Genomic DNA, 107500 nt, shown 5'->3' with positions numbered 1-107500 from the left:
TGATTAATCTCTGAATCGATCTTCTTAAGTTTATTTTCCCCCATTGACTTGTGAAATGGAAATTACAGACCTATGAAAATTACAGACCAGAAACTGATTAGCGGTCAATTCTTAATATAACATTAATATCTTTAATAATACACCAGGTTAGAGGGTTCCTTGTACAATTTACAGCATTAGTAATGCTAATTGGTGTTGTAACTGAAATATCCCTAAATGAATCGTTATTGAATTAGAAATCAAACTGATTTGATCCTTGTGAATCGGAATCGAATCAATTCGGGAAATCAGTGGCGATACCCAACCCTAGTGCTTGCTCAGTTTTGTGTGGGATGACTTCAACTCTTGAGGAATGACTTTTCTTAAAATTGACCACTGAATAGTATAAAGAAAAACGTTTGCATACAAATCTTCAGGATTGTAGCTTTGAGTTCTTCATGTACAGCGAACCCTACTGTCTTTTCATTAGTGTTTTTACTATAAGATGATGGTTATGCATGGTAGCCTAAAGTAAGAATTACTGGGGGTGTACTGGAGCAAATGTTGCATGCTCGAGAAAAAAAAAAGATAGTTCCAGAATCAAACCACCTAGTTGTCTTGTTTCCCTATGATTTCACTGTGCAAACTGAAAGAACTATTTCTGTCACACAAAAAGGGGTTAAGATTTGTCACTGTAAACAAGCAGACATTGTCTGAAACTGCCTACTATGAATTACTATATTGCACCGATTTTACTTTTCAGTGACTTTGAAACTGACTGATGAATACTGACGCCTCTTATTCAAGGTTACCATCTCTCTACAGACATTCTGTACACAAGGCAGCAGACAGCTGCCAGAGCACCAGTGAAGTCCCTATGGGACCCTTCTACTGTAACTATGGGGACGATGCACTCATGAGATCACTTCCTGAAACCTCCTGTATCCATTCTAGAGACCACCACTGGCAACCCAAACAGCGAAAACAGGCCTGCTTTATGCCAAGTCCCCCACAGTGCAGTGTGGCTCTACTTGGAAGACGTGTCCTCCAAATAAACGATAAATAAAAACTGGCAAACATTACTGTCCTCTCCATAGCGTAATAACTAACATCAACTAACGCTATGTTATCGTTGTCGGTATGATTTAATTTGACGGAAAAAATAAGGTAAAATCCATAATCCTTCCTGTTTGTACTGACTGTTTTCACGCCCTCTACTAAACAAATGCGTGCAGATTTAAAAAAGAAAATGCATCGGGGCTTGACATTTGTTCCATCGATACAATGTTAACCCAACAGTCCACAAATACATCTTGTGCAAAAACCAAACCAAGTGTCCCTTGGCTTGCAAAAATACATGAAGTTTGCAGGATTTTGGTCAATGTTAGCTTAATTTAATTCGCAAAATATCGCCCCTTTCGGTCGCTAGCAAAGAAATTGCCCAACGCGAAACTCATTATTCTAGATATGAAAAGCCTAACAAACAATCGCTCGTTGATTTTGTTCAAAGTTTACCTGTACATAACATTGTTGGCCAGTAATCTGCAATTCTATCTCATTTTAACCTATTAAATCAAAAGCGCCGATTGGTAACACTCATTAAGCTAACGAAGGCAAGGACAGCTGGGTAGTGAACTCAAGTAGCGGCTAACAGCTAGCTATGGTTGGAATTATGATCGATTCAGCTTTATATTTGCTCGATAAAATTGCATTATCAATGACTGAAAACGAAATGCATGTTGTTAACCACTAGTAGTTAGATATTTCAGCCGAAACCTAACTAAGCTATCAAATCCGAGGCAATGGCTAGCTAACCACATCTAACCAGCTAACGTTAGCTTGTTAGCTGCGATTATGGCGAACTATTTAATTTGGCCAAACGCGTCTGGTAACGTTGATATCTTAATAATCAAGTAAAATGCAACTAATGCTCATTTTAAATGCACAATCCTTACCGGTTACACCTTCAATACATTATTGAAAACCACATTTCTAATGTTGCTCGGAAATGTCCTGGTACAGAGGCCGACACTCCGGTCCAGTTTACTTCAACTTGACGCTGTTGTTGTTTACACGCTGAGCGGGCGCCATGTTGGATCGGTGCCAGCGTCCGCTTTGAGCCAAAATGTCTCGTGGGACCGCCCGTCACAGCACTGTCACGTGACACTCCCGCGACGAAAATTTAACTATTTTATTAAACCGATTTTATTAAACTGTTTTATTAAGACTTTATTAAGCTATTTTATTGAACGATTTTATTCACAAATAAACATATCTACGTCTGAATAATATCACTGGATTTCGACACACACCGCCGCTATATGCAGACCCCAAAATCACTTGCGAATCTACTACTACTACTACTACTACTACTACTGCTACTACTTCCGGCTGCTCCCGTTAGGGGGCGCCACAGCGGATCATCCGTTTCCATCTCTTCTTGTCCTCTGCATCTTCCCCTGTCACACCAGCCACCTGCATGTCCTCTCTCACCACATCCATAAGCCTCCTCTTTGGCCTTCCTCTTTTTCTCTTCCCTTCCACGGATAAGTAGACACGTTAGCTCTTGACTAATGGCCTTTAGTCGACTGGTTAACGTTGTCGCCCGCGGTGCAGGAGATACGGGTTCGCGTCCCGGCTGTGGCGGTCCCCGGACTGCCCCCCTAACTCGTTGCATTGGTGTCAGAAGTGGATGGTGCGACCGTGAGGCCACCGGAAGCATGTGCGCCCAGAGGCGTGAGGGCATAGGGAGCTGATAGGCTGAAGCGCGGGGACGCGCTTCCCGAAGAAGGGGGGTAGTGTAACGTGCACGGATAAGTAGGAACGTTAGCTAATGGGTCGGACCCTTTAGTCGACTGGTTAACGTTGTCGCCCGCGGTGCAGGAGATACGGGTTCGCGTCCCGGCTGTGACGGTTCCCGAGTGCCTCCCGAATTCGCTACAACTCGTTCCTCATCCTGTCCTTCTTCATCACTCCCAACGAAAATCTTAGCATCTTCAACTCTCCAGCTCTGCCACCTATCTTTTCGTCAGTGCCACCGTCTCATAGCTGGTCTCACTACGATCTTGTAAACCTTCCCTTTAACTCTTGCCAAAACCCTTCTTTCGCAAATCACTCCTGACACTCTTCTCCACCCATTCCACCCTGCTTGCACTCTTCTTCACCTCTCTTCTCCACTCTCCGTTACTTTGAACAGTTGACCCCAAGTAGCCTATCTAAACTCATACACCTTCATCATCTCTACTCCTTGCATCCTCACATTCCGCTCTCCTCCCTCTCGTTCTCGCATATGTATTCCATCTTGCTCCTACTGAATTTCATTCCTCTTCTTTCCAGTGCATATTTCCACCTCTCTAGGCTCTCCTCAACCTGCACCTTACTCTCGCTAGTCCACGGAGACACCTGCCTGATCTCGTCCGCTCAAAGCCGATCCTTGATGTAATCCCACCTTCATCTTGAACCCATATGTCATTTCAACCGCACACCTCACCACTGTCACACTGCCCTCATACATATTGTAACGACCACGGATGACTAGACTCGCTAGTCCTTGGCTAACAGGTCGGACCCTTTAGTTGACTGGTTAACACAGTCGCCCGTCCCGGCTGCGGCGGATTCCCGGCTGCCCCCAGAATTCACTACAATATCCGGTACCACTCTTACATTCTTCTCTGCCACTCCCAACTTCCTCATACAATACCACAGCTCCTCTCTCGGCACCCTGTCATATACTTTCTCTAAACCCACAAAGACACAATGTAACTTTCTCTGGCCTTCTCTGTACTTCTCCATCAATATTCTCAAAGCAAACATCGCATCTGTAGTGCTCTCTCGTGGCATGAAACCATACTGCTGCTCGCTAATCATCACCTCTCCTCTTAACCTAACTTCCAGTATGCTTTCCCATATCTTCATGCTGTAGCTGATCAACTTTATGCCTCTGTAGTTACTACAGCTCTGCACATCACCCTTATTCTTACAAATCAGTATGCTTATTTTCCACTCCTCGGGCATCCTCTCACTTTTATACAATCTAGTTAAAAAAAACTCCACTGTCATCTCTCCTAAACACCTCCATGCCTCCACAGGTATGACATCTGGACCACCCGCCTTTCCACTCTTCACCCTCTTCACAGCTGCTCTCACTTCCTCCTTGCTAATCCACCACACTTCCTGATTCACTATCCCCACATCAACCAACCTTCTCCCTCTCATTTTCTTCATTCATCAGCTCCTCAAAGTACTCCTTCCATCTTCTCATCACACTCTCCTTGCTTGTCAGCACATTTCCATCTCTATCCTTCATCGCTCTAACCTGCTGCATATCCTTCCCAGCTTGGTCCCTCTGTCTAGCCAATCTGTACAAGCCCTTTTCTTCTTCCTTAGTGTCTAACTTGTCATACAACTCACCATACGCCTTTTCCTTTGCCTTGTCCACCTCTATCTTCACTTTACGCTGCAACTCCTTGTCTACTTTTTTCATATCTCTGACTATCCCACTTCTTCTTTGCCAACCTCTTCCTCTGTATACTTTGCTGTACTTCCTCATTCCACCATCAAGTCTCCTTGTCTTCCTTCCTCTGTCCAGGTGACACACCAAGTACCTTCCTAGCTGTCTCCCTCACTACTTCTGCAGTGGTTGCCCAGCCATTCGGCAATTCTTCACTGCTACACAGTGCCTTTCTTAACCCCACCCTGAACTCCACACAACAGTCTTCATTCTTCAACTTCCACCATTTGATCCTTGGCACTGCCTTCACTCTCTTCCTCTTCTTGAGCTCCAAAGTCATCCTACAGACCACCAACCAATGCTGCCTAGCTACATTCTCCCCTGTCACTACCTTGCAGTCTCCAATCCCTTTCAGATCGCGCCTCCTACATAAGATATAGTCCACCTGTGTGCACCTTCATTCACTCTTATATGCTACCCTGTGTTCCTATTCTTGACAGCCATTTCCATCCTTTTCGCAAAATCCACCACCATCTGTCCTTCCATATTCCTTTCCCTGGCACCATACCTACCCATCACCTCTGTTCCCTTCACCAACATGCCCATTGACCTCCGCTCCAATCACCACTCTCTCCTCCTTGAGCACACTCTCCACCACTTCATTCTACTCATTCCAAAATTCTTCTTTCTCTTCCATCTCACACCCAACTTGTGGGGCATATGCACTGAAAACATTCATCATGGGGAAACAGTAGGTTGACGTTAGACGCAGCTCAGGCCTTTGGCCCTCGTGCGCATTCGCTCATCTAGGGGTCCTGAGCCTGTGGCCTCGCTCCTTAGACGCAGCTCGGGCCTTCGGCCCTCACACCTTTACTAACCAACTCTATGTCAATGTGGATTGTAAAAAGCACACAGCTAAATAACTATAAAGCTAGCGTTAAACAACGTTAGCTAGCAACATAATCCGTGATGTCATATGTAGTCAAAGGACCCCGAGTCGATATTGTACCCAAGCAGAAATTGAACCCACACCGGCTTCATACTCATCACTCTGTCCGACACTCTCTTCACCTCCAACACACTCTTGACATACTCTTCCTTCAGAATTACCTTTACCCAATTTCTCCTCTCATCCGCACCATGTTAGAAGAGTTTGAACCCCCCTCCGATGCTCCTGGCCTTACTCCCCTTCTACCTGGTCTCTTGCACACACAGTATATCTACCTCCCTTCTCTCCATCATATCAGCCAGCTCTCTCCCTTTACCAGTCATAGTGCCAACATTCAAAGTTCCGACTCTCACCTCCACACTCCTACCCTTCCTCCTCCCCTGCTGCCTCTGGACATACCTTCCCCCTTCCTTCTCCTTTGCCCAACAGTAGCATAAACGTTGTATCCAGATGAATTGATTCAACTTACTTTGACGACAGTAGCATAGTTCCGACCAGCACCCTGCTGACTAACAGTACAGTACAATGGCGGTCATTGGTAACCTGAGTCTCGACTGATCCGGCATGAAAAAAATCATGAGAAATCACTTGCGAATGAGGGGGGGGGGGGATAAATGAACATCGTTGGATTAGTTATAATACTTTCTGAAAATTATACTATGTGACAATGGTGAGTATACTGTTTTGTGGTAGGATATACCCCCCCCACTTTCTTTATGAAGTTTAAACTTTGTGCCTCATTAAAAAATAAAAACCTACTTTGACTTTGACTTTGCCCTTCATTAGGGACATTTTTGGCTTGAAGATCTTAGATATGCTATCATAATTGAAATGAACGTGTTATAGACTATTCGATTTAACACCATCCAGGATTCATTCAGTGATGGAAAAAAAAAAAGAAATATCATCAGATGTGCCTTTAGAGCAGCGGGAAATTTTTACTAACTTTATTTCGTTGGTTGTGCTGGCTAAAGCTTAACATTCAAAGGTGAGATGGTAAGGACATGTAATAGGTGACACAATAAAGGTATGGGTGACAAAATTAGATTTGATTATGGCACATGATTAAGCTAACCCACGCCACCCTACGTTTGGAATTAGCTAACAGCTTGCCTACCTTTGCTAACAAGGTGGCGTGGTGGTCTATTCCGTTGCCGGTTCGAATCCCTGTCTTACCTGCTGCTTGGTCGGGCATCCCTACCGACACAATTGGCCGTGTCTGCAGGTGGGAAGCCGGATCTGGGTATGTGTGCTGGTCGCTGCACTAGCGGCTCCTCTGGTCGGTTAGGGCGCCAGTTAGGGCGCCTGTTCGGGGGGGGGGGGGTAGCGTGATCCTCCCATGCGCTACGTACTCCTGGAGAAACTGCTCACTGTCAGGTAAAAAGAAACGTCTACCGTATGCCTCCTCATGTATGAGGAGGCATACGGTAGACATGTGGTAGTCTGCAGGCCTCCCCAGATCTGCAGAGGGGGTGGAGCAGCGACCGGGACGGCTCGGGCGATTCACAAATCTTACGGTTCGATACGTCTCACGATTCAGGGCTCACGAGTTCGATTCAATACGATACAGTGGATATCTTGGTTGGCACGAGACAAAACACCATTGCAGTTCACTATTTTTCATTTATTTTAAGAATTAGGCCCAACATTTTGGCATTCACGTAATGCAAGTGCAAAAGTTCTAACAAAATTTTGTGCCATCTTTTCTTGTTGTGTAACACAATGGCTTTACTGTAAAACTTTAAACTTTAAAAACTACTAGAACGACCAAGGCGGTCATTTTGACCGTTTTGTATTTTCAGTTTAATAACTTTGTGGGGGGGGGGAAGGTACAGACCTGCCGCTCCCTGAATGCTCTTAAAATTGCTTACATTTGCATTGAAATTAGTTTTAGATCGATTACACGAAAAAGTTACGATAAGACCTACCTATAACGACCATGAGCCGTCAAAATGACCGCACGTAATTTGCGCGTCACCGTGCGCATCGTGTCATTATTTATGACGTAAGTTGTTGCGTCATTTCCTGCGGAACGTTCAGTTCTTTTTATACATTTCACGTTTTATAGGCCTTGTTACATTTTTTTAGATGAGCAATATTTCCGTTTTGTTTTCCAGGTATTATTTCCAACATGTACAGTCGCCGTTTCAGACGCACCGTGACTGCCACCGAGGCGTTGCAGTATTAACAGGCGTTGTACAGCGGCGATTTTAAATTGTTTGAAAAATAGTATTGTAATGACCATGGATGTGTAGAATCGCTAGCCCGTCGGTTAACGGGTCGGACCCTTTAGTAGACCTGTTCGCGCGGGCGACCCGGGTTCGCGGCTTCTCGGCTGCCTCCTGAATTCGCTACAGTATTAAAACGTTAATTTGGGTGTCGGTCGTTTCCTAACAGACATACTGTAGCAAATTCGGGGGGCAGTCCGGGACCGCCACAGCCGGGACGCGAACCTGTGTCTCCCGCTCCGCAAGCGACAACGTTAACCAGTCGACTAAAGGGTTAGTCAAGGACCAGCGTGTCTACTTATCCATCCACGTTACAATACTAACATATGCAATGCATTAATATCTCAACTGGGTATCTATCTTGACAGAATATAGAGTTTAAAAACCATGACCGATGGTCCGATGGTCGTTTTAGGTAGGAGTGAAATCCCGGTCGTTCTAGCGTTAATAACACACGATCTCGCGAAATGGGGAACGTCTCGAACCGTGAAGACCGTATCGAACGATTCTGAATTCGATCCAGTATCGTCCCACCCCTATGATGAGTGGAGTAATTGGCAAAGTATAATTAGGGGAGAAAAAAAAGAAGGGGGGGTGGTACAGGTATGTTCCCTTGTGAAAGGAAAGGTATCATATTGCACAATTAGTGTTTTACTATATATAGTCTACTGCCCCCCCCCCATTTAAAATATTTAACACACTTTTTTTTTAATCCCTCTAATTTTGATTCTCGTTTCTCCAAATTAAGAACGGGTGAACTCGGAATAAATTTTCTCAGAAACTTCCATTCATTCCCTCACCTTATCCCTGTTTTTCAGTTCAAGTCTCAGCAAAGGGCTGAAAAGCAGACGACCAGTGTTATGGTACAATGTGACTCCATCACACAGTCAGACCTGCTCACCACCATTCTTAACTAACCTATTGTCTGATGAATGACACATCAACAAACACTGTCATGATCAGCACCACCAGCCTCATCACAGGAAACTATCTTATGGTGCAAAAAACATTTTCTGTTTATATGTGAACAGATTCAAGTCATTCCATAACACTGGTCACAGGTGACGACTATTTTGCTTGACAAGACATTGGTATCAAGCCATATCAATATCATTCATCTTAAAAAAACACCAAACCAGCATGCTGTACACTTCATGTGTAAGACTGAAAAGAACTTGTCAAAGTGCCTCATGTGTTACAACATGACCATCCCATGGATGTTTCTGCAAACAAGCCCAGTGACATTCTTTAACGACTACCAGTGTTGCTCACAAGCAGCACACCTCGTTGTTACAGTCAGTTTGTTGTTCATGACTTATAAAGAGAGGACTGGATGAATGACCAGATCACGAAGGTTAATCCTTAACGAAGTTCAATCATGTTTTGAGGTTTGTCATGATCCAGATTGAGAACCAAGAAACATCATGATGAGGGGAAGCCAAAGTTTGTGGCTGTTGTTGATCTCAGGTTGGTGTAAAATCAAGAATTTCTAATGACGCTTTCCTGGTGTTCCATTCATTGGTTAGGTAGCTGTTATGCAGCTAGTTATCTCAACAGTTATAGACTTGTATTTAAACACTTACATAGAACTTTAAAATCCTTTGGAAAGTATATTACTACAAATGTCGTGTCATGGCATAAAGGCAGTTAGAAACCATTTTTGTGTTTTTGCTGTTGTTACTGCTCATGTCCTACCAGCGGTTCACTTGACTTTCCTAAAACACACTGATGATCATTCTGACTCACTGTCAACCCCACAGGATTTTCTTTCTTCACATTCGTCTCCTCAGAGTTTCACTTTGTTGACATGTTTAAGAGCTACGCAGAAGCAAAGAGGTTTTGCAGAGAAACGTACACAGATTTGGCAACAGTTGGCAACTCCACAGAAATGGATAGTTTGGTATCTTTGGTTCCAAGTGACCAAGCCAGTGCCTGGATAGGACTGGAGGCTGGAGATGTTCCAAAGTGGCATTGGTCTTTGCCCAACCAGAGGCTTGATTTTTTAAACTGGAAGGCAGGAGAGCCACGAGGACACCAACAAGACGCATGTGCAGCAATGAACCCAGCTGGGGAATGGTTTGAAAGTGACTGTAATACCAAAAGAAGGTTCATCTGCGATGGTGAGTAAAATAAAGAAAACATGCAATAACACAAATCCAGTTTGAATGGAGACAGAGACTAAACTGAAATCCAGCATGCCAGTGTGACCAATGTGTTCAGCAGAATAAACCCTCTCTCTTGCAGGTTTAGGTGGTACCACAGTTCATTCATTTATTGATGGCACCAAATCATGGAGGGATGCTCAAAATCATTGCAGGGATTTATCCACTGAGCTTGTCAGCATCCAGTCAAGACAGAAGAATCGGGCGGTGCAGAATGTGTCCTTGTCACAGACTGTGTGGATCGGCCTGTTCAAAGATCCCTGGAGATGGTCGGATGGAAGTAATACGACGTTCCGTTTCTGGAGACCCAGACAACCCAACTATCTTACCAACCAGCGATGCGCTGCCGCTATATTCAAACACAAAGGGGAGTGGAATGACGTGAAATGCAATAGCAGTCGCAAATTTATTTGCCAAGGTGGTAAGTTGTTGTCCATTGTCTGGGATATTATGAACAGAAAACCGATCATTTGATATCGGTAAATGTTATAGTGCAATGTGTGATGTTACCTCCTCACTGTGGAAGGAGAGTCCGTCTTTATTTCAGCCTCTCAAGTTGACTCTTGTCACTCTCACAGCAAAGAAACCTCCAATACCAGCAACCACCAAACAGACGAGTACATCTACCCAACAAGCAGTTACAACTACAAAATTGCTCTCTAGTCAGACTCTTCTCCCCGTCAGTTCATCGCAGAACACCAAAACGACACTCAGTACTACAACCTCTGTGCCTCCTTCTACCGAATTTACAGTTAGCATAACCACTGTACAAGCAACAACCCCATTTCAAAATAAAACCTCAATTTTTGAACCCACCACATTGCATATCACAGAACCAGCGTCAATTAATAACTCACTGCATAGCACAACTACACAAAACACTACCGTGGCAGAAACACAGTATTCACTCCCTACGAGCACTATGCAAATTACTACAGAGAGTGGTACAGAGAGTACTGCATTATCAACATTAGACAGGACCACAACCTATAGCACTGCAGAGGCCTCCACAGTGATGCCCACAGAATATACTCAAGGCTGGACTACAGGTAAGTCCCTTATAGCCGTCAAGTGTTAACAGACCTTTTAATCTCATATGAAATGACAAACATAAATTGCTATATAACTCTCTTATGTGGCCTTTTGAAAGATAAATTCATACTAATCCAGGAGAACATGACATGGAATGAAGCCATGAGTTACTGCAGGGAGCACCATGTCGACCTTGTCTCTGTCACTACTGAAGAGATGCAGGCATGGGTGTCCAGTCATGCCAGGAACGCCACATCATCCCATGTCTGGCTGGGCCTTCGCTACTCATGTAGCTTCAATTTTTGGTTTTGGATCAGTTCACATACTGGCTGCTACCAGAACTGGGCCCCGGGACACGGAGCGGAGAGACAATATGGATGTGGAGTTGCGGGTGCAATGAAAGCCACTAGGGGGCAACAGTGGGTGGGCTTGCCCGAGACAGACGAGCTCAATTTCATCTGCTATGCATGCGGTTAGGCCGGAGAGGAGGCCCTGTAAATCTCAGCTTCTGAAGATGTTGACAGAGTTTTAATTATATTCTAAAGAAAAAGATTCTGTTAATGCTTTTTTGATGACGGTCATGCTTGTTTGATCAAGCATCCATGATGTTTATGTGGTCACCGAACACATTCTGTGAAATGTTTCCACTGTTCCACCATTTTAGTTTATTTCGACTGACTCGCAAAGAGATGTAAATGTTTATTTGAACGCATTTATGCATTCATGTTACCCCCTCCGCATCTACTATCGCAGAGGGTCTACATTTGTTCCTATATCACTTATTCCATCATGGTGTTATATTTGTCAAACTACGTCCGTTTTATTCTTGTAAGTGACTTTCAATGAATATTAAAATAAGAAAAAAGAAAACCCCCGTGGAGAGTGTAGGCGTGCACATTCACAGCCATGGGCAGCAAAAGAGTGATGTGAGAACATTGATCTGCTGTTTGCCTTTCACTTGGGGTGACTATTTGCATGTTGACCCCGGCTGGGGTAAAGCCCCTAGATTGTATTCTTTGGACCACCGGGGTACCCCCCCACCCCCACCCCATCCAGACTGCCTGCTGTCCTGACTGACCTGACCTTCACTAGCGGCTAAATGCAAGACGGAACATATGGACCTTCACCTGTCGAAACCCTGAGATCTGTGGACCACATCCACCCACAGGAAGTGGCTCCAACCAACGAGTAATGAAAATCAACAACCTGTATGGAAAACTGTACGATATTAACAATAGCTACTTTTGTAAAAAGATCCCTAAATATCAATGAGAATTCATTTTTCCATATATTAGAAAAAATAAAGAAAATATTGCTGTAAAATAATGAATGCTCTTGCTGCAACTATAATGAACCAAGAGCCTGTCGGTGACATCGAACATCTGTATTTGGCCGGAGGTTTTAAATGATGCAAACTCAAACTTTAACACGTAAGTACAACATCACAATAAGAATCAGGATCAGAACCAGAATCAACCTTATTGGCCACGTGTGTCTATGCACACGAGGAATTTGACTCCGGTTCACAGCAGCTTCCAGCCCCTGCAGACGCCACTCCCACAAAAAAGAAAAAAGGTAACAAAACAAAAGAGAAAAAAACCCAGAAGAAATAAATGGAACAACAAACAGGTTATTGGAGACAAGCGTGTCTGCACAACAGGTATGTTGCTCAGATGGTCTGGGACAGGTCTGCTTTCTGTCCCCAGAGTCGAAACTGAACATGTAGAGGCAGCTTTCCGTTGTTATGCGCCACATATCTGGAACAAACTCCCGGAAAACTGCAGGTCTGCTGCAACTCTCACTTCTTTTAAACTGCGGCTGAAGACTTTCCACTTTGTCGCTACCTTTTATTAAATAAAAACTTGAAACTTTTGATTTTTATTTTACACCGCACTGTAACTTTTACTCTCTTTCTATTTGTCTTTAAATGTAATTGTATTACCTTATTTTGCTTCTCTTAATGCCTTTTTTTGTTTTATGTAAAGCACTTTGAATTGCCTTGTTGCTGAAATGTGCTCTATAAATAAATTTGCCTTGCCTTACTATACAGGGTTTTATTATGGTTGAATAATCAACAACCTATGCCCATATATTATACCATGTTGCTTATATACTATATTGTCCATACACTATATCATATACCAGACCATGACTCCACAACCCATCATGTCCATATACACTACTATATACTCCCACTATATTACACTATATTATCTTATGTACCAGAAGTATAAACTATATATTCACCTACCAGCCACCTCACAACTACACATTATATCATATACCTATGTTACAACCACAACAATAACAGCAGTAATACAGTATACAGCAGTAGTACATGTATTTATAACTGTACATTTGTATTGCACATCTGGTTTAAAGAGGTAGTGCACATCGTAGATATGTACACGTGAGACATCTTGACCAGAGGGTTCTGTTTACAAAGTGTAATATTTACATAATAAGTGTTTATTCCTGCACATGCTGTTAAGTGTTCATGAGAGAGGTGGCCTGTGGGATAAAACTGTTCCTGTGTCTGGTGGTTTTGGGGCACATTGCTCTATCGTGCTTGCCAGAGGGTCGACGTTCAAACAGACTGTGTCCTGGGTGTGTGTGTGTGTGTGTGGGGGGGGTCTGTGCTGACTCTACCTGCCTGTTTCCAGGCTCTAGAGGTGTACAAGTCCTGCAGGGTGGGCAGGCGAGCACCAATGATTTTTTTTTGCTGTGCTTACTGTTTGGTACAGTCTGTTGCTATCCTGTTTTGTTGCTGCTCCGAACCAGACCGTGATGAATGTGCACAGGACAGATTCAATGACTGCGGGGTAGAACTGGCTCAACAGCTCCTGTGGCAGACCACATTTCCTCAATTACCATATAAAGAACATCCTCTGCTGGGCCTTTTGGAGGATGGAGTTGATGTTAGACTGCCACTCCAGGTCTTTGGAAATGGTAGTCCCCAGAAATGTAAAGGTCTCCACTGTTGACACAGGGCTGTTGGATATTGTGAGGGGGAGCAGTGCAGAGGGGTGTCTCCTAAAGTCCAGTCATCTCCACAGTCTCAAGCGTGTTCAGCTCCAAGTTGTTCTGATTACACCAGAGCACCAGCCGCTCAACCTCCCGCTGATATGCAGATTCATTGCCATCTGGATGAGTCCGATGACCGTAGTGTCATCTGCAAACTTTAGCAGTTTAACAGCTGGGTCCTTGGAGGTGCAGTCATTGGTGTAGAGGGAGAAGACCAGTGGGGAGAGGACACATCCCTGGGGAGCACCAGTGCTGACTGTCCGTATACCAGAAGTGACTTCCCCCAGCCTCACCTGCGGTTTCCTGCCTGTCAGGAAGCTGGTGATCCACTGACAGACGGTGGAGGATACCGTGAGCTGGGAGAGTTTGGAGGAGAGGATTTCCGGAATGATAGTGTTGAAGTCCACAAACAGGATCCTTACATATGTTGCTGGGCAGTCAAGGTGCTGCAGGTTGGAGTGCAGTCCAACACGAGAAACAATACGAGAAACAGACAAATGTGTGAGGGGTGGTTCTTAATTTCAATAGTTTTGTTAAATCTCTTAAAACAATTATAAGAATCCACAGGAGAAGTTGCTACTATAATGTTTTGTGCTACTTGAACTGTGCTTCCAATATCCTGTTCTGAAGGAAACTTCTCTTATAAAACAACATTTCCTATAACAATTTTTATCAGTTAATTTTTGCATAGGGTTAGTCATGGAATGAAGGTATAGCATGTAATCCACCGCTGAATTTTGATAGCGCATTTGCATCTGCACTTAGAGGCCTGTCACTTGTCAATTACCACGGACCATTAGACATGAGTGTTTCATAGCTTAGTTTTTTTTTCCTGAAAGGCATTGGCCACCGAGCATCCCATCAGTTCAATGTTAATGTTCCAATGGGTCCAGTCAGTCAGTCTCAGGACTACCACCATCACCCCCCATCTTTTTTTTCTCACCCTCATCTCCTCTTGTGTGCTGTCCAGCTGCCTCTGACCCCTGACCCTTCACCCTCACTCCTGACCCCGTGAGACATTCCCACGCCACACCCTTTTGTGCTCACACGGGTCCATGGCAACGCAGTGGTCACTCCCTCTGCGTCTTCACAGATAAGGCTGAGACATAATTCAGCTTCACTGGGATCAGTGTAATGCAACCTAATTTGGCCTAATCCCAGTTCAAGCATGAGACACTCTGCGACTATGATTCATAAGATATAGTTACTGAAAATTCATTTCGAATTCCTTAGAATTAGAAAAATCGGAGAAATCTCGACTTACAGGAGACTAATAAGTAGAACCCAACAAGTTCTTTACTTATTTGCACCTCTCATGATGACTTCATATGAGAAACCCTTTTGAGTCCCCCACTATGAAAAAATACACTTCATTCAACCGAGCCTGGTGCCAAAAGGCTGCACTGACCAAACTAAATTGCATCAACCAAGGTCTGAAAAACAGGCCTGCGGTTGGAAAACAGACTTTTTTCATTGCCGCTGCTTATCACGAAATCTACGAAGCTGTTGCTTACCAAATGAGTGCAAATAATAAGTTTTAACTGTCCATCTCTCCACCTGCCATGTGCACTTCCACCACCACCCCCCTCTCTTTTTCTTCTTCTCCCTCCCTCCCTCCTCTGTCACTTTCACAGTTAATTGTAGCAAAGGAGATTTTCTCCATTGAGGCTGAGTCTCTTAGGTAACCCCAGTCCTGCATGAAATGAGATGGATAGAGGGAGAGACGGAGAGAGGGACATGGACCGGCAGACTGAACGGGCAGCGGTCCAAGGTGGATGTATAGGTTTGTGGACCTTACGACCAGGGACTAAATTTGGAAATAAGTTAGAAATTAGACAGGAATGTTGGCTTTTGTTTGTTTAATGTGCACAGGGCAGACATGACCAGTACTTCTGCAGAACTGCTGTTAAGTGTGGTTCCTTGCTGGCGGTGCAGGACTGCTGTTAAGCCTGGTTCCTTGCTGGCGGTGCAGGACTGTGTTTAAGCCTGGTTCCTTGCTGGCGGTGCATATGTAAGTATGAAAATGACCTCTGCATAAGTTGTCTCACTCAACTGCCAGATAATGGTGAAGAAACGCCAAATATAAATGGGCCAATTGGATCCTTTGGAGAGAGAAACCTTTTGAACACATGCTCTCTTTCTAAAAATAAGACTATTATTATATTATTATTATTATTATTATTATTATTATGAAGATTGTACAAAGCCCATTTTGGAAAGACATCTCCAGTTGGACTTCAGTTGGAGATACCACTGCCAACTTCTATTTTATTATTCATTTTCATTCTACCAAAGTTGAATGTGTGGTGTGTATAGTGTTCACCTGAGAGGCGACTTATTTATTGATGTATATTTATTTTTATTTTCATGGCGTCCATGCTCCTTCCTACCCGTGCAGGTTTCATTCCTCGGGGCTGAGTGATGCTGCGGTGCCGTGTGACAGGGAGTCTGGTGTTGATTGTCCAAACGCAATTCTTGTATTTCATTCACCCCATCCAGGAGTTGTGGATGGACATCATACCCTCGACTTTCTTTTAGTGCCGGATGCTGAAACGACAACATTTGTCAACATGGATGACACCAAATGTGTGGGTGGAGGTCGGAGTGTGTCAAGAAGGAATTAATTGATGATCAATGTCTACGTTTGTAGAAACCTGCTTTAATCGTTGTGTTGTGACGAATATAAAATAAACTGTAATAGTCTACTAGAACCATGTTTGAACAGAGACACATTTAAACTCAGCTTGTGCTAACTAGGCCCACATCACCTCCCTTCACGTGGACCTGCTGCCGTAGTGCCTCGGTGAGGCCTTTTCTCATTAATCCGTATGCCAAACTTGAAAACTTTTAAATGGAGAAACGACTTAAAACCTTTAATTCATACATTTACAGCTGACGTTTCTCAAGTCTGTCAGAGCTGACAACTAAACTGTTGAGCGCTGAACGTCTGTTTATTCAGTTCCTCAGTTCAGTTCAATTTAAGTGGGTCTTGGAAATAAATGACCCCCGAGTCAAATCCATACAATGTGATAACAGCGACTAGGAAAGACATGTCAAGGTATACTCAGTAGTTATAGATTTTAATAGTTTTTCTTCTTCCATTAATTACATGCTTTAAATACCTCCACATTCTTGATGATGGCTGAGTTTGCATGAAAAAGGTTTTCACAATGGCAGTGCTTCTAGATCTGTATGAAAAGATGAGCTCTGGTCGCCAGTGTGTTAGTGGGATAACAGCTTAACATGCTACCCTCTGTAAGTCTGTGACAACTTGGCAGAACAGACTCGGCAGTTCCAACTGTTTAAATTTTCCTTCAGCACAGATGAAAACAAGGATGCTATGCAAACAGGACGAATGAGAAAAGGTCTAAAATAAAGTTTACAGTTACTTTTTTATTAGCTATTTCATGAGATTATAACAAATTAACAGGCAAAACGTTTTTAGTAAAAATGTGGGTTGACTTAACAGAGAAAATGATTAGAATTATGTATAGTTGTGAAAATAAGGATTTAGAATTAGAATATCTTTGGTATTCCTGCTATATTTCCAACGTTGTTTTTTTTTTGGAAGATGTAATTATTTTCAATATTATCATATATTTTGTTGTTTTTGCACGTGTACTGCGATTGGTTGATAAAGACACATTAAATTGAAGCCTTTCGCATTGTTTCAATTTTGTACCGCAGTGACACCTTGTGGTCAAAGCTGTATACTACATAGCTTCTCATCAAATCCTTTGTAAACTGTGACGTCCACAGATCTCTCCATGCTCCAGGAGGTTCCACACATTATTGCACTTGTTTCTATAAAAGCTGATTTGCTAAAAAAGTTACATATCTCAACAAAAAAAAAAGTGTAAGTAGTGTCAAAACTGGTGGGAAACATGCATTGCTTAAAATGCTGAAAATCTTAAAAGTTGAGCTCATCCATCCATCCATCAATTATTCAAACCGCTTATCCTGCTCTCGGGGTCCCGGGGAAGCTGGAGCCTATCCCAGCAGTCATTGGGTGGCAGGCAGGGAGATACCCTGGACAGGCCATCTTAAAATGTGTAAGACTAGTTAAGCGCCAATAAGGTGCATGGGAGGATAATATCAAAAAATAATCTTGCTGAATTCTGAATTCCTACATAGAGACTTGTGCAGAGCTTAGCACAGCACAGCAGCCAGTCTGGTCATGGCTGAACAACCACTAAACTAAACTTCAGTTAGGATTACTTGCTATCCTTTGCCAAAATATTAAACCAATTATGAACATAATGAACAATGGTTTAGTGAACAATAAATAGTCAGATAGATTTTAGTTAAAATGCGCAAATAATTGCAATGGAGGCTTTATTTAGCTTTTGTTGCTTTTAATGAAACACCGTCAGGCAATACACCAACACTTATGTACACTCCTCTGGAACTCCCTGTGGTCATCTAGCCCCTACGTATTTCCTGTATTGCCGTATATAACACAGTATATGTGCAAGTGCATTTGACTACCATATATGACATCTCCCCCTCTTTTGTGTTATTTCTATAACATCAAAGGAACACTTCAACAGAAATGGACATTTTAACTTCCCCTCGGTAATGAATAAAGCATTCTGATTCTGATTTAACAGCACATAAATCAAGATTAACTCAAACTGAACATATACCGGTCTCTTTCTTACTCAACCAAGGGTTACAGTTTCATAAACACAAATCAACATTATCGACATCAATGTCAATACAAATTTCCTTTTGTTTCCTCCCTTTTTAAAATTTTTTTTAGTACCTTTCTGTCCTTCCCACCCCACACAGGCCATATGATCAAAATTGTCTACAAGTCAAGCCTGTTGACTGGCTTGCACACCCGTCCAGATCTGGCCACAGTCTGACCGGGTAGAGGGGTTGTGGGTGTAGCCACACTGACTGAAGGGGAACAGTCTCTAACATGGTGGCTCCATCAGAGTGGGTGTCTGTCCCTGTGTTCTCACCGGGCGCTGCTGGGATAGGCTGGGGAACCAGCCCTGGTTGGAGGTGATGGTGGTTCTGCCTCAGCTCTGCCCCTTGCTGTGTCCTGATGACGAAGGATCTCAGGGTGGTGCTCTCACTTAAGATCACCACTGGCAAAGACCACGAGTTTTCATGGTCCAACTTGGAGAATACATCTCCTGGTTGCAGGGCAGGTAAGGGCCTGGCTCCATGATGGCGGTTGAAGTAGTGAGTGTTTAGCCTTTTCCCTCCCATCCTGTTTTTTCCACAGCTGTTCTGCTGGGCCATTTTGGTAGGCAATTTTTCTCTAAAGTGGGGAGCGTGGTTCTGATTTTTCTCCGCATCAACAGACAAGCTGGGCTGTTGCCTGCGGTGGAGCAGGGAGTGGCTCTATAGTTCATTAGAGCCATCACACGATCTTCTTGCGTGAGCATTTTCTTTGCCGTCTGTACAGCTCTCTCTGCGTGCCCATTGCCCTGTGGGTGGTCAGGGCTGGATGTGCAGTGCTTGAAGTCCAGCTGCCTCGCAAGCTCCTGGAACTCCGCACTTGAAAACTGGGATCCATTATTGCTCACCACCTCATCTGGAGTGCCAAACCTAGCAAAGACTGTTTTCAGGTTTTGGATAACTTGTGCACATGTTGTTGAGGGCAGGTGCAGTATCTCTATAAACATGGAGTAATAATCTGAAATTACCAGGGAGCTGTGGTGTTTGTGCTCACAGAGGTCCATTACAATTCTCTTCCAGGGTCGCTCCGGAAGTGTTGTAGATGAGAGGTTCCTTTTGTTGTGTTCTTCTCAGTTCACGGCACACCTGGCATGACGTCACGAGCTTGTTTATTTCCATAGAGAGTCCGGGCCACCACACAGATGAACACGCTCTCTCCCTACATTTAACTAGGCCCTTCGTGAATTTTCTGAAGGATCTGACCTCTCATTGACCTCGGCACGACTATCCTGCTTCCTCTGAGGACAAGGCCATTGTATTCTGACAACTCTGATTTCGATTGGACATACTCTCTCGCATCCATAGGCACACTGCTTAAGTGTTCAGGCCATCAAGTCTTTATGAGCTTCATGACTGACAGCAGTTCGGCATCAGCCACTGTTGCTGTTCTGTTTTTATCCATTTTGCTTGTAGACACAGGGATCCCCTCCACTACACTAGCCACATAACAGGCTAACTCACTGTGTGTCAGTCTCTGTGCATATGCTAGCCAGTGGACTGCGTGACAGGGTGTCTGCAACGATCAGTTTTCCCTGGAGCATACTCTAATACTAGATTAAATCTCATGAGCCTCATGAGAAGATGTTGGCATCGTAAAGGTACATTGTCCATGCTGTGGCTGTTAATGAGAGGCACTAGCAGCTTGTGGTCAGTTACAAGCTTAAACTGCTCCAGTTCATTGAGGTATCTGTCAAACTTCTCTCACGCCCACACACCAGCCAGAGTTTCCTTTTCTCTCTGAGCATAGTGTGTTTCTGCTTCTGTGAGGCGTCTGGAGCAATATGCCACAGGTTTCCACTCCTCCCCATGGAGTTGAAGGAGTACACCCCTCAATCCATAATTACTTGCATCTGTCAACACAGCAGTGGGCTTGTTAACGTCGTAGTAAGCAAGTGCTGGCGCAGTTGTCAACAGCTCCCTGATGTGTTCAAAGGCTGTTTATTGTGCGTGACTCCATGTCCATGCATTCTTGTTTTTCAGGAGCTCATACAGTGGCTGTCTTACTGTTGAGAGGTTGGGGATGTATCTTCCTAACTAATTCACCATTCCCAGTATCCTTTTCAACTCTTGCACGTCTGCTGGTGGTGACAGCTGCCGAATAGCGTACACTTTGTAGGAGTCAGGCCGGATCCCAGACCAGTCAATGAGATACCCGAGGAACTGCAGCTGACTCTGCCTGATGGAGCACTTCTCACGGTTGAGCTTCAAACCAGCTGTCTCTATATGCTGCATTACCTTCTCCAGGTGACTGTCATGCTCCTCCTCTGTGGCCCCAAAGACAAGAATGTCATCCATGAAGACCTCAACACCCTCCAGCCCTTGCAGGGTCTCCATCATCTTCCCCTGGAAGATTTCGGGTGCACTCGTAATTCCAAACGGTAGCCGCTGGAAGTTGAATCGGCCAAACGGCGTAATGAAGGTCATGAGCTTAAGCCAGTGGTACTCACTAATTTTCTTAGGAGAGCCACTTATGAGTAAGACCATTCCTCAAAGAGCCACAGAGCTTGCAAAACATTTCGCAAATACAAAACTACACACATAGGCTATACGTCTACCCATGACCCCACGCTGTTACATAGCCTACGTTCTTTGACGTATCTTCAGTATGCTGCCATCTGCTGGATACTTCATTTCAATGTGCTAAAACAGGACACAAACGGAACCTATAGAAGTAAGTTATAGCTATGTTCTTATTGTTATCAGTGGCTCTATATGAGGCGCAAAATAAAGTCTCACGAGCCGCATGCGGCTCGCGAGCCACGTACAGAGTAACACTGGCTTAGGCTGTCTGGATGCAGCGGTATCTGGAAGAATCCACTGGCGGCGTCGAGTGTAGAAAAGACTGGCCCCGCTTAGTTTTGCTGTAATCTCATCAGTTGTAGGCAGGATATACTATTCTCTCTTCACAGCCTCGTTCGGCCTTGTGAGATCAACACAGATGCGGGCTTTACCTGTGTACTTCTTCAAGACTGGCATCATAAGTGCACACCAGCTGGTGGGCTGCGTCATCCTCAGTTATGCCATTTCTCTTCATCCTCAGGAGCTCCTACTTTACCTTTTTCAGCATAGGGAGAGGTATGTGCCATGCTGTGTGTACAGCACATGGCTGAGCATTGTTTTTCAGCTGTATTCTCACAGGTTCAGTCTTTAATGTCCCATGCTCACAATATGCCTGTAGGTGTCCTCTGTTGCACACCATTTCATCCACTCTCCACACCAGATTCACCTTTACAGACAGTGGTCTGCTGAGTAAGTTGTTTACAGTGTGTCCGCGGATGACATATGCTGTGAGTGGGTGAGTCTTTCCTTTGTAGGATGCAGTGTTCTGGATCTGTCCTACGCACTGCAGCTTGCCGCCTGGGCTATCCAGTGGAATATCTGCAGGCTCCAGTGGTCTTTTGGGGATGAGTGAGTGGTAGGTCTCCTTGTGGATGATGTTAACATCAGCTCCCGTGTCAATTTTGAATTCAACTGGTGCGGAGCCCACCAGCAACTTGATGGCCCTTTGCTCTGATGACCCATCTGCTTTACTCACAGCCCCAAGAAAATATGACTGCAGCTGCTCTGTTTGCTCTGTAACCTCACTCATTGCTTTCCTGACGCTACACACTCTACTCCAATGTCCAACCTTGTTGCACGTATTGCATTTGGATTTTCTAGCTGAGCAATTTTCATCTTTACTTTGCCGCAGTTTCCTACACTATCCACGTTGTCCATTAATTCCCCCTTTTGGCTTACCGTGGTGTTTGGTGTATTTGCTGCACTTGTGAGTGACTTCATGTATTACCCCAGTTGCCTCTCGTTGCATGCTGACTTACGAAGCAACCTCTTCAGACTGCCTGACCATCTCTAAGGTCAGTGCTAGCGTCAGGTCGTGGATATTCTCATCTCTGCTCGTGCCGAAGTCGCAGTTCATAGTCCGGATAAAAGTCTCAGCTTTCTCTCCCAGTCTCTGCACTGACAGCACAGCAGAGTAGATGACACACACTGGTCATTCAACGCCCTCATTCTCTTTAAAGGTAAATCCAAACCTGAGACAATCTACTCCTGTATTTTCGCAATGTGTGTCTGGTGTGTGGTGTGTGTCTGTGTGAGAGTCTATAAACGGCCAAACTAAAGCACTTGGGGCCTTGATTCTTTTTGGAGGTTATTGGGGATGATCAGGGGCACCTATAAAAAATAGCAGAAAATTAAAATTATGCATAATTAATTATGCATAAATATGCAAAATATTCATTTATCTAAAAATGGCTAAAAACAACTTATCTCGGCATTTCAGATGATTCTGAGCATCTTTGATTTTTTTCACCTATACATTTTTTTTTCTGGGACTTAGAAATGTTTTGGCATTATGCAAAATAAATGCATTTTTGCAAAAATGCACTTATGATCCCAATTTTTTTTTGGAGGTGGTAGGTATTGTTCCAGAGAGGACCAGAAAAATAGCAGAAAATTAAAATAATTATAATAATTATGCAAAATATGCATTTTCTAAAAATGGCTAAAAACCACTTTTCTCGGCATTTCAGATGAATCTGAGCATTTGGGGGGAGGGAGTTGGAGTGGGGGGGGGGTTTAGGGGCAGGGGGAAGGTGGTTAGCTGGCAGGATGAAGAGGAGGGAGATTTAGACGGGTGGATAACCAAACCGCTACATTGTAGCGGGGTTCGTCTAGTTCTCTGAATATTTTCGGGTCTTCTCTCGTTTGTGCTTAGCAGCAGTTGTAGCATGGCTGTTAGCAGCTGCGTTAGCCTCATCCTCTGTACTTTCGCCAGTGGTTCGTGATAAAGTCCAGGGTCTGTCAGAGTTTCTTGGTCGAGAGGTTACAAAGTGATCCATTGTAGATCACATTAACGTAAGAATGGCCGTATACTTTGGCTGATAATACTGTAGCGAATTCGGCGGACAACGTAACCACATGAACTGTCGCGGCCGGGAAGCGAACGCGTGTCGCCCGCATCGCAGGAGACATCGCTAACCGTTAGACTAAAGGGTCAGACTCACCAACAAGCGGCCAGCGTGTCTTCTTATCCATGCACGTTACAATACGTACCTATTTGGCTAATATGGCATGCAATTATTTCCAGTGTTTTATTGGCGCCGCCAAGAGTGGTTTAGCATAGTGTAAACTACTAATAAGACACGTTAGCCCCTAGCTAACGGGTCTGACCCTTTAGCCAAGCGGTTAATGATGTCGCCTTTGGTGCAGTACACCCCGTTCGAATCCCGCACCGGGCAAGAAGATAACCGGTTACAATGGGATAGCTAGCTGGTGTTCGGCTTTCAGGGTGATCGCATTATTGCACGAGGATTCATGGGCATTTTCGATGTTGTAATTTTTTAACGAATAGGAAGATTTATCTTTGCTTTTTATAGGTTAATGTGTATTTTGGGGCATATTTTGGGGCATATTTTGGGGAGAAAAAAAGTTTGGAGTCAAATAATTTGGCGGACCCCCTGCAGTAACTCTGAGGACCCCCTGTTGAAGATATCTGCCATAGCGTATATCAGGCTGCTCACCTGCACGGCGCCATCTTCTTTGTCTCCCTTAGTGGTGGTTCTGAATCTCACGAAATGCTGCTTCCAATCCGGCCACTCGCCTGGTTTATCGAAGGAAAGGTTCGTCGGGGATTGAATTTAGCCACGACTCCTCTCGTTGTTTACTTCTGACACCCTGTAAATAATTGCGATGGAGGCTTTATTTAGCTTTTTTTCGGTTTTAGTGAATCACCGCCGGGGAACACACGTACACTCTTCCGGAACTCCCCGAGGTCAGCCCCCTACGTTGTTCCCGTATTCCCGTATATCACACAGTATATGCGCAAGCATATTTGACTACCATATATGACAGAATGCACACAACGTTAGCCTGTAGGATAGCCTGTTTATTTTTTCATTCGAAAACATTAACACGTCATAATGAAATATAACAGTGTGAAGAGTGTAGACACAAGTATACACACACACACACACACATCATCATTATTATCATCATCAACATCGGCGGTCACTTGGGATCGAGTATGACCGTCCTTCCTCTGGGTCTTCAGGTGGGCGTAGTGACTGCCCCGGGAGCTGACCCTGGAGCTGCACATGACAGCTTTTTACGTGGAAAGGCTGATGCGCCTGCAGCCACCACACGGTCCTTGGCAGGGGGTGGCCAGAGTCCAATGGCATGAAGAACCAAGACAATTGGAGACCACCCTTTTTTGCAGTCTTCATCCGCCTTCACTGCCGTTGTGACCTGGAGACATCTTCCGCCAGTTCCGCCGCTGAGGTCTTTGTTGGATCGCGCTTCGTCTGGAACCTCCCCCTTGACCTGTCCGCCTTGGGTGACCCTACCAGGAGCCAAGCTCATTAGTACCCGCAAGCTTCTCCACCACGGCAAGGTGGCGATCCAGGAGACGCGCCCACACGCATACAGAGAGAGAGAGAGAGAGAGAGAGAGAGAGAGAGAGAGAGAGAGAGAGAGAGAGAGAGAGAGAGAGAGAGAGAGAGAGAGAGAGAGAGAGAGAGAGAGAGAGAGAGAGAGAGAGAGAGAGAGAGAGAGAGAGAGAGAGAGAGAGAGAGAGAGAGAGAGCGTGTTGTCATTGGATTAGATGAAATGAACATTCATGCAGAGAGGATTGTGTCCCCTTGAAAATTTAGTTGCTTAAATGAGATGTCAATAAAATTCGGTGTGTTTCTTCATTTGAAGAGAGAGGAGCTGTGCCTCCAGTTTCTTGAAGGCTTTGTTTAATTTTGGTTTGAAGTTTTTCCAAGGTTTAACTTGTTATGGTTAGCTCATTAGTAAATATAATCATTAGGCCGGCTATTTGGACGAACCGTTTCCTCTGCAGCCAATCTCTAAAATCCATTAAGACCCTATGGCCTAAATAATTCTCAAGACAAATTTATTACACAGACAAAAATAAAAAAGGGAGACAACATTTATACAAAAGCCTGCCTATCAATACACAAGACTGCATGGAGTCCATCTACTGACACTGGAGGGCACTGCTGCTTTATAAACAAACCTCTCACCTCTTATTCCACCTGTATAAGTCAATCCGTGTGTATATATCTGAAGATTGTTGTGTTGTAGTCTTGTTATTCTACAGTGCATGCGGAAAGTATTCACACCCCTTCACTTTCCCCACAATTTGTTATGTTACAGCCTTATTCCAAAATGGTTTAAATTCCTTTTTTTCTTATCAATCTACATACAATACCCCATAATGGCAAAGCGAAAAAGGTTTTGTAGAAATGTTTGCAAATTTATTAAAAATAAAAAACGGAAATATTGCATGTACATAAGTATTCACACCCTTTACTCAGTACTTGGTTGAGGCACCCTTGGTAGCAATTACAGCCTCAAGTCTTCTTGGGTATGAAGCTACAAGCTTGGCACACCTATATTTGGGGTATTTCTCCCATTCTTCTCTGCAGATCCTCTCGAGCTCTGTAAGGTTAGGTGGGGAGCGTCGCTGCACAGCTATTTTCAGGTCTTTCCAGAGATGTTCAATGGGGTTCAAGTCTGGGCTCTGGCTGGGCCACTCAAGGACATTCACAGACTTGTCCCAAAGCCACTCCTTAGTTGTCTTGGCTGTGTGCTTAGGGTCGTTGTCGTGTTGAAAGGTAAACCTTCGCCCCAGTCTGAGGTCCTGAGTGCTCTGGAGCAGGTTTTCATCAAGGATCTCTCTGTACTTTGCTCCATTCATCTTTCCCTCGATCCTGACTAGTCTCCCAGTTCCTCCCACTGAAAAACATCCCCACAGCATGACGCTGCCACCACCATGCTTCACTGTAGGGATGGTATTAGCAAGGTGATGAGAGGTGCCTGGTTTCCTCCAGATGTGACGTTTGGCATTCAGGCCAAAGAGTTCAATCTTGGTTTCATCAGACCAGAGAATCTTGTTTCTCATGGTCTGAGAGTCCTTTAGGTGCTTTCTGGTAAACTCCAAGTGGGCTGTCATGTGCCTTTTACTGAGCAGAGGCTTCCGTCTGGTCACTCTACCATAAAGGCCTGATTGGTGGAGTTCTGCAGAGATGGTTGTCCTTCTGGAAGGTTCTCCCATCTCCACAGAGCAACGCTGGAGCTCTGTCAGAGTGACCATCGGGTTCTTGGTCACCTCCCTGACCAAGGCCCTTCTCCCCCGATTGCTCAGTTTGGCTGGGCGGCCAGCTCTAGGAAGAGTCCTGGTGGATCCATACTTCTTCCATTTATGAATGATAGAGACCACTGTGCTCTTCGGAACCTTCAAAGCTGTAGAAATGTTTTTGTACCCTTCCCCAGATCTGTGCCTCGATACAATCCTGTCTCGGAGGTCCACAGACAATTCCTTTGACTTCATGGCTTGGTTTCTGCTCTGACATGCACTGTCAACAGTGGGACCTTATATAGACAGGTGTGTGCCTTCCCAAATCATGTTCAGTCAATTGAATTTACTACGGGTGGACTCCAATCAAGATGTAGAAACATCTTAAGGATGATCAGTGGAAACAGGATGAACCTGAGCTCAATTTTGAGTGTCATAGCAAAGGGTATGAATACTTATGTACATGCAATATTTCAGTTTTTTATTTTTAATAAATTTGCAAAAAATTCTACAAAACCTTTTTCACTTTGTTATTATGGCGTATTGTGTGTAGATTGATGAAAAAAGGAATTTAATCTGTTTGGAATAAGGCTGTAACATAACAAAATGTGGGGAAAGTGAAGGGGTGTGAATACTTTCCGGATGCACTGTATGTTAGATACACTGAGAGAGCCACGAAACCGGAGTCAAATTCCATGTAGTGCAAACCTACATGGCCAATAAACATGATTCTGATTCTGATACGAGGCTATCTCTGCTGTCATCTATAACTAGCATCTCTGCTATCATCCATAACTAGCATCTCTGCTGTCATCTGTAACTAGCATCTCTGCTGTCATCTATAACTAGCAGCTCTGCTGTCACCTATAACCAGCATCTCTGCTGTCATCTGTAACTAGCATCTCTACTGTCATCTATAAATAGCATCTCTGCTGTCATCTGTCTCTGCTGTCATCGGTAACTAGCATCTCTGCTGTCATCTGTAACTAGCATCTCTACTGTCATCTGTAACTGGCATCTCTACTGTCATCTATAAATAGCATCTCTGCTGTCATCTGTAACTAGCATCTCTGCTGTCATCTGTAACTAGCATCTCTGCTGTCATCTGTAACTAGCATCTCTGCTGTCATCTGTAACTAGCATCTCTACTGTCATCTATAAATAGCATCTCTGCTGTCATCTGTCTCTGCTGTCATCTATAACTAGCATCTCTGCTGTCATCTATAACTAGCATCTCTGCTATCATCCATAACTATCATCTCTGCTGTCATCTATAACTAGCATCTCTGCTATCATCCATAACTATCAACTCTGCTGTCATCTATAACTAGCATCTCTGCTATCATCTATAACTAGCATCTCTGCTGTCATCTATAACTAGTATCTCTGCTATCATCTATAACTAGCATCTCTGCTGTCATCTATAACTAGCATCTCTGCTGTCATCTATAACTAGTATCTCTGCTATCATCTATAACTAGCATCTCTGCTATCATCTATAACTAGCATCTCTGCTGTCATCTGTAACTAGCATCTCTGCTATCATCTATAACTAGTATCTATGCTATCATCTATAACTAGCATCTCTGCTGTCATCTATAACTAGTATCTCTGCTGTCATCTATAACTAGCATCTCTGCTGTCATCTATAACTAGCATCTCTGCTATAATCTATAACTAGTATCTCTGCTATCATCTATAACTAGCATCTCTGCTATCATCTGTAACTAGCATCTCTGCTGTCATCTATAACTAGCATCTCTGCTATCATCTATAACTAGCATCTCTGCTGTCATCTATAACTAGCATCTCTGCTATCATCTATAACTAGTATCTCTGCTATCATCTATAACCAGCATCTCTGCTATCATCTACGTATACTTAGCACAAAAAGTAAGGAAATTTGTGTTTAGTAGATTATTTCTTTGTTGTAACAACGCTTCTTGGCAATTCTTATACCGTTGGAAAGCCTGGTTATTTCCCCTTTAAATGGCGTCACATTTGTAAGGAACATGCATGTGTGGGATGAGTCGCACAATACCCCAGACACTTTTTGTTTTTAACAGTGACACTTTTGTTTGTTTGATTCACAGGGGAAATAGTCATTCTAATGAAATTTTGGCGTCTAAAAAAAATGATATTTTATGTTATATGTGTGTTGTGTTTTTTGTTTGTTTGTTTTTGGTGAAGCGCTGCTTCACCCGTTGTCTTATAGAAACCTGCTCTGCTAGCATCTCAGCCGTCATCTATAATTAGCATCTGTTCTGTCATCTATAACTAGCATCTGTTCTGTCATCTATAACTAGCATCTCTGGTAGCATCTTTAACTAGCATCTCTGCTGTCATCTATATCTATCATCTCTGCTATCATCTAGGTCAAACCATTGAACTAACTTTCCATCACTGCTTTGCATTCAGCAGCCTGCACACCTGGGCCAGCATCATTATGAAAGGCCCCTTTTTCTCTGGGAGTAGTTCAGTCTAAATGATTGACAGACAAGTGGCTGTTACATAATTGAAGAAGCTTCAAGACGTGGCAATTGCAGTATTGAGTTCCCACAGACTGTATTGTGTTGAGATTCTTTTGAAGACTCAGTTCAACCTCACTGCTTCTTTGGCCATTTGTGCTAATGAGGACGGACACAGGATCTAAGGCCGGCTCTAAGATGGAGAACTCAAGCTGTGCTTTTCATTCGGCTCTCACTGCGTGGGAATTTATTATCGTTTTCAGATATTTTTACACTAAAATGTATGACAGTTTTAATACTCACCCCCCCCCCCTTTGATTTTTGATTTACATCACTAGAGAGCTAACTCTGATACAAATGTATCATACATTCAACGTTTCCATGTTTTACATTGTGCGTCTGTAACATGGTGTCAACAGGAGTTTTGAAATGGAAGTAGATCTCTAACAGACATGAAAAAGGGACCTCTGATAGTGGATGTTAAGGTTTTTTCATGGCTTAAAGTTATTTTTACCAACTGATAACTAAAAGAATTTTCAATGGGTTTGGAAGCTATGAAACGGTTCGTTCCTGTTGAAATGTAAAAACTGTAAGTGGTGAGGAATTTCATATACTATGATCATATGGTATAACCAGAAAATCCCTGAATAAACCTTTAAATGGATTTAATATTAACCTGATTCAGTTTCTCGGACCCATCCTATAACACAATAAACAGCTCTTTTTTAAACTGCCAGCCACAGGTGTTTAACATGCATAACGTTTTTTCCCCATGAAATGAACCAGCCAGTTTCAATAATTAACATGACTTCAGATGAGCAGGTAATAAGTGAAGTGAGCTGGTGAGTCTGGTTCGAGGGATTTACACTGTAGAATAATTCTTGTTAAAATCAAGGCAAATCAGTAAAGTTGATGGATAGCTAAAGTGCTGTTTAGCACAGACTGCATGTGCAATAACAAAGACAAATTCAGTCTGCAAATTGTTTCAGAAAGCCTTAATGAAGGCAAGCAGTGTGCATCATCTACCCCCCTTCAAGCAGATTTACGTATCTTGGTGTATTTATTTATTCTTTAATTTAGATCAGTAGCATCTTATATGGTGGATGACCCATTAAGACACGTGATGTAATGTATGTGTTAAGACTGATGTCATCGTATTCTCAAATGTGATGCTACACACAGCCAGTGTTTTCAATGCAATACAAAGTAAATGGAGCAGCGGTGGAGGATACTGAGGAATAAATGACAGCAGAAGACCAACATCCACTCCAGCCATTGAATAGAGTCACCAAGAAGACATTAAGGCTGTGTTTACACAGCTGTAGAAATCAGACTTGTCAGACATATTTAATAGAAGCAGAACTGATTCCACCCCATGGACCCACCACCCGTTGGGATGAGCATTGGGGTAGGGTGCAATGCAGGCCGGGCGGCAGGCAAAGACGGGGACCGGGGCGTGCCGACTTCCGGCATCATAGACTGGTCCTCGGGATGTGGACTGTCACCTCTCTGGCAGGGAAGGAGCCTGGGCTGGTGCGGGAGGTGGAGCGGTACCAACTAGATATAGTCGGGCTCACCTCCACACATAACATGGGCTCTGGTACCAAATTCCTGGAGAGGGGCTGTACTCTACTTTTCCGAGTTGGCCAAGGTGACAGGCGCTGGGCGGCCGTAGGGGTACTCGCAAGTCCCCGGTTGAGCACCGCCGTGTTGGGGTTCTCCCCGGGGAATGAGAGGGTCGCCTCTATATGACTGCGAGTCACTGTGGGGAAGGCTCTGACTGTTGCGTGGGCTTATTCACCAAATAGCAGTTTGGAGTATCCGGCTTTCTTGGAGTCTGTGGGAGGTGTCTTGCATAGGGTTCTGCCCGGGGACTCTATATTTCTACTGGGGGACTTCAATACTCACGTGGGCAATGATGGAGAAACCTGGAGGGGCATGATTGGCAGGAACGGCCTCCTCAATTGGAACCCGAATGGTGCCTTGTTATTGGACTTCTGTGTGAGTCATGGATTGGCCATAACAAACACCACGTTTGAACATAAGGTTTGAACATAAGGTTGTGGTACCAAGTACCAGAACACCTTAGGATGAAGATTGATGATAGAATTGGTGGTCATATCGTCAAATCTGCGACCGTATATTTTGGACACTCGGGCGAAGAGATGAGCAGAGCTGTCAACTAATCACCACCTGGTGGTGAGTTGGATCAGATGGCGGGGAAGGCTGCCGGACAGACCTGGCAAACCCAAACGTGTAGTGAGGGTGAACTGGGAATATCTGGCGGAGGCCCCTGTCTGTGAGGTTTTCAACTCCCACCTCCAAAAGAAGTTCTCATGTATCCTAAGGGAGGCTGGAGACATGGAGTCTGAGCGGGCCATGTTCAAAGCCTCTATTGCAGATGCTGCAGGTAGGAGCTGTGGTCATAGGGTCATCGGTGCCTGTCGAGGTGGCAACCTAAGAACCTGCTAGTGGACACAAGCAGTGAGGGAAGCCGTCAGGCTGAAGAAGAAGGCCTTTCAGGCTTGGTTGGCCCAGGGCTGTCCTGAAGCAGCAGACAGGTACCGGGAGGCCAGAAGGGCTGTGGCTTTGGCGGTCACGGAGGCAAAAACTTTGGTGTGGGAGGAGTTTAGTGAGGCTATGGAGGAGGACTTTCGGTTGGCCTCAAGGAAGTTCTGGCAGACCATCCGGCAACTCAGGAATGGGAAGCAGGGCTTGACTCAGGCTGTGTTCAGCCAAGGAGGGGAATTGCCAACCCGGACTGGGGATGTTTTTGGGTAGTGGAAAGAACACTTTGAGGCACTTCTGAACCCGCTTAATGCGTCCTCGGTGAAGGAAGTAGAGTATGAAGGCTCGGGGAAAGACCCACCCAATCCCTGGCAGAGGTCTCTGAGGTAGTTAAGAAGCTCCTAGGTGGCAAGGCACCGGGTGTGGATGAGATTCGCCCTGAGATGCTGAAGGCCCTGGGCATTGTTGGGCTGTCTTGGCTGACACGCCTCTGTAGTGTCACGTGGAGGTCGGGGAAAGTACCAGTGGAGCGGCAGCCTAGGGTGGTGGTTTCCATATTTAAAAAAGGGGACCAGAGACTGTGCTCCAATTATCGGGGCATCACACTGCTCAGCCTCCCTGGGAGAGTGTACTCTAAGGTGCTGGAAAGGAGGCTCGGACCGATTGTCGAACCTCAGATCCAGGAGGAACAATACGGATTCTGTCCTGGCCGTGGAACAACTCTTTACCCTTGTGGAAGTGCTGAGGGAGTAATGGGAGTTTGACCAGCCAGTCTATATATGTTTTGTGGACTTGGAGAAGGCTTGTGACTGTATACCCCGGGGCACTCTGTGGGAGGTACTGCAGGAGTATGGGGTACCTGGGCAGTTGCTACAAACCATCTGGTCCTTGTATAACTGAAGTGAGAGCTGTGTCCGCATTCTCGGCACAAAGTCAAACACGTTTTCGGTGGGTGTCGGATTCCGCCAAGGTTATTCCTCGTCTCCGATTCTGTTTGTGATATTCATGGACAGGATCTCAAGTCGCTGCCAAGGTGAGGAGTGTGTCCGTTTTGGGAACTGCAGAATTGCATCTCGTCTATTTGCAGATGATATGGTTTTGTTGGCTTCATGGGAACGCGACCTCCAGCATGCACTGGGGCGGTTTGCAGCTGAGTGTGAAATGGCCAGGATGAAAATCAGCACCTCCAAGTCTGAGGCCATGGTTCTTTACCGGAAAATGGTGGCTTTCTCCCTTTGGGTTGGGGATGAGTTGTTGCCTCAAGTGAAGGAGTTCAATTATCTAGGAGTATTGTTCACGAGTGAGGGTAGGCTGGAGCGGGAAATTGACTGGCGGATTAGTGCAGCATCAGCAGTAATGCGGACGTTTTACCGGGTCGTTGTGGTGAAGAGGGAGCTGAGCCAGAGGGCAGTCAATCTTCATTCCAACCCTCACCTATGGTCATGAGCTCTGGGTGGCTGAAACGAGTTTCCTCCGTAGGGTTTCTGGACTCAGCCTTAGAGATAGGGTGAGGAGCTCGGACATCTGGAGGGAGCTCTGGGTAGAGCCTCTGCTCCTTTGCGTTGAAAGGAGTCAGTTGAAGTGGTTCGGGCATCTGATTAGGATGCCTCCTGGACGCCTTCCTTTGGAGGTTTTCCGGGCACGTCCAGTTGGGAGGAGACCCCGGGGTAGACTCAGAACTCGCTGGAGGGACTACATGTCCGATCTGGCCTGGGAACGCCTTGGATCCCCCAGGAGGAGCTGGAGGACGTTGCTGGGGAAAGGGACATCTGGAATGCCTATACTTAGCTTGCTGCCACAGCAACCCGAACCGGGAGAAGCGGCTGATGAGATGATGAGATGAGATGAGATGAGATGAACTGATTTCAGAAGGCTCAGATCACCCGGCGCGCCAGTGCAACGTCAAACATGTCAAACAAAGCTTATACTTAAAAATAAATAAAATAAATAAAACCTCAAGGCAGCAAGGTGGCCCAGTGGTTAGCACTGTTGCCTCACAGAAAGAAGGTCATGGGTTCGCACCCCAGGCCGTCCCAGGTCCTTTCTGCCACCAAAGTATGTACGGTAAAATCCTGAGTGTTAATTTAACTCTGAGAGTGTACAAATGGACCCGAAAGGGACCTGAAAGGATCCATTTGTACACTCTCAGAATTAAGTTAACACTCAGTTTTTTACTGTGTGGATGTCCCTTAATTTCCTCCATCTAAACCCCGACAAAACTGAAGTTCTCTTAGTTGGTCCTCAGAACTTTGCCCCTGCAGTTGATCAGTTTATTGGTCCACTTCATTCAATCATCAAACCTACCGCTAAAAATGTTGGTATTGTAGGGAATTCGGAGGGCAGTCCGCGATCCTGTGTCTCCCGCTCCGCAAGCGACAACGTTAACCAGTCGACTAAAGGGTCCTACCCGTTAGTCAAGGACCAACGTGTCGACTTATTCATGCACGCTACACTACCCCCCTCCCCTCTTTCGGGAAGCGCGCTCCCGCGCTTCAGCATATCAGCTCCCTCGGGCATCTGAGCGCACGCGCTTCCAATGACCTCACCAGCCCACTTCTGACACCAATGTAGCGAATTCGGGGAGCAGTCTGGGAGACCGTCGCCACAGCCGCGACGCGAACCCATGTTTCCCGCTCCGCAAGCGACAACGTTAACCAGTCGACTAAAGGGTCCGACCCCTTAGTCAAGGACCAACATGTCGACTTATCCATGCACGTTACAGTATTATCTTTGACCAGAATATGTTTTTCGATAACCATGTTACTAAACTTGTCCAATCCCGCTTTCTTCAGCTACGAAATGTTGCAAAAATCAGAAATATTTTGTCGAAAAATTCACATTTTCATTTTCTCTCGTCTAGATTACTGTAACTCCCTCTACTCTAGCCTCAACCAAGCTACTTTAAATTCGTCTACAGTCGGTTCAGAATGCAGCTGCTAGACTACTAACTAGTACTACGTCCTAGGGGTAATATGGGACCCAATATGTAATATGTAATATGGGAAGCCAATGGAGGGATCCAAGAATATATTCTTGCATATTCTCGCATTCCTCCATTGGCTCCCCGTAAAATTCAGAATAACCTATAAGACTTTATTGATTACATTCAAAGCACTGCATGATTTTGCCCCGTTATATATCTGATCTTCTCATTCCTCTTCCCGACCACTCCGATCCTCAAACCTCGGTCTTACATCCGTCCCTCACGCCAACTGCAAAACAAAAGGTGACCACGCCTTTGCAGTTCTAGCCCCAAGCTTCTGGAATAATCTTCCCCAATCCATTAGATTTGCTGAATCTTTGGACTGTTTTAAGCGGCTTCTAACAACCCATCTATTCAGACAAGCCTTCTCATAGATTCCCACCCCTGACTTCTGTTTTGTTTCATTCTTAGCTTTATCTGTTACTCCCGATACCATCTTTTTATAATAATTCACGTATTCATTCGTATTTTGTGTATGGAGTGTAAAGCATTTTGTAACTGTGTGTTTTTTTAAAATTGCTATAAAAATGAAATTTTGCTTGCTTGCTTTCCATGCGGAGTTAACAAGTTCTCCCCATGTTTGCGTGGGTTTCCTCCGGGTGCTCCGGTTTCCTCCCACCATCAAAAAGACATGCATGTTAGGGGTAATACTCCTGTCTGTGCCCCTGAGCAAGGCAATGGAAAGAAGAACTGGAGTTGGTCCCCGGGCTGCTCCAGCACCATAGGATGGGTTAAAAGCAGAGGGTGGATTTCCCCGGGGGGGGGGGTTATGTAAATATAAAGTATACTAGAAGAATCCTGCTACAATGTAGCGGTTTGGTTATCCACCCGTCTAAATCTCCCTCCTCTTCATCCTGCCAACTAACCGCCTTCCCCCTGCCCCTAAACCCCCCCCACTCCAACTCCCTCCCCCCCAAATGCTCAGAATCATCTGAAATGCCGAGAAAAGTGGTTTTTAGCCATTTTTAGAAAATGCATATTTTGCATAATTATGCATAATTATTATAATTATTTTAATTTTCTGCTATTTTTCTGGCCCTCTCTGGAACAATACCTACCACCTCCAAAAAAAAATTGGGATCATAAGTGCATTTTTGCAAAAATGCATATTTGGCATAATGCCAAAACATTTCTAAATCCCAGAAATTTTTTTTTATATAGGTGGAAAAAAATCAAATATGCTCAGAATCATCTGAAATACCGAGAAAAGTGGTTTTTAGCCATTTTTAGAAAATGCATATTTTGCATATGTATGCATAATTTTTAATTTTCTGGGATTTTTCCCTTACTCTCTGAGACAATACCTACCATCTCCAAAAAGAATAGGGATCATAAGTGCTTTAGTTTTCAGTCCCACTATCTACACTAACTAACACACACACACTACGAAAATATACGAGTAGATGTATATGCAAGACTGGTAGCATGTTTCAGGTATCATAGTAACGCTGAATTAACAAGTGACCCACCTTTCCTGTTATAATTAAGACAAATCTGATCCGCATCAGGCATGAGGTTTTTATTTGATTCAGACAGGATTCCTTTGAGGGTCTACAGGGAGATGTGCGCACACCGTCAATTCTAAAAGTTAAGTTTACTTAGAAAAATTTAGGAAACCAATTACACCTGGGAAAAGTAAGTAAATTAATTTAATTGTGTCAAGTCATGTGAAATGAACTTGACACCATTAAGTTCATTTAGTTACTTTTCCCAAGCGTAATCGGTTTCCTAATTCTTTTAAAGTAAACTTTTAGAATTTAGAGCGCACAGGTTGCACATTTGAATGAAGCCTGTTTAAAACAGTACAGAGAACCATGATTAATGTAGAAGTTGGGGTATTTCTTTTATCGCCAGCATGACTAATGTTCCAAATATCAAAATTGCAACATGAAAACAGTTTTCATTGGTTAAATGTATCATAGTGAGGACTTGCTAGCATTTTCATTAGGCAGGGAGGTTATGCAGAAAGAGTCGAGTCAGAGCTCGGCCTTCACTTCTTCTGGCTCTGTACGAAGAATTCGTTGCATGCCACAGTGAGCGCAGCCACCAGGACAACAAACTCCTGAAAGTCCACTTGCCCGTCCTGGTTTTCATCCAGGTCAGTCATGATTTTGTCCACCACCACCTGGTCCTTCCCGGACTGAGCGAGAGCAATAGAAAAGGACAATTAATGTTAGTACCCATTTCTCTGAAGGCAGATAAGATAAAGGGACTTTTAGGAAGCAACTCGCTTTCAAAGTGAACCTTGTGGACGACACAACATTGACAAGCCTTTTCAACTGCGGCTTTGACTTATCTGAAGATGCAAATGCTCTGATGAAGTGTAAATCTGCCTCATCGTCATCGGTTCAGGTGTCATACATGCGAACAGACTTTGGCAGAGTGATGTGCCATTGAACAGTTGACTCAAATCATACCATGATCCGTTTGAAAACATGAACATTATGTAACAAGTGCTGATACATGTAACAACGGGAGATGTTTAAGTTGTATTTGCTAGTCAGTGCCGTGTTCAACACTAGCCGATATGCAAATGAAGGCAAAGACAAGCTGCGATGTGAAGAGTTTTTATCCACGATGCGAATAGTTATGTTTTGCAAAGCGTCTTTAAAGGCTGTTCTGTACAGCAGCCCTGATGTGCATTTTTATTTAGTCCAACATCGTCGCCCACATTTGTGTTTTAGCCATCATCTCAACACCTGAAATGCAAAAGTATCAAAATGGACATTTGTTTGCATGGAAAATCTTCAGCAACACAACTTCAACTTGTTTTTAGGGTTCTGGGACCATTTCAGTTAATGTTGCACTTGGTTTATGGTGTTGACCCTTTTACGTCAGTGGCCACCAACCCTGCTCCTGCAGAGCTCCTGTCCTGCTGGTCTTCACTCCAACCCTAATTTAACTCATCCACCTGGCCAGCAGATAGTCAGTGGAATAAGTTGTGTTGAATTAGAGTTGGAGTGAAAACCCGGCAGGGTTGGAGACTGCTGCTTCACATTGGACCTGCGGGGAAAGGGGCTTTAGATTTGAAAGAACACTCACCGACAGGAAGCCACCGAGTTCCCCATGGAGAAGGTTCTTCATCTCCATTTTACTCAGCTTGTATTTGTCGCCTTCTCTCGAAGAATAGTTATGGAACACCATGATAAGGCCCTCCATTGCCTTTTCCAACTGGGAACTCATTTTTTTTTTTTTTTTTTTAATTTCAGGCCTGTGAATGAAAACCCAGAAAGAGTTTCACTACCAAAATGCAGTTTATGAAAGATTTAAAACAAACAGAGGAGTGATTTGACCAACAGCCGATTTTTAAAGTCAACTTGTTGAGTTGGCTCCAGCAGACCTACATGTAAATTATCTTCCGCTGTGGAAATGAACCTGCCTTTGGTGGCAGCTGAAACAAAAAAAACTTGACAGAGTTCATTCTTGGTTTTGAATAGTCAGTCTTAGTAGGCTTTACTGTCGACTGCGGTATCTCCACCGCCATCTTTCATGAAGACTCATGACTTTCCTCTGCCCTCCTTTGGCCGGGCAAAACATCAGAGGCATGAAAATCTCAAGAGTGTAAAAAAGCCCAAACACTGATAACACTTTGTGAAGGTTCAAACTCTGCAGGGAGAGCTGGCCAAACGTCACCGACAGAGTCAGAACATTTAAATATCTAACATTACACCGGCCTTCATGAAGCAGACATCTGAGACAGTCCTACATGGGGGGCAGCAGGTCATTTCACCCTATTTCCATTTCCCAGGAGAGGACAAAGGAGAGGCCCCCTGCGAGGCAGGTGACGTCATGACTGGTTGCAGATAAAGATGGGGTTTATCACATTAAACAAAATGAAGCTTCGAGCCTCTTGACCTGAGGATCACTCAACAAAGTTGGGGTGTCCCAGATCATATGGAACTTTGGAAGCATTTGGGGTCTGGCAAGCAGACGAGTCCTCTCCTCAGCAGGCAGACATGCAACATGCAGCATTAATAATGCAGCGCTGCGCCACTGTGTGCAGGAAGATGAGTAACCCAAACTCTGAAAAAGATTCCGAATACCTGTAATATCTGGAGCCATGCATGACACATCAGCCAAGAAAGGAGCATCTCATTGGGCTGATTAAACAAGCTGCGTGCCACTTCATGCATTGTTAATAGTAACGGAACCGTCTCCCTAGGCGTCTTAGTTTCTCCAGGTGGAGTCTGGATCCACCGCGACACCGTTAAGGACACAGGAGCTACAGATGCAACACGTCCCCTATGGAAACACCTCAGCATCACGTTGTGCGGGTCTACTTCTGCTGACAGGCGACTTCCAGCAGCCGCCTGCGCGGTGTTCATCCGCAGGTCTGACGTCTGACTGACTTCGCCGGGTTTCTGAAATTGCGAGAGCAGCAAAACGAGCGGACTCACCTCACCGTGGACGCTGCTAGCAGCCGTTAGGAGGAAGTGGCTTCAGCCTCTAACTCGCCGGTTATATATTATAGCGCTGCCCCGCGAGGGCAACACCTCCGGCAGCAGCGTGCGCGTCACGTGCACGCACGTCACTCACCTGACTATATTGGGCGACGCGGGCCGGGTCATTAGTTAATTGTTTTATTAGCGGGAGGCCATGCGTCTTCTGTGCGCAACTTTGTCCGCATTCAGATAAAGATACTTAACCTTGTTTAAAGCAACAACAACAACAAAAAACTCGGTTCATTTCCCTTTGGCCTCAAGGCTGCTCACACACACACACACACACACACACACACACACACACACACACACACACACACACACACACACACACACACACACACAGAGAGAGCGTTTTGACATAGATAACAGAAGAAGGGAAACGTTAACAGTCGATTGACTCGACTGTCCTGTGAACTTGTTCATCTTCATATCTTCATACCTGCTCTCAGTTTATAGGCCACTGGTGGTTTTCTATTCAGCTTATTTTGTTCACTGGTTCTGACACGTCTAAAAACATCCTCAGATGGCTGGAATAAGCTACCTGACACACATGTAGCACTTTAATTCCTCATTTATTATTATTATTATTATCATCATTGTTATTGTTATTATTATTATTATTATTATTATTATTGGGTGTGAAGCCGTGTGATTCACAGCTAAACAGACAAAAACTTGATATATAATCAACGCACATTCGATTTTTATCGCTGAATTAATTAATTGATGGATTATAAACGGCAATGTTGCACATACAGTCACTAGTCATCTATGCTAACTTGTTAGCTAACTAGCTAGTGTGTAGATCATGACATAAAAATAACAGCCAATTTTATTCTGAAATGAACCACCAGAACACATAGAGTTTGTAAACTGAAGACACTGTACACAGCGAATACAGGGGGGTAGCCAGGAACCGCCGCAGCCGGGATTTGAACCCGGGTCGCCCGCACTACGGGCGACTGTGCTTTTTTTTCTCACTCTTTTATTCTATATAGGAAAAAAAAACATTCAAAATACAAAACACATATACCAAACCAAAATATTTCACAACCCCATGGAACTCTACAGAATCGAAGAGGACAAGAATCAAAAATTACAACACAGGTCGACAAAACAGAAAATAGTTATGCAACCTGCAGGCCCCGGCATGGCTTCCACCCTATGGACCCCCTCCAAATCAAAGAAATCAAACAAAAAATACACACATACCACACACAGTATACTGTTCAACCAAAATCCAACATCACCCTCCCTCCATCCCCAATCACAACAAAAGTGCTCCCCTCTACAAATCCACCAGCAAACTCTTCTTCTCTAACACAACCACAACATATTAACACCTCTTTCACCTATACGCCTAAACATATTCCACACCTCATCTTTCCTCTTTTCATAATGGGCTATATTCCTCCTTAGCTTGACAGCAAACCTTGCATGGCTTAAAACAGAATTTAATAAATTAACATGACATCCTTTCACTTTGCCAGCGTTAACATTGGATAATGCAACTTTTCGCCACTAACCTTAAAGTGGCAGTAGTGAGCATATCCAAGGTAAACCATTCAGGCCAAGAGCCCAATTATAGGCATGCAGTTTGTGTAGATGCAAGTTTTGCGTGATAGCTAGTATACTTATGTGCATGCACACAAATATTTGGCAGTATTTACACCGTGTTTAAAAACTGGCAAATACATGCTGGGTAAGCAAAATTGCAATTGTAAAAGATACCAAAAGAAAGCTGCTGTAACACTGAATTGAATGGGGGGTGGGGAGGGCGTGAAGCAAATAAGTCACCTATCATATAAATGAGAGTGAGGGTAGGTTGCAGCCTTACCAAGTTTGTGTGGTTGGTGTGTGACATGTTGCTTTAGACAAAGGCAATAACTCCATTTTTACTAAAGTAGAACAAAAAAGGGTGTCTCAGAGCGTCTATAAGAAAGCATCTAGATACCTGAAGATAAGTTAGTGAGCGAGTGAAGGAACGTGAGAGATATCCTTCTTTACAGATGAGAAGGCCAGAAATAAATAGGGAGAATCTCTACAGTATCCGCAGGTTTAGAATTGCCCTGTTGAGGAACTCGTTGTGCTGGTCACAGAAAAACATCACCGCACACATGTAGGCAGAGGGAATACTGAGCGACGTGGACCAAAGTGGTTGGCGCCTGCGGTCCAGCTCAAAAGATTGTGACAAGATCATTTAACTGAAGAGGCCATAAAAATTAAGAGCAGACTAGTCCTCTTGACTCTTCTGTTTATTGAATGCAAAATTGAGGTTTTAATCTTCATGGGTAAGTCCAGGTGGCCAGGGTACAGGCCTCTTGAAAATTTACATGCAACCTGTTTGCATGTTTTACATGGAGCCTCATTTCCCTAAAAAAATTTTTTTTTAAATGCAATAGCCTACACAAACAAGTGACAGAGCTGCTCCTGCACTGTAAAAATAATAACCATACTAAAAATGTCCTTCTTAAGTCATACTGTCATTAAGATCAACTGGTAAAGCTTAGGTTGCTCTCCACTTTGGACACCCGTACTATCAGTGGATGTAAATGACTTTATCTATCTATCCATTCATTCATTATCCAAACCGCTTATCCTGCTCTCAGGGTTGCGGGATGCTGGAGCATATCCCAGCAGTCATTGCGCGGCAGGTGGGGAGACACCCTGGACAGGCCGCCAGACCATCACAGGGCCAACACACACATATTCAGACCTAAGGACAATTTAATACAGCTGATTCACCTGACCTACATGTCTTTGGACTGTGGGAGGAAACCCACGGACACGGGGAGAACGTGCAAACGTCACACAGAGGACGACCTGGGACGACCTCCAAGGTCGGACTACCCCGGGGCTCGAACCCAGGACCTTCTTGCTGTGAGGCGACTGCGCTAACCACTGTTACTACCATGCCACTGAATTTCCGTCAGCTAAACAAAAGCACATCTGGGATATCTGGCGCCAAAAGCGGAAAATCAGGGGTCATCTTGACTCCCCGTCTTTGAGGATTAAAAATCAAGTCAGACAACTTGGTGCAACTGTGGGCTGTGATGAAAAATGTCACAACGTTAAGTCAATAACAAAATCAGTCTATTATAATCTTCAGAATATAGTAAGAATTAAATGGTCAGCGGCATAACAATGTTTAGAAAGACTCCACGCATTAAAACTATTACAATGGTCTTCTTTATTATAACGTCTCTCCAAAAAGGTGCCGGTAACTTCAGCTCATTCAGAAGACTGCTGCTAGTGTCCTGACAAAGATAAGAAAGCTGAACAAATGACACTAATATATGGTGAGGCTGCATTGCCTCACATAGCTGGAATAAACTTCCAGAAGGCCGAAGGCTTGCCCCAACAGTGGCCTCTTGTAAAACTAGGTTAAAAACGCTGACGTTCTCCACTGACTGAATAAACTTGAAATGAAAACAGGAATTGTGTTTTAACTTTTTAGCTAGTTTCCCCAATCACATTAGACACCTATTCAGGAGTTTATGCAAAACCTCCCACAAAAATTCAGTTTTTACTTATTTTACATCAAAATCTAATCACTTGAACATCCCCCGAAACGGCCGAGACGTTGTGATTGCGTCACCGAGTCCTAGCGGGCGGGTGAGCAACACTCCCAACCAATAAAATGTTTTGCACAGTCCACACAAACCCTGAAGCATCAAATCACATTCCCCTGAATGCCATTTCACATTGTATTTAAGCCTACTGAGAACTGAACTTTGACCCTCATTCGCTTTGCACTTTGACCCTTGCACTTTGACTCCTTTTATGATTTTAATGCCATCTTTGTATTTCTTTTTATCTCGTCCTTATTTCACGCATAAGGCAAAGCACTTTGGGTTGCCATTGTGTTTAAAATGTGCTATTAACAATTCTTGTCTTGCCTTGGCTAAAGAGTTAACATCTATTCCTCCATCTGACCTTAAACTTGCTAGGATCACCTCATTGTTGGAAGAAAAAAAACCCCATCACTTTGGCTCATAACTGCCAGCCGGTCCCAAAGCTCAAGCAAGAGGCATGCAATCAGCTCTCTTTGTTTCTATCAAACACACACAAAAAATAAAACTTGATCTAAGTAATTCTGGTTTCAAGAATGGTCCCTCCAGTGAAACCACTCCTTTTGCTGTTACTGAGGCACTCACCAAAGCCAAAGTTGTGGGCAGGACCTCAACAGTTGTCCTCACTGACCTATCTGCTGCAATTGACAGAGTGAATCATTAGATTCAACCGTTGACATTTTCGGGCCTAAGCATTGTTTGCATTGCACCCAAGTGGTTCAAATCATACCTGACACGGACGTCAAACCATGCGTCATGGAGGGGTCAGGTGCCCCTCGACAAGTTAAAAGAAGCATGCCTTGTCCGCGGTGGTGTAGCGGTCTAAGCATCGGCTTTGTGTCGATGCAGCTGCCCACTGGGGACTGGGGTTCGCGCCCCGGTCTCGTCAGATCCGACTATGGCCGGACTCGATGAAGCAGCGATCGTTGGCAACGCTGTCTTCGGGAGGGGGGCGGAGTCGGCTTGTGTTCGTCACGTGAACGCGTCTCTGTGTGTGTCTGAAAAAACAGTGGTTCGGCCTGGAGTCGCCTTGTCACGGAAGTGGGGAGGCGTCTCCTTCGAGACTGCCGGCCGGAGAGATGCAGTTGGCGAACGCATGCAGTACGAGGGTGGGTGTTTGAATTAAAATAGGGATCGATTGGCCACTAAATTGGGAGAAAAAAGGGAAAAATCAGAAATAAATGTAATAAAGGGAAAAAAAAGAAGCATGCCTCAAGGTTCAGTGCTAGGCCCACTCCATTATAAATTCTCTACTACATCTCTTGGTGGCGGCACGGTGGTGCAGTGGTTAGCGCGGTTGCCTCACAGTAAGACGGCTCTGGGTTTGAGCCCCCGAGGTAGTCCAACCTTGAGGGTCGTCCTGGGTCGTCCTCTGTATGGAGTTTGTATATTCTCCCCATGTCTGTGTAGGTTTCCTCCGGGTGCTCTGGTTTCCTCCCACAGTCCAAAGACATGTAGGTCAGGTGAATTGGCCGTACTAAATTGTTCCTAGGTATGAGTGTGTGTGTGTGTGTGTGTGGGCCCTGTGTGATGGCCTGGCGGCCTGTCCAGGATGTCTCCCCGCCTGCCGCCCAATGACTGTTGGGATAGGCTCCAGCATCCCCGTGACCCTGGGAGCAGGATAAGGGGTTGAGATAATGGATGGATGGGTGGATGGATCTCTTGGTTTAACATTCTCTGCACACAGATTTCCAACCAATTATACGCTAATGTTGCTCAATTCTATCTTTTCCCCCAGAAAATGCTGAGGTGTTGGCAAAGATTATTGCTTGCCGGACTGAAACATCTGCTTGGATGAGGGAACAGCACCTCCAGCTCAGCTTGTCCCAAACAGAGTTACTGGTCATTCTGGTCAGTTCCTCTGTCTGCCCCAAAGAAACATATTAATCATTATTGGTACATTGGTAAACACATCCTACCATTCCTCAAGGAACAGACTTTTATTTGTTGACAACATCATCAATGTCAGTCATTCCTGCTGCTCTGCCTTGTGTAACATTTGGGGAGATAGAGCAAGCATCTATTTGAAATTTCTAGCCAAGACTGCAACAATTGCTTTATTAAAATACAATTTTTTTTGTAATGTTCCACTTCCAGAGTGCCCAGAGTTGTGTCATCTGAGTTTGCACACTGACACAGTGTGAAGTACACCGCAGCAGCGAGACCTGTGTGTAAGGAGCGGTGCCTGGGAAAGCGATAATAGTTGCCTAGTCAGCACTTGCCTTTACACACCGTTTTGACCCGAGTCTACTGTTGTGCCCCTCTAGTACCTGCATCAAATTCCCTTGTTGAACGGATATTTCTGTTATAGCGATACTTCGCTTTGTCCATCTTCGCTGTGGCTCGATTCTATCATCACCCCCTCTTTATGATACCCCTCTACGGCAGGGGTGGGCCATCATGTCTTTGTATGCTACCAGTTGATTGCAAGTGGCCTCCGAGTGGGTCGCTGGACAATTTGAAAAATCCATACAAGAATATACACTCATTTTGCCAGTCATCTGTTTACCCTCGGACTTGCTGGTTTAATCTCGGATCTCAAAATGTCCCTGTCCCGTGTGGCTCTTTGGCCCTTTCTTCTTTTGCGAGCGTCGCCTTATTGCCTCCTCCCCCCACCATATTTTCCTCTTTCTTCAGTTTATTACTAGGTGTATTACCTTATGACAACCAGCATTAATGAGTGCAAAGGCAATTTGTCTGCCATATAAGCATATATGATGTTTGCTTACTTTTCATCTTGACCATGTATGGTCTATATTATGTTTAACTTCAGTCTGTATTGCTTAGATAGATGCTTACAGCTCATGTGTGGTAGAACAAGGGCAGCATTATAGGGTCTTCTCCATATGAACAAATAAAGGTCTATTGTTAGCTGTCAGCTTTATATCAGAGGAATGTATGGGGAACTCATCTGAGTGTAACACGGTCTGAAGGAACGGCCCTGGAGAACTACAAGCTGGAAGATAAGGACGAGAAGAGACCTGACTTATGAGCTCTTTGAACAATATGAAAATTCTGTTATCCACTGGGATGACATATCCATCCATCTATTTTCCAAGCTGTTTATCCTTATAAGGGTCGCGGGATGCTGGAGCCTATCCCAGCAGTCACTGGGTGGAAGGCAGGGAGACACCCTGGACAGGTCGCCAGTCCATCTCAGGGCAGACACATTCACACCTAGGGACAAGTTAGTATGCCAGAAATGCACCCTGAATATTAAATATGAATTTGACATGAGGACACTCGTTAGCAATCTAAATGCGGTTTGAGCCCCGCAGAGCTTTGCCCAGGCTGTAACCCTGCTATGTTAAAGAGGTACTTGCTGTTTGGTTTCATGATTTACATATACATATACTTTCACCGTAAATACTATAAACGCCCTTTGCATTAACCACGCAAAACTAACAAACATACGTGCACACACACACACGCAAGCACAGACACGCACACTGAGGTAAAGTGAATCATATGCCAGAAAAGTTGAAGTGCTAAACAAGGGTGACACCTGCTGGCCATTTGTACACAGTGCAGTGTACAGCATGGGGGTTTTCCAGAGATAGTCACTTTTTTTTCTCACTTGATCTCAGACGGTCATAGATGACGTCACTGTGAGCGGGAGCGTTTGAACGACCGTCCGTGCAGTATTGGAGTACGCGATGAACTTTTCACTCTAATTGCTACCTGAAAATAGTTTCATTTATTTAACACAGAAGGTGATCTATACCCATCTATACCCATGTTTCACTAGTTTCATTGGGGGGGGGGGGGGTATCACAATCAAACAACCCCTTCGTCTCACCCCCAGTAAAAGCCCCCCCATCCAAATTCAGGGCAATCAATTATGACTCGAATGGAATGGCTCGTGCCCTCCTCGAGAAGCGTGCCTCCACTGAGAAACCCTCTCAGGCCACTGCCAAAGTTGTGGACTCGCTCGCGGCTACTGTACAAAACCTGCTAAACCAGGAGACCATACACAGTAGAAAATACAACCGATAGATTCAGAAACCGAGAAGCTTCAAAAGGAAAACCATCAGCTAAAAACATGAAAATGAATGAGGTGCAATTCTACGGCAGATGACGGAAATTGAAGTTATATGTAGTGTAAGAGGAGAATGGTGAGGACATAAGGAGAATAACCATAACTATTCTTCCTAACGTTGCCCTTGGGATCTGTGACAAGCTGCCGAATGTGGTTGACGTTGTTCATCGCCTGGGTCCCAAAGGGAGGATGGTTCCCCCCATACAACGGTGATGAGATGTTCCACGAAATTCTGCAGGGACGTCATCTAGCGAGAGGCAAAGCTTTCCGAACTCCCGCGCGACAACAAACTTCCCATCGTGGAGGCTTTGACTCCGGAGGACAGGGCCGCCAAGAGAGAGGCGTTGGCCGCTGGTGAGGAATCTGAGAGAAGAGAGGGGAGGGGAGAAAAAGCTTCATTCAGGAGTCCCTTTGCTTACGTACATCGAAGGCTGGAAGATTGATTGCCTGTCAGGAGGTGAAATAAATAACTTTATAAGTTTTACCATTGCCCTCATTAGCTCATATAACACACGAGGATGCGATTACTACAATAATCAGATTAGGTATGAATGTGTGTGTGTGTATGTGTGTGTGTGTGTGTGTGTCCAGGGTGTGTGTGTGTGTGTGTGTGTCCAGGGTGTGTGTGTGTGTGTGTGTCCAGGGTGTCTCCCCGCCTGCCGCCCAGTGACTGCTGGGATAGGCTCCAGCGACTCCGAGAGCAGGATAAGCGGTTCAGTTAACAGATGGATGGACTTTTAATAAGTGGCCTCAGAGAGATCTCGCTATTATCGGTAGAGTGCTTCTTTCTAAGGCAAACGGTCTTTCTCGGTTAGTTTATGCTGCCTTGCCCCTTGTTTGCTACAGACTCAGCTTGTGAATATTGTAGCGAATTCGGGGGACAACGCAACCACAGGAACTGCCGCGGCCGGGAAGCGAACCCGTATCGCCCGCACCGCAGGAGGCATCGCTAACCGCTCGACTAAAGGCTCAGACCCGCGAGCCAGCGGCCAGCGTGTCTACTTATCCATGCACGTTACAATATTTACTAAAACCTTCTCAATTGTTATAAGGCATAACAAGAAACACAAGCTGAAAAGAATCTGTCTTGTCAAACGTTTGATCAGAAGGTGGTGTCGAAGGAGTTTATTTCATGGACATTAACATCAACTTCACGATCAATCGGCTAGGGCGTCCGGGTAGCGTAGCGGTCTATTCCGTTGCCTACCAACACAGAGATCGCCGGTTCGAATCCGCTTGGTGGGCCGCCCTACAGACACAACTGGCTGTGTCTGCATGTAAGCCGGATGTGGGTCGCTGCACCAGAGCCTCCTCTGGTTGGTCAGAGTGCCTGTTTGGGGGGGGGGTAGCGTGATCTTCCCACACGTGCTACGTCCCCCTGGTGAAACTCCTCACTGTCAGGTGAAAAGAAGCGACTGGAAATGGAGGAGGCATGTGGTAGTCTGCAGCGCTCCCCGGATCGGTAGAGGGGGCGGAGCAGCGACCGGGACGGCTCGGAAGAGTGGGGAAATTGGCCGGACACAATTGGGGAGAAAAAAAGGGGGGGTAACTTGGCTAAAAGGGTCTTCATTGCATTCTATCCCATGTACTACCTTTAAAACATGTGGTGGTTTACAATATCTGCTGGCTGACATGTAACTACACACCTGCTGAGATTCCTCTAAAGCTTTCCAAGTTTCCAGAACAAGCTCTTTTAGCATGGAAACTGTTTTACGGTCACAGTTCCCCCCTCATAAAGCCCTTCTGTGGAACAACAAAGAGAACAAATCCATCTTCTTTCCTACCTGGAATGCGAGAGGCGTCTCCTTTGTTTTATACTATTTGATAAAAATGGGAACCGTCTCTCTTATGAGAAATTCCTAGAAACCTATAAATTTCCTGTACGATCCCAAGAATTTAGCCTTAAACACAAGGCTGTTCCTTCTGGTATCACCCAGCTAATGAAATACCTCTTAGTGTATGGTAGTCATGTCAGGATTGCCTCTCAGCTCATTACATCACTTCTGGACAGGAAATGCAACATTAGCTTTATACAGAATGCTCCCCATGCCAAAAAGAAATGTTCTCCTGGAGGAAAATTCTTCACAAATGATTTAATTTGTGGAACTGAGTCGGAAAAAAAGCTTGGCTATTTCCACGTAAATGTTTTATCTCTAATAAAATAAAAGAAATACATTTCAACATTTACACAGGGCAGCACTGTGGCGCAGTGGTTAGTGCGGTCGTCTCACAGCAAGAAGGTCCTGGGTTCGAGCCCCGAGGTAGTCCAACCTTGGGGGTCGTCCCGGGTCGTCCTCAGTGTGGAGTTTACATGTTCTCCTCATGTCTGCGTGGGTTTCCTTCAGGTGCTCCGGTGTCCTCCCACAGTCCACAGACATGGAGGTCAGGTGAACTGGCCATACTAAATTGTCCCTAGGTGTGTGTGTGTGTGTGTGTGTGTGTGTGTGTGTGTGTGTGTGTGTGTGTGTGTGTGTGTGTGTGTGTGTGTGTGTGTGTGCGCGCGCGTGTGCGTGTGTGTGTGCGCGTGCGCTCTCTGTGATGGCTTGGCAGCCTGTCCAGGGTGTCTCCCCGCCTGCCCCCCGTCCTGATGACTGCTGGGATAGGCTCCCGCAACCCCAAATGGGATAAGCGGCTTGGATAATGGATGGGTGGACATTGTTACACAACATTTATCCATGTAATGAGATATCTAAATACATACACAGCGACAGACAATACATGTCCTTTATGTGACACTGAAGAATCTATGATACGTATCTTTTATGAATGTAATGTCCATAATTGCTGGGTGGATCTAAAACACCACGTAGCTCATTTTCTGAATAGATTGTATATATTCACAGCAAAATATGTTCTTTGTTACTACACACATCACAACAAAGCTGTTGAATTTGTCACTTAACTTTTCAATTCTCTCAAGTTAATTCTTCATCCACAAACATCTTAAAACCACTCCAACACTGGATGTATTTGAATAGAATTTGAATATCTCTCGTTGTCTCTCAGAACGGTAATTGACAAAAAAATGTTCTGGTTCTCAAATATTATGACAGCTTAATGACTGTATAACCCTTACTGTATGTTATCACTGATTTATATTAATTTTATTTGTGTTGACATTTGTTATATCCTTTTTTATAATATTCCTTTCTTGTTTTCTCTTTGTTTCCTATGTTCCTTATCTTTGTCCCATTTCACTCTGTGTTGCATGACTGAAGTGATGACACTGCTTTGAATCTGGTCATATCCAATGTTCGCTACACTGACTATTTGAAATAAAAAGAGGTAAAAAAAAAAAAGAAAAGAAAGATCCAATGCAGTTGTACAATAAAAGTATCCTTTTTTGAAAGATAAAAACTGCTAAAAAATCCTGGACATAGTTTCCCAAAATCTTTTTAAAAACACATTCTCTGTCAAAGGACAAGCCTATAAGACTTAGTCTTTTGTAAACCCTTTTTTTTTTACATGAAAGAAGCATTTCCTTTATTTGCCTCTTGCTTGCTTGCTTTTATGAAGTCATCCTCACCGTGAACTTCCCTTTTTAAGTAAGTTTTATGCACAAGTGTGATGAATCTAAAAACATTTTCATCTGTCATCTGTGTCCTCTGTTTTCATCTTCTGTCATTCATCTCTTAAGTGCGGCCTACATTTAGCCTTGACTTGTGAACCACTGTGACGCCAACTAGGTTGGCACTTTAGGAGTGCTATTCAAATAAACTGACAAATACAAAAAGCTGTTATTTAAAACCCTAAATAATGTCTTCTCCTCTAAATGTCCCAATCAAGTTGTTTTCTGTAACTTGGTACAACCATACATGCAAGAAGTGTGATAACACTTGACCACATTAAAGCTTATAAAACCTGACTTTGAATTTGCAAAGTCTTTGGCACATATGACTTGGGAGCCGTTGCATCCAGCAGCGCATCCTGCAGTACGGCTTTGGTGAGAATGTAATGGGATACAGCCCCTTTTGCAGGGGGATATCTGTCACTACATCGTCCTGACACCTCCCTTGTTATCCGGAGTGCAACATGTTGGATTTCATTCGCGCTGTTGGGTTTATGGCCTCTTAGTGTCTGTCAGATGGGTTGGCGAGCCTGTGTCTCTCAGAGGGCACATGGAGCAGGGGATAACATGACAGAATGCAAGAGGCAGTTGGGGGATCTTGTTATTCTCCATTATTATAATGAGACATTGGCTTTTGCTGCCAGCAGACTTCACCCCAACAGGTAGTTTTCTAGGGGCCATGCTGTATAATATTGACAGTAAGTGTATTAAATCCACAGTATCAGTGCCATTAAAGTATACATAACTGCTCTAATGTTGGCTTTTGGTGACTTCATTAAATGAGGAAATGTGTACAACAACAAACCAAATGTGCAGGTCACCGCCCATCTACGATGTGATGTTGCGTGCTGATATGCATACAACCTTGGGATAATTGCAGAATGGCAACGCACAACAAGAAAGGCTAACAGATGAAAGGCAGTAATAGCGGTTATCAATGGAGCAACAGCCTTGTAAAAATGATAGTGCCGTAACAGCTCTTGCTGCCAGCTTTGGCAAGCCCCACACTCTATCACAGGACCGATAAGAGTACACACGAACTCGGACTTTTACTGACAAAGGGTCTGAAGAGCTGAGCACTCATTTGATCATAACAAAATAGTTTTTTTCCCCCTCTCACTCTCAAGCTACTGTAGAGACTGTCGTCTGGTTGTGCTGCTCATTATTCATTAGAGTAAACTCTTGTTGAAGTTCCGTTTCATCAGCCTGGGCTGTTTCTGGCCTCCCATCCTCTAGGGGGAGCTCTATCACTGACACAGCACCCACTGAGGAGGCTGTGCTTCTGGTGCTGTGCGCTCTCTCTCTTGGCAGCGTTGGCTTGCCCAGAACGCTCTTCAGCTGTGCCCAGAAAAATGCCTGCTGTTTGGCTTGCTGGGGCCATTCCAGGTAGGTCTTAGTGCTCAACATTTTCTTGAGCTTGCAGTATTTGCTCGGCAGTGAGTTGGGATTGATTGGCTCCTTCACGATCAGTATGACGTCACTGAAGGTCTTGCTCATGGCTCTCTGCTGGGCAAAGTAAAGCTCATAGTTGCACCACTCACTGTTCACAAAGTGCCGCGAAAGGACAAAAATGACCTACAAATGGAGAAAACAAGAGACATAAAACTTTCGATGTGATATTTACAACACACAGAATCAAATTAAACCAGTGATGCATTTTTAGGGGGAACTTCTGTGAACTATAAAACACAACTTGGCTATTAAAGATAGAATCTGTAATTGTGTGAAACTTCACTCTTCAAGTTATTATTTCATAATGACTACACATTTTTTTTTTGGCGTAAACTCTGGATGGCGCTCTCTCTCTCCAGGGCTAAGAGGGGAAATCGCAGCAAGCTAATTAGCTGACCTTGAGCACAACAGTTTGCCAAGCTAAATAAACATAGCAAACTGTTAGCTACCCCTAGCGTAGGGTAAAAAAGTCGAGCTATTGATTACTTGCACTGTAAAAATGCTGCAAAGACGGAATCAGTTTCGAATCCTCTTTTGTTTTTCACCTGATGAACTTGTCTGCTCCAGATTCCAGCCACTCCAGCCCTGGCTTCTATGTCTCATGTCTTGTTCTGCTCTGACAACACCATCCCGGTCCTGAGTCCTGCCCAGTCTGCCTCTGTTATCTATTTACCCAAAGCTGTCATTGATTATTCAATCAAGTTTCTGTGTATTTAAGTTTGGCTGTTTACTTTGTTCATTGTCAGAACGTTCCACATCTGTACCGTGTCACCACCACGTCACCGCGTCTCTGTCATGTTCTCGTCATATGTGTTCCTGATACCCTCATGTTTCCTACTAGTAAACCTTCTGTTTCACCCATTACCGCATCTACATTTGGGTCCTCACTTCCTGCTCTTGACGTGACAGAACTTCTTCAGCACCACCTGCGTCCAACACTGCCTTTCTTTTTTGTTGCGTCTGTCATGTCAAATATGGTAGTTCAACCAAAACCCACGAATTAGCCCATGAAATGTTGCAAGATTGTCAATATGACGGTCACAGAAAAATGTTATATTATATCTCTAGGCATGTCTTGTGCAAAGTAAAATACATTTATGAAAGTAGGAAGGCTTCCGGAGTTCGGCAAGCTTGTGTCTTGATTGGCCTACAGTAAGAGGAAGAAGAAAGCCACTTCATTTTGTCATCGTGTTCTTACAACGAATTTGTTCTCTGCATCTAACCCATCCTATTGTATAGGAGCACTAATTGACATATTAGTGCTACAAACAGAAAAAAAGGAAATGTTGGATGCAGGCGGTTCTACCAAAGCGCATCAGGTTAACATATTTCCATTTCAGGAAAGCATATCCAATATTTATTTATACGATGGCAGGAGCGGTGACAAGCTCATAATGCTTTCCTCTGTCTGCCATTGTAAAAAGTGTCCTCCCAGTTTCACAATCCCTTCTCTATTCTCACTTAACACACACGGCCAAATGTCAGAACAAAACAAAAAATGTAAACAAAATGCAGTAACGAAGTGGGGCTCATTTGCCGAGAAGCCACTGTTTCACACTATTACAGACTCTGCCTTTAAAGAAAAGGCTAGTGTCTGAGTTAAAATACTTTATGTTATATTTGAAGTATTGTAAAGCTTTTTTTGACATCACGGCTGATGAAGTTTCACAAGTATGTATTAAAGTGTAGCTGGGTGTTTAGTGAAGCATAGAGAACTCATGTAGGAAAGCTTTCCTGTGGTGTGCCAAACAATGTAATGTAGTGTCAAACTCAGTATAAATTATACTGCATGTTACCTACATTACCTTGCGACTGCTTTCAATGTTCTCAATGATGTTATCAATAATCCACTTTCCTGGCATGAAGTCCCTCTCGTGAATACAAAGGCGGTAGGGGTTCCTGTTGTTCTCCATGCAGGGTAAGAGTTGGTCCCTCACCCAGTCGGCGTCAGAGTGGCTGTAGGAAATGAAGGCGTGATAGGTGAAAATCTCCCTTCCTTCCACCGCTTTCTCCTTGTGAGCTCTGTATTTAGCTCTAAGGATCTGATAGGTGGCTTTCGTATACCAGGGAACGTCAAAGAGGTAGCAGATCAGCATCAGTATCAGCACCACTGTTGCAGTGGTGGCCACAGAAATGATGATGACTAGTCTGATGTCACAGGCCACATGACCTGGGAAGTAATTAGATATGACAGTGTTGAGCAAGGCCTCAGGATGGTAACACTTGTAACTGTCAGGCCAGTCTGTGAGGTTGATCTTCCTCTTTGACATTGTTCCCTGGATAAAAGCATGGATTTCACAGGTACAGTGATAAGGGTTGTTGCCAGCCTTCAGCTGAGATAGCTGGGGCATGTCCTGGAAGGACTCCATACTTATGAGGCCAAAAGAATTACCATCCAGGGTGAGTGCCTGCAGGGATGCCATTCTCCACTGAGAGGGGATGAACTTGATTTTGTTCCCACTGAGAAGGAGCTCTTTGAGGTTGGTGGTTTTCTCAAAGTAAGTCATGTCCAGCTGGTCCAGACTGCAATAAGACAGGTCCAGGAGTTGCACTGTGGTTGGCAGACATTGTAAGGCTTGGCTCACAAACTGGTTATGGTGAGCGATCACCTTGGTGATGTTTTGCCTCCAGGCGCAGTTTTGGCTTTCTTCAGCAGAGCCCAGTTTGTTGTTGCTTATATCGATCACTTGTAGTCGCTGGAACTCCCTGGTCAGATATGACAAGTCTCTCAAGCTGGACAGCTCGTTGTTGCTCATGTTGAAGTTATGAAGGCTCCGCATTCTGCCCTTGTAATCGCAGCGTTGGTTGAAGATGGCTGTGTTGTGCAGGCGGTTGTTGGAGACATCCAGAGACTCCACGCCCTCCATCTCTACCCAGGAATCGCAAGGCACACTGTTGAAGTACACATACTGGATGGAGAGATCTTGAATTTTGTTGAACCAGGTGAAGCGCCAGTCAAACCGCAGCACATCGGGATTACTTATATACCTACAAGAATTGGAGATTTTAAGTGTTAAGTGTTCATGTCAGGTGTATACTGCACTATACATACTCTGTCTTTGCATTGTCATGTCATTTCCACTTTGCCTCTAATATTTATGTTAGAATATTTCATGCATACTTCTACTTTAATAAGCAATATAATACAACATGAAAGCTATAACTGCTAACAGATGGTATTTGCTTCATGGTGTTCCCACAACATGGTCCCGCCCTTGCTCTGTTGATGTGCTCCCATTTGGTGACATTATCTGTAGGCAGACTGTAAAATCAGTTTCCAGAGTTATGCAAATGACATACAGAATTCTATCCACAGAAAACAGGAGACTCCAGCAGATTCAAGAATTTCCCCTCAGATATTGTTCTAGATGTCCTTAATATTCCTTTAGCTTAAAGAAAATACATCTGAGTTTATTCTGTTTGCCCTTCCAAGGCAAACAGTTAACCAGATTCAAGACAACATTGGAAACCAGGTCATGAATGTGAGCTCCGGAGCCAGAAAGTCAGGTGGTGTATTTGACTCAGGTAAGTTAAAATGAGGGGGACGAGAGAGCCGTTTAAAATATCTTTCATTTATTTCTTTTAACCTTCCCTGACCTCTGAAAGTGTATCCAGGACCTTGAGGTGGGCAGAGAAGATCATCGCTGACCCCTCCCACCCTGGACACCACCTCCATCAGGGTCAAAACCTCACACCACAAGGACAGTTTCTTCCCTGTTGCAATTGGACAAATCAAAAGGCCCCCCAGCCCCCCGCTGAAAGACTTACTTTTTGCTGTTTTTATTTTTTCTAGATCTGTTTTATGTATGTATATGTGTGTGTGTGTGTGTGTGTGTATATACATGTGTGTGTTTTGTATATTTTTTTCACATACTCATTTTATTTTAATTTCATTTTATTTAATTTTATTCTCTGTACCAACAATGTCTAGCAAAATTCTTAGTGCGTGTAATGCACACGGCAATAAAATAATTTTTTTTTTGTTTTTTGGATTACCCCCCCCCCCTTTACTCCCCAATTGTACTTGGCCCATTACGCCACTCTTCCGAGCCATCCCTGCACCCCTTCTGCCGATCCGGGGAGGGCTGCAGACTACCACATGCCTCCTCTGATACATATGGAGTCACCAGCCGCTTCTTTTCACCTGACAGTGAGGAGTTTCACCAGGGGGACGTAGCACATGGGAGGATCACGCTATCCCTCCCCCAAGTCCCCCCCCCCCGAACAGGCGCCCCGGCTGACCAGAGGAGACGCTAGTGCAGCGACCAGGACACATACCCACATCCAGCTTCCCACCCACAGACATGGCCAATTGTGTCTGTAGGAACGCCCGGCCAAGCCGGAGGTAACACGGAATAAAAAAATTTCTGATTCTGCTCCATGTTTTTATCGCTGCATTAAGACCAGTATAACTCCCTCTTATTTATAGTTTAAGAATTGAAATAAAGATTTTCCTTCTAACTGGTAAAGAGCAACAGGTCCTGGTGACTGTCTTCATATCAGACCTGTATCTAATGACCTGCTTGAGGGCCCCTGAGCAGGGCCCCTTCTGTTGGCCCCCAAAGGTGACCAGGCCTTCAGTATCATGGCTACAAGGCTTTTGCTGGAGGAGCTCAGGATAACTAAATCAATGTTATCTGTTATTAAATGCCATTTCGTGTCTTTTGCTGGCATTTTGACTGTTTCATTGTATTTGTTGACGTAGCCTACTCTAATTCATTATTATTATTACTATCATTATTGTGGTGGTAGTAGTAGTAGTAATAGTATTCACTGTTGCCATTTTTTTACATTTTTGGAAACAAGTGTGTGAATGCTATGTAACAGAAGAAACTTACCACAGATCCAGTTTATCCAGTTTTAGGTCTGTTATCCTGGAGCTGGCTCCGTCGTCCACAAAAGTGGGTGAACGGGCAAAGTCAATGTACTGAAGTCTCAGCCTTTTGATGGGGGCCACTTGTAAGTTTATCAAAATCATCCTCAGCAAGTTTTCGTTGAATTTACCACGGTGAAAGATGAGTTGGTGGGCTGTAATGTCTCTCAGATTCTTAAAAATGTCCTCCTCAGCCATGTAGTACATGAACTCAAAGAGGTTGCGGAACTGGATGACGCTGAAGGTCTTGTTGGCGAGGTCGCGAAGCATAAGAGGGAGAATGTTTGGCTTTTGGTCTATCACCATGTCAAAACCCATCTGGGTTGTCTGGATAACCTCTAAACTACCAGGCTCATAGTAACTCAGATTGGAAGAGCATTTGATGGCAAAACCCTGTAACCTAATATTCTTCAAGGGTTTGAAGTCCCCTTTCTTTAAGCCAAGCACCAGGGGACCGCCCATGGACAAGACCTGGAGTTTGGCAAATTTGGAGAAGCCATCTGCCAAAGTGGCTTGTTTGTAAAGGTTATTGGACATGTAGAGCTTCTTCAGGTTGGTGAGGGGCATCAGAGGAGTGGCAGGAATTTCCTGCAGGGAATTGTTGAAGATGTTGAGATGCTCCAGGAGGGGGTTGCTCCTAAAAGCATCATCGTGGATGTATGAGATGTTATTGTACGACAGCAGAAGGGTGCGTAGCCGCGGGAAGTGGAGGAAGTCGTTGGCATGGATGGCTGGAAGTATGTTGTAGGAGAGATCTAGTTCCTCCAATGTGGAGGGAAGACGTGTCCACGGAACATGGTCGAATTGTCTCCCAAGGCAGTCTGCAGAGCGGCCATAGTTGTATATGCGACAGAGGCCTCCTGTGGCGTTTGTGGTGGGAGAGAGTGTAGCTGGCAACGGGGATGTGAGGGCTCCGAGGAGGAGAGCACTAAAACTCACCAGTTTCAAAATCATGGCGAGGGACCTGAAAAGGAGAGGAGGAGAGCAGGAAATGAAACATCAGTCTTTCATTGCACAAATGTGACCGATGCTGACTTGTGTCTGAGGTTGCTTCAGTTTGTGTGTTCGTATTGCATTGTGGCCACAACTTTACATTGCCGTGTCAAAAGAGAGAAGTGATACCTCATCTTCTGCATTTGAGTAATAATCAAGCGGATGTACTAAACAAAGGGTTTATATTAGTGACACTTTCCAGTCCTCTCACTCAGCACCATGTCCAGTTAAACAAACCAGACCACTACAAATGGGGTGTTTCATTCTAAAAACCTTCACATTAGTGTGTAAAAAAAAAAAAAAAAAAAAGTTCTTAGATATTTCCAAAAAGTTATGAATTGCTGTATGATTTTAAAAAAAATTTTTTTTAGGCAGAGGCCTAAAGAAAAAAAGAAAGCTAATTACTTTATAACTTTTATTTTTACAACTGACAACCACCTATTAGGACTAAAAGTTTTTTTTTTTTCTCTGTACCGTGTCTCGATCTGGAGCGAAACCCAAGTAAAAGATTTGATTTTACCCCCACAGTTGCTAAACTGCTACTCTATGTTACAATAAAGGCACCCGTGTGTCTCTGCTGTTCACTGTGGCACAATGACACAGCTACCATCCGAGATCAGTGGTAGTCTATCTATGTTGCAGCTGAAGTTTAGTGCAGTATCTACTCCTGTATTTTCACAATGTGTGTCTGGTGTGTGGTGTGTGTCTGTGTGAGAGTCTATAAACGGCCAAACTAAAGCACTTGGGGCCTTGATTCTTTTTGGAGGTTATTGGGGATGATCAGGGGCACCTATACAAAATAGCAGAACATTAAAATTATGCATAATTAATTATGCATAAATATGCAAAATATGTATTTTTCTAAAAATGGCTTAAAAAAAACACTTTTCTCGGCATTTCAGATGATTCTGAGCATCTTTGATTTTTTCACCTATAACTTTTTTCTGGGACTTAGAAATGTTTTGGCATTATGCAAAATAAATGCATTTTTGCAAAAATGCACTTATGATCCTCATTTTTTTTGGAGGTGGTAGGTATTGTTTCAGAGAGGACCAGAAAAATAACAGAAAATTAAAATAATTATAATAATTATGCATAATTATGCAAAATATGCATTTTCTAAAAATGGCTAAAAAACACTTTTCTCAGCATTTCAGAGGATTCTGAGCGTTTGGGGGGAGGGAGTTGGAGTGGAGGGGGGTTTAGGGGCAGGGGGAAGGCGGTTAGCTGGCAGGATGAAGAGGAGGGAGAATTAGACGGGTGGATAACCAAACCGCTACATTGTAGCGGGGTTCTTCTAGTAGTCTATATATATATATATACACTACCGTTCAAAAGTTTGGGATCACCCAAACAATTTTGTGTTTTCCATGAAAAGTCACACTTATTCACCACCATATGTTGTGAAATGAATAGAAAATAGAGTCAAGACATTGACAAGGTTAGAAATAATGATTTGTATTTGAAATAAGATTTTTTTTACATCAAACTTTGCTTTCGTCAAAGAATCCTCCATTTGCAGCAATTACAGCATTGCAGACCTTTGGCATTCTAGCTGTTAATTTGTTGAGGTAATCTGGAGAAATTGCACCCCACGCTTCCAGAAGCAGCTCCCACAAGTTGGATTGGTTGGATGGGCACTTCTTTGAGCAGATTGAGTTTCTGGAGCATCACATTTGTGGGGTCAATTAAACGCTCAAAATGGCCAGAAAAAGAGAACTTTCATCTGAAACTCGACAGTCTATTCTTGTTCTTAGAAATGAAGGCTATTCCATGCGAGAAATTGCTAAGAAATTGAAGATTTCCTACACCGGTGTGTACTACTCCCTTCAGAGGACAGCACAAACAGGCTCTAACCAGAGTAGAAAAAGAAGTGGGAGGCCGCGTTGCACAACTGAGCAAGAAGATAAGTACATTAGAGTCTCTAGTTTGAGAAACAGACGCCTCACAGGTCCCCAACTGGCATCTTCATTAAATAGTACCTGTTAGAGCCTGTTTGTGCTGTCCTCTGAAGGGAGTAGTACACACCGGTGTAGGAAATCTTCAATTTCTTAGCAATTTCTCGCATGGAATAGCCTTCATTTCTAAGAACAAGAATAGACTGTCGAGTTTCAGAGGAAAGTTCTCTTTTTCTGGCCATTTTGAGCGTTTAATTGACCCCACAAATGTGATGCTCCAGAAACTCAATCTGCTCAAAGAAGTGCCCATCCAACCAATCCAACTTGTGGGAGCTGCTTCTGGAAGCGTGGGGTGCAATTTCTCCAGATTACCACAACAAATTAACAGCTAGAATGCCAAAGGTCTGCAATGCTGTAATTGCTGCAAATGGAGGATTCTTTGACGAAAGCAAAGTTTGATGTAAAAAAAATCTTATTTCAAATACAAATCATTATTTCTAACCTTGTCAATGTCTTGACTCTATTTTCTATTCATTTCACAACATATGGTGGTGAATAAGTGTGACTTTTCATGGAAAACACAAAATTGTTTGGGTGATCCCAAACTTTTGAACGGTAGTGTATATATACACAAAACTTTGTTAAAAGAAACACTCAGTGGTAGGGAAAGTGCTCAACAAATAAGGAGCAAAATAATCCAGTGAGTCAAGTAAAATCTTTATGAGACAGTACAAGCCCTGTTTCATGCCATAAGCAATTATCAGCTGTCAAACATATATATATATATATATATATATATATATATATATAGTACAAAATATATATAAATAATAATAATAGTGTTATCTATATATATAGTCATAGTATAGTATAGTATATATAACGATATATGTAGACTATACTGCAGTACAGACTATATAAACTCAGTGGTAGTCTATACTGCTACTGCTGCTTAGCTCACTGTAGGTCTGATCTGCCTTCTTATCAATCATCTGACTGTGTAGGCTTCAGAATTAGCAATCAGCACATGAACGAATAATGATTTAATCTGAACATGTAAACAAGCAGGATATAACATACAGATAATCCATTGCCAATAATCTGAAGTGATCAACAAATCAACACATTAAACTCAGTGAACAAATCTCCATATACATCAGATTATTTGTTACATGGTGGAAAAGGAGTTAAGTTAATTCAGCTGCTAAACATTACAAACTCACTTCCCACTGTACTGGTGTAGTTCACATTCACTGCAAGTTGTGCTGCACAATACAAACTCACCTGCTGTGGACGGCAGGTCATGCCAGTTTGCTGGAATGCTTTTCAGCGAGAAAAACGCAGGTCCCACTAATTAATGACACCAGGATCTCTGTTTGTTCTGACAGACAGCTGAAGCAATGACTTGTTTTACGACATCATTGCATTGCTTGGAAATAAACACCCTGCTTACGACAGCTAAAATGTAATGCAGCCCGGATTTAAATTACATCATGTCCCAATGGCTTGTGGGGGATGTTACTACACAGACCACTTGTTTTTTGTTTTTGTTTTTTTAAATACACTACCACCAGATCACATCTCGGTCAGATACATGAGTGTTTTTGTTAATATATTAGTTTTGTCATATGTTTCAGATTTCTAGTTTGATTTTAGTTTTATTGTGCTTCATTTCTGTAAAGTAGGAAAAAAAAGAATAGAAATCAAACGGAGAAATTTGGGATTGGAGTATTTATGGGGGGTGAGAGGCATCTGTACCTCTCCAATGGTTAAAATCAGATTTGCATTACAGCTACTACATCTACTACTACTACTACTACTACTACTACTGCTGCTGCTGCTGCTGCTGCTGCTATTTTCGGCTGCTCCCGTTAGGGGGCGCCACAGCGGCTCATCCGTTTTCATCTCTTCCTGTCCTCTGCATCTTCCTCTGTCACACCAGCCACCTGCATGTCTTCCCTCACCACATCCATAAACCTCCTCTTTGCCTCTTCCCTGGCAGCTCCATATTCAGCATCCTTCTCCCAATATACTCAGCATCTCTCCTCCACACATGTCCAAGCCATCTCAATCTTGCCTCTCTTGCTTTGTCTCCAAACAATCCAACCTGAGCGGTCCCTCTAATATACTCGTTCCTAATCATGTCCCTCTTCGTCACTGCCAATGAAAATCTTAGCATCTTCAACTCTGCCACCTCCAGCTCCACCTCCTGTCTTTTCATCAGTGCCACTGTCTCCAAACCATATAACATAGCTGGTCTCACAACCATCTTGTAAACCTCCCCTTTAACTCTTGCTGGTACCCTTCTGTCACAAATCCCTCCTGACACTCTTCTCCACCCACTCCACCCTGCCTGCACTCTCTTCTGCACTCCCGATTACTTTGGACAGTAGACCCCAAGTATTTAAACTCACATGCCTTCATCACCTCTACTCCTTGCATCCTCACCATTCCACTGTCCTCCCTCTTGTTCACGCATAGGTATTCCGTCTTGCTCCCACCGAGTGCCATTCCTCTTCTCTCCAGTGCATACCTCCACCTCTCCAGGCTCTCCTCAACCTGCACCCTACTCTTGCTACGGATCACAATGTCATCCGCAAACATCATAGTCCACGGAGACTCCTGCCTGATCTCATCCGTCAACCTGACCATCACCACTGCAAACAAGAAAGGGCTCAGAGCCGATCCTTGGTGTAATCCCACGTCCACCTTGAACCCATCTGTCATTCCAACCGCACACCTCACCACTGTCACACTGCCCTCATACATATCCTGCATGGAATGCAGATTTGCATTACAGCACAGAATAAAAACTAGAATTTAATCTGAGTTGATCTAATGTGAGCCCCCCCCCCCCATGTCCCAGCACCACTCTGATACTGCCGCCCTAAGCAGCCACTTAGTTCTCTTATACCCTCAACCAATGTCGCTCTACAATTACACATTCAGTATTCAACCACTGTGTGAATCAGGCAGCAGAGGTACCATGAGTAAGCTATCACCCTTATTCATACACTGTTGTGGAAAAGATGACGAATATTTCCCCTAAAGCCAGATGCCCTCCTCTTTAACCCGTCACTGTGTTGGGTTGTGTTGGGTTGAATACTTACCCAGCGTGAAAACCACCTTCCTAAAGCTTCTTTCAGGGCCTTTGCTCCGGCTTCTATTTATACTGCTGGTCCAAGGCCACTGTTTTGGTCCTCACGTGGGCGTCCTGTCAGAAGCTTTGCAAGCACGTTGAACAAACAGCGTTTATTGCAGCGTTTATTATCCCCCTAAGTGAACTGATGTAGGTAAATATTTATGTCTTGGTGGATGTGGGCTGTGTGAGGATGTGTAATTTCCCTGTTTATCGTATCCCAGATCAATATAGGTGATTACAGAGATGCTGGGTGATCTTCAACAGCTTGGGCAACGAATATGTCAATATATCATCCATTAAGGCTGATTAACACTATAACAACTGTTTCATGGGAAACAGTAACTTAACAAAAATAACAAAGATTACCCCCCCACACCCCCCACCCCGCGGTTAAGCCTGCAGAGGGAAAATTGTGGCAAATATTTTATCATGTGTGTATAACACAAGTGAACAAATAGATGGAAAATATTCCCTGATATATCAGTGTCTAACAGGAAGAACATATTTTCGAGTCTTTTGCAAGGCATCATCATTCACACTTTATCTGCCGTGGTGTCGTCTCTCATCACAGCTGTTTTGTTTTAAATCCAGCTCTCCTGTGCAACGAGGTTTACTGAAAACAGTTATGAATGAAACATGAAGGATCTTTTCCTTCCCTGCCAGGTGCTCATTTGATGCTTTGCCTATAAATCCCTTTTCGTCCAAAGTCGACGGTTATCTATTGGGTGGCTGCATGCGGGCTCTTCTGCACAAATCAGGGAAGAGCAAATGTTGGATCACGTTCTGTGGAGAGAGTTAGTTTGTATCTTCCTTCCTCTTCTATGAACATATTCTGGGATAGAAAGCCCCACTGTGACGCTGCTTCAGAGAGGGAAAGGAGAAATATTTATGTCGGCTATCTAACTCGGTCAAGAGGAGGCAGCTGTTGCTCGACATCGACGGTCAACAGCAGCATCAATAATATAGACTGACGTGGAGAGAGAGGTGGTAAAACGACATGGCTCCATGATGTGATCGCCACAACACCTTCTGGGAAGATGGCGGCGCGAATGGCGCCCAGGTCGGTCTACTCCGTTGCCTACCAACACGGGTGTCGGCGGATCGAATCCCCGTGTTACCTCCGGCTTGGTCGGGTGTCTACAGACACAGTTGGCCGTGTCTGCGGGTGGGAAGCCGGATGTGAAGAGTAGGGCAATTGGCCAAGTACATTTGGGAAGAAAAATGGGGGCTGGGGGATGGTGGCGCGAATTCACGTTTGCGGCGGCCTCACCCAGTACCGTTCATGCAGTGTGTTTGTCCACGTCTGCGTTTAAGTTTGTTTTGATGGCCGGGAGAGCTGGTGCTGGATTGGCTGGGAGAGCTTGGTCTGCTGCGTCCTGTGAGCCCAGGGACCACGGCCCTGCCCAGAGCTGTGCCCAAAGAAGTAACGCTGAAGGTGGTCTGATAGGACGTGGAAGCGGGGCAGGCTAAGCTAACTGCTAGCCCATGCAGATCGGCAGTTCCGACAACACCGGGGGGTGGTCTGGCGGAGGCCTTGCCTAGCATTGACTGTATTTTAGTGTTGTCATGTGGAGTGCGGGGAAGGTGCGTCGAAGGCGTCTGGCTGGGCGAGCTGGGGGGAATAGCGTGATCCTCTCACGCGCTACGTTCCCCTGGTGAAACTCCTCACTGTCAGGTGAAAAGCAGTGGCTGGTGACTCCACATACCGTGGTAGTCTGCAGCCCTCCCTGGGTCGGCAAAGGGGGTGGAGCAGCGACCGGGACGGCTCGGAAGAGTGGGGTAATGGGGCAGTGTCCATGAGCTATTTTTAGCCCTTCCTGAGTGGAAGCAGAAGCTTCACAGCAAACGGAAGTCAGACATCGGATGCACTAGACTACATTAGAAGTAAGCAGTTTGTTGTAATTTTCTTTGTTTTTTTGTGTAATTGTTTGCCGTTTTCACCTATTTTTTCTAGTGTGCCATGGCGTACATAAAACACAGCCATGCTGTACTGTCTAACGTGCTCCGCATGTCTGACTTCCTGCGACGCGTCAGTAGCGACAGCGATGCCATGACATCACTCGGATGCTGCCCCATTGGCCAAGTACAATTGGGAGAAAAAGGGGGAAAAATCCCCCCCCCCATTAATTTTGAAGAAATGACGTGGCTTTCTGAAACTCATCTTCGGCAGGTGGCCCATCATCGCCAGCAGTTTTTATAGGACTCCGTGCAGGTGGACGGCATGGCCAGCTAAGTTATAATAAATCTTTTAAATCCTCACTTTTGACAGACTTGCTAATACGACAAAACATGAGTTTTCAGCGCTGCCATGTGTTTCTTAATTCAGGTGTTAAATGTTGCTTCAACACATGGGCAATGAATGAGTTGTGAAATAAAAACGTGTCTGTGGACATTTTCAAAGGTTTGCAAAAACAGAACAGTATCGCTAATGGAAAGATTTAATGACAGAAGTTATTTCAGATACCAAAAATAAACCATTCCATTCACAATTTCCCCCAATCACATTTGTCATATTTGTTCAGGTAAAAAGTAAAAAAAAAGAAGAAAAGAAAAAAGACTTACTGATAGGTGCACAAAAGACTTTAGCATGTACTTGTCGGCTCCATGTGAAGGATCCTTTGGCATGGAACAGTCCTAATCAGCCCAGAAATGTGTCCTTCAAAAGATGCGTACATCCAACTGAGACACAACTTGAGTCCCCACTAAAGAGAATGAAATATCACAAATCATTCACGTGTTAAAGTCGGACGGCATTTCTCCCTTCCTGTTTACAAGCCCCATAGGTGTAACTGCTGCCAAAAAGGCCTGCCGCAGGCAAATTCCGACATTCCACGAGGTCAGAGAGGTAAACTAAGACCACTACTTTCTACCTCAGGAATGTTTAAGGCAAGCTGAGGGCACTGTGATACAGTCAGGCTGGTTAGCCATTAACTTGCTGGATGAAGAGTTTCTGTGTCCTGATCAGATTTAAAGGATGGGTCACAACAGTGCACATGAAGTGCCGTTTACATGTTAAATCCTCCCTCTTATATGGGCACAAGTTTGATAGCATTACTGCAAATCTATGTAGTAGTGCCTGTGTGTTGTCGTGATGACTCATGTCTGCCTCGGAGCCTGCCGGCGAGGTATATTGCAATCAATCTCCTAGTCAGCCTGTGCACGGCTTAGTTTACTTACAGGTTTGGCTGAAGTGTGTCAGGTCATAAACATTTATAACGTTTACAACACGTCGCTTAAACACCTGCAAGTGCAACACACATTCTGCGAGCGCACAAAGATATGACCCTTTCCGACTCACAGCCAGCTTCATTTCACACAACCAGGAAATAACACTGCAACCCCCTCACCTCCCTCCACCCACGCACCCCGCCAGCTGCACGTGAGGCGTTTAAATATTTCTGACCTGCAGCCAAAAGATAGAGTTCAGAGATCCTGGCATGTTTTAAATCAACAGGGCTCGCCGTACCTTTCTACAAAACCTTCGTTAAGCTCAACTCATCTTCACTGCCAAGTGAACTAGTATTACAGCACTAATGTCCCCGAAGGAAGGAAGGGGTTTTCGATTGTTAGGACCCCTTTTTCAACAGGTGCTTCCGTAATAGGATACAACGTGAGAATTACTTTCAGGTATTTTATATGTTGGCCAAGAGCAAACTGGAAATGCCTTTTCCTCAACATGTGACAGAGGGACCCCGCAGCAGAACTGCCACAGCTCTTTATATAAACTGATAGGCAGCCCGTTATGGGTCAATCCTGTGTTAGTGCTTCAGGAAATTCTTGTCTGAATGCTACAATAAACAAAAATTACGATACTGTAAAAGAACATTGCCATTATTTTCAACCAGCTACTGGACTACAGGCCATTTTTGGTAATTTTCAACAACAAAGAGCAAAATCTTGAATATCCCAAACAGTTCCTCCAAGGGCTAATAAGACATAAATGCAGCAGTAAATCCAAAAATCACACACCATGATACACCTGTTATGATCAGTAGAGGCACACCCAAACACAGACAAAAAGGAATTAAGTAATGTAAAAGTGGATTCACTGGCAGTTGGAGTAAAGGGAAATGAGGATGGAAGGCAAGGCAGAGTAGAGAGGCGATGGTGGGTGGCAGAGCTGAGCTGAGCTGAGCTGAGCTGAGCAGGACAGACGGATGAGGAAGTGAGAGTGGCTGGCTGAGGACAGGAGAGCAGAAAGACAAGAGATTCTGGAAGCACAAGGAGACACGGTAAATACAGCCAAACAACTCTGAACACACAATTGCAGAGCAGCCGAGAACGAGACTGCCACCGTGGTTGAAACAACAATCTGGCCATGAGTGGATAGAAAAACGAACAGGTGCCCCGACCGACCAGAGGAGGCGCTAGAGCAGCGACCAGGACACCCCACCTGCAGACACGACCAATTGTGTCTGTAGGGACATTACATTACAGTCATTTAGCCGACGCTTTTATCCAAAGCGACTTACAATAAGTGCATTTAACGTAGGAAATCGGGAGAACTACTAGTCATCAGAGGTCATAAGTGCATCTAAACAAGCATCTAAGAGCAAAACCAGTGCTCAAGTAAAAGCGCAAGAAAAGATTTTTTGAGTGAATACAATAAGTGCTAAGAGCAACTAACAGGGTAGTAGCTCTTAAAGAGGAGAGTTTTCAACCTGCGCCGAAAGATGGGCAGCAACTCCGCTGTCCTGACATCAGTGGGGAGTTCGTTCCACCACTGTGGGGCCAGGACAGAAACGAGCCGTGACCGGGTCGATCGGCAGCAGGGGCCTCTGAGCGACGGGGCCACCAGGCGTCCCGAGGCAGCAGAGCGAAGTGGTCAGGCGGGGGTGCAGGGCTTGACCATGGCCTGGAGATAGGAAGGAGCTGTTCCTTTCACTGCCCTGTAGGCTAGCACCAGAGTCTTAAACTGGATGCGAGCAGCTACTGGGAGCCAGTATAGGGACATGAGAAGGGGAGTTGTGTGGGAGAACTTAGGGCGGTTGAGCACCAGATGAGCTGCAGCTTTCTGAAGAAGCTCCAGAGGTCTGATGGTAGGCGCCGGGGCGCCAGCAAGGAGGGAGTTGCCGTAATCCAGCCGGGAGATGACCAGAGCCTGGATGAGCACCTGTGCCGTCTCGTTGGTGAGGAATGGGCGAATCCTCCTGATGTTATAGAGGAGAAATCTGCAGGAACGAGCAACCGATGCAACGTTTGCAGCAAACGACAGTTGGTCATCCAGGATCACACCCAGATTCCTAAGCAGTGACTGTTGTTTAGTTCAGAGTAGTTTTTTTCTTTTATAAAGTTCTTCCACAAAGTTAGATTCTTTGGGGATCTTCAGAGATCTGTTCATCAATCTTGAGTTTATGCACATTATAGACACTGGCATTTCTTTTTTCTATATTATGAAATTTTTGTCATGTTCCATTCACTTCCATCTAGATTGGATAAAGGCACTCCGTGCCAAATTTTGATATTAATTAACTAATTAATTATGCTGATCAGCCAAAACATTAAAACCACCTACCTAATATTGTGTAGGTCCCCCTCGTGTCACCAAAATAGCTCTGACCCATCGTGGCATGGACTCTACAAGATTTCTGAAGGTGTCCTCTGGTATCTGGCACCAAGATGTTAGCAGCAGATCCTTTAAGTCCTGTAAGTTGCAAGCTGGGGCCTCCATGGATTTGTTTTTACAGCATATCCCACAGATGCTCGACTGGATTGAGATCTGGGGAATTTAGAGGCCAGGGCAACACCTTGAACTCTTCTTCATGTTCCTCAAATCATTCCTGAACAATTATTTGCAGTGTGGCAGGGTGAATTATCGTGCTGAAAGAGGCCACTGCCATCAGGGAATACCATTGCCATAAAGGGGTGCACCTGGTCTACAATGATGTTTAGGCAGGTGATATGTGTCAAGATAACATCCACATGCATGCCAGGTTTCCCTGCAGAACTCCGCTGGATTGCCTTCTTCCCATAGTGCATCCTGTTGCCATCTCCCAGATAAACAACGCACCCGGCCGTCCACATGATGTAAAAGAAAACATGATTCATCAGACCAGGACACCGTCTTCCATTGCCGCATGGTCCAGTTCTGACACTCATTTGCCCATTTCGGCAGTGGACAGGGGTCATCATGGGCACTCTGACTGATCTGCGGCTGTGCAGTCCAATACACAGCAAGTTACGATGCACTGTGTTCTGACACCTGTCTATCACTGTCAGCATTAACTTTTTCAGTAATCTTAGCTCTTCTGTGGGATCAAACCAGACAGGCTAGCCTTCAATCCCCATGCACATCAATGAGCCTTGGGCGACCATGACCATGTTGCTGGTTCACTGGTTGTCCTTTCTTTGGACCACTTTTGGTAGGTACTAACGACTGCATACCGGGAACACCCCACAAGACCTGCCCTTTTGGAGATGCTCTGACCCAGTCATCTCACCATCACAATTTGATTTTTGTCAAAGTTGTTCAGATTGTTAAGGTTGCCCATTTTTCCTGCTTTCAACACATCAACTTCAAGAACAGACTGTGTTCACTTGCTGCCTAATATATCCCACCCATTGACAATTGCCATTGTAATGAGATCCGTGTTACTCACTTCACCTGTCAGTGGTTTTAATGTTTTGACTGATTGGTGTATTGTCCAACTCAAGGATTGTAATTCAGTTAACTTATTGACATCAGTTTGAGAGAGCTTATTATTTTCATAAATAGAAATTATATTCTCAAGAATTCTATCTTGTTTACGTCTTTTTTTCTTTAGCTAACTCCTTTCCCCCTTTAAATGTCATATTACAAATGTGAAATTTTGTATAGTCCCAATGTTTGCCATATACTTTTTCTTCTTAAGCTTTCCTCCAATTTCCATTAATGATTTTAATGGCTTTTTCTTTGAAGAGTTAACCACACAAAAGTGTGTTATTCAATTTTCAGTCATTTGAATTACATTTAACTGTCATGTTCCTTGTATGCAATATTAAAGAAACAATTTTGTGATCAGTAAATATTGATTGTTCTATTTTGGTTTCTTTTACTCTGTCCAAAAGTCAATTCTGGATCTCTTAGATAAATCTTTGTTGTTCCAGATAAAATGAATTTGGTGCGGAGTTTTTAGTGTCCATATATCACAACAATTTAAATGCAGGCATACATTATTAAATTCTCAATATGTGTGCCTCTTAAAGATCTTTGTGGATGACATTCTTTTGTGGGATCGTTTATGTAATTCCAACCCCCCCCCCTGAAATATTAATTTAGCTTTCATGAAAGTGTTCAATAAGGCACACATTTCTCCTTCAAAAAGGATTGTGTTTCGATAGCTGTTATTATAACAACCCTATATGTTACCCAAAATAAAAACATCATTCATAAATTCAATAACTAAAATGATCCATCTTCCAGAACCATAAGCAATATTTTTAAGCACTTTTCTCTGAGAGGATCCTTTCAATGTAGCTACACCTGCAGAGTTACTATTACCATAAGCCATCCAATGGAATCTCCCCATTGATTTTTCCAAGAATTAGAATATGAAGCTAAAGCATGTGTTTCTTGTAAATAAAACTCTGCCTTGAAACAGCCTTCCTCTTAATCTGTTCTTGGATACCCCTCAAATTAAACAAACAGAATGACAAAGACAAATTGAACAGTAGAACAGTAAAATATCTCCAGAAGTCACGAGTTTTAAGTAGAACCAGTGTACAAAATGATTTTCTTCAGCTTTGGAGTACAAACAATTTAGAACAAAAAGATGTAATATATAATCCTAAAATTCCATATACCTAACATTTTAAGTCAGAAAAATATTTTGTTGTCTCTGATTTGAAGATAAAATTATGCTTTCAATGAACTCACAAAGGTGAATGTTCATTTTCCTTCACTTATCACACTTTAATTTCTTTACCATCGATGATGGATTTGGCTTCAACAAAGAGGGCTATTTTCCCCTGCTGATCTGCCTCTTCAAGCCAAGGCCACAGTTTGTTACATTTTTTTGTTGTTGTGTGGTCTTTTGTAGTTAGGCCTGCTCTGAATTTTAGCTTCTTAACTTGCAGGAATTCAGAGTCCTTTTCACATTTTCGTGTAAATCTTATCACCGGCTGAGTTTTGCCACCATCTCCATTTCCATTTTGTGACTCACGTCAGTGTGGAACCATAGGTCTTCTCTGGCATCTGTGATGATTGCTCTGCAGATATCCACAACACACTGTTTAACCTCCTCACCTTCTTGCTCCAGTAGACCGTATAGCCTCAGGTTCCATCTCCTGTGAGAATGTTCCATCTCAGTCATCTTGTCTTCCATGATCATTATTCTTTTCAGATACTCATCACTGGTTTGCCTGACCGCTGTAATTTCTGTTTTCATGTCTTGGACTTCTTTGAAAAGAAACTGACGACTCCTTCACAGCCTCAATGGTATCGGCATTTTTCTTTATCAGAGTTGCTAGACTGCCAGCGTTTTCTTTTATTTTTCTGCCACAAACCTCACAATATTATCTTGCAACTCAAAGAGTGGTTTCTAGTTTCCTTCTCTTTGTAACAAATGTACATGGAGCTGAATCAGGGAGTGGGGTGGTCTTCAGGTTGGAATTCACATACATATGAGTGCACGGCGCCTGCTTTCACAACCTCCATGACACCTTGGTTGAAGCTCCTTTTTTTGAGGTGAATGAAAGCGTCGTCTTTTTACCTTGGTCTCTTGGTCTTTTATCTGCCACTGTTGAGGTCTCTATAACAACTGCGTTAATGTCCACTTTATTTGCCCAGGTTAAGCTAAAGTTAGCTTGTGACCGTTAATTTTGGCAGCGAAATTATGTACAGATGTGTAGAAATGAGTCCAGGGTTGTTACTTTACCAAAGGACAACTAAGGGAGTCGTTTCCAGCTGTTTACTCTTAGCAAGTTCCACGTTTAAGGTGAGAAAGTCCTTTTTTAATCTGTTAACCACGTATTTGTCCGACTGCCTCAGCCTCCATCTTGCCCAGCCCCCGTCAAATCTTTTTTTTTTTTAACAAAACTTACCAACAGTAAACCCCAACTATAACTTTAAGTACCAACCCACTCAATTGTACATTTTAAACCATTTCGTATTATTAACTTTTAACGGGTCACCATTTTTATAGGCTTGTGCACCATGAAAACCAGCACGTTTTCCTTGCTTTCTGGCTGCTTCCACAAGTGGCCAGAGTTTGTTTCTTGCCATTTTGTCGGCCTGTGTCAGATCTTCCTTGAGGAGTAGTTTCCGCTCTTTCAGGATCCCACTGTCACGGGAAATCTTCCAGAGTTTGTCTCTGAAGGATCGCATTGTGAAACGCACAAGGACGGGCCCAGTTGCATTTTCACGTTGCACTCCAACTCTATGCACCGGGTCGACAAGAAAGCCCATCTTGTCCTTATCTTCAGGAGCGAGCAATGCGAGAAGCTTGATGATTTCTCCTCTGATGTTTTCTGCAGGTGTCTCTCTCATTCCATGCAGGCGTAAATTCCATCGCCTGCTGTAACGTTCAGCCTCTTCACTTCTCTTCTGCAGTTGCGAGACTTGCCCCGAAATCTCTTTCATATATTCTTTGTTTTCTTTCACTTGAATTTCCATCCGTTTCAGCTGCTCGCACACTGTGGTAATGGCATCAGTGTTCTTGGCTATGTTTTGCTCAAGAGTAGTGAAGCGTTTTGTCAAGTCAATCACCGCTTTTAGGATATCAGCATCTGAAATGCCCTCCAATTCTTCACCGTCTATGGAGCGCTGTTTCTTCGGTTCCGGGCTTTTAGTTGGTTTAACAGGTAACGGCGAGCACAAACTGTAGTGTATGGAGATACACACGAAAGCAAATGTTTATATTTGCAGTAATATGTATATTATGTTTGACCTCTGACCCTCGATGTCTATTAGTTGTGTATGTGTAATCAGGTGAAATATGTTCATAGTGAAATCGATTAGTTAGGACTGAATCAGTTTTCAATTGCTCATGTCTGAGGAGATGTGACTAGGGGGCACGCTGGGGGCTCTCGTCATTAATACAGTTGATGAAGAGCCAGCAGCTGTCCTGTATTCATTTCTTCCCCTGTTCCAGGTAAGGATGAAAAGTATATATGATTACAGTTCATTATCTGTGTAGTAATGGTTATGGACCACTATGGAATCATTAGCTTACCGCAAATAAGGATGTTTAGTTTGGAACGGAGTTGAGAGCATGCAGGGCTGGCTCGCTAGCATAGGGGTTAGCTAGCTGGCATGGTCGCGAGCCAAGGCGAGTTGAGTGTGTGACCAATGTGAAGCGGCGGTGATTGTTTGTTGGCTTTGGTATATTCTCAGAAGACGGTGTGTAGTTATTACTATGTCGAGGTGTGTTTTGTTGAGCACAGTATTGGGAAGTGTATATTACTGGCGCCGAGTGCATGATGTGTGCATGACATGAGCGCATGACCGTGGCTGCTGGTCATGCAGAATACATGGTGTGTGCATGAGGTTGGCGCGTGATTGAGACATGCGCAGTGTGCGCCTTCGCTCTCGCCACTTGTGCGCACGCGTGTGAATGTATGCTTGTGTGCATGTCTGAATTTATGTGTTATATTTGCAGGCGCGGTAACTAAATAGTATTGTTTTAGGTTGGAATTTGTATTTTGGGTGATTAATACGGTTGATGAAGAGCCAGCAGCTGTCCTGTATTAATTTCTTCCCCTGTTCCAGGGGTATTACAGATGTTGTATAAATGTACGCGCGCCACTTGGAAGAAGACAGAGCAAGAGGGTCACTCATGTGTTTCCGTGCCTGCTTAACGCAGTCGTTTTGTAATGTTACTACGGTCTAGCAAATAAAACAGGAAGACCAAGATACACCTTGATCGTTGTATAATTCAGTTATCCTGTAGATAACACGACACAAACCATCAAAGCCCACGACTTCTTGTTCAAGCATTGACGTACAGTCTTTGGTTCTGCAGTCTCTTTTCGGCATGTTGATCTTGACGTTAAGCTAGCACTAGGCTAACGCAAAGCTAGGAAGTTAGCGGGTTACTTTTTCACGTTTAATTGACAAGAAATCCGTATCAGGTGCTACTCCATTTACTCACAGTGTTGCTGTTTTCCAAAACGTAGGCACGGCAGTCGTAATGCTTGGTTTATCTGTCTCTTTTTGCTGTGGTACAAATTATAGCTTCGAAGCTCACCACAGGTCGCCATTTTGAATCGACCATCCAGCCCTCGTCAAATCCCGTGTTTGCTTTGATCTTGTCTCGCATCACTTCCTGTGTGTGTGTGAGAATAAAGGATCACGTGTCACCCGCTTTCAGGAGATAGCAGTAGAATTAAGTGATGTACTGATCTCAATAAAGTAATAATAAAAAAGATAACTACACTTTGTGAATTTAAAGCTGCTATCCGTAATATCTCTCAAATAAAAAACATTATTTTCTCCGTGTGTACGGTGAGTCAGGCTCCATAATCCTACCAATCATCTTTCCCATGGTTGGAATACAGTCTCCGTGCCTGATTTCTTTTCGTACCCGTTTTCCGGGAACTCTGCCTCTGATTGGCTAGTACTCGTTGAGAGAGCGTTCACCTGGATTCCGGGAAGACCCGCCCCTACTCTATCTCTGATTGGCTAACCCTATCCTTAACCCCACGCTAACCCTAACCAACCCAATCAACGGAGGCAACGAGTACTAGCCAATCAGAGGCAGAGTTCCCGGAAAACGGGTACGAAAAAAAAAATCACGCAGTCTGTTGAAATGTATTGACCGGGTAGGACGAACACTGGTGCAGCGGCAAAACATGTACGTGTTGGAAACAAACCCAGCAGGAAAAAAAAGAGACGGGAACAGGATGCTGGTGTGGCCGTGCTTCTGCCAGACCGTTACACCTGTAGCACAATGTAGCAATGTAGTTTGATAATGTTTAGACTGCCCACGTTAACTTTCATTTCGAGGATTGCATTTTAACAAGGGTGCAGACAATCGACTGCTGAGCTGACGTCACACGAGCCTCAGCGGTTGCTACACCTTGTGTATAGTCGAAACAGGTCTATTTCTCTCTGGTGCCTACATCGAACTATGCTGGATCACCGTTTAACTGTAATATTGATTGACTGTCCAACAGAACCACCACATCGTCATCACATTTCAAATAGATAAGATAATGCAAGACCTTGGGGATTGCAACTGACATACTGTACATTCTTGAATATTCTCTTTAAATGGTTGTGATTCAGATGAAAGGCTTGCTTCTTTACAAAAAAAACCTTTTAACATTTAACAGCTATCTTTTTTCTTCCCTATGTACATAACATAGTTAAACAGATCTTGTACAGCCCCACACATATGTGCCACTCCTGCTTTTGTCGTGTCAGTCACGTTTTCCAAAGCTCAAATACTAAGTCCAAGGATGAAAATAAAATTGTTTAATTCATTTAGATTAGGCAAAAGTAGTGGAGGTTTAACACGTGGTGATTCTACAGGAATTGTATCAGTTTGGGAAACTGAGCCTTTAATGCCATGTCCTTATCCAGTACTACTACTACTACTACTACTACTACTTTTGGTTGCTCCCGTTAGGGGTCGCCACAGCGGATCATCCGTTTCCATTTCTTCCTGTCTTCTGCATCTTCCTCTGTCACACCAGCCACCCGCATATCTTCCCTCACCAAATCCATAAACCTCCTCTTTGGCCTTCCTCTTTTCCTCTTCCCTGGCAGCTCCATTTTCAGCATCCTTCTCCCAATATACCCAGCATCTCTCCTCCGCACATGTCCGAACCATCTCAATCTTGCCTCTCTTGCTTTGTCTCCAAACCATCCAACTTGACCAGTCCCTCTAATATAATCGTCCCTAATCCTGTCCTTCTTCGTCACTCCCAGTGAAAATCTTAGCATCTTCAACTCTGCCACCTCCAGCTCGGCCTCCTGTCTTTTCGTCAGTGCCACTGTCTCTAAATCTTCTGTTCCAGGCTCAATGCTGCAATGCCAGTTGTCTGCTGCCTGTAAATTAGCAACCAGGCAACGAAAGAAAGAACAAATTGCCTTATCACTGATTAAACTACACAGTATCTCCCCACTGCGCTTTGACTGGCGTCAGCAGGTGATCTCACCCTACTGTTATTGGATTTAATATTTACCCAACAGTCAATAGTTGGTGGCCTCCAGCAATTTTCATCTATATGTTTTGGTAAGTACTTTGTCCACCACCCACATGTAACATGACAACCAAACTGTTTGACTGATGAATGACCTTAATACTGTTTTAATGATGATCCAAGTTTGCATGCTACTGTAGTGACCTACTTGCAGGTGAGATATTCACCATGCGAGCCAGAGACGGTCCCTTTAAGACAGAGGGCAAGGGGTATTGTGGGTAGACACGAGGCCGAGGTTCGAAGAGAATGAACTGTTCACCTGGAGTTAGTTGGAGGAAATAAACGACCCCACTGCTGTGTGGTCAAAAGGAGAAGTGGTCTCATCTCCTTTCTTTCATCCTCCACACTACTTGGCTTTCCTACGTTTTGTGGTTGGTGACAATGTCTGACAAAAAGGAGTTTCCTTCAGAATTGACAGAAAAACGTTGCGAAGCAGCTGATTTTACTTTCACAAAGGAGTTTTTTCCTGGCATGTTCTATAACTGTCAATTGTTGTCTGTTAACGATAAGTAATATTAAGCAGTGTCAGAGTTAATCCTGAGAATTATATATGAATTGGAGTACCTGCTGGAAACGTCCATCCGTCCATTTTCCAAACCACCTATCCCGCTGTCAGGGTCACAGGGATGCTGGAGCCTATCTCAGCAGTCATTGCGTGGCAGGTGGGGAGACACCCTGGACAGGCCGCCAGCCAGACCATCACAGGGCCGACACATTCACACCTAGGGGTCGATTCATCTGACCTACACGTCATTGGACTGTGGGAGGAAACCGGAGCACCCAGAGGAAACCCACACAGACACGGGGAGAAAGGTTGGATAACACCGGGGTTCGAACCCGGGACCTTCTTGTTGTGAGGTGACCGCGTTAACCACTGCGTTAAACATCTTGTGTTACTGGGCACTCAGAGCAAAAAGCACTGAAAATAATCCCAAAAAGTGCTTCCCATTAAATAATTTTCCAATGTAGACAGGCTCAAAGCAACTGATGTGTCCACTGAGACCAGAATCTGTTTAGTGCGGACGCGTTAGCTAAATAAAACAAAACCAGTAGACTGATTCACGACGGCGTCAACAGGACAAACTAACACACAGGTTCAGTTTACCTCAAGTCCACTTCATCTAAATCTCTCATTTGCAACTGAAAACGAAGTTGAATTTTTTTACATCAGCCAAAATTAAAGGTAAATTTATTTAATTAAATGCCGGAAGTACAACTTGTGAAACCGGCTACCTGTAGCGACCGGCGGAGCTGCGCTGGGGGAGCGCAAGGCCTCATGGGATTGTTACTGTTGGAGTTGATTGTGTTATATGACAGTAGCCAGTAGGTATGAAGACGTTCGATATTTTACAGAAAGTACATTTTATTTTAACTCTGAGAGGACTTAAAACGAGTGGACTTGAACTTGGTCTGTACAAAATTTTTTTTTTCTTCCTCTGTATGACAAATGTATTCTCAATGCACTCATGACGGGATGATTCACCTGAGTCATTATCTGATCTTTCTATTTAAGTCTGCTTTACACATACCTATAGACGAGTTTTCCCGCCCTTACCTAGGGCGCCGGGGTGCATTGTTCTTCCGGTCTAAACAACCGTAGCCGGATGTAAACATGCAAGCCTAGATCTGCGATATCTTCAACAACATTAAACATTAAAATGGGACATTAGAAAATTAAAAGAAATTAGTTCAGGGACACATTGTGCGGTGCGTGGCTGTACTAATACACGGAAACGCCTGAATGAGTGGTTGGATAGAGACTGTTTTGCCCATCGACCTGCCACAAAACGGCAATGTCCCTGCATTCCATTGTTTTCCTTCCACAGAAAACCAACAGCAGATTTCGAATCACGGATGTGGTTGAAGGCTTTGAATTTGAAGAAACCATCGAAAAACGTCTGTTTGTTCCCATCACTACATTGCCAAAAAACCAACCAAAGAAAACCCTTTCCCTGAACTGTGGTAACCAGGTAGCTACTCGTTACACCGGAAAAGAAAAGCATGGGGTGGCCTGAATGCGGAAATGGACCGGAGCTGCCACGTAAACTTGTCTAGTCACCCTTTGCAGACACGTCACAATTATCATGTGACGAGGGAGACTGCGCCATGACGGACGGCAGGAAGTGATAGACCGGGAAATTCAAAAGCGAACAACAAAAACAAACAAAATATTGCGAAGAATGAGTAGCTATTATAGTTTAAATTTAAGTGATGGCTACCAATAGTCAGAGTAATGTTGTGGAGTTGTCCTGTGAAGTGAGTCACCTTGTAGGACGGCACAAAGAGCGATATGTGGAGAAGCTAGCGATAGCAGGGTTAGCTACCGACCCGTACCTTCTTCCTACCGATGTGCTCACGGACCAGACGAGGACCACGAAGGTGATTCTCGACAAATTCTCGCCTCACTGCTCTGGACTCCCGAGGCAGAAACCGCTTTCATTGCCTTGAAGCAACGCTTGGCCCAAAGCGCTGAACTTGCTATTCCAGATCACACCCTACCCTTCTATTTGGATGTTTCTGAAACAGACGGCACAGTAAATGGCATTCTGTTTCAGAAAAAAGGGGGGGGAAGAAGGATTTTGATGTATGCTAGCATACTGTTGGACGCCACCGAGAAGCGACACCCGCCGTGTACACAACATGCAGCAGGCGTAGCAAAAATTTTACAAAAAACAGCACACATTGTGATGGGTCACCCACTGACGGTCCTAACAACACACAGTGTAATAGCCTATGTTAACTCACAACGTTTTACTATGACACCGCTGAGACAACAGAGAATAACAAAGGCCTTGGAGGCACCAAACGTGACATTTATCCACGAAGGGATAAACATGGTGGATAGAATGGGAACGGGGGAACCACACGAATGTGAAAGACGGGTAGAACAAGAGGAAACAATAAGACCAGATTTGGAAGCTCAGGCTATACCAGGGGCTATAGTGTTGTACACGGATGGCTGTTGCTATCGGGATGAGCAAAAGGGCCTCCAGGCAGGATATGCGGTGGTAAGACAGACAGAGACAGGGCTCGAAACTGTAGTAGCAGAAAAACTAGAGGGACAAATGTCAGCACAGAGGGCTGAAATAAGAGGGCTGATTGCGGCCCTGGAGTGGGGAAAAGGAAAAAGGGTAACCATATACTCAGACTCGGCATACGCAGTAGGGGTGGTGCATTTAGAGATTCCCCAATGGCAGCGAGTGGGGTTTATCACCGCAGGAGGGAAGCCCATTAAACACAAGTCGGATATCAAGAGACTAATTGAGGTCATTCACCTACCAGAACAGGTAGCAGTGGTAAAATGTAAAGGGCACGATGTGGGAAATACTCTGGTAGCCAAGGGAAATCAGGAAGTAGATAGGGTGGCGAAGCAAGTGACAGGATATTTGACGGCTCATCAAATGATGACAACAGAACAGGAGGAAGTTAGTGAAATATGGGACCAGGAGACCATAAAATATTTTCAAGGAAAGGCAGGGATACAGGAGCAAGCAGTGTGGGTACAGCGCGGAGCAACGGAATGTGGGGGGTTATGGAGAGGACCCGATGGCCGAATAGTCCTGCCACCAGGGATTAGAAGGAAGGCTCTTTAGGAGGCCCACGGAATAGGGCATGTAGGGGCTGTTCAGATGAATCGAAATCTTTGCCATTGGTGGCATCCTTTTTTGACCGACATGACTAAATACCACGTCAAGAGTTGCCCCATTTGCACTCAGTATAATCCTCGCCCCACCATAAAACCTGAAATGGGGGGATTTCCCCTGATCTCGTGTCCAGGACAAGAGGTGGTATTGGATTATACGGATATGGGGGAAGCCAAGAGGGTGAAAGGATACCAGTATTTGTTGGTGTGTGTGGATCAATTGACAGGGTGGCCGGAGGCATGGCCGGCAAAAAAGGAAGATAGCGCCACTGTTATAAAATGCTTGATTAACCATTACATTCCTCGACATGGATTCCCCTCCAAAATCCGCTCCGACAACGGATCTCATTTCAAGGGGGCCGACCTCAGAAAGGTCGAGAGCCTATTAGGACTGAAACACGCCTTTGGGACCGTATACCATCCACAGTCCCAGGGCAAGGTAGAAAGAATGAATCAAAACCTCAAACAAAAACTGGCTAAGATTTGTGCTCAAACTAAAATGAATTGGGTTGAATCCCTTCCCTTGGCACTAATGACGATTAGGTCATCAATCAATCAGAGGACCGGGTTCACCCCATATGAATTAATGACGGGGCGACAGTTTCCGGGGCCAGGGGCGGCCTCAACGGAGGGACTAGAGTCAATGGGGGGAACTAAAAGCACATGTTTTAAAGAATTACAGGCTTTGGTTTCAGATCTCTCCCGACAGGTTGGCGAAAGACGCGCGCCAGCACCGGAATCCACCCTCCCCCAGGCGCGGTGGATCCTGTTGCGAGCCATTAAGCGGAAGTGGGCGGAGCCCCGGTGGACCGGACCCTACGAGGTGGTAGAGAGGACGTCTCACGCAGTCCGGTTGAAAGGGAAAGGAGACGTCTGGTACCATTGGAGCCAGTGTGCTGTCGCGGAGGAGCCCGGACGGACCCTAGACGCTATACAAGAGGGCCTACAGGAGGCAACGTCCCCCCAGGAAGAGAGACCAGATTCCAGCGAAGCACCAAACCACACCGTTAGCTTGGAACAGGGTGAAAGTGCTGGTAACCTCTCCCCTAGGTCATAGAGGAGCCCGGCCGGACGATCACATAGCCGGCTAGAAGAAGCCGATTCGGGAGGAACGGTCCAGCTGATCGGCGACCCAGCAGCCGGCGCCATGACGGTCAAAAGAACTCACCATCATGTAGAAATTAGGTTTGCGGTTGGGGCTCTGGCCGTGGTGATGTGGCTGACCGGGTGCGTCTGGGCTTTTGATTTAACCCAGAGCCGGGCAAAGAGGGAAGAGGTAAAAGGGGGGAAGAGTTCCGCTGTTATTTTGGTAAGTGGTGGCATAGCTCATGGGTCAATTGGACCCATCCTGTAGGGACCAAAGCCACATATCGGGTAAGGCTGTGTGACCTATTCCCCTGCCCGAAGGGGCAGGACGATTACTGGAAACGACAACCCGTTTACATATGTCGCAAGGTATTTTGGCCGAGTTGTTATAAGTGGTCTTATGTGGATGCATACACCGGGAATATCGGCACCTCCCGTAAGAAGGACTACGAGAAGTACATAAAAGTGCAGTTAGGAGGGGACGGTAAGACCCTCATGATATCCATAGAGGACACGGTAGATCAGCAGAAGGGTATTGAGTTCGGTTTGGCCGGACATGCGTTTACAGATGTTGACAAGAACCGGAGAGGCAAGGGGTTGGTGGAGCTGTGCCCATTTAAAGGTGTAAACGACACCCTGTATACCATCGGGCTCGATGTCGCGGGTAGGGATCCCCAGAGTTTCTTTCGAGTCACCTGGGTGGATCAAAAGCACGAGGATCCCGTGGTAAAACGGGTCGACCCTCATCGTATTAACCCAACTGACATAGTGTATTATGCCACCGGGTATGCGGGACGGACTATGTGGCTGGAGTGGCTCTCCGCCACCGCTGCAGAACGTGGTATGGAGGGGTGTGTAGCCTGCTCTTCGGCCCGACCCGTTCTTATTACCGTCCCTGCACCAACTCATGTGGACGACGCCGGTGGGTTTCACTGCCTGATGGCCATTATGATGAACCCAGTGCCTGTTAACTGCTCTGGCCTCTCCCTGATCTACCCAGTGGTCGGTAAGAAGGGAAAAAAGGATTTGGTCCCGCCCGCTTTTGTCCCGGTTAAAAGTAATTTTACTTGCTTCCTGAATAACAACGACACAGGTACCGACGTAGGCACTATTCCCTCAGACTGGTGCTGCCGCACGGTCAATATGACAGGCTGGGGTAATGTCACCCGTCTCACACGTCAGCGGGCCGACCTATTCTGGTACTGCGGCAGTATTACCCTCCACGCTAGGTTGCCATCCGACTGGATTGGTCACTGCGCTCTGGTCCGTCTGTCCCTCCCGGTCACCCTGATCGGTTTACACCGTTCCCAGGAATCCGGCCATCGGCCGCGCAGGGACACGTCTCCCCAAGATTTCGACTTGTCCAAAGGCGGCCCCACGTATATCGACGCTATCGGGGTGCCCCGGGGGGTTCCGGATGAGTACAAACTGGTTGACCAGGTGGCCGCCGGGTTTGAAAACATGCCCCTAATCAGTGCACTCTTCCCGGTGCTCCCCCACAAGAATGTGGATCGCATTAGCTATATCCACTACAATATCCTGAGACTGGCTAACCTGACCAGGGATGCCGTAGCAGGCTTGTCTACCTCCCTTATGACCATACAGAATAGGATGGCCCTGGATATGCTCCTAGCCGAAAAAGGGGGTGTTTGCTCTATGTTTGGGGACCAGTGTTGTACTTTCATTCCCAATAACACCGCCCCAGATGGATCTGTTACACGAGCCCTCGAGGGTCTGAGGGCATTATCACAGACCATGCATGAGCACTCTGGGATTGCCAACCCGTTTGAAAGATGGCTCGCTTCCCTATTTGGCAAGTGGAAGGGTATTGTAATGTCCCTCCTCCTTTCCCTCGGCGTATTCCTGGCTATACTAGTTACTTGCGGTTGTTGCTTCATACCCTGCCTGCGTTCCCTGGTAAACCGGCTCATCATCACGGCTATTGAGCGTAAAGACGGGGAACTACCGCCCCCTATGATGCCCCTGTTAGCCCTGAACCCTGTAGAACCGGAGTTAGAAGCCTTTTAGTGATCTCCTTAGAGATCAAAAGGGGGGATTGTTGATTGATATTACATATAATCCGAGTGTATTTGTATCACTATGTATGTAACCAAGGTATTATTTGTATTACTCTGTATGTAACCAATGTGTGCAACCAGAACAGAGGGTGAAGAAAGACACATTCATGTCGATAAAATATATTGCGTGCCTCGCACGGAATGTGTGGGGTTCCCCTCCTCTGAGGCCTTGGGAGAGATACCGTGTCCGGTGCAAGGAGGGCCCCCGCTTAAGAGTTGCAGGTCCAGACAGGATGAGCACTCCCTAAAGCTCAACCATGAAAGGGAGCATTGACCAAACCTAGTGGACAGGAAAATCAAGGTCATGTGTGATGAATGAACAAAGGAGGTTTAGCATATAAAGAAGCTGACACACAAAGAAAGTCAGACACACACGACGGATTGGCAGTGTGTCTCCAGATCTGTACTCAATAAAATCATTTTAATCTCCTAAGACGTGGTGGCTGTTTTCTTCACATCAACGGACTCGGGGACGAGGACCACGAAGGTGATTCTCGACACCATCTAGCTAGCATTGGGGTCATTCCATAGAAAGTGTTAAGTTTTAGTCCACAACATTCAAAGGGGACAAGGAGGCATAACACTGTCAGTAATGTTTTCAGTGTCTGAAGCCACTGATTCAAGTGTACCGGTTAGCATGAAGCAAAATACAATTAAATAATAAATATACAATTTGTATATTTTTAGTTGTTTTTGTTAAATTACAATCATTTTCTCATGTCCACTCTGACCATTTCTCACATTCATGTAAGGTAACACTTAAAAAATATCACATAAATCTCAGACTTTTATTGTTCTTATGAGCAAAAATACTTCCCTCTTCATATGAAATGTGTTAATTAAATTAAAAATGCATAATTTTTGGTTAAAATATATAAAAAATATATAATTATATATAATATTTGGTTATGATCAAAAACCTCAAACTTCCAAAGTCCAATCTTAACACTTTCCATGGAATGACCCGCCTGCACTAGCTGTAATTTCAGGTCCATCATAGTCAGGCTCTGCCTGCGACCCAGCTGAAACCATGGGTGTCTGTGAAGAAGGATGGAACCGTTGTGTGCGGCCACTGCACATGTAAAGCAGGCCTTGTGCTCCCACATCACGGCTCTGCTGGATACCTGGTGGTATCCACGGACGAGGTGGGTCCTCCCTATAGTCCCCGGGTCCTATGTTCCCCGCTTTGTATGAGACCGGGGAATATCGGACCTTTCTATTGCAACGGGGATTATAGGACCTTTTTAGGGGGAAACGGGGAATATGGGACCTTTTTTTTCGAAAGGGTCCTATGGCTCGGGGACTATAGGCACGGCCCCGGAAAATATCACTTTCCCAGCCAGGTGGGCGGAGAAATCTTGGATATGAGGGACCGGGTAGCGGTCCGGTGTTGTTGCGTCATTGAGCCGACGGTAGTCACCACATGGACGCCACCCACCGCCAGGCTTAGGCACTATGTGGAGGGGTGAAGCCCACGGGCTGCTGGAGCGACGGATGATGCCGAGGCGCTCCATGTTCTCAAACTCCGCCTTGGCGACAGAGAGCTTGGTCGGGTCGGGTCGAGGCGCCGAGCTCGGGCGTGCACCGGCGGGCCGGTGGTGACGATGTGGTGCTCAACCCCATGTTTGGTCGTAGATGACGAGAATGTGGGCTGAGTGAGGTCAGGGAACTCGGAGAGAAGATGGAGAAACACGTCCTCATTGGAGAGCATGCTGGACAGCCTGGCGGAGCCTGTATCGCTTAGTGCACACGCGTGTGAAGCGAAGGTGACGGCGTCAATCAGGCGTGGATTCCTGACGTCCACCAGCAGCCCATGAGCACAAAGGAAATCTGCACCGAGGAGGGGAAATGCCACGTCGGCGGTGACAAAATGCCAGCTGAACCGCTGTCCGTTAAAACACATGTCATTGTGCCTCGTGCCGTACGTACGGATAGAGCCGCCGTTAGCAGCTTCCATGGGAGGGCCGTGAGCGCCCGACAGGGCGTCCACACTCGATGCAGGTACGACACTCCTCTGCGCCCAGTGTCGCATAGGAAACACCGCCCTGAGATGGAGTCTCGCAGGAAAAGTAGCCTGTTGTCCTCCCCGCCGACGCCCATGGCCACTAGTGAGCGCCGGCCTTAGCGTTTCCCGACGAGCTGAAATTGCACGGGGAGGTGCACTTTTTCGCCTTGGCCCCGAACTTTGCATGGTAAAAGCACAGGCCGGGCTCCTGTCGCCGACCGGGGGTTGCCGCGGCGACCACCATGGAGTCACCAGGTGGTGGCGTGTGGGGGTGGGCAGGGGTGAGCGCGGACGCGCAGTGCTGCTGTTGGCTGGCCAGGAGGAACTTCTCAGCTTCTTCAGCTAGCTTGCGGCAATCGGTAATGCTGGTGTTAGCCAAAGCGGTCCGCACCTGAGCAGGCAGTTGTCGCAGAAACAGTTGGACAAAGAGGAAATCAGGTGTGTGCGCCGGTCCCAGCAGATTCAGCATTTTGTCCATAAGCTCGGATGGCTTGCTGTCACCCAAGCCTTGCAGAGAAAAGAGACGGTGGGCCCTCTCGGCGTCGGAAAGTTCAAAAATCTTCAAGAGGGGATCTTTGAGCCCCTTGTATTTGTCTGCCGCCGGAGGATTTGTAAGGAGACTCACCACTCTAATTGCAGTCGAACACCCGAGCGCCGATACCACGTAGTAGTATTTAGTAGCATCATCCGTTAGTTTGCGGATAGCAAACTGCGCTTTCGCCTGGGCGAACCATGTCGTTGCCGATGACTCCCAGAACTCTGGCAATTTGAGAGAAACCGCGTTGATTTCGTCAACCATGTTCGTTCGAAAGATTGTCTCTGATAACTACCAAGAGACAAACGTCGGGGTCACCAGTGTAGAGGAGCTCAAGCAGGAGTCGTGACAACTTTCTCTTTCGGCTACACAACGTGCACCAATTATTCCTTCCACCATTACAACAACAACAAAAAACCCGCGCAGCGGAAGTGTGTCACTGTAAACCCGAACCGAGGAAACAGCAGCTGTAAACTAACGTTCCTACTAGCTCAATAAGGGGAATTATGTAGCCCCATAACCACTACAGCCTTTAGTTTTGCTAGACCTGCTCTGGCAACCCACAACACAACAAGATGACATTTTAAAAATGTAAATATCAGTCGATCAAAAATCCACTTGCACTCTGCATTGATTGGAGATGGAGAAGTTGCCTCTTTTGCTGCCAAAATGCGCGCGCGTACTATGCGTGACGTGGCTGGGTAGGCAGTGGGCATTCACAAATCCATATTACACCCTTTTGTGCTCTCTAATGTTTTATAACAATCTGATCCTTCTTCATTCTTCCAACTGCCACAGAATTCTAGAATATTGCTGAACCACATTCCAAACGAAAACCTCAACAAAAATATTGTCAAAGTATATGAAGTTGGCCGCTCTGTTGGCCGAGCGGAATAAACCGCCGTTCTTGTGGCTGGGAGGTTCGTATCCCAGACTCGCCGTAACCGGTCACCGTCAGAGCGTCCACGGGGTAAGGCATTCATTCATTAGGCCACCCTTACCCGAGGAATAGTGGGTGTAGATCGGTATAGTGTTCGGGGACTCGTCGTTCTCCAGCGACCCCTCTGGCCCACCCGGGCGCCTGCAGCCAAGCAACTGAAAGCATTCTCCCTACGTCTCCTTCGCGGCCTGAAGGTGATGCAATCCATGCGAGGCTTCAGCGTGTAAAATAGCGAGAGCAGCCGACACGAGTTTGAAGGAAGCTAATAAAAAATAAAAATAAATAAATGAATAAAAGTTTGAAGGAAGCTGGTGTTACGACTATCTCCTTCCTGTGGAAACGTGAGCCAGGGGAGTTATTCGACAAGAGTTCCGGCCATATGCCATTGTAATCGAGTGGGATAAGGGGAAAACTAGAAATAAATTTATGAAAAAAAAGTATATTGTGGTGACCCACATCTATATATCGAGAGACATTCACCTAAGAGGACGGTCTACCTTTAAGGGAAGAGGCGAGGGGTCAGATAATGCACTTCCGCTTCCGGTTCACAGTCAGTTCAGTGTCGTTGTCAGATGTATGACATGCTAAGTTGGAGCTAGTAAACTACCTCGACTACGTCTACTCTCCTGTCTCGTTGTTTTTTAACTCCACATTGGTGACCCCGACGTGATCGAACTACTAATACGAGTATGTCTGACAACGAAGACGCCGGGAATAATGCTGCCGCGGTACCCGCTCCCGACGCCGGTGCTAACAACATGGCTATTGCTAACGCTAGCATTTACGCCGCTACTGTGAAGCTACCCGACTTTTGGCAGCATAATCCGCGGCCGTGGTTTCGACATGTGGAAGCCCAGTTCCAGCTGAGAGGGATAACGCAGGATGCAACGCAGTACTTCCACGTAGTGGCGGCGTTTGATGCATCGACAACGGCGCGAGCAATGACACTGTTGGAAGATCCGCCAGCTGCTGGCAAGTACGATGCTGTAAAGACATTCCTCCTGAAACTATTTGAACTGTCGGAGCTGGAGAAGGCAGACCGTTTACTGTCCCCGAATGGCCTCGGCCGTTGGCGTTCTTCAGTAAACAACTTTAGGTTCCTATTGGAGGGCCGACAGTTCACCGCTTTCGTGGACCACAAACCGCTGACGTTCTGTATGGCCAAAACCTCAGAACTGTGGTCTGGGCGTCAGCAGCGCCATCTCGCGGCGGTTTCCGAGTTTACCACGGACATACAACACGTGTCGGGCAAGGATAACTCCGTCGCCGACTGCCTTTCACGGGCGGTTGTTAACGCCGTTCACTTGGGACTCGACTACGCCGCTATGGCAGCGGACCAAGCCAAGGAGGCGACCGTTCAAGACTACCGGTCGACCCCTACGGCGCTACGGCTGGAGGACGTGACGTTCGACGCGGCCAACACCACCCTCCTCTGTGACGTCTCCACCGGTCAACCGCGCCCCCTGGTGCCTACTTCCTGGCGGCGCCGAGTTTTTGACACCGTCCACGGCCTTTCCCACCCGGGAGTGAAGGCCTCGACCAAGCTGGTGAGCGTCAAGTTTGTTTGGCCTGGGCTCCGTAAGGATGTTAGAGCCTGGGCCGGCTCGTGTGTGGCGTGCCAACGCGCCAAGGTGCACCGCCATACCAAGGCCCCTTTGGCGCCGTTTGTGGTTCCAGAGAGGCGGTTTGACCACGTCAATGTTGACCTGGTGGGTCCCCTGCCCCCCTCCCGTGGTTATACGTTCCTCCTCACTATTGTGGACGGGGCCACCAGGTGGCCAGAGGCTATTCCCTTGTCCTCCACGACGACAGCAGAGGTAGCACGGGCGTTCATCGGCTGCTGGGTGGCCTGTTTCGGCACGCCGGGTGACATCACGAGCGACCGGGGCTCCCAGTTTACCTCGGAGCTCTGGACGGCGGTCGCTGAGCACCTGGGGGTGAAGATCCACCGCACTACGGCGTACAACCCGCAGAGCAACGGACTTTGTGAGCGGTTCCATCGGGACATGAAAGCCGCTCTGCGGGCAAGCCTCACTGGCTGCGACTGGATGGACCGGCTCCCGTGGGTCATGCTCGGCCTGCGTTCGGCCCCGAAGGAAGACCTCCAGACCTCCTCCGCTGAGCTGGTGTATGGCCAGCCCCTGCGGGTTCCGGGGGAGTTTCTTCGGGATGCTACGGCTCCCTGGTCGGCCGCCTCTCACCTCAGTGCGTCCCAGAGCGCTGCCGGTGCCTTCGCTCCCGTTCCGATGTCTCAACACTGCCTCCCCCGGTCCTACGTCCCCAAGGATCTGCCATCGGCGAGGTATGTCTTCATTAGGCACGACAGCCATAGGTCCCCGCTGCAGCCCCCATACGACGGGCCCTTCCGCGTCCTGGAGGCGGGGGATAAGAACTTTGTGGTGGACATTGGGGACAGGCCGGAGCGGGTCGCTATAGATCGTCTCAAGCCCCCTCACTTGGACATTGGGGAGCCAATGCAATTGGCCCTACCCCCGCGGCGGGGACGCCCTCCTAGGTCGGCCCCGGCACCTGCCTCTGTTCCTGCTTCGGCCCCGCCTATGGCCCGGATTTCGGCCCCATCTGTTTCCCCTCCTGTGAAGCGCAGCCGTTATGGCCGCAGGGTCCGCCCCCCGACTCGTCACCTGTTTTCCCCGTGACTTTGCACTATGTCATTGACTGTTCTGTTGTAGAGTCTATTTTTATGTTCATGACTTGCACTTTTGCTGTTTTGCATTGTTTTGTGTAGGTGAATTCTGGGGGGGGCCTGTGTGGTGACCCACATCTATATATCGAGAGACATTCACCTAAGAGGACGGTGTACCTTGTACCTTTAAGGGAAGAGGCGAGGGGTCAGATAATGCACTTCCGCTTCCGGTTCACAGTCAGTTCAGTGTCGTTGTCAGATGTATGACATGCTAAGTTGGAGCTAGTAAACTACCTCGACTACGTCTACTCTCACGTCTCCTGTCTCGTTGTTTTCTAACTCCACAATATGAAGTTTTATATATGTTTTGATAGCTGTGAAACACCATTACCTCGCCTTAGAGCTCCCAAACCATTGTGGATTTCATTGCGGTCACTACAAACAGCAGTTATGAGATACTATTTGTGAGTATTGTTGAAACATAACCTGAAAAGAACACAAACACAGCACAAAGAAACAACCTTTGTGGTAAAAATATGTAATTTAATATATGTAAAATACACAAATACATATATTTAAATTATGTACAATTTCATTAATCCATTTCCAGTATTATGATGTATAAAAATGACTGATAGCAGAACTGAGAGTGAATTCATGCAAATAAACTGGGTGCTGAGGTGACAGAGCATATGTATTCAGGTCACCTATAGATCAGTTAAAACACTCGTTTTGGGCAATACATGTGAAAATAGCAGTTAGTCACTGAGGGCATGCTTTTACCCAAAACCATTTAGAAGCAAACTTATAAGATACAAAGTGTCATCAGCATATTCGGTGTCAAATGGTGAGAAGGTAAACATATAATAGCATGGATCCCATCATTATTGCTTCTCCTGTGCAGTTAGATCCCCGTCCAGCTCAACTGGAGCAGTAGATTGACAGGCGGACTGGTGCATGTGTTGTGGTGAAGAGGGAGCTGAGCCGGAAGGCAAAGCTCTCAATTTACCAGTCAATCTTCGTTCCAACCCTCACAAGTGGCTGAAGTGAGTTTCGTCTGTAGGGTGTCTGGGCTCAGCCTTAGAAATAGGGTGAGGCACCCTATTTCACCCGGAAGGAGCTCGGAGTAGAGCCGCTGCTCCGAGCCAGTTGAGGTGTTTCAGGCATCTGATCAGGATGCCTCCTGGGAGCCTTCCACTGGAGGTTTTCCGGGTACATCCAACTGGGAGGAGACCCCGGGCTAGACCCAGAACTCGCTGGAGAGACTACATGTCCAATCTGGCCTGAGAACACCTTGGGATCCCCCAGGAGGAGCTGGAGGGCATTGCTGGGGAGAGGGACGTCTGGAGTGCCCTACTTAGCTTGCTGCCACCCACCGCGACCCGACCCCGGAGAACCGGCTGATGATGAGATGAGATGAGATGAGATGTTGTATAGATTTGTAAAATCCATTACTAAACACTTCAGTTCAGCTAACCAAACAGTTGCATGCCTTTGTGAACTCTACACTTGTGTAGATTTGTAAAAATGAACAATTCAGTTCCCTAAGTAGCAAGTAGCCTAGCCTAGCAAGTAGCCTCGTTTCAAGCTAGGTTGATCGGAGTGCAGTTTCCAAAGGTTTTCAATTCTGTTTTATGTTGAATGTGTGAACTGGACCGCTCGTGCTTGACTAGCGCTGCAGGCAGGTTCTTCGGGTCACAGTAGCCGGTATCTACCCCATACATTGTCCTGCTGTCTGGAAAACAGCAAACAAGGGAAGCAGTACAGCCTACTGGTGGTAGCATCGGAGTCGCATAGCCACTCTTTCCTTATGTACCAATGATCGGGTGATTTTCTGCCCTTTAAGCTGGTAGAGGTCAGGGAGAGCTGGTGTAGGCCTGCCTTGCTTGAGGACAAGTAATTTTTGCTGGTAATCCAGTTTATTAAAACTTTGAAGACGTACGATTGTCGACATTACTGATTTCGCTCTGATTTGTAGCTAAGCTGTTCAAATTCAAATGAGCTAGCTCGCTTCATCCGTCCATTCATCCATTATCCAAGCCGCTTTATCCGAATCCGGGTCGCGGGGATGCTGGAGCCTATCCCAGCAGTCACTGGGTGGCAGGCGGAGAGACACCCTGAACAGGCCGCCAGGCCATCACAGGGCAAAAAGAAGCTTGCTTTATTGATATGACAAATATCTATGGCATTGTAGCAGTTTAGCACCTTGACGGCTCTGGTTGGCTCGCACTCCCGTCGTAAGCAGTGCCTTTCCTCGTCCGTTGATTTCGCCTTAAGCTACGCAATACGCACGTGCAAACTCCAAAATTCACAACGTTAAAGGCAATCCTGAAAAAAGCAGAGCCTACCCTTCCCATTAAAAAAAGCAGACGAGCTTGCTTGTGCACTATACGGCATTTTGCTCTTAGAAATTTAAGGGCTTAAAAAGGACAAGGACTTAAAAATATAATTAAGAATATGTTATAACGCAGCATACTTGTAACTAGAGTGAGATTTTTATACGTTGTTATGAATTTGTTGTATGGTTATTTTGATTAAATGACCCTGCCTACCCTGACCACGCGTCATTGCTCAACACCATCAAAAGGCTCAGCATGTGGTCAGAGCATAATGGCTGATTTCACCAATGAAATGCTAAAGTTGCATGGATGCTAGGCTAGTGAGAGACTTCTGACTGACACATGTCTGTCTTCCCATGATGTCTTTGTAAAGACAGTACCTGACGAGAAAAAAAGTGGGCCACAGTTGTGAGAATAACAAGTCTGGAAATAAGCAGCACCATGACGTTTTAAGAAAAAACATGTTTAAAAGAACTCACCCGAAGTTTCTTTGATGAGAAGTGAGCGGCTGAATTTCGGTCTTCAATGCACGACCTGTCTGAGCACGTCGAGAGGAGTGAGGCTGGACCGGATGGATCTGCAAGGAACAACCCTCCAAGCACTTATTTTCCTTCTCTGTCTCGCTCTCGCTCTCGCTCTCGCTCTCGCTCTCGCTCTCCGAGTGTGTGTGTGTGTGTGTGTGTGTGTGTGTGTGTGTGTGTGTGTGTGTGTGTGTGTGTGTGTGTGTGTGTGTGTGTGTTTGTTGCTGCTCAGGAATGTGGAAATGTCTGTAGGATACTGTGGAGCATTGTTTCATTGTTTGCCTCCAAAAAAAAAAGTTTTTTTTGATACTTAGTGAACTACCCGATTAGAATAAAGTTGCCTATTTTTATTATTTTTTTTAGACCGCATGGTCTAAAAGAATTTTGAAAAGGGGGACTGGAGTGTGTGCTCCAATTATCGGGGCATCATATTGCCCAGCCTCCCCGGGGAAGTCTATTCTAGGGTGCTGGAAAGGAGGCTCCGTCCGATCGTGGAACCTCGGATCCAGGAGGATCAATGCGGATTGCGTCCTGGCAGTGGAACAATGGACCAACTCTTTACCCTTGCGGAAGTGCTGAGGGGGGCATGGGAGTTTGACCAGCCAGTCTACATGTGTTTTGTGGACTTGCAGAAGGCTTATGACTGTGTACCCCGGGGCACTCTGTGGGGGGTACTGCGGGAGTATGGGGTACCGGGGCAGTTGCTACAAGCCATCCGGTCCCTGTATAACCAAAGTGAGAGCGGTGTCCGCATTCTTGGGACAAAGTCAAACACGTTTTTGGTGGGTGTCGGACTCCGCCAAGGTTGTCCCTTGTCTCCGATTCTGTTTGTGATATTCATGGACAGGATCTCAAGGCGCAGCCCAGGTGAGGAGTGTGTCCGAATTGGGAACCTCAGAATTGCATCTCTGCTCTTCGCAGATGATGTGGTTTTGTTGGCTTCATCAGAACACGACCTCTAGTGCGCACTGGGGCGGTTTGCAACTGAGTGTGTAATGGCTGGGATGAGAGTCAGCACCTCCAAGTCGGAGGCCATGGTTCTCTACCGGAAAATGGTGGATTGCTCCCTCCGGGTTGGGGATGAGTTGTTGCCTCAAGTGAAGGAGTTCAAGTATCTCGGGGTCTTGTTCATGAGTGAGGGTAGGATGGAGTGGGAGATTGACAGGCGGATTGGTGCAGCATCAGCAGTAATGCGGACGTTGTACCGGACCGTTGTGGCGAAGAGGGAGCTGAGCCAGAAGGTAAAGCTCTCAATTTACCAGTCAATCTTCGTTCCAACCCTCACCTATGGTCATGAGCTTTGGATAGTGACTGAAAGGGTGAGATCGCGGATGCAAGCGGCTGAAATGAGTTTCCTCCGTAGGGTGCCCGGGCTCAGCCTTAGAGATATGGTGAGGAGCTCGGACATCCGGAGGGAGCTCGGGGTAGAGCCGTTGCTCCTTTGCGTCGAAAGGAGCCAGTTTAGGTGGTTCGGGCATCTGATTAGGATGCCTCCTGGGCGCCTTCCTTTGGCTGTTTACCGGTCACGGCCAACTGGGAGGTAGACCAGGAACTCGCTTGCGGGACTGCATGTCCAGTCTGGCCTGGGAACGCCTTGGGATCCTCCAGGAAGGGCTGGAGGGCGTTGCTGGGGAGAGGGACATCTGGAGTGCCCTACTTAGCTTGCTGCCACCGCAACCCGACCCCGGCTGAAGATGAATGACTGAATGAACGAACAGACCCTATGGTTGTCAAGCGGGCCAAAAGTGCAGTGAGTTGGAGAGTAGAAGTGGATCTGAGAGTGCGGGAGGGCATGTGGATATGAAGGATTTCAGAAAGACACGAAGGAGCTAGGTTATTAAGGGTCTTAAAGGTGAGAAGCAGTATCTTGAAGTCAATACGGCATTTAACAGGGAGCCAGTGGAGTTGGTGAAGAACAGGAGTGATAAGATCTATGGAAGGAGTTCTGCTAATGATACGGGCAGCTGAATTCTGGACCAATTGAAGTTTCTATTGCTTCTATTACTCTTTCCCATATCTTCATGCTGTGGCTGATCAATTTTATACCTCTGTAGTTGCTACAGCTCTCCACATCACCCTTATTCTTGAAAATCCCTTTCCAAGATTGCGTTAAACAATCTAGTTAAAAACTCCACTGCCATCTCTCCTAAACACCTCAATGCCTCCACAGGTATGTCATCTGGACCAACTGCCTCTCCACTCTTCATAGCTGCCCTCACTTCATCATTGCTAATCCACCGCACTTCCTGATTCATTATCCCCACATCAACCAAACTTCTCTCATTTTCTTCATTCATCAGCCCCTCAAAGTACTCCTTCAACCTTCTCACCACTCTCTCCTCGCTTGTCAGCACATTTCCATCTCTATCCTTTGTCACCCTAACCTGCTGCACATCCTTGCCAGCTCAGTGCCTTTGTCTAGGCAATCGGTACAAGTCCCTTTCTCCATCCTTAGTCTCCAACCTCTCATACAACTCACTATACACTTTTTCCTTTGCCTTCACCCCTTCTCACTTTCCTTTCCGCTGCATCTCCTTGTACTCCTAATTTTTTCATTGCTCTGACTATCCCACTTCTTCTTTGCCAACCTCTTCCTGTACATACTTTGCTGTACTTCCTCATTCCACCACCAAGTCTATTTGTGTTCTTTCCTCTGTCCAGACGACACTACCACCCTGTGTCTGTCTTAACCCCACCCTGAGCTCCATACAACAGTCTTCCTTCTTCCACTTCCACCATTTGATCATTGGCTCTGCCTTCGCTCTCTTCCTCTTCTTGATCTCCAAAGTTATCCTACAGACCACCATCCAATGCTGCCTAGCTACATTCGGCCCTGTCACCACCTTTCAGTCTCCAGTCTCTTTCAGATTGCACCTCCTGTGTTATGCTCGCGCACCAGAACCTGACCCGTGTGGCGAAACCCAAGACAGACAGACACGAGATAACTTCCAAAGGGAGGTTTTATTGTGGGAGGGAAATGTATGGTGAAAAAAGGCGTTCTGTTAGTGGGATGTGTGAATAAACTATGTGTGGTGTCCCGTGGTTTGCGTGAATAACTATGTGTGAGTGTTTTTAGCCAATGTGTGGTGCGGTATGTAAATGACCAGGAGGTGTTGAAAAAATGTGCGTGCACCTGGCGAGAAAGTCCAGTCCGTGATCCAAGGGGGGTTGTCCGAGAAAGTCCAGGTCCGAGATCCGGGAAGTCGAGTCCGAAAGGAGGGGTCCAGATAGAGGGACAAGGGGGGAGATCGCAGGAGAGGTCCGGGGAGAAACGTGAAGGTCGCTGGGGACGAGGGAGACGCGGGGAGCCGTGGAAATCGCGGAGGGAGAGTCTTGGGAGGAAAGAGACACGAAGATAAGACACTGGGGAATAAACAGAATGCAAGGAACGCTGGAGGGCTTGTCAGAACTTTACCGCAGGGTTCAGTACGTCGAAGCCCGGAGTGGTGTTCTGGGAGACCTCTTGTAGAAGGCTGCCTGACTGCCACAGGTGTGCCTGATGGATGATGGCAAACACCTGGTGCAGTGCAGCGCTCGTCTCCTCAGAGCGCGAGCCGAGCGCTCGGATGTTTCCGGCACGTCCGAGCTGGGGGAGTGGCTTGAACGTGCCGGGGAGGCAGCTCGGGGCGGTGTAACCACAACAGGACCCCCCCCTCCTACGGGAGACACCGGGCAACCGTCCGATGGCGTTGGGGTGGGCCCGATAGAACTTCTCCAGGAGTGCGGGGTCGGCCAGGTAGGACCGGGGAACCCAGCTGCGGTCCTCGGGCCCATAGCCAACCCAGTCCACCAGGTATTGGTACCCACGCCCCCGGCGGCGTACGGCGAGCAGCTGGTCGACATCCCAGACCATGTCACCACCGTCGAGGACCCTGGGGGGTGGAGGAGCTTGGACAGGGGGCTGGTGGCTACCGGTTTGAGGCGCGAGACATGGAAGACGGGATGGATCTTGAGTGAGGTAGGGAGATGGAGACGCACCGCCGAAGGGTTGACGATGCGGTCGATGGTGTAGGGACCGACGTAGCGGGGAGCCAGCTTCCGGTTGAGGGTAGGGAGGGGCAGGTCCCGGGCCAGGAGCCATACCCTCTGGCCAGGTCGATAAGCTGGGGCCGGCACTCTCCGCCGGTTGGCGCTGCGCCCGCTCTGTAGCTCGCAACATAGCGGCCCGGGCGGTCTTCCAAACGCGCCGACATCGGCGGAGATGGGCCCTCGTGGACGGGACCGCCACCTCCAACTCCTGATGGGGGAACAGAGGGGGTTGATAGCCCAGGGAACACTCGAAGGGGGACAAACCGGTAGCCGAACTCTCCATGGAGTTGAGCGAGTACTCCACCCAGGGCAGGTACTTGCTCCAGGAGGCGGGGTTGCTGGGGGTAACGCAACGCAAAGCCGCCTCAAGGGCTTGATTGGCCCGCTCTGCCTGCCCATTGGTCTGGGGGTGATACCCGGAGGAGAGGCTGACCGTGGCCCCAATCCCCTTACAGAAGGCCTGCCATACCTTCGAAGTGAACTGGGGACCACGGTCAGAGACAATGTCCAGGGGAATCCCATGAGGTCGGACGACGTGGGAGACGAGAAGGTCCGCCGTCTCGGCTGCAGAGGGGAGTTTGGTGAGGGCAACAAAATGGACGGCCTTGGAAAACCGGTCGACAATGGTCAGAATGGTGTCATTGCCTTGGGACACGGGGAGGCCAGTTACGAAGTCCAAGGCAATGTGGGACCAAGGTCGGCCGGGGACAGGAAGGGGGCGCAGGAGACCTGCTGGAGGGCGATGGAGAGCCTTGCTGCGGGCGCAGGTGGTGCAGGCTGCCACGAACTCTCTGGTGTCTGCCTCCATGGTGGGCCACCAGAAACCCCTGCGGATGAAGGCCGCCGTTCGGTAGACACCGGGGTGGCAGGCAAGATGGCTGGAGTGGCCCCACTCCAGCACCTGGGGCCGGACAGAGGGAGGCACAAATAGCCGGTTCCGGGGTCCATTGCCTGGGTCGGGATGGGCGCGCTGGGCCCTTCTCACCACTGATTCGATGGCCCAGGTGACGGCACCCACCACCCGGGCCGGGGGAAGGATGGTGTCTGGGGCGTCAGGGGACCCCTCGGGAAACAGATGGGAGAGGGCGTCTGCCCTGACGTTCTTGGTGCCCGGGCGGTAGGTGAGGGTGAAGTCGAACCGGCTGAAGAAGAGCCCAGCGCGCCTGCCTGGGGTTGAGCCTCTTAGCCGTCCGTACGTAGGTCAGGTTTTTGTGATCGGACCATACGATGAACGGCTGCCCTGCTCCCTCCAGCCAGTGTCTCCACTCCTCTAGGGCGGCGTGGACGGCCAGCAACTCCCTGTTGCCGATGTCATAATTCTTCTCCGCAGGACTGAAACGCCGGGAGAAGGCGCACGGGTGGATCTTCTGGTCCTCCTCCGACCGCTGGGAGAGGACGGCTCCGATGCCCGTGTCCGATGCGTCCACCTCCACGATGAACTGTCTGCACGGGTCCGGGTGGGCGAGCACCGGAGCCGTTGTGAACAGCCTCTTCAGGGCCAAGAAGGCGGCTTCCGCCTCCGAGGTCCAGGAGAAGGGGCGGAGGTTGGAGGTGAGTGCAGTGAGGGGGGCGGCCACACGGCTGAACCCCCTGATGAAGCGCCGGTAGAAGTTTGCAAACCCCAGGAAGCGCTGGAGTTGCGTCCTGTTGGTGGGCCGCGCCCACTCCTCCACCGCTCGGGTCTTCCTGGGGTCAGTGCGGACGAGCCCCTTCTCCACGATGTGGCCAAGGAACTCCACGGAGGCGGAGTGGAACACGCACTTCTCGGCTTTCACGAAGAGCCTGTTCTCCAGCAGCCGTTGGAGGACCAGGCGGACATGCTGGTGGTGTTTCTCCTCAGTCCTGGAGAACACGAGTATGTCATCCAGGTACACCACCGCGAACGTGTTCAGCATGTCCCGGAGCACGTCGTTGACCAATGCCTGGAAGACGGCCGGGGCGTTGGTGAGGCCGAAGGGCATAACGAGGTACTCGAAATGCCCTAGGTGGGTGTTGAAGGCGGTCTTCCATTCATCCCCTTCCCGGATGCGCACCAGGTGGTACGCGCTGCGCAGGTCCAGCTTCGTGAACACCGTGGCGTGAGTGAGTGGCTCGAACGTGGAACTCATAAGGGGGAGTGGGTATTTATTTTTCACCGTGATATTATTTAACATTCGATAATCTATGCAAGGCCTCAGGCTGCCCTCCTTCTTTGCCACAAAAAAGAAGCCCGCCGCCACCGGGGAAGACGAGAGCCTTATGATTCCTGAGGCCAGGGACTCTGATATAATTGCGCATAGCCTCCTTCTCTGGGACGGAGAGGTTATACAACCGACCGGTGAGAAGGGCGGCCCCGGGAAAGATCTATGGCACAATCATAGGGACGGTGAGGGGGGAGGGAAAGTGCTGTGTGTGATTTTACCAAGTGAACGTCCATCTAGGGCTTGGGCTGTGAGGGGTGTGTCTAGGGGGACGAGTGGAATGCCGGCCTGCCGGGCCAGCGAGGTGTCCATCAAACACTCGTCCGCCCCCGAATCCAGGAGTGCACCAACAGACAGTGAGCGGTTACCCCAGGTGAGAGTGATCGGAAAAGGTGGTTGTGCTCCTTCTTGGGCTGGGGCTGAGGAAGGGTCGTCAGGCTCACTAGGACACCCCTCACTAGTGAGCCGGGTCTTTTTGGGCGAGTCGGGCAGGCCTTGATATAGTGGCCCGACCTCCCGCAGTAGAGGCAGAGGTGGCCATGCATCCTCTGCTCCCTAACTTCCAGCGGGAGCCGTGACCGACCCAACTGCATGGGCTCCTCCTCCGGCCTGGATCCAGAAGCCACCCAGGGTTGCGAGGGGGAGTGTGAGGGTGGAGAGAGCCCACGGGACGCTGACCCAGGGAAGGCACCGGTAGGACGGACGGGGGTTGGTCTATGGGAGGGGCCAGCGCGCGGGGCGCGTTCCTGGCGCCGCTCCCGCAGCCGTTCGTTCATCAGGAGGGCGAGGGTGACGAGCTCGCTGAAGGAGGCAGGGCGGTCCCGAACGATAAGATCTTTGATGGGCTCGCTCAGCCCCCTCCTGTACGCGCTCTTGAGCGCAGTGTCATCCCACCCACTGTCTGCCGTGAGTATCCTTACCTCCAAGGAATACTCTGCCACCGACCTGGCTCCCTGTTGGATGGAATGGAGGCGGCCGGCAGCGTCCTGCCCGTCAGCTGGGTGGTCGAACACCAGATTGAACTCGCGGCGGAAGGCACCATAGTCCGAGGCGAGCTGCTCGGTATGGCCTACCGCCGCTATGGCCCAGCTGAGGGCTTTGCCGGTGAGGAGGGACATGACAAGGGCTACCTTGGTCTCTCCTGTCCTATACCTAGCTGGCTGGTGTTTGAACAGGAGCTCACACTGACCAAGGAAACCCCTGCACAGCTCGAACTCCCCACCGAAGGCCTTGGGGCAGGGGAGGTTAGGCTCGCACCGGGGGTCCAGTGGGGGTTGACTCGGAGGGGGAACGTCGGGACCAGGAACGGGGAAACCGGAGGCCGAGCTGGGGGCAGAGACCGAGGCCAGGGCAGGGTGGTCGCTCATCCTGGAGACCGCTGTGGAGAGTGCAGCGATCTGCGCGGTGAGGGTATCTAACGCGCTCGTCGCGGCCTGGGAGCCGGACTGAAGATCGCTGATCTCTCCGGTGAAGGCAGTAGTAAGCTCTGAGCAGAGAGAGGCAAGTTGGCAACTGTGACTTCTTACTACTGCCTCTAGGGGGACGGAGCTCTGGGGCGTCACAGGGACCGTCCGCTCCTTGGGTTTGCCTGGGTCCATAATGGCTTCGACGTTCTGTTATGCTCGCGCACCAGAACCTGACCCGTGTGGCGAAACCCAAGACAGACAGACACGAGATAACTTCCAAAGGGAGGTTTTATTGTGGGGAGGAAATGTATGGTGAAAAAAGGCGTTCTGTTAGTGGGATGTGTGAGTAAACTATGTGTGGTGTCCCGTGGTTTGCGTGAATAACTATGTGTGAGTGTTTTTAGCCAATGTGTGGTGCGGTATGTAAATGACCAGGAGGTGTTGAAGAAATGTGCGTGCACCTGGCGAGAAAGTCCAGTCCGTGATCCAAGGGGGGTTGTCCGAGAAAGGCCAGGTCCGAGATCCGGGAAGTCGAGTCCGAAAGGAGGGGTCCAGATAGAGGGACAAGGGGTAAGCTGGCACCTTTATGACCCTTGTCACCCTGAAAAAAGACGACTTTTTTTGTGAATGGTAGGTCGGGAGTTAAGCTGACCCCGTTTTCCCATCAACCTTTTCATACTCGCAAATTATTTTTCATATTTGGGCCTCGGTTTGCTTGTACACAAAACAAAGTACGTTAAAATGGCCCTCTGACCTTCTGTTCATTTTCTCTGAACAATCCTTTCATCAGTGCTGTTCATCATAGACACCGGCTGTGCAAACCTCGACTATGTGCAAGAAGTCATCTTTTAACGCGATAGGCTTCAAACTGTTGAAGGTCTCCAAGCTTTCATTTTTCTTGATTAAGGAATACCACAGCAGCAGTTCACAATCAGGTCCTCAGGCACCAGCCAGTACTGTTGGTTCTCTGTTCTGTAAGTTAACTCATTCACATCCACCCGCTAACCAGCTTACCTTAACTAAACTGATCACTAGCTTAGTTAAAGTAGCCTACGTATTTCCCTTGCAGTATTCAAAATATGCTCACAAGTCATGAGCACCTAAGAGTTCTGTCCTTTGGATAGAATTTGCTTGTAAAAGTTAACACTTGAGGGCGGCACGGTGGCGCAGTGGTTAGCGTGGTCGCCTCACAGCAAGCAGGTCCTGGGTTTGAGCCCCGGGGTAGTCCAACCTTGGGGGTCGTCCCGGGTCATCCTCTGTGTGGAGTTTGCATGTTCTCCCCGTGTCTGCGTGGGTTTCCTCCGGGTGCTCCGGTTTCCTCCCACAGTCCAAAGACATGTAGGTCAGGTGAATCGGCCGTACTACATTGTCCCTAGGTGTGAATGTGTGTGTGTCGGCCCTGTGTGATGGCCTGGTGGCCTGTACAGGGTGTCTTCCCACCTGCCACCCAATGACTGCTGGGATAGGCTCCAACATCCGAGCAGCATAAGCGGTTTGGATAATAGATGGATGGACATCCACCCGTTGTTCCCTTTATTCCAGCCCCCAGTCAGGAAGGGTTTTATTCCTGGAACAACAGGTGGATGTAGTAAACTAGCTGGCAGAATAGAAAACCAGCAATACTGATTGGTACCTGAGGACCCGGTTGAGAACCACAGAAGTGACTACATTGTATTTGACTGAGGGAGCTTAGTACAGTGAATTGACGCACTCCTCAAATCTCACCATTGGCAGGGTCAAGCTACAATGCGGGGGGGGGGTGAAGAAGAGGCGAAAATGTACTTCCGGTTCGATTCAGGCGGCATGGAGGACAACCGATGTCAGTGAGTATTGACCAGCAGATGGTGCTGGTGGCTAATACTGATGCATAAACCCAAAGATCAACCATTTTGTGTCCTCTTGTATGTACACCACGTTCGAGTGCCTCTTTCATCCATGTTATATGCTGTTGTTTAAAAATTATTGCAGGCTCCTATATACACTGCAACCTGTTGAGACAGATGGACCGACCCATAAACGGACAAATATCTAATATACTGTATAACTGACCAATCCTTAAGGAATCGATGCCGGGCAGTCATCAGCAGTATCATAGAACATCGTTGTCACCATCACATAAAGACAGAAATATCTTTAAAAAAACTGCCCTGGAGAAAAACAAATGACAGTCCCGTAGACATCATTAAATACTTTATTAATTTTCACTGCACATACTCAGTTCAGGGACACACGTGTCATTATGGATTTGTTACATGAATATCTATTGCACTATAGATATCGTTCATTTAAAAATACATGTTATGAGGTGGCGTTTGACTTGCATGGTACCAATATAAATCTCTTCTTCATAGAGGTTGGTATGTTAACTTTAAAATAAGGTATATATCAAGACACAGAATTTTGGTACACACCATGTACAGTACTTAACACTGAAAACCCAAGAGCAAACAGAGCACAACCCACTTAACTACCCCCCTCCCCACCCCCGCCAAGTCATTTACAGCAGATAGCACGAAGCGCCAAAATGGTTTCCTGAAGGCCGATATAGATCTTGCTTTGAAGAGGAGATGAGCCTTGAGCCTAAACCAGATTGGCTGTTGATGATGGATGAGCGTGAGCAATAGTCTGAATTTTATACCACATCAGCCTTGTGAGTACCCAAGTTAAAGCAAAAATACTGAACCACCGCTGTTTGAAGACGGCCCGCGACTAAACGCTAAAAAATCCAATTCTATTTGAAAGCCTAAAAGGTGTTGATAGTAAAGCAAAGATCCACGAGTGCGTAACACAACTCTGACTGACTGAGGCGCTCGAGGGCGAAAGCTTGATCCCAGAGGGCCACGACCCTGCGGACCAGGGCCGCGCCTCAGAAAGCCCATTTAAATGGCAAAAGTCAATGAACTCGGCACCGCTACAACTGACTAGTTGTTTTTAACAACCCCCAAGACACAGGGTCACCAATCTTGGTTGTACGACAAAGAGCTTCAATCACGCAACACCAGGACGCCATGCTGTTTCATTTGCCCAATTAGCCTCGGCTGCTGCCTGCATCTCAACATGGTTCCGGTTCACGGCTCTCTGATTCAGGCATAACTTAACATGCAAAGCACAATGGCACAGATCGAGTGGATGCAGGATTTAATAGCTTAGGTTGTAAGGAAAGATGTTCTTGTCTGTCTATGTGTGTGTGTGTGTGTGTGTGTGTGTGTGTGTGTGTGTGTGTGCGTGTGTGTGTTTGTGTGTGCGCACAGTGAAAATGGCAGTTATATTTTGGAATCCATAAAGCCTTTATCACCAGCGACCATGAGTTTTGAAATGAGACAAGAACCTGAAAATGACGATGGTCGGTTACATGCTGGTAGGAAAGACCAAGTTAGATGCAGATAAATTTAGACGCAGCATCACCCACAACTAAGACTTCTCCAGCATTTGGTGGGTGACGAGTGGATGGTGTTAACTTCGCATTCTGATTATGAGAAAAAGGCAAAGGGTGTATTAGTGTACATCCATGCATACATACAGCTTGTAGAATTAGGCTATGTTTGTATTTCTTGGTCTTTGGATGTGTGTGCGTGCATGCGTACGTGTGTGTGTGTGTGTGCATGTGTGTGTGTGTGTGCGCGCGCGTGTGTGTGTGTTAGAGAGAGAGACAGAGAGAGAGATGGAGAGACAGAAAGAGAGACAGAGAGAAAGGGAGAGAAGGAGAGACAGAGATGGAGACAGAGAGACGGAGAGAGAGAGACAGGGAGAGAGAGAGACAGGGAGAGAAAGAGAGATGAGGGAGAGAGAGCAAGACAGCAAGAGAGAGAGAGAGAGAGAGAGAGAGAGAGAGAGAGAGAGAGAGAGAGAGAGAGAGAGAGAGAGAGAGAGAGAGAGAGAAGAGAGAGAGAGAGAGAGAGAGAGAGAGAGAGAGAGAGAGAGAGAGAGAGAGAGAGAGAGAGAGAGAGAGAGAGAGAGAGAGAGAGAGATGGAAAGTAAGAATGGACATGTGTTGGGCATAAAAACTTAATGGATGTTTTTGGATTTTTATAAACCAACACATGGAATCTAGAATCAGGCGGATGAGGTGGCTCAACATAGCTTAGTTTGGCACAGTCAATAAATAGTTAGTGCATTGCAGCAAGCAGACCAGACCCCCCCCTCCCCCCAGTCTTCTACACAGCCAACACACAACCCACTCGGGAGCAGGGCGGCCTCTACACTTTCACAGGTGACAGGATAGATCATCGATAGCACAGACTAACAGAACCGTAACGCTCCTGACAATCCATTGTCTTTTGAAATAAAACTTCTGTAACTGTTAACATAACAAGATCTGTTACCATAACAAGAACTGTTAGCATAACAAGAACTGCTAGTTAATAACAAGAACTGTTAGTTAATAACAAGAACTGTTAGCATAACAACAACTGTTAGCATAACAACAACTGTTAGTTAATAACAAGAACTGTTAGCATAACAACAACTGTTAGCATAACAAGAACTGTTACCATAACAAGAACTGTTACCATAACAAGAACTGTTAGTTAATAACAATATCTGTTACCATAACAAGAACTGTTACCATAACAAGAACTGTTAGTTAATAACAAGATCTGTTAGCATAACAAGAACTGTTAGCATAACAAGATCTGTTACTATAACAAGAACTGTTAGTTAATAACAAGAACTGTTAGTTAATAACAAGATCTGTTACCATAACAAGAACTGTTAGTTAATAACAAGAACTATTAGCGTCACACGAACTGTAACTGTTAGCATAACAACAACTCTTAGTTAATAACAAGAACTGTTAGCATCACAAGAACTGTTATGAGAGCTGTAACTGTTAGCATAACAAGAACTGTTAGCAGAACATGAACTGTGACTGTTGGCATAACAAGGACGCTCTGTGGTCTGATTAGCCATTAATGATACGCCTGTTACTGTGGCTAGCTCGGCATAGCCAGACTTATGTGACATTACTGAACAAGAATTGTCAAACGTCTGAAGCGTGGGTAAAGTCACTGCATAATTCTCATTGAATAAACCCTCTTTTTCAGCTGATCAGTCAATTAGCATTTTAGTTTGGCATGGCACTTGCATCACTACTTAGGGGTACTGCTACAGGTGGAAAAGTGGGGCTACTTTCCCGAGGCTGCATGCAAATCAGGGCCCGTTAGACAAGTGCTGTGATGTAGGCGTAAACAAGATGCACCATCATTGGAGGTCCTGCATCTCATCTTGTTGCAAGCACCAGAATTACTAGCAGTGCTCCTCTCTACTACCTTCAAATATTTACATATTACTGTTTTATTTTTTTCCTCAGCATTCAACTCTAAACCGACCTAACAATGTCTTTTTAAAGTTAGATAATGAGAGACCTGGCTAAACGAGGAAATATTATAATTTTTGAGCATGAGGTTGAATTCAGCGAGCCACTCTCCTTGCTTCTCTCCAGTCTGTGCTGGACCAGTCTGTGCTGGACCACGTCGGTGGTGGTTGCGGCTGTGTTTCAGAGAGGGATCTTTCACAGCATTAGGGTACAACCATGAAAGATAACCTCTTAAATGTCTTGTAGCACTGATATCCCTGGGGAATGAGATTATCAAGAATTATATGGTCATATTCTTTTCATATATGTTCCTGTGAAACCCTTGAACTGCAGACATTAATTGTCACATAGGTAGGCAGCAATGGTAGGAAACAGCATTGGCAATAACATACATAAAATACTTCACATAATATACTTGTATAAACTACAAGCCTTTTTTTTCTCCTGGCGAAACAGAAATGCAACTCTATTACATATATACTCTAGTCAGCCTCGTTTGCCCTTAAAATGACAATGTACATTAAGTGAGTGTTAATTGATAATACTGCAGGGTAATGCCTTGCTCACATCTTTTGCACATCATGCGGCGGTTGAAACGGCTCGTCATTCGTTCCAGTGGGGAATGACTGGACCTCTGATGACACTGACAGATTACTGTCCTTGTTGTTGCTATTGTCACTGCTGCTGATTTTTCTTACTTTTGCACCGGTGATGTAACAGAGCATGTCGTTAAAAAGAAAATTTTACACAACAATTTAAAACCAAAATAAATTCTGTTTAGAGAATTTTGATTTTGAAGATCTTTTTTTTTAATAATAGAAATGTATGCAATGTTTCTGGAGAGTAAAAATCCTAACCGTGTATTTACTCCACCCATGTACTGAACAGGCTGATTACGCCGCTAGTTTCCTCGAGCTACCTGAAGAATGGTGCTGATCGACTAGCCAGCTGGTTTAGTACACAGATGGAGCAAACACCTGGTCTGGACTTTACATTCTGGACCTGGATTTCACAACTCTGATTTTTTTGTAGCAGTTGAGAATGGCAATGTTATGATTGGCTGTTCCATATTTTATCCTTATGCCTCATTCTGGATAGGCTTTACCTGAGGAGGTCCAGTAATGTGATTTTTACTTACATCAGTAATTCCGATGCAGTGTGCTGATGCCTGAATTACTGAGCGTGTCCCAGATGTGACCATGGACAGGGGGTCTCTGGCTATACTGTTGTCATTGTCAAGGTTCTTTCTAGCATAAAAAAAAGAGAGACACTGGACACGGGCGGAGACACTTCAGCTGATAGCTATTCTAGGGAGAGGCCAAGTTCAAGTACCAGTTTGAACTCATGGTACACAACCACACAGTGTGGCAGGAAATCTTCAACAATTTTATCTGTAGATTTCCTGTTATGAAAGAAGCACTCATTGAATGGTCGAAGTGTCGTGAACGAATTTGGTATCTAAAGAAAATGTACAGATGCATGAAACACATTTTGAAGACTGGAGCAGACCTGATTCAAAGCCCATATTATGGGGGGGGGGGTCACATGCTTAAATTACCGATATGTTGATTTACACAGGATCAGTGTTAGCGAAGGACCTTGGGGTTTCCGGAAAACAGTAGGTGATTCAGTCTGGAATTTTTACCTTCCAGTTAGGTGAAAATTACTGACATGGCAAATTCTGACGGGATTGAAATCACGGCAGTAATTGGTAATAATTTCAATTACAGGACCGCTTCAGACAAACTTATCCCGTCAGAATAGGGCTTTAGCCTTCAGAAATGTGTTGCTAGGATGCCCAAGAAGAGGAAAGCGGCGCACAGGGACAAGGGGAAAAGTTGTGAACAAGGCGTGACGTTGACCCATGGTAACCTTCTGTTAAAAAGACGCAAAAAAAACTGCCTGGCCTGAGGAGGAGGTGCTGAGACACAGTGATGTTCGAGAATGGGTTCGTACCCATTCACCTACTTCTTGCCAAAAAAAAAAGCTCACACTCCCTCCCAGCGTCAGTTGTTAGACTTGGCGGCACCGTTCATAGTGCCAAGTCCAACCAAGTCTGCAGTATTCTGCCTCAGCTGCAAAATTGTGCTTAGGGGTTACATGTCCCGCAAGTGTTAAGGCTTTTTAAATTTCAAAACCAGACTTTTTTTGTTGTTTTTGTTGTTTTCTACATACTACTGCGCAATGCTATGAAGTTCAAGAAGATGAATGTCTGGGCGTAAGAGCAGTATTAAAGGGGCTATGTGTAATTTTTTGACTTTTCTGAAGTGTAATATGACTGTAAAGTAGGGGTTACTGAGTGGTACCGCTGTAGTAAAGTAAATGATTCGGGGCCCTTCCGCTCCCCAGATGCGTTTAAAACCACAGGAGCCGGACCAGCCGAGTGTGTAGGCTGTTGACACCCCCCCCCCCAAAAAAATCTTCGCAAACTATACCATTAGCTAACTATGTGAGTATGACTGCAGCAAACTGAAGATGTTGGAAAACGACAGATGTCAGTAAATGTGTTGTGTATCATCCACCGCCCTTCTGTTTTTATTTGCTCAGCAAATCCGTTTTGATTTGTTGTTAATTAGGCTGCTGGCTGACTGAGATCCAAGCACAGATAGAAATTACACATAGCCCCTATTAGAAGGTTTACATATTCACAAAAAAGCACAATCAATTAGATTTCAAAATTAGTAGAGAAACGGTAAAAACAATTGGCCTGGTATCGGTGTTTTGTTTTGTTTTTTTCCCCCCTAACTCATTGGATATGTGTCAAAGAGGCAAGGTTCGCAAAGCACTTGTTGGAATTTTGAATGAATCTTGATAAAACGCTTCAGACATTTCAATTTATAGCTAACGCCCCCTAGCCAACACCTTGTTAAGTCGGACTGTCATTGAAGGGTTTTTTTTCCAAGTTCTGGTGTGTGTTTTTGTTAGCTTAGCTGCAGTGAGCTGTATTAATCATCAAGAATAATCAATTCAACCATTCATTTCCTGTCATTTTCTGGACAGGAAGTGCTTTTTTTTGTTTCGTTTTCTTAAACTCTACATGGAAAATCTTGCTGTGGACAACAAGGAAACCGAACATCCAAACCGTTTACCTCAATGCTCTGCGAACCTAACCTGCCAACGG

General features: G+C 45.9%; 3 protein-coding genes across 4 annotated transcripts in view; 1 reads left to right on the top strand and 2 right to left on the bottom strand.

The window, feature by feature from the left end:
- The window catches only part of rxrbb (retinoid x receptor, beta b), a 15236-nt gene extending 13165 nt beyond the window's left edge, over window positions 1-2071 (bottom strand). For both annotated transcript variants that reach the window (XM_056286882.1, XM_056286883.1), the window contains exon 1: window positions 1935-2071. The gene's annotated coding sequence lies outside the window, so the exon portion shown is untranslated. The remainder of the gene's footprint in view (window positions 1-1934) is intronic.
- Window positions 2072-8930: 6859 nt separating this feature from the next.
- LOC130118296 (C-type mannose receptor 2) lies at window positions 8931-12092 on the top strand. Its single transcript, XM_056286705.1, has 5 exons — window positions 8931-9073; window positions 9367-9726; window positions 9851-10189; window positions 10347-10817; window positions 10919-12092. Exons 1-5 carry the CDS (start codon window positions 9031-9033, stop codon window positions 11275-11277), a joined length of 1572 nt encoding a protein of 523 aa, XP_056142680.1. The 5' UTR covers window positions 8931-9030; the 3' UTR covers window positions 11278-12092.
- A 23964-nt stretch (window positions 12093-36056) lies between these two features.
- tlr18 (toll-like receptor 18) lies at window positions 36057-91500 on the bottom strand. The gene is made up of 10 exons (XM_056287013.1): window positions 91409-91500; window positions 65097-65236; window positions 62503-62616; window positions 56467-57465; window positions 53434-54616; window positions 51308-51751; window positions 38807-38913; window positions 38283-38345; window positions 37595-37763; window positions 36057-36692 (listed from the first exon to the last, which is right to left on the bottom strand). Exons 4-10 carry the CDS (start codon window positions 57453-57455, stop codon window positions 36543-36545), a joined length of 3105 nt encoding a protein of 1034 aa, XP_056142988.1. The 5' UTR covers window positions 57456-57465; window positions 62503-62616; window positions 65097-65236; window positions 91409-91500; the 3' UTR covers window positions 36057-36542.
- Between the last annotated feature and the right edge of the window lie 16000 nt (window positions 91501-107500).

The sequence above is a fragment of the Lampris incognitus genome, chromosome 9 (genome assembly GCF_029633865.1).
Source record: "Lampris incognitus isolate fLamInc1 chromosome 9, fLamInc1.hap2, whole genome shotgun sequence".
In the NCBI taxonomy this organism is placed as follows: domain Eukaryota; kingdom Metazoa; phylum Chordata; class Actinopteri; order Lampriformes; family Lampridae; genus Lampris; species Lampris incognitus.
Note: the sequence above shows the minus strand (reverse complement) of the source record. Positions and strands in the feature narration are given on the sequence as shown.

Bases quoted from the DNA above. Each gene is read 5' to 3' on its own strand.
- tlr18 (XM_056287013.1), bottom strand. From the start codon at position 57,455: ATGATTTTGAAACTGGTGAGTTTTAGTGCTCTCCTCCTCGGAGCCCTC. The intron at 38,346-38,806 runs GTGTTTCCATAG...ATCTGCAACCAG, and splicing joins CCGCACAACGTGATGCTGAG to TCATGACGTCACCTGCCTCG. The intron at 36,693-37,594 runs GTGAGTGTTCTT...GCTCTCGCTCAG, and splicing joins AACTCGGTGGCTTCCTGTCG to TCCGGGAAGGACCAGGTGGT.
- LOC130118296 (XM_056286705.1), top strand. From the start codon at position 9,031: ATGATGAGGGGAAGCCAAAGTTTGTGGCTGTTGTTGATCTCAG. The intron at 10,190-10,346 runs GTAAGTTGTTGT...TCACTCTCACAG, and splicing joins CAAATTTATTTGCCAAGGTG to CAAAGAAACCTCCAATACCA. The intron at 10,818-10,918 runs GTAAGTCCCTTA...GCCTTTTGAAAG, and splicing joins TACTCAAGGCTGGACTACAG to ATAAATTCATACTAATCCAG.